This window comes from Mus caroli, unplaced genomic scaffold (genome assembly GCF_978045245.1).
Source record: "Mus caroli unplaced genomic scaffold, Mus_caroli_1 scaffold_2, whole genome shotgun sequence".
In the NCBI taxonomy this organism is placed as follows: domain Eukaryota; kingdom Metazoa; phylum Chordata; class Mammalia; order Rodentia; family Muridae; genus Mus; species Mus caroli.
The window spans coordinates 128,648,877-128,773,428 of record NW_028227257.1 but is presented as its reverse complement, the minus strand read 5'-3'; the positions used below and the strand labels follow the sequence as shown (position 1 = coordinate 128,773,428).

The 124,552-nt window shown below is 41.1% G+C and overlaps 2 protein-coding genes across 4 annotated transcripts; both read left to right on the top strand.

The window, feature by feature from the left end:
- The first annotated feature begins 38,625 nt into the window (after positions 1-38,625).
- Positions 38,626-55,650, top strand: Tnfaip6 (TNF alpha induced protein 6). The gene is made up of 6 exons (XM_021156824.2): positions 38,626-38,768; positions 44,428-44,565; positions 48,161-48,322; positions 49,971-50,199; positions 51,664-51,704; positions 54,797-55,650. The coding sequence occupies exons 1-6, from the start codon at positions 38,675-38,677 to the stop codon at positions 54,958-54,960; spliced, it is 828 nt and encodes a 275-aa protein (XP_021012483.1). The 5' UTR covers positions 38,626-38,674; the 3' UTR covers positions 54,961-55,650.
- Positions 55,651-73,416: 17,766 nt separating this feature from the next.
- Rif1 (replication timing regulatory factor 1) lies at positions 73,417-122,754 on the top strand. 3 transcript variants are annotated; one of them, XM_021150360.3, is made up of 36 exons: positions 73,417-73,453; positions 73,725-73,841; positions 74,851-74,929; positions 76,709-76,805; positions 77,596-77,723; positions 77,808-77,902; positions 79,162-79,351; positions 82,041-82,133; positions 82,874-83,012; positions 85,061-85,212; positions 88,865-88,982; positions 89,905-90,069; positions 90,479-90,589; positions 92,582-92,644; positions 92,822-92,922; positions 94,051-94,137; positions 95,188-95,261; positions 96,449-96,629; positions 98,791-98,898; positions 99,228-99,377; positions 99,736-99,835; positions 104,106-104,370; positions 105,210-105,252; positions 106,430-106,632; positions 107,896-107,995; positions 108,640-108,759; positions 109,441-109,592; positions 110,207-110,290; positions 110,366-110,417; positions 110,931-113,978; positions 117,353-117,499; positions 117,773-117,850; positions 117,936-118,051; positions 119,276-119,429; positions 120,220-120,328; positions 120,941-122,754. In XM_021150360.3, the coding sequence occupies exons 2-36, from the start codon at positions 73,738-73,740 to the stop codon at positions 121,150-121,152; spliced, it is 7,218 nt and encodes a 2,405-aa protein (XP_021006019.1). In that variant the 5' UTR covers positions 73,417-73,453; positions 73,725-73,737; the 3' UTR covers positions 121,153-122,754. The 3 variants fall into 3 exon arrangements, with proteins under 3 accessions (XP_021006019.1, XP_021006029.1, XP_021006033.1); XM_021150370.3 differs by lacking the exon at positions 73,417-73,453 and having other exon boundaries at positions 73,466-73,841; positions 94,051-94,113; XM_021150374.3 differs by lacking the exons at positions 73,417-73,453; positions 117,773-117,850 and having other exon boundaries at positions 73,466-73,841.
- Positions 122,755-124,552: the final 1,798 nt, after the last annotated feature.

Sequence of the window (124,552 nt, the reverse complement as noted above, 5' to 3'; positions counted from 1 at the left end):
CACTGAGAGTTACTCGCTCTTGCATCACAAACTGGGCAAGAAACTTAGTGAGCTAAGGTGTGTATGATCTCACAATCTCTGGGCATTAAGAATCACTTACGTACCTCTTTTTTTTTTTTTCCCTTTTTGATTTTTCAAGACAAGGTTTCTCGGTGTAGCCCTGGGTGTCTTGGAACTCACTCTGTAGACCAGGCAGGCTGGCCTCGAGCTCAGAAATCCACCTGCCTCTGCCTCCCAAGGGCTGGGATTAAAGGTATGTGCCACCACTGCCCAGCACTTACACACCTCTTAAAGGTCCCTCTTCTTTTTGGATGTATTCCATATATTTATATATGAATTATATGTTTATACTTAATATGTATTTTAGTATATGTATATTACTCATTTAAACTTGTTTTTGAGATTTTAGTGTTATTGTATGTGTGGGTATTTTGCAGGTATATACAGCTGTTGCACCACATATGTGCAGTGCCAGGGGAGGCCAGAAAAAGGCATCAGGTCTCCTGGAACTGTGAATCACCTGGCATGGGTACTGGGAACTAAAAACAAGTAGGTCCTCTGGAAGAGCAGCCAGAGCTCTTACCTGCTCAGGCATCTCTTCACTAATACTATTAATACTATTAATACTCACTACAGTTGCCGTAGCAACAAATGCCCAAGTGACTACTGCAGAACAGAAGCTCAACCCACAGCAGAGTAGCTGCTGTCCAGGGCTGTGAGGAAATCTATCTGGTGGTACATATAGTCAGTGTACAGGCTGGGTTTGTGTCAACTTGACACAAGTTGGAGTTATCACGGAGAAAGGAGCTTCAGGTGAGGAAATGCCTCCATGAGATCCAGCTGTAAGGCATTTTCTCAATTAGTGATTAAGTAGGGAGGGCCCCTTGTGGGTGGTACCATCCCTGGGCTGGTAGTCCTGGGTTCTATAAGAAAGCAAGCTAAGCAAGCCAGGGGAAGCAAGCCAGTAAGAAACATCCCTCCATGGCCTCTGCATCAGCTCCTGCTTTCTGACCTGCTTGAGTTCTAGTCATGATTCCTTTGGTGATGAACAGCAGTGTGGAAGTGTAAACTGAATAAACCCTTTCCTCCCCAACCTGCTTCTTGGTCATGATGTTTGCGCAGGATAGAAACCCTGACTAAGACAGTCAGTGTTTTGATTTGTCAAAACTCATTGAACAGTGAACCTACTAGATGTTCTGAGGACCTACTAGGTACTCAGCCGGGAAAGGTGTTTGGCATTAAGGCTGATGACTGGAGAACGGATCCCTGGAACATACCATGTTGGAAGGACAGAATCCATACCCAAAAGCCGTCCTCTGACATCCACATGTACTGTGGCGCACACCCCAAACAAATACAGAAATTTAATGATAAAAATAGTTTTGAACTGAACATGTAATGTCCATGTATATCCCTGTATATGAAATATACAAATGCACTGGCTAGTGGTGGCGTATGCCTTTAATTCCAGCACTTGGGAGGCAGAAATAGTTGGATCTCTGTGATTTTGAGACCAACCTGGTTATAGAACAAAATCCAAGAGAGGCAGGGCTACACAGAGAAACCCTGAATCAGAAAAAAAAAAATCAAATATATAGATATATGTATATGAAAAATAAATCTATAGAGAGTAAGCTGGTTGGAGTTTAAAAATGGAAGTTGTGCATTCAACAGTGAATTCTTTTCAGTTGATTTTAAATAAGACATACTGGTCCTCCCATCTTCTTCCTCCTATATAGGAGCCTAGACATGGTTGGGAGACGTGAGGAGGAGGCTGAGTCACAGAGAGAAGCTTTTAAAACTGTGATGTGCAGAATCGCTCCTTATAGGGCTCTTCCTGTGCTGGCCCAGCAGGGGAACACCTCATAGCATTGCTGGGATTAGCCTTACTCACAGGGTGTTTTGTTAGTGCCCTGGGAAAGAACTAGAAGACAAGGTTAATAAAAGTGTGAGAACTCTAATAATAATTTTTACCTCAGAAGAAAAATTGTGACAGATTCGCATGACATCATGTCTGGTTAAAATATAGGAATAGGGAAAAGGAGACAGATTTTCACAAATAAAAATGGTACCAGTCACCTACCAAGTAGAATAAAATGTTTTTTTCCTCCACCTTCGCACTGATATAAATAGAAAAGTTATGTGGCCACAGACACCTCCACAGAAAGGGTGGCAATTAGGATGGGTTCTGTTCCATACATCTCAAATGTCTTATTTCACTGAAGTATAAAATTATTTCAAGGAATAAAATTCTTAACAATTTTCTTTTTCCTTCCTCTTTATTCTACCTCAGCTTCCTCAGTATAAAACAGTTTTTCCTATTCAGAATAGTAGTTTATAAGGCTTTCTCTGTATTAGCATACAAACATAAACAGTTAACTATGGAAAATTAATAAAAAGCAATCCTATTTTTATTCTAGCTATAACTTAAAGCTAATTTCTGCCCTCAGAAACATTCCAAGCATAAGGATGAGACAATTCCAGATTTCTGGCCATGTTGCTTTTTAGGGCTGCTCGGACCATTGCTCTGCTGTCTGATTTTTGTTTGTTTGTTTTGTTTTTCAAGACAGGGTTTCTCTGTGTATCCCTGGCTGTCCTGGAACTCACTTTGTAGACCAGGCTGGCCTCAAACTCAGAAATCTGCCTGCCTCTGCCTCCCGAGTACTGGAATTAAAGACATGCGCCACCACTGCCCAGCCTGCCGTCTTTATCTGAATTGCCTATGTCTAGCTTCAAGACAGCGGAGTTGGCTCTCATGAGTGTCTTATGGTCTATAGTCCATAAATTGGGCACACAGACCCCGATATTTGCTCATGAAATCTACCACTCACTAAGCCCTGTACACAGAGACTCACTCCTAAGTCAGCAGCTATATACCTTGAGAATCTCATTGCACACAAGGATGGCAGAATGGACAGTGAAGACCAGTGGCAGTGCTTAATTGCTGACCACCATGGTTCTGTGTTCCCCCTTGCTGCTGGGGTGTCTAGACACCGCAGGTGAAACAGGAAGGTGATTCTACCTGTTTGGGGTGTCGAGTTCCTAAATCTGACACTCACTCAGGAGAGGTGGAACACAGCCTAAGATGGAGGTCCCACCCCATGTTTCTCTGGGTGAAAAAAAAAAAACGATGACGCAGGCTGGGGCCGAGGGCACTGAGACACCAATAGGACCTGGAGGAGTTGAGAAGAGGGGGAGGGAGGCGTCTGAGATGTGCCTGGGGCAGGGGAAATCCGGCTTACCTCAGGGTGAGTGCCTGGAGGGTGGAGAGGCCTTCTGGGGGAGACTTTGGCAAGGCTCTGTATGACAAAGGCCTACCCCACCCTTCCCCCAGGAGGTCCATGAAGAAGGAGGAGACAGTCCTTGTTTGTCCAAACTGTTTATTCGTGATGGAAAAGGTGCACAAGACTAACTCAGGGTGGACCACAGATTAAATACCTTTTGCAGGAAGGAATGCCCAGGAAAGGATGTTTATTGGCTAAACCCTCCATATCAATGCCTCATTAGCATGAGGAACTCTGGGCTCTGTGCCACGGTTGCCAGTTGTCATGGTCCTCTTGTGAGTGGGGTATCTCGGTCAGCTGCTCCAGGACAGGACTCTGGTCAGGAGCAGATGAGAATTGCTGGGATTCCCTAATCACTTGACCTTAGCAGTTTTTTCTGTGCAGTGACATGGTGCCACTTGCCCCACAGACTACTAAAAACACAAGTCAACAATATCTGCTGACCCCTAAGAGCACACCTCCATCAGAGCTATCACATGGCGAGAAGAAGTCTACACTACCCTACAAGTTGGTGAGGGAAAGCATCTGCTCCCTCTCACAGTTGCTCAGAATCTCACAGAAATGATGGGAAAGCAATAGAAAGGAAATTTTCAAAAGGGCCTACAGGGCAGGGCGTGGTGGCACACGCCTTTAATCCCAGCACTCAAAAACCAAAAAAAAAAAAAAAAAAGGTGGGGGGGGGGGCTGCAGGACTCACTCATAGCTGGCAAGAGATGGCACAAACTGTGACAACTGACTCCCCACGAGAGAGGAAGCAGAAACTAAACGTTGGCATGGAACTCGGAGTCGAGATGGCAACACCCAGAAATTAGAGACACAAGCTGTCCTTGAGTATGAGAAGCGGATGATGGGACGGCCTGACCTAAAAGCAATCTGTCATATTCTGATTATCATTTTGATTTTTAACCCCTAGTTCCTGGATCCTGACTCTGAAGTACCTGTGTCTCAGGAGGTCATGTGACCTTCCTCCTCATTCCTGGTGGGAGGACTAACCATAGTCTGTAAAGGAGCACTCTCCATATGTGGGCCTGCTGGGTTTCTTTGCCGTCTTCCAGCAAGCAAAACTTTGAAGTAAAGCCTCGCCCCTCACAAAGACCCCAGAGATCAGGGTTTAGGGAACTTCCAGGCAGCCAAACTCTAGAAGTTCTTAGAGATTGGAAGGCATGGGAGCTCTGAGTACTCACATACTCTCTGCATCTCTCCGTCTGTGTCTTCTGGTAACTCCTTTCCAATAAAATAATAAGCCCAGTTTCCCTGTGTTCTGGAAGCCATTCCATCACATTAGTTCAGTGCATAGGGTGTGGTTTAACATTGCCCACCAGTGAGCAGTGAGCCCAGGAGCTCACTATCAGAGAATCTATCAGTGCCAGCTTGTTCTGCACATCTTGAGATGCTTTTTAAAGATAAATGTGTTGCTAAGACTGTAAGTGTAGATTACATGGGTTTAATTTAAGAATAGGGGTATTTTAGATATACACAAGTTTGTTCTAAAATTGATACGGGCTGACACTGATTCCTTAGCAAGCAATGTAAAAGTCAAATAAACACTGCCTTTTATTATTTGGGTTGTGTGTGTGTGTGTGTGTGTGTGTGGTTTGGTTTTTGTTGCTTGGTCAGTTGGTTGGTTTTAGAAAGAATCACTTTTATAACCCAGCCTGGCCTCAGATCTAGGATCTTTCTGCCTCAGCCTCCTGAGTCCTGGCATTACAATCGTACACATCACATCCAGCCTAGTCATTCTGTTTATATTTACTCTTTAAATGAATGGGGGTCAGGAGGTGAAATTACTGCGTATTCATAGACTTCTATTGCACATCAGAAAGCAGTTTGTCCTGAATACATTGCTCAAGCAATAAGATGTGTTGTGCCCTGTATACAGGACAGACATAAGACATGAACAGAGACACTCAACCTGTCTAGCCAGCAATAAAGGACCACAGGGTGGCACAACCTTCAACATATTGAACATTCCTAATCATTACCCAACAATTCCACTTCTAAGAACAGTTTTCTATTTGTGAAAGTGCATTCGGCCATAGACAACACAGCATAGCCATGTTCGAATAGTACTAGGAGAACAAAGGACAACATGAATCTGGAGGTGAGCTGTGTGCTCATTCTTCAAAACTGAAGGAAGTATTGATATGTACTGATATGAAAAGGTCCCCAAGCTATGGCAGATAAACAAGAGGAGCATGCTACGGTGTGTCGTGGATACAACTACCTGTATGTCAAAATGCATATCAATGAATGTGTGAATAGCTATGTAGGAATATAAAGTCACAGCCAGATATGAAAGGACTCACATCTAACCACAGGCAAGGTTAACTATGGAGAATGGGAGAGTGGGATTAGAAAAGAGCCCTCTCAGTTTCCCCCTCATGGACACCTACATTGTTGGGTAATTTTTTACTCCAGTATGAATAGTGAATTCAGGGCCCTTCTGAAGCTAGGCAACCACTGCACTCACTGGGGACCTAATCAGCGGCCCTTTCTCAGTGTGAAATAGGGTCTTGCTCTGTAGCCCAGGCTGGTCTCACATTGCAATACTCTTCTCTTAAATTCCCGAGTGCTAGAATTAAAGGCATGTGCCACTGTGCCCAGTTATGACATTATTTAAAAAATAAGATTGGGAGGGGGCTGTCATCCCAGAGTTTCATGTAGCCCAGAGTGGCCTCACATTTGCTGTGCAGCTTTTCTGATGGTCCAACCCCCACCTCCTAACTGCTGGGACTATAGGTGTGTACAGCTGTGCACCACCACACCTGTGTCACACAGTGCTGGGGGTTGATCTCAGGGCCTCAAGCATGCTAGACAAGCAACCAGCTGGGCTGAATCTGCAGCCCTCATGTATTTCTTTAATTCTCTCTCTCTCTTCTCTCTTCTCTCTTCTCTCTTCTGTGTGTGTGTGTGTGTTTGTGTTTATGTTTATGTTACCCCCCCCCCAAAAAAAACCTGTTTGTAGTGTTCCACATGTAGGCTAAAGGAAGTCTGCCTCCAGTTGGTTCTAATTAGGAAATAAAGTTGCCAACAGCCAATGGCTGGGCAGGGAGACAGAGGCAAAACGTTTATTTGTTTCATTTATTTATCTATACTTATTGTTTGTTTGTTTGTTTGTTTGTTTGTTTTGTTTTTGAGACAGGGTTTCTCTGTGTAACAGTCCTGGATGTCCTGGAACTCACTTTGTACACCGGGTTGGCCTCAAATTCACAGAGATCTGCCTGCTTTTTGCTCCTGAGATGAAAGGCAAGTACCACCATGCCCAACTGAGACGAAACTTTTAGATTTCCCAGACAAGGGATGAAGGGAAGAGGAAGGAGAGAATCGCCATGATAAGGAAGCAGAAAGATCAGACTTAAAGGCCAGCCAACAAGTAAGAATCTGGGAAAGTGGCCCCAGGGGCCACTCCCCCAATTAGGTCTGATAAAATATAGATTTAGCAAGTATTAACTCAAGAATACTGGAGGGGAGTGTGTGCTAGCCATAGGGAGGTTTGGAAGTGCCCTGCCATTGAGCTAGTTAGGCATATTAAAATATAAAGTGTGGAGGGGGGAGGGGGAGGGAGAGGGAGAGAGCTCTGTGTGTGTGTGTGTGTGTGTGTGCATATATGTGTGTGTGTGTATGTGCGTGTGTGTATTCAAGTTCCTATCTGTGAGCACGAATGTGGGGGAGTGGTGTACACACACATATGTATGGATGTACGTATGGAGTTGTAAAATTGATGAGGGTGACTTCTCCATTGACTCTACATTGTTCCTTTCTGAGGCAGAGTCTTTCATTGAAACTAGAGTTCACCCATTCCAATCAGTGCTGCACATTCCCTATCTCTGCTTCCCAAGAGTCAGGGTTGCAGGCAGGTACCACCTCTGCCTGGCTTTTCTGTGGGTTCTGGGATTCTGGCCTCAAATCTTCACACTTGCACAGGAAAAGCAAGTGCTTGGCCCACTGGGCCATGCCCAAGTCCTGGTACTTATGAAATGCAAGATACTGCCGTCATGACCCTTGCACATGGTGGGTATCTTTGTGTGTTAGATTAAATTGCTGCCAACATGTAGAAAACTCTTATTGTTGTCCATATAAAACACAGCTCTTACTTCAAAGGGAGCAGGAGTTTATTCTTGAGCCAAATATGTGTGACCACAGCTCCCCACAGGGAATACAGATTCAGTTTGCTCCAAATAGCATGTTCTAGTGTGGAAATCATTTTTATGAAGTTTTTAAAATTACAGGATAAAAGAAAGTCACAAACCAACACACTCTGCAAATGTTTTGCAAGGGCGGGGGCAGGTAGGCAGCTTACAACAGAATGGAGACATCTCTGCTACAGATTTCAGACGATGTAATGACAACCTTAGCTTTTGGGTTCATGGAAACTAACGGCTTGTTACAACATTCCAAAGGGTTAGTTAACCTGATAATCACAGGATGTTAGAAGTGATGTTAGAAGCTATTAAAGGGACTAAAGATTTGGGTTCTGGATCTGCAACATTCCAACGCTACAGTTACAAATGTCTTAACAGTTATCAGCCTGTAGGATCTTTAACAAAAGTGTGGCTTTTTTTTTTCCTTTTTATAGGAACTTCAGGTCACACTATTAAGACTGTAAAACTAATTATTTTGTTTAGCTGAATCTCTACAGGAATGGTATAAAAGTTGTTAGTCTGAAATTTTCACTCTGTGGTTATTTTATTGGACACTTTCGATTGTATCATTTTTTAGGGATTGCTCTCAGATATTACTAAACAATGGTCTTGGCATGTTAGACCAAGGGAAATCTGGATCCCATTAGTGAGTCATTGCCTTTGGCCCTGGTAAGACAAACATGAGCTTCAGAGGCAGTGGGCCTTGCCTTGCTCGCACATTGTGAGCAGGACGGATGGACGGATGGTAAAGGCTGCTATTGTTTCCTTAAGCAGAGGATGCTGCTGCTAATCTGCTCAAAATGGAGCACATGTTTTAGGTTTATTTTTTAAAGACTTGTTGGACCTCTTTTTCCCATCCCAGGCTCCGGCCTCCTGCGGCACTTGCACACTGCCTTCCTAGGATGCATGGCGAGCTGTCTGAGCCTTTGTCTTTTAGACAAAGGCTACCCACAGCATGAGGGATTGTTTCTCTCCTTCCACCACCTGGGATCCAGGTTGCGGGGCTTGGTGGCAAATACTTTTACCTACTAAGCCATCTCACTGACCCTAAGGGCAAGTCATTAGAAGGTTGGCAGAGCTGAGTGAGTCCATGAAACCAGGTGGACAGACAGGCTTGAAAAATGGGAAATCTCAGGGAAGCTCAGGTCGCACAACAGCCAAGCCATCCAGGCAATGGTGGCTCACCTGCACAACAGGGACTCTGTCTCTGTGATAAACTTGAGCTCTGTCTGTTTTCTCAAACTTTCGTCTTGTGCAGGGCAAAGTGTGGAAGAAAATGTCAAGTAGATGAGATGCCCCCAGGCCTGCTGTCCGCAGACTCTAAGACGTTAAGAGCCTGTATTTGAGAGATTCTTCAAGAGGTTGAGAGTAGTGAAACAAAATGGCAGCCTGCATGGAGGCAGTGGCAAAGCCCATGTCCTGATGGAGATATAGTATCAATATTGACTTATTGGAGGGGCTATAGGAAGACCAGGCACAGTTCTTAAGTCAGCCTTGCTTTTTACATAAGATTACTTAATTCTTTCTAAGAATCCTGTATCTTCCGAGTCTCAAGTTATCAAATGATCTTGTTTTGTTAGCAACCAAGAGCCAAACGCTGGAGATGAAGATGCTCTAGAGCGCAGGGGAGAAAGCGAGGTGGATGCGGGGCACCTGGTGCAGCACTTGGGAGGTTAACTTTCGCTGCAAAAAGGTGAAGGCTGTGAGTTTTACAAACATATTCCTCCCCCCGAAATCCACTAACATGTCACAAACTGCTTATATTTTTAAAGATCTAAAACGAAGTTTTTGGAAGCTAGAAAGTAGGCATGAATGGCAAACCACCTTAGGAGCTAAGAAAGCAAAACGTTATCTCCATGGCGAGTCTGAGAGAATGAAGACGCTTATGAGTTAACGTTGAGGAGTCAACAGCTCAAAGATCCACGTGATAGCTCTGATCAACTTATCTCTTGATATTTTGTAAATAGAAAGGAAGATCACCAAAAAAACAGCACTGAAACTATTTCCCAGAATGCAGTTGGGGTAGCAGAAGGCAAGGATGCCCATCTCCAGCTGCTGCCAGCTCCAACAAAGAAAACTGATTCCTAGGTGGGAAAAGCAGGATGGACAGGCCCTCGGGACCAACTAGCCAAGAGAAAGAGACCTAAATAAACAAAATCAGAGATGAGCTCGGAAACAGTATGAGAACAGAGAAATTCAGAACATCGTAAGGAAATATGGCCACAGTCCATCGCAAGCCCATGCATGCAGGAGGATGTGGACCGGGTGATGGGAACATGGGTAGGTGGGAAAAGGTGTGGATCTGGTTAGACCTGGAGGAAAGGTGAATATGATCAAAGTACATTCGACACACTTCCACTTTTTTTTTTAAGATTTATTTATCCTTTTATTTATAAGAGTAAATTGCAGCTGTCTTCAGACACACACTAGAAGAGGGCATCAGATCCCATTACAGATGGCTGTGAGCCACCATGTGGTTGCTGGGAATTGAACTCAGGACCTTTGGAAGAGCAGTCAGTACTCTTAACCCCTGAGCCATCTCTCCAGTCCTGAACACACTTCTTAAAGAACTAATCTAAAATAAATACATGGGTTTCTAGATTCATCTGAACCACCAATGTTAAAACAGGAAGAGATCAACGACCTAAAGAGACCTAAATAAATACTACTGAAGCAGTAATAAAAATCTTCTGAAGAGAAAAGTCTCAGGCCAGACACATTCACAGCATAATTCTACTTTCAAAGACCCATAGACAGACAGATAGATAGATAGATAGATAGATAGATAGATAGATAGATAGAGAATACCCCCAAACTCCTTTGATGAAACCAATCTACTGATAAAAAGCACTCTACTGCCAAGAGTAGGTAAAAGCACAACAAAAGAAGATGATCACTATCCCTATTGAATGCAAATGCAAATATTCTCAAATAAATACTTGCAAACTGCATGCAGGCAAACATCTAAAGTACCATCTGTCATGACCAAGAGATGGTTCACTATATACACATCAACAAATATAGCCATATAGATGGATTTAAAGACAATAATCACATTATCATCTCAGTAGATGTAGAAAAGGCCTTTGGCAAGGTTCAACACATCTTCTTGATAAAAGTCCTAGAGAGAGAAGGAATGGGGGAACATCCTTCAACAGAGTAAAAGCTATGTAAGATAAGCCCACAACCAACATCACCTAAATGGAAAGATCATAACACAATCCTACTAATATCAGGAATGAGACAATGCTGTCCACCAATACCACTGCTTCTCGATACACTGCTTGAAACACTAGCTGGAGCATGGAGCACATGGACAAGAGAAGGACATTTAAGGGATACAAAAAGAAGAAATGAAAAGATCCCTAGTTGCAGATGATATGACATTATACGGGAGAGTTCCCATGAAGAAATGACCAACACTTTCAGTAAAGTGGCAGAACACAGAATCAGGAAAAACAAATCAGTTGATCTCTCTCTATAGCAATAACGAGCATGTTGAGAAAGAAATCATAGAAACGCTCCCATTCACAATAGCCTCAAAAAAAAAAAAATCTAGAAATAAATCTAACCGAGGAAAGTCCTCAATAATGGAAACTGTTCATCTCTGAAAAAAGAGATTGAAGAAAACACTAGAAAATGGGAAGACCTCCCAGGCTTGTGGATTGGTAGACTAATATTGTGAAGATGACTTTCCTACTAAAAGCAGTATAATCCTGATCAGAATCCTTATGACATTCTTCATAGATATAAAAAAAAAATCCTGTAATTCATGTGAAGTTACAAAAGACCCCCAGATAGCTAAAGCACCCCTGAGCACATGAACCATGCTGGAGAGGTGTCTGCTCCAGATGGCAACTATATCACAGAGCTAGAGTAATAAAAACAGCATGGTACTGGCACAAAAACAGGTATGTGGAACAATGAAAGGAAACAGGAGTCAAACCATGAGCTCCCTAATTGCAGCCACCTCATATTTGGCCAAGTCATAGCAGAGAGTCAGGAATGGTGGTGTGCCTATATATAATCTGACCTCTTATCCAAGATCTTCCTAGATAGCATAATAAATTCAATGCCAGCCTGGAGCTACATGAGACTCTGACACAACTTTGAGAGTTTTCACAACTATCAGCAAAGACAATATATTAGGAGATTTTGGTGATGACAGGGCATAAATTAATGGACGGAATGCAGAGGTCCTTGAAAAATGAGGAGGTGTTACTTAAAACTCTTAAGTAGCCACATTGGGGCTGGAAGAATTAGGCAGTGTCATTGAAGCTCGGAGGAAGACTATTTCCAAATGGAGGGTTCTGTCTTCATCCAAGCTGCTAAGTACTTCACCAGGATAGTTCTAGGAAATGAGACGGTGTATAAAGCAGATTGATGTGGGAGGCCCCATAAGGGGACAGGATATGAAGGTTTGAACAGAACCCATAACTACCTGCAGGCAGAGAGGCTTCTGGGCTCGGGGCACCCTGAGTGGAACAGCACCAAGTCACAGCACCAGGCTCCCACCGTAGGAAAGATAACTGATCATTGTCTCATGCTGCACAGGAAATTAACATCAACTGCCCTATTGCCAGTAGCACCCGTTGGCCATTCATATCTGAAGATCCGACAACAGACCCTGGTGCTGTGGGGTAAGCCTTGGTCTCCCAGGAAATCAAGTTGGGTAGAGAGAATAGAGAGTTTCAGAAATGAAATTTATTAAAATGTTTGAGTATGTACGGTATGGCATGTGACCTTTTAAACACCCCATGTACCTTAGCTGTTGCAGTTAGTTTCAACATTTATCTTTATTAATGAGGAAATTGTGTGAACATTTGCATGAAACCAAACGTTGCCAAACTTTCTAACCCTGTTTCAAATCCACCCACCTCCACCCTTTCCTAGTAAGATCCTTCAACACAAATGTAGAAAATGTCATTTGTGTTTGGGTCAGTATATAAAACAGTTTTCCACTGACTCTCGGGAACTTTTGAAATGTTCTCCAGATTTATTAGAAATACATCATTTGGAATAAATGTGTTGTGGGACTTCCTAGCAATACTGTGTAATTCAGAAGTCGTAAGACTGGGCAGAGATAACCGCCGCCGAGAGCTGACTCAGCATGCCATTTTCCTGGAAACTATTATGGCCTTAAACGTGTCTTCCCATATTTCATGGGAAATAACTCAACAAGATCATCATAATGCAACTCTTTACAGAACAATCCCCGGAGATGCTGTACGGATGGAGTAATGGATTGGAGTAGGTGTGGCAGGATGAAATAACCGAAGGACACTGACACAGAAACATAATTAATTCAAGGCCCAAATAGCAGTGCTCTACAAACACACGTTTAATACTTCCGTCTCAAAATTAGCCAAACTTGTTATCAAGGCCTTGGCTGCACAACGAATTCAGGGCCTGAGCTACCTGAGATCCTGTCTCAGAAAGAAAAAGAAAGAAGGGAGGGAGGGAGGGAAGAAAGAGAGAGAGAGAGAGAGAGAGAGGAAGGAAAGAAGGAAGGAAGGAAGGAAGGAAGAGGAAGGAAGGAAGGAAGGAAGGAAGGAAGGAAGGAAGGAAGGAAGGAAGGAAGGAAGGAAAAGAAAGAAAGAAAGAAAGAAAGAAAGAAAGAAAGAAAGAAAGAAAGAAAGAAAGAAAGAAAGAAAGAAAGAGGAAGGAAGAGAAAGAAAGAAGGAAGGAAGGAAGGAAGGAAGAAAAAAAGAAAGAAAGAAAGAAAGAAAGAAAGAAAGAAAGAAAGAAAGAAAGAAAGAGGAAGGAAGAAAGAGGGGGAGGGAGAGAGAAAGAAAAGAGATAAGGAAAGAAGAGAAAGGGGAAGTAGGAGCTGAAGAGATGGAATGATTAAGAGAGAGCGAGAAAGAAAACAGGAAGGAAGGGAGGAAGGGAGGGAGGAAGGAAGGGAGGGCGGGAGAGAACAGTAGGAGTAGATTGCGCAATGATTTAGAGCACTTGCTGCTCTTGCAGAGGATGTGGGTTTAGTTCCCAGCACCCACATAGCAGTTCACAATTATCTGTAACTCCAGTTCTAGGGGATTCAGTACCCTCTTCTAGGTCTCTAGGGGAACCAGGCATTCACATGGTCACCATGCATGCCATCCATACAAAATAAGACTTAAAAAGTAGCACACAAACTCGGTATAAACTAAACTCAGAATGATTTGGGCTTTTGAAACTTCAAAGCCCACCCTCAGTGACACACCTATCCCAACAAGGCCACACTTAATCCCTCCAAACGGTTGCATCAACAAGGAACCGAATATTCAAACACATGAACCTATCGGAGCCATTCTCGTTCAAACCATCACAAGTCCATCAAGAAGGATGGACTCCAGGCCGCATTTCGGAGGACTTCTCCTGTCACAGCCATGATCCTCCTGAGTAGCACCTATTCGAAAAGACACAGAAGCATGGAGGTGTTGGGGATAATGCCTGAAGTCAGAGTTTTCATCTGAAAAATGGCAGAGGAAAAAAACAAGAACCTCCTGCTTCCTGTTACTGCAGTTGCTGGGTTAACCCCACTTACAAAACATCATAGAGATGTCCCAGTGGTTAAGACCACTGATTGCTCTTTTGTTTCCCAGCACCCACATAGCAGCTCACAACCATCTAACTCCTTTTCCAGGGGGATCTGATACCCTCATGTGCACCGCGTGAATGTGGTGCGCAGACACACTCAGGCAAAACAGCAAAAATAAAATGAAAAAAAAATATATATATATATTGCTTAATCTAAAAACCAGCCGGGCGTTGGTGGCGCACGCCTTTAATCCCAGCACTCGGGAGGCAGAGGCAGGTGGATTTCTGAGTTCGAGGCCAGCCTGGTCTACAGAGTGAGCGCCAGGACAGCCAGGGCTACATAGAGAAACTCTGTCTCGAAAAACCAAAAAAAATAAAAAAAATAAAATAAAAATAAAAACCATACTGCAGAGAAAAACTAAGCAATGCTCCTTCCTTTGCAGCTCTCTGCTGAACACCAAAACCCCACTGCAGCAAAGAACTGAAATAATCCCGATACACAGACCCATGATTAGGAAGATCAAGAGGACTCTGTCCCATGAAAAAGGACAGTCAGTTTAGCAGGGAGAGCAAAGAGTAGGCACTGACCCAGCAACGCCACCCCCTGAACTTACAATCGATTGGCTTGAAGAATAGAATAGAGACTTGGATGTAGTTCAGTTGACAGAGTGTTTGCCTGTTATGTACCAAGACCTGCCTATGAGTCCCAGAACCTTATAAACTAGGTGTAGTAGCACATTCAGGTAATCCCAGCACTCGAGGTGGGGAGACAAAGGAATCAGAAGTTAAAAGCTCATCCTCGGCTACAAAGGCCAGTGTGGGATACATGAGACCCTGTGTTTGAAAAGTATTCGTATAACAACCCTATTGACAAACTGAGAAAAAAAAAAATGATTCTGACATAAAATGTAACATTAGCCACTTTTAGAGTAAACGGTCATTCGTCCACAAGAACATCGATGTGACAAAGGAGAAGGGAATTCTGGGTGTGACAGTGCAGTTTGTTCACGTTTCTGTGCTACAGATTGACGGCAGGGCCTTCCTTGGTCATGCCTCAGAGGCACGTTACCACTGAGCTATATGTGCCCAACCTGGGACAGGTTGAACAAAGAAGCAGACTAGCATAAGGTCATCTGCACTCTGGCCCGACTCGGTTCTCTGGACTAGTGCAGCTCCCTCCCTCAGAGTCTCTTTCTCCATCTGCCTACTTCAGCTTTGGGAAATCTCCTGGCAGAGAGCACACGCTTGCCTTCCGTCTGCACAGCCTCCAACCCGATGGAGGGGGAAAGCCAGGCGTGGGAAGGAGGAGAGGAAATTCCCTTTGGAAAACCCAAAAGGTCTTACTGCCTCTTGGATTTTTTTTTTTTTTTTGCTCTTTATTTCCTATCAATGTGTGTGTGTGTGAGTGTGTGTGTGTGTGTGTGTGTGTGAGAGAGAGAGAGAGAGAGAGAGAGAGAGAGAGAGAGAGAGAGAGCATAGGCAGAAGAGGGAAGAGAGGCTATTGTGTTGAAAATTATTCCTCTGTCCTTTGCTTTGCAATCTGCTGCCCAGTCCTGTTCTTTTGGAGAGAAAGAAATGAGCATTAATGACAACTTCAGGAAAAGACTTTCTTTAAAAAAAAGTTTTAAAAATTAAAAAAAAAAAAGTTGTATTCTAAATGAAATAGGGCCAGCCAGTTCCATTGTATTCATAACTAAATGCCCCAAATTAAGAATGTTATCTAAGGGGGGCTGGAAAAATGGTTCAATCAATGTAGAGGAGCATCAGCCGTTCTTCCAAAAGACCAGGGTTCAATTCCCAGCAGCCACCTGACAGCTATCTGTAACTCCAGTACCAGGGGATCTGACACTCTCACAGATATGCATGGAGGCACAACATCAATGCATATAAAATAAAAATAAATAAATCGTTTAAAAGGAAGAAGAATGTTGTCTAGGGTGGGAAAACTGGCCATCTCTGGCACCAGGTGTAACAGTCAGGAAAGCAGGCCCTGCACCTCTCCTGGGCAGCAGTGTAGAGCTTAGCCCTAGATTCAGGAAGGGGCCTGGAGGTGGTTGCTGGTAAGCCAGCTGACCTAAAGGCATGGCAGCAGTAGAGCCAATGGGGTGACCAGGTCAGATACCTCTCAGGCCCAGATCCAGGACTTTGAATTGGCCCACCCCAACATCTACCCTATCGATGAACTGCTGGAGTGCAAGAAGTGGTGGCCTAGCCTTCAGATCTAAAACTACAGGATCTCCATGACAGAGGGCAACAACAGGATATCTGAGAGGAGTCTTGGTATGGTTCTAGTATTGATAAAGTGCAGAAGCCAGAGGCCTTGTGCCAGACCAAGTCATTGCAATGAAATGAAGTCATTGCAAGCAAAGAAGCGTGGACAAAAGGGTACACTGTAGGACACACTGTGACACATTAAAGCTTCCACAACAAGATGTTTTTTCTCTGCTGGAGAATAGGTTACAAGGGTGGAGGATGGGGGGGCTGGGGGGGGAGATGAATGGGATTGAGGTAAATGATGTGAAATTCACCAAGTGTTGTGTTTTATTAAAAAAAAAAAAAAGGAGCCAAGATATGTTTGATGGAGCCAGGTATGGTGATGTGGGAGGGGTACCTCTGCAGGCCAATGAGGTACCAACAATTCAATGGGTACAGTATAGAATAGAGTTTATTTGGGACATGGAAGGGGAGTAGAGAAGAGAGTAGAGGCAGAGAAAGACAAAGAAGACAGATGGGGAGGGGGGATTGGGGAGGGTTGAAGGGGGAGAAGAGAAGAGGCCAGCCAGGAGAGAGAAGGGGGAGGGGAAAGAGGAGAGAAGGAGGAAGGGGTCAGGGAGAGAAGGGAGTCAGAGAGAATAAGAGAGCAAGGAGGGGGCAAACAGCCCCTTTTATAGAAAGCCAGGCCTACCCAGCAATTGCCCAGTAACTGTTGGGTGGAGCCTAGAAGGAATGCTAACACAAAAGAACCAATAAAAGTTATAAAAACAAAATTTTTGTTGTTAAATTTTGAATAATAAAATGAGCCCTACTATAGCCTTTAAAAGAATTTGATGAGGTCTTTTTTTTTTAATTTCTGAGTTGGTCATTTTTTCAAGCATGTGTTAATTTATTAAAGAGGAGGAGGAGGGGGAAGAGGAGGGGAAGAGGAGGAGGGGAGGGGAGGAGGGGGAAGAGGAGAAGGAGGAGGAGAAGGAGGAGAAGGAGGAGGTTATCTAGGCACTTGTTGTCTAGAGCACTGGTCCTTCTTGCAGAGGACTTGGATTTGACTCCCAGCAGCCATGTGGTGGATTACAACTGCCCACAGCTCTAAGTCCAGGGCATTTGATGGTCTCTTCTGACTCCTGAGGGCATCAGACATGAATGTGGAGCACATAGAGACATGCATGCAAGAAAAACTCATGCACTTAAAACAAGATGAACCTTTAAAAAAAAAGTGCTATCTACCTAATGCATCTTAACACACACCTGTAACCCCACCACGAAGACATGGAGGAGGAGGAGGATGGAGAGTTCAAGGCCAGCTTGACACTGTATCGAAACAAAACACACACAAAGGTGGGGGTTCTCTGGCTTCTGCTCACTTGTGTGCCTTGATTTCTTTAGACTTCGTACTATATTCATTGCCCCTGAGTGCCTGCCTTATAGTTAGACTTTTTACACATTTGCTCACTTAACTCTAAGAGGAGCCCTGCAGGACAAATGTATTCATCAGCATTTTAGAGACAAGGTGAAGTTCCGTGTGAGAAAACACAATGACATGATTAAAGTCAAAGCCTTGGTCTTAGGAACTCAGACCTGCGCCCCTCCCCCCACCACTGCCACCCCATCACTGCCACCCCGTTCCTTTCCTAAGTGTCCCCAGTGTGATCAGGCTTCTCCTGCAGGAGGTGCTTGCTGTTTTCCCATGCCGTGCCTGTGAATTCACCAGAGTGGCTGCAGTACAGCCCAGCTTTGTCTCCACGCATACATTTATTTATTCACTCAACAAATCATACTGTGCTCGGAAGTCTCTGAGCTGTGTGTGACAAATGCTTGAGAGAAACAATTTGAGGCACAGGAGAGAAACAATGTACTTGGTTCTTGATGTCAGGGGGGGTTTGATTCCTTCCGCTCCACCCACTGCTGTGGGTCAGGGGTGAGATAGGGAAGGCATCCCAGAAGCAAAAGCTTGTGGAAGAACGAAAAACTGTTCACCTCCTGGGGCCAGGAAACAAAGCAAGAGACAAGAGGGAGCCAAGGCAAGATGCACCCTTCAAAGACATGCCTGCAGTGAGCCCCTCCCTCCACCGAGTTCCGCCTCCCAACAGCACAGGAGTGAAATTATCACGAACACCTATCAACAGTCCCACCAGTCGGGTGACAAGCTGCTGAGGCATGAGACTGTTTGCAAAACACTTTATATCCAAACAGTGATATGTCCTGAACTTGTTTTTTGATTCAGAAAATATCATTATCCTAAGAATGATCTCTTTTCCTGGTTTTATTTTTTTTTATTACTGTTATGTGTGCTTGTTCATGAGGTGAGGTGAGGGGGGTTTCAGCATGGGTGTGAAAATGAAGGACAATTCTGTAGAGCTGTTTCCCTTCACCCACTTTATGAGTGTTCCAGAGACTGAACTCAAATTGCCAGACTTGAGGAGCCTCAGTCCACGGAGAGAAACTGTTTTCCATGGGGAGTGTATGAGAAAGTTTCTTGAGTGCAACCAATGGCACAGTAGAACAGTCCACCACGGTGGCCCTTCAAACCCTCTTACTATGACAGGTGAGTCCAGACAGCCTCAACCTTCATCTCCCTTCCTAAACGGAGAAAACACGGAATTCCCCAAAAACCAGCATCTTCTGACCTGAAAGAATTTACTTATTAATGGTAGTCAAGATACCAAACCTTAGGAAAGCCCATGATAAATACAAGAGGTATTTTTTTTTCTGATTTTATACTCAGTCAAATCTGCCCTTCCTAAAGTTGACTATCTTTAGTGGTTTATTACAGAACTAAGATGTTCCATGCTGGGGCCACGGAGACAGTTGGCTCAGTAGTTAAGAGCACATATTGCTCTTGTAGAGGACTTGGTTCAACTCCCAACACCCAAATGATGGTTCACAACCACCCAAAATTCCAATTTCAGATGGTCTGACTTCTCCTTGTGATATCCTTGGACATCAGGATACATCCATGTAGGTAAAACACTCACACATTAAAAAAAATGAATAAATGTAATTTTTAAATTAACTTTAAAACAAAAGAAGTTCCAGGGCTGGCAAGATGGCTCAGCAGGAAGAGGCATGGGCACAAAGGATGATGGCCTAAGTTAGGTCCCTCGGATCCCATAGAGTGACAGAGACGAGCCACTCCCTAATAGTCATCCCTTGACCTCCACAGGCACACCAGGGCACACATATCTCTGTACATGCATGAATAGAAAGAAAGAAGGAAAGAAAGAAGAAAGAAAGAAAGAAAGAAAGAAAGAAAGAAAGAAAGAAAGAAAGAAAGAAAGAAAGAAAGAAAGGAAGGAAGAAAGAAAGAAAGAGTAAAAATTTTAAGTAAAAGAAGTTCCAGGATGAGAAATACCGATGAACAGTAAGAAGACATGTGAGTGAACTTGTGACCGCAGTTCCTCTGCACACATACATACCTGTGAAAGTAGCAGTGCCAGAAGCCTGTCTCCCTCATTCTGCTCAGCTTTCTGTCCTACCACAGCATGGCTTGAGGATTATATTACCTCCTTTTTAAACATCTCGGCTTGTATCTTCTATGGAGCTATTCCTGCAGTGATCTTAGCTGTCAACATTGGTTGGTTCTCCTTCAAGATCCATTCACAGTCGGGCGGTGGTGGCGCACGCCTTTAATCCCAGCACTTGGGAGGCAGAGGCAGGCAGATTTCTGAGTTCAAGGCCAGCCTGGTCTACAAAGTGAGTTCCAGGACAGAGAAACCCTGTCTCAAAAACAAAAACATCCATTCACCATTTTTTTCCAAATATTTACTAACATATACTAATTGTATGTAATAATTGGCTTCATTGTGTCTTCATAGATGTATGTAATGTATTTTGGCCATAACGCTCTTGTCCCACTCCTGCTGAACTAGTTCTAGTTCCCCCTTCTGTTTCATGTGGTGTGTGAATTTGTGTGTGTGTTATGTGTATGTATGTGTGTGTATGTGTGTATGTGTAGTATGTGTACATATATATGTGTGTGTGGTGTTTGTATGTATGCATGTATATGTTTGTATCATATGTGTCTGTATGGTGTATTTGTATATTCACGTGTATGGTTATGTGTGTGAATATGCATGTGTATGTATACGCATGTGTGGTGGTATTTGTCAGTGTATCTGTGTAACCAAATATATTTTACATGAGAATAACTAAAGGGTTATTTATAGGAACATTACCACCTAAACCAGTAGCTACACCACTAAAGAAAATGTCTTTCCAAGGGTAATATTGTTTTTTAGGGCTAGAGATCGAATATAGCCCCTTGTATATGCTAGCTCTTTAGTCACTTATAACACATAACCCTGTTTGAGACAGAGTCTCACTACATAGTCCTGGCTGCCCAGAAACTCACTAGGAAGACTAAGCTGGACTCAGATTCACAGAGATCCACCTGCTTCCACCCCGCAAGTGTTGGGCTTAAACTACATCCTGCTAATTACAGCTTTTCATTCTAGTTTTTAGTTTATAACTATCCTTAAAGTTGTTTTATTATCATGGTCGTCCAATCTCATAAAATGATACACTTTATAAAGGGTGACTTACTACACACATCCTTTTTAAATGTTTTATTATATAAGAAAACCTTTTATCTGTCATAGCTATACATACTATGTCTATTTTCTTAGTATTTTTAGATGGCAACTGTAAAATTTCTATCAAAGTTGAGAATGTTAAGTTCTACAATATGTTTCAAAGGAAGAGACTCTTAAAACTAATATGTGTGGAATGGTATTTAAACATAAAAAAATACCTTTTAAATGAATATGAATATATGCATATATATTTATCTTTACTTATTTTCTTCTCAGCATAGCACCTGATAGCTAGGAATGCCAAATATACAGAGATATCTACCAATTATTTGCCACTCAGTTAAAAAAATAAATCCTTCCTTAAAACAAGCATTTAAATATGGTTTTAAAAAAAATGCAGGTTGAGATGCCACTTTGGTGGTTTTCCAGCACATTAGAGGGCCTAAGCTTGATTCCTAGCACAGTAGATAATAAATAAAGCATCTAGCTGTTCACAGAGACAGAAAGTTCATGAGAAGACTTCTTGGGAAGTGAGAGTAGGTGTAGCTGACAGAAGAAACATTTCCATGAAGTGTCAGGGTCTTGGGAGTTGTCTGTCCTCCTGCTTTCTGGATGAAATTCAAACCCCTTAGTTCTGCAAACACCAGAGTCTTCTCCACACCACACCTTCCTGATGCTTTCTCTCCAGCTGTCCTTTGTCCCCAGCTGTACCTTGAAGAGCTGGCACTCTCTATAGGAGATATGTTTGAGTCCTCCAATTTCCCTGCATATGTATTCCTTTGTAGGGAACATTTTGAGCCTGGCAGGTTTATATCACCAAGATACTAACATAGTTTAAAGACAACTCTTTGCTTAAAGACTGCATTTATTGCTAGAAGCCATCTCAGTGTGTGTGGTATTATCTTCTTTTCAAGGCCCTGGAGCTGGAGAGATGACTCAGAGGTTAAGAACACTGGTTGCTCTTCCAGAGGTCCTGAGTTCAATTCCCAGCACCCACTTGGTGGCTCAAGGCCGCCACAGCAGTGCTTTCTGTACCAGTCAGCCCTGGCCCCCATCTGAAGGCCAGGGATCTGTCTTTAAGAAAACATCCAATTTCCTCCTCCAGGAGAAGACATCATTAATGATGTGTGAACGCCAGTCATCACACTCTGGGTCTTCACATGACCTTGATGAGTCAGCTTAATGTCTTGAGATCCTCACGTCTATGTCTCCCAAATAAGAATGTCAGAAAGACATGCTTTCTTCCAGATCTCAAATTACATAACAGATCAAATTGATTACTTTTCATTCCTAAAAGTAGCCAATCATTCAATAGCTACATTGCCATTTTATATATTTAAAGAATATTGACAAATGCTTTCCCATAAATCTTGGAATTCTTACCTTTCATTCCTTCTCAGTGTTTGTGATGTGGCCAAATCACTTCCTTGTCAGTTGACATCATGATGGCCTCTGGTCTGTTTGTATTGAATGTTACCATGAACAGGCTTCTAAGTTGTGTATCGTCTAAGGCAGAAACTCTGTGTTCTGGGCTTTGTCCTTTCTATGAGGTAGTTAAAGAGAACGAAAAAGCAGTCCCCAGTGGATGCTAACATTCAGAAGTTCCTCATGGATGGAGTGGAGAGAATGCGGACAGTGTTTCCCTTAAATGTCACAGAAAATCAGAAATCTGAAGCCTGTCAAATTGAGTATTGTCAGTGTAAGAAACATCTCTCTGGAAAGGACATGAGAGTGAACAAGTTGGATGTTGATGTCCTTCAGGTTCAGGTCAAGGGTAGACATCCCTGAGAGAACCCAGGACTGTCACAGAAGGATAAGCTTTTCTATGCATGGAATCACTGAGACCACAAAGACATGAAACAACAAAGAATCACTTCCTTGTCCCTTAACTTATGAGGGCACTGGCCACAGCACGAAGAAGCCTAGAAATGTCTCTCTCCAAAGACTCAGGGGTCTGCTGAGGAAGACCAGTGAGCTTCCTTAAGTCAGTGACCCTGCCTTAAAGAGTTGATAACAGTGAGAAAGAAGCCTTGGCCCAAAGAATGTAAATGTGTGGAGCAAAACAGCAAAGGTTAGAATAAAACACGTAGACCTGTAATGGGGAGGTAGGGGGATGATGGATCAGTCAACACTGTGCTTGCCCTGCATGCTCAGAATTGTGGACTTGATTTCTAGTACTACATAAATCAGTTCTGGTAGCACATGCCAAAGATCCCAGCACTGGAGTAGTGGAGACAGAAAGACCAAGAGCTACTGTGGTAGGTTCATGTCTGTCACTGTGATAAAGTTCCCTGATAAAATTATATTAGTTCATCATAGGAGGGAAGTCCAGACAGCCAAAAAGTAAAACAGCTAGGCATCTCCCACCCAGTCAAGAGTAGAGAGAATCAATCTGGGCAGTGGTAGTAGTTCATGCTTTTAGGTAGATGTTTATCTGTTAATTGAGGACAGCTTGGTCTCCAGCCATGGCTACACAGAGAAATCCTGTCTTGAAAAACCAAAAATAAACAAACAAACAAAAAAAAAAGAGTAGAGAAAATTAAGTATAGCTCACTTGCTTGCTTAGGTCAGTTTCTCCTCTCTTACACAGTTCATGGTTCCCTGCCTAGGGGATGGTTCCACCAACAGTGGGGTGGCTCTTCTTATATCAAGTCAGTTAATACAATCTCCCACAGACATGCAATCACTTCTCATTGAGATTCTCTTCCCAGGTGATTGTAGGTTGTATCAAATTAAAAATTTCACCATAAGCTGACCATCACAGCTATGCACTATGCTCCAAGTCAAACTGGAATAGAAAAACAATGTCCTACTGAAAACATCAAGTGGGTCGAGGAAGACAGGTAAACTGACTTCAGAAGCAACTAGAACTACACAAACTGCACACTAGTACATGCCAGGTATGTGGCTATGAACCTCACTTCCATAGTCCTCACCAGCCACTAAAAGGAATTCTATTATATATTCCCTTTGAACAGATGAAGACAGAAGGCCCCTCCCCTTCCTCCTCCCCATGGCCCTTCGTCCTTCTTTCTTACTTCCTTCTTTCTTCCTCCTTTTTTCCTTCCTCCTATTGGTTTGTTTGTTTGTTTGTTTGTTTGTTTGTTTGTTTTCAAAAGAGGGTTTCTCTGCATAGCCCTGCCTGTCCTGGAACTCACTCTGTAGACCAAGATGGCCTCAAACTCAGAGATTCACCTACCTCTGCCTCCTGAGTGCTAGAATTAAAGGTGTTTCCTGTGGATTCTTGACAGACTGTGATATAACAGATATAAATTATTGACACTGTGAAGTCACAGGTTAGCCAAAATCCTAGTCACAGGTAAACAAAATCCTTGCTTTTCTAGAAATGGAATAGATACTTAGAAGTTGTTTTGCTAGAAACCACTGTGTCTTCACTTGGGCCCTTATAGTAGTTTTTAAAAGGCATGGCATCCCAGCCTTTATGTTTATCTCTCTCCTTTACTCATTGTACTGGCAGCTTGTGCAGTGCCCTGCTCCAGAAGTCCAAAGCAGACCGACAGGTTTCTTGTCATTTTCCCAAACCCACAGTCAACTTGGAATCCAGAAACAAAATAACTGATCCATTAACATCTTTATGGCAAAGAAGCAAGATACCCTGGTACTATCAAACCTCCAGATCCCCCTCCCAATGACAACACTTATCTGTGATGGAAGAACTGAATCCTGGAGCAGCTGTGACCACCTTATGAAAACCAGATTGAAGAACGCTACAAAAACAAAACTGAGATGACCATGATCCACCTGCATGGCTCACAGCCTTTCCCTAGTCTTCCTATGTTTTAAGACTAAGTCCATGCCAGTTGCCCAAATATGGGCTTGAGTGTCACAGGGCTCCTAAATCTGTTTCTCTTCCTAATTTGTGCTACATTGCTTAACTCTCCTTTCTTTGCCTCTCACTACTAATATTTAATTGATGTAGTACCCTCTGAATGGAGTTCTCTGAGTTCATAAAATAGTATACCTGGTAGAGGGTGATTCCTGCATGTAAATTATACTTCCATGTATTTGATGTTAAAAATAGTAAAATCGAAATCCAGGGGAGGTGTCACTTGATCTCAGCACTTGAAAGAGAGGGGCCTGAGTCAAGAATTCAAAGTCCAGCTGGACAGTGGTAGCACATGCCTTTAATCCCAGCGTTCAGAGGCAGGTGGAACTCTGTGAGATCAAAGCCAGCCTGGGCTACAGAGTGAGTTCCAGACTAACCAGGGCTACACTGAGAAACCCTGTCTTGAAAACAAAATCAAACAAACAAACAAAAAACATAAAAATCAAAAGAACTCAAAGTCATTCTTAACTACAGAGTAAATTTGAAGCCAGCCAGGGTTACTTGAGATCCTGTCTATAAATACATACATACATACATACATACACAAACACACACACACACACATACATACATACATACATAGCTATAAGAAAAAATTATCATGTTAACAACTTGCCTTCTGAATAGTCACATTTTTTTTGTTCTTGTTGTTTTTGTTTTTCGAGACAGGGTTTCTCTGTGTAGCCCTGGCTGTCCTGGCACTCACTTTGTAGACCAGGCTGGCCTTGAACTCAGAAATCCGCCTGCCTCTGCCTCCCCAGTGCTGGGACTAAAGGCGTGCGCCACCACACCCGGCCTGAATAGCTGAATAGTCACATTTAATTGCATAGATTAATACCATCTTCATCCTTGCTCAGAGAAACTTCTCGTTGTAGCTAGCATGGTAAATGAAGAAGTTCACAATCAGTCCAATACGGAGAGCCTGATAATGGGGTCACTGCTTGGCCTTCAACGGGAAGACTATATCCTCCCTTCCCAGGCTCAGGAAACATGGAAGAGAGGCAGAAAGAAATTAGGATCCCAAGAATGGAAAGAGATGCAGCAAGATGCAGTCTGTGACATATCCATCATGATCATTAAATCACTGCTGCCATGGTTACTTGAACAAAGTCTGAATAAGACTGGATCAGTCAACATTTCACTGTGGATGAGGGAGGGCTTTGTGGTCCTACCCCTCCTTGACGGACTAATGGCAGTCAATAGTTGCTGGGGAAGGCAATATCCTTTTCCTCAATGGTATAGCCACTGGTAAGTTGGCCATACTCCAATAATGCCCTCCCACACATACTCAGGCAAGAAGTTCTAATCAGACTTGTGAGACACACACAAGAAGACACGGGAGTGGAAGCTCGTTAGAAAGAAGGGTTTCAGTACAATGGGATAGGGGACTGAGAGAGGGGAATGGGGGTGAAGGTGACAAAATCCACGGTGTACATGTATGAAGCATCAAAGAATTTCAAAACTGAAAAACAAAAATAAGAAAAAAATGGCCAAAGGGCTACATTAGATTGGACAACAGAGGCTACACTCAGGAGACAGAAATTAAGCTGAGATGGGGTACAAGGAAAAAGATCTTTTCAGTAGCTGAAAAATCCCTGTGGTGGGAATGAGTATGCTGTGTACAAGGTGATACTGGAAGAGTAAGAGATGGGGAGGAGCTGGAAACCAGGCTCAAGAAATGATATTCTTAGGCTGGAGAGATGGCTCAGTGGTTAAAAGCACTGGCTGCTCTTCCAGAGCAGGTTCAATTCCCAGCAGCCACATGACAGCTCACAACTGTAACTCCTGTTCCAGGGTCCGTGATACACTCACACAGACATATATAAGGAATATATATATATATATATATATATATATATATATATATGTGTGTGTGTATGTATATGTATATATGTGTGTGTTTTATATATATATATGTGTGTGTGTGTGTGTGTGTGTGTGTTCTTATATAACATATAAGGAACACATATAACACATATAACATATATATAACATATATATAACACATAAAAGGAAAACACTAATGTACATAAAGAATGATATTCTTATTGCTTTAAGAAAATGTGAGCTTAGCCGGACATGGTGGCACACGCCTTTAATCCCAACACTTGGGAGGCAGAAGCAAACGGATTTCTGAGTTTGAGGCCAGCCTGGTCTACAAAGTGAGTTCCAGGACAGCCAGGGCTATACAGAGAAACCCTGTCTTGAAAAAACCAAAAAGAAGAAAGAAAGAAAGAAAGAAAGAAAGAAAGAAAGAAAGAAAGAAAGAAAGAAAGAAAGAAAGAAAGAAAGAAAGAAAATGTGAGCTCTTAATCAGAAGACCTACAGGGTCTGATCTGTACTCAGAGCATGGGTGGCTACTGGGGGTTGAAGCCAGGGTATGTACTCCACCGCTGATCTACAACCCTAATCCCTAGGAGTTTTGTTTGTTTGTTGTTTGTTGTTTTTTGTTGTTGTTTGGGGGATTCTGGTTTAGTTTGGTATTGTTTTTGGTTTTTCAAGACAGGGTTTCTCTGTGTAGCCCTGGCTATTCTGGAAATCTCTCTGTAGACCAGGCTGGCCTCAAACTCAGAAATCTACCTGCCTCTGTATCCCAAATGCTGGGATTAAAGGCATGTGCCACCACCTCCTTCTAACAGTTTGTTTGTTTCATGTATGTGAGTACACTGACACACCAGAAAGAGGTTGGCCATTACAGATGGCTGTGAGTGACCATGTGGTTACTGGAGATTGAACTCAGGACCTCTGGAAAGCAGTCAGTGTTTTTATCCACTGAGCCATCTCTCCAGCCCTCATTTTCTTTTTCCTTTTTTTCTTTTTTTACCCCAACCCCTAAGCTTTCAAAGAGCACCCAGATTGTTGTACAAATAAGGACTCTCAGGAACAAGAACAGTTGCAAGGAGATGGGAAGCTGTTGGAGCAGTGGAAGCATGAGGTACAGTGACGTGAGTTTCACAGTGGCCCAGAGACAGAAGGCCAGAGTAACTGGTGGCACTGTATTAATCAGAATAGCACTACATCCTGATCTCAGAGATTTAGTACACTAGAATGTTGCTGGAGGTCCCCAGTTGGTGGATTTCCCTCTCTCTGACCACAAACTTTCACCGTTTGACTCTACTTTCTAGGTCCTCCAAAGTCCTCCTGGTTAAGCTGTCAACTAGACATCAGTCGCCACGGACCACAGGACATAGCAATGGGTGGATGGAACAGCTGTGAGAGAAAGGGGAGTCACAAAGGAAGCCTAGGACTTCCCTTACTGCTGATGGTTCTTAGAGAGAAGGAAGGAGATCCACAACATATGCCTGACTTCTCTTTTTCTCCTGGCTTTGCCTGTTACACCAAAAGAAGGGTTGATGAAGCCAGCACCTGCGTGTGATCCCAGCACCCAGGAGCCTGAGGTCAAAGGGTCACAAGTTTCAGGACAGCCAGGTGGGGCCACATAGAGAAACCCTACTGCCAAAACACAAGGGAAAGGGGATCATTACACATGCGTGGAAGAAGGTATAAATGTCTTGTTCATGACAATGGAGTCCCATCCATTTTCCTGACAGTGACATAATTTCATTCCTTAATGGCTGAAGAGAAGTCTGTTGTGCATATATGCCACATTTTCTACATTCATCCGGTGATGAGCATCTAGGCTAATTCTATAACTCAGCTATTATGAGCAGTACTGCAGAAATCACAGACATACAAGTGACTGTATGGTGCGCTTACTTGGACTCCTTCAGGTGTACGCCTCCCAGTGGGATGGCTGGGTTGGAAGGTTGTTCTAGCTTCAGGTTTTTTGAGAACCTGTTACACTGATTTCGATAGTACATATGTAAGGCTTGGTGGACATAGTTATTGGTTCTGGAGGCAGGAAATAGAAACTATTCTGCCATAGGCCAGAGAGATGCTTCAGTGGGTAAAGGGTTTCGTCAAGCATGCCTGATTCAGTGTCAGAATTCACATAAAGGAAGATGGAAAGAACCAACTCCATAAAGTTGTCCTTGGACTCTCACATTGCTCTGTGACATAGACCCTCCCTCAAATACACACCTGTACATCAGCATCATGAACACATATACAACAACAAGAATAACTTGTCTTGTTTGGTTTTTTTGAGACAGAATTTCTCTGCGTAGCCGTGGCTGTCCTGGAACTCACTCTGTAGGCCAGGTAGGTTGGCCTTGAACTCACAGAAATGTGCCTGCATCTGCCTCCCAGGTGCACCACTGACAGGCAATAATAAACTTTGATAATTTTTTTTTTAAGAAATTACCCTGTCGGGCTGGTGAGATGGCTCAGTGGGTAAGAGCACCCGACTGCTCTTCCGAAGGTCCAGAGTTCAAATCCCAGCAACCACATGGTGGCTCACAACCATCCATAACGAGATCTGGCACCCTCTTCTGGTGTGTCTGAAGACAGCTACAGTGTACTTACATATAATAAATAAATAAATCTTTAAAAAAAAAAAAAAGAAATTACCCTGTCAGTGTTATTTGCATGGAGAATGCTTCGAACACAAAGCTCCCAGTTAGAGCGCCCCTTCACTATGGCAGCGTGGGATGACAATGGAGCAAGCATTTAATTACAGTTAATTAAACCTCTTTCCAGAACACTGAAGAATCAAACTAACGTGGTAACTGACCTGGTAGAAAATAGCAAATGTTTTGAAATTGCTACCATAGTGTTAGGGTCAGAGCCTAAGTCATGGGAGACCCCCAAAACAGGCTCAGCCATCTCATGAATAGACCAATTAAAATAAAGGAACTTGGAAGAAGCCTTGAGTTTCTGCCCACCATCATTGTCTGGGCTCCACTCTTCCCCTGCAAGGTTGTCTGACAAGTCACCAGGACTGTGAAATCTCTGGGGGACAGGCTCCTCCTTGGCTGGCCGATGAATACCTATCTCCTCCCCATCCCCCAGCATGAGATTCCAGGGGAAATTTCAGTTTCTTAAGGCCCATTGTTTCAGCAGTCTCCAGTGTGTTCTTTAGAATGGCTTCATTCTTGCCAGATGATTGCAAGATTGTATCTTATTTACTTTTATATCTCTATCTGGTATACAGCCTATTACTGGATAGAAACTACTCTTGGGAACCATTTGCAAAGAAATTATGTATCTGTGTGGAGCTGTGGTCATGCTTCTGCAAAGGTCAGCTTAGGAACTTTGGGAAGGTCATGAAACACTAGCCCCTCCGGAAGGGCGAGGCTAATTAACATTTCTTAGACAACTGGGCAGAACGAACCTGTGGGTGGGGACACATTCCTCAGAATGGACCATTGCCCACCTTCAGACAAGGGAAGCCCTTGTCACTTCATTCCCTAAAGACCAATCAATTTAAAGGGTGCACTGTTCCACCAATCATATTGTATCTAGTTGCTGATGCTCTATTCTGCCCCTGGAAACCATATAAAAACTCGCCGAATGGGTGCTGGTGGTCACTGTCTCACCTTCAGGTCTAGGACAACTCCAGTGCGCTGGAACAATAAATTCCTCTTGCTTTTGGCATCGATCCTGGCTCCACGTGGTTCACTCAGAGGGTCGCTATTAAGCTAAGGCTCCCCGGAGTCTTACACTACCTAGCACCTTTCCTTCAGCTTTTAATAAATTCCAACTGTTATAGTTAGACAGACAGACAGACAAATAATTTAAGGGGCTGGAGAGACATCTCAGGGGTTAAGAGCTCTTGTTGCTCTTGCAGAGGACCCCAGTTCAATTCTCAGCACCCATATTAGGAAGCTTACAACTGCCTGTAACTCCAATTCCAGGGTTTCCAACACCCTCTGACCTCCTTGGGTACCTACATAGATGTAGTCCACATACCCTGACATACACAGCCATACATACACATAAATAATAACTAAATAAGTTTTGGGGTGGGATATGCTTTTCAAATCCCATTTTAAAAGTGATCCAGAGGGCTGGCGAGATGGCTCAGTGGTTAAGAGTGCCGACTGCTCTTCTGAAGGTCCCAAGTTCAAATCCCAGCAACCACATGGTGGCTCACAACCATCCATAAGGAAATCTGATGCCCTCTTCTGGAGTATCTGAGGACAGCTACAGTGTACTTACATATAATTAATAAATAAATAAATAAATAAATAAATAAATAAATAAATCTGAAAAAAAAAAGTGATCCAGAAAGCTACTTGGTGGTGGCACACCTTTAATCCCAGGACCGGGGAGACAGAGGCAGGAGGATCTCTGAGTTCAAGGCTGTCTGCTCTAAATAGTGAGTTCCAGGACAGTTGGGTCTCTATTACACAGAGGAACTCTGTCTTGGAAACAAAACAAAACAAAGGAAGCAACAACAATGAAAAGTGATTCAGGATCACCATCTGTGCCATGCAACTGCAGCACAGATTTGTGAATTATGACCTGGCTTTGATGCAATATTGATGAATCTTTTTTCCTTTAGAAAAACATCAGTCCTTTCCCTGACTCATCTGCTTGATTACTCATCTCATTAGGCCCTTATAAAATATGACTACTCTGTCTGGTCATGATTTTCATAGTGATATCACATAATTAAGCCTTTACACATATGTACATCAGTCATAAGCATATCCAGTCACTACACACATGGCATATGTTTATAATAGGGGTTCCCTGAAATTTTTCTTTGTTCTATAGCTCTACTTTTGTCCTTGTGTACTCCTTTTGCTAAGAAGTCCCATTTAGATGGCATCTTTAGGGACATGGAACCCAAGTGGCCTTTGTCACGCCTTTCCTCAGCAACTAGCTGAGGAAATGTCCCCAGGACACAGGCCCTTGCAGTAGCCATCAGACTCACTACCTGGATGCTTTTCAGGAGCTGGGATTTAGCTCAGTTGGAGGAGGACTTGCCTGGCATGTGTTCGCAAAGCCCCGTGTTCCAGTTCTAGGGTTACATTGTATAAGGCAGGTGTGGTGGCCACACGTGTAATTGCAACCCTGGAGAAGCTGGAAGCAAGAGGATCCATAGTTCAGGGCCAACCTTGCCATCCTTCCCATCCTTGCCATCCTTCCCATCCTTGCCATCCTTGCCTGTATAACAAGTTTCAGGCCATCCTGAGCAGCACAGTGAGAATCTGTTTCAAAAAAAATAATAATAAAATAAAATAAAAATTAAAACGGAAAGAAAAGCAAAGGTGGAGCAGAGAGGAGACATGGTTTGCCGGTTAAGAGCACTGACTATTCTCTCAGAGAACCTGTCGTCATTTCCTAGCACCCACGTGACAACTTATAACCTGTCCATAACACCAGTTCCAGGAGTCTACTGTCCTAGTCTCGTGGGCACTTGGCATATATACAATAACCATGCATACAATATACAAGTAAGCAAAACATTGAGACATATAAGTAAAAAATATGTGTGTGTATGTATACATATATATATATATATATTCTTTCTTCCCTTCTTAAAAAATATATATTTTTTTAAGATTATATTATATTTATATATATAAATATATATATATATATATTTTTTTTTAAGAAGGGAAGAAAGAATAACAAAAATTTAGCTTAAAGTATTTCCCGGGTTAACAGATTCATAATACAGACAGAGCATTCGGGAGGCAGAAGCAAGTGGATCTCTGTGTGTTTAAGGCCAGCCTGGTCTATATAACAAGTACAGGACCAGCCACAGCTATATTGTGAGACTGTCTCAAAAACAGGAAAAACAAAAACCAAAAAAACACTCAAAACACAACGCAGACAGAATTTGAATTAATTGAGTTCAAATTCCCCTAAACAGGATGATAGAGGCAGAGAAAGGAAGGCAGAAGTTCTCAAGATTTGTCAGGTAAGGCACCAGAGAGGTGGCTCCGTGATCAAGAGCACTGGTTGCTCTTCCAGAGGACATGGGTTCTATTCTAAGCACCCACATGAGAGCTTACAACTGTCTGTAACTCCAGTCCAAGGAGATCGGATGCCCTCTTCTGGTCTCGATGGGCATTGCACTCACATGGTACACAGGCAAAACACAACAAAAATTAAAAATAAAATTATAAAGCGTAAAACATAAAGTCTTATCAGATGGCATACATGGAGCTGTTGGGTTGAAAGCACACATAAGGAGAAGCACTGGTCAGTGATTGTGGGGAGGCAAGCTGACTTGGTTGAGGGTCTGTGTGGAAGGCGGATGGGAATTTGAGGAGGATAGTAAATCTGTCCACCACAGTCTCATTTTCCCGTTCTCACATCTTCCTCTTTCTTCTTGAACTGACCTTTTCAGTAGGATGTCAGTAATTTCTCATCCCCACCTTTCCTTCAACACTAACACCTGCTTATTTCTAACAGAGTGTGCTGTCAACAAAGAAAGACCCCAAAGTCTGGCGTGGTGGCACACAACTTTAATCCCACTACATGGGAGGCAGAGGCAGGCAGATCTCTGTGAGTTTGAGGCCAACATAGTCTACAGAGCCAGGGCTACACAGAGAAAACCTATCTCTAGAAACCAAAGCGGCGGGGGGGCGGGAGGGGCCGGGGGGACTTCCAAGTCTCAATGACTTAAAACAGCAAAAGTTTATAGTGCATATGCTACTACACGTAACAAGATAAACTGCACTACAACATCCAAGAGATCCGGATCCACAGAGACAGAGCAGCCACAGCCTCAAGTGTTTCCTGCAGGGCAGAAAGGACAAGACTTTCTGGCTCACTAATAACCTGTTCTTCATTCTGAGATTGCACATGCCTGTCACTGTGCAGAAAGAATTCTGCAGTCCCACCAAACCATAGATGGCTGTGAGCACACCATGGCCGCATTGACACCAGACTGGGAAATGGAACATTTGTCAGCTACTAATGACAATCGCTCATGGAGCTATGGAAAGTCCAATATCGGCTTCAGATGTCCTTCAAACATCTGTTTTCCCATAAACTTGAAAGCATATTATTCTGCCCAGTGTTGTGCACAGTCCCACATTCACCGTGCAAAAGCTTTGGAAGACACAATTAGTCAATATTTCACTTCTTCAAGGAGTTCCTATTGCTCTGGTTTCCGCTCCATCATGCCACCTGGCCCTCTACAAGCTGGCCATCCTTGTTTTTTTCAAGACAGGGTTTCTCTGTGTAGCCTCAAGCTTCCGCCACCATGACTGTATGCATCCTGGAACTATATTCAAAGGAAACTCTTCCTTTCTTCCTTTCTTCCTTTCTTCCTTTCTTCCTTTCTTCCTCCCTCCCTCCTCCCTCCCTCTCTCCTTCCTTCCTTCCTTCCTTCCTTCCTTCCTTCCTTCCTTCCTTCTTTCCTTCCTTCCTTCCTTCCTTCCTTCCTTCCTTCCTTCCTTCCTTCCTTCCGTGCTTCTGTCACATCTGTTGTGACAGTACCAAGTCTGGAAGTACCATTCACAATGCCCCGCCCCTTTTCACACCTTCCTTTTTCATAGCTTCCTTCTGATATGCTACCTGTGTCCCAATTTCCCCTTTGTGTCACGACATCGACCTTCTACAATCAGGGCTTCACTTGAGACTAATATGACATGACTTAATACTATTTTCAAAGAGATTAGATCCTGGGGTGCTGGGGCTCACTGTGGAGTGTGGGTACAGCATGAACTGCTGCCTCAAGCTCCTGCCGCTGCGGCTTCCCCACCCTGATGAACTGACTCCTTGAATATGTGCCCAAACAAGTGTTTCTCCCTTATGTTTCTTTGTCAGGGCATTTACCATAGCAACAGAGAAGTATGGGACTCCCTCCCATATTGAGATAGGGTCTCTCTATGTAGCCCTGGCTGTCCTGAAACTCACTCTGTAGACCAGGCTGGCCTCGAACTCATGAGATCTGCCTGTCTCTGCCTCCTGAGGGCTGGGACTAAAAACAAGTACTGCCAAGCCTGGCGGCTGCTGCTGCTGCTACTACTGCTGCTGCGTCTTCTTCTCCTCCTCCTTCTCCTCCTCCTCCTCTTCCTCCTCCTCCTCTTTCTCCTCTTCCTTCTCTTCCTTCTTCTTTTATAGTCATAGTCTTATGTAGCCTAGACTGGTCTTGAACTTGTTGCATAGCCAAAGATAACCTGAAAAACCTTGATGGCTCTTGAGACTCCAGCTTCTGCTTCCCAAGTGAAGAGGAGCAAGGTTGTTAGCGTTCAGAGGTAAGAGAGGTCTTATAGGCAAGCACTACCATACATATCGTGCTGCAATGGGATTTTTGTATGCAGAGGATACAGTTGGGCATGAGGGAGCCATGGAGATGTTGACCTGTTAGTTAAGACTACAGAGTGCTCATGACACACTGCCCAGCTGAGAGTGCCCATGTGGAAAAAGGGATTCAAAATATCTCCTTCTCACTTTCTGCCGAATGTCTGGATTCTGCTTTAACTCATCTATCTTATCTTATCTGTCTATCTATCTATCTATCTAATCTATCTATCTATCTACTTTCTCCTTCAAATATTTTACAAGTGTGATAGCTTCGGGCCACTGTGTCAGCTCAGATTCTGAGTACTTACCTGTGTGTGCTCCTCACTACCCCCTAGGACAGTGGTTCTACAGCTGTGGGTCATGACCATCGGAAAAACACATATTTCCGATGGTCTTAGGAACTGAGATGCTGCTCAGTAGCAAAATTATAATCATGAAGTAGAAACAAAATAATAATTATTATGGTTGGAGTTTCTAAGGCCATTGAAAATACATTTTCTGATGGTTGCAACCCACAGGTTGAGAACTGCCACTCTAGGCCTTCAAGTATCCAGTAGCTATATGGGCTTACGAGTGTTAGAGTCATGTAGAAAAGAAGCCAGAAGACAGCTTCCTATACAAAAAGGCAGCCTGGCTGAGTTTCCAGCCAGTCATGGCAGATGCAAAAGGATTTAACTGGTAATGTCTTCTGGCCTTGAGAGGACGTTTTACGTTGTATTTCTGTTAGCTCCCAGAAGGGGAGTCTGAGTAGTATGTCTCAGGAGCTGGGTACTTCTTAGGCAGTTTCCATATTAAGTGGATTGGCAACATTCCTCTACTCTCTTCCCAGTTATCCACCTACAGATTCTCCATATATAACCCTATTCATCATTTCTTCCACGAAGGAGTTGAGCACATTCTCAAAGCCAGAGCCCACATCCTTACGAATTGCTTGTTTGGTTGCTTGCGACAGAGTCTGGCCACAGTGCTTATGCTTGCCTGGGGCTTGGCATCCCTCTGCCTCTTACCTTCCAAATACTGGGATTATATGTTACCATCATGGCAGACTTAGTCCTTGTTTCCTATTCCCTCAATGGTAGAAGAGGAACAGGGTGGTCAAATACTGTTCAGAAGTAAGAGAAATATTTATGTTCTGTATGGCTATTATGAGGGGGAGGCAAGAAATCAGCTAAGATTGCATTAATCCATCAGTGCACTGCGTGAAGTTTTTCCACGGTAAAACGACTTGAACCCTCTGTCCTCAGAGCATCTTTAAAATGCAGAGCGCCCTAGAATTGCTACTTACTTGCAGATGCTTTGCTGAGAGGAATTTTGGTAAGTGGGGAGAAGAGATATTTGAGAGAGATGCTGAGATGACAGGACCAAAGAAAGTGACGGTGACGGGGGAGGCTGTGACACTCCTGCAGCAGTGCAGTAGTCAGACTGCATTTGCTCCTTAAGCCACAAACTAAAAATACTCCTGTGATTACACTTTCCAGAGACAACTACCTACTCATCCAATTCTCACTGACCCCCTTGGTTTTCCATAGCCTCTCCCACATGGGCACCAAATTTACACTCAAACTAATTAGTGAGCTCCCCCCACCCACTCTCATCTGCTATGTCACAAAGTCAAACATTTCAAATTCTGGTAACTATGGGTGTAGCTTGATAAGAGTCCAGTAAATTCTTTACCCCATACCCTTTCGAAGAAAGAAGAGACCAGGATAAGCCTGTGATGTTCACTAAAAAGATGTCTCCATAACCAGACACTGTGGTGTATGCTTTTCATCCTAGCACTCTGGAGGCAGATGCAGGCAGATTACTGAGTTCAAGGCCAGCCTGGTCTACAGAGTGAGTTTCATGACAGTCAAGGATACACAGATACCCTGTCACAAACAAAAACAAACAACGGAAGGAAGGAAGGAAGGAAGGAAGGAAGGAAGGAAGGAAGGAAGGAAGGAAGGAAGGAAGGAAGGGAGGGAGGGAGGGAGGGAGGGAGGGAGGGAGGGAAGAAGGAAGGAAGGAAGGAAGGAAGGAAGGAAGGAAGGAAGGAAGGAAGGAAGGAAGGAAGGAAGGAAGGAAGGAGAGAGAGAGAGAGAGTAGAGAAGCTGGGGCTACAGAGACAGTGGTTAAGACCACTTACTGCTCTTACAAGAGGACCCAGGTTTAGTTCCCAGCACCAAGATGGCCCACAACCATATGTCATCCAAGTTCCAGGGAATCTGATGCTCTCTTCTGACTTCTTTAGGCACTTCATGCACATTATGCATGGGCATTCATGAGGCAACACACACACATACACACACAATCTAAAAATATGTTTTTAAATAGGAATAGAGACGCTAAGTAGCAAAGACTGAGCAGCAAGAAAAAGGAAAGCTACATAAAGTGCCTATCAACCAACATCAGGAAATGCCTTTATAACAGTGTGATGTGAGCAGACACATCACCTAAGCGTCTTGAATTTTTGTGGGGAAGGAGAATTTAGGGGGCTGGAAGGCACGCTGACCTTCCCAGATCATCATCTCATACTTTGATCATTTTCGAACAAGTTCAATGGATCTAGGGAAGTTGTGCCATATTTGCATTAACTTCATCATCATCTACCTGTCACCAGAATCTTTAACTGGTGCCTTCTTTCCGCAACTTGTGAGCGATGGCAAAAGAACTCAGGAGAAGCACCAGCATGTATACAATACTCACTACCGAGTACAGCACACCCTCGAGGGTGAGAGGGAGCCCGCCGCGGTGGCACAGATGCCCCGGTGACACACACCTTTAATCTCAGCACTCAGGAGGCAGAGATAGAGGCAGAGGCAGGTTGACCTCTGGGAGTTCGAGCCCAACTTCATCTACATAGCCAAGTTCTAGGACAACCAGGGCTACATAGAGATCCTATTGCCAAGAAACAAAAATCAAACAAACAAACAAAAAAACAACAAAAGAAATAGTACACAATAGCCAAAAGGTTCAGAGATACTACTACCACAATCCGCATGGGGCTTTTGTTTTGTTTTGTTTTGTTTTGTTTGCTTTTTGGCTTTTTTTTTTAACAGATGTTTTTTCTGAGAGGCTTTGTGGTGTTCAAATGATTGATGAGCCTGTTTGTGTGGATTCTGACAGGAAAGAGGATGGTATGGTATATCTTTGTGTCTGCCTGGTACTGATGATTGGACCTAGGATCTTACACATGTTATAGGCATGCTCTACCGCTGAGCTGTCTCCCTCTCCCTCCCCCTCTCCCTCTCCTAGATAGGAGGGGTCTAGCCATCCCCCAACCCCCACCCCGCAAGAGTCCTTCAAACCTGCTAGTATCTAACTACTTAAAATACGCCTTGTGTTTACATAGCGAAATATTTGGATAGTCCAAGAATGTCCTAAGACTCTCAAAGGGGGTTCCTTTTCTCAAAACTGGTGTATTTACCGGGGGTGGGGGGGTGAGGGGTGTGGGGGGGGGGTCTGCCTTGCTGGGTTTGCCAAGCTACATACACCTTTGTTATAAATCTTCACAGACTTATTTGGCAATGTATAGCAAAAACTAAAGCGATACTATCACACTCAAGACCACGAAGATTAGGGTCAAGTCACAGACCCCCAAATTAACAATTCAAACAGGACCTTCAGGATTTCTCAGAGAATCCTGCTGGAGTTCGGCTTTTTTTTTTTTTTTTTTTTTTTTTCTTTTAACCGCTTCTGAATCTGCACCAAACTCCACAAACTTTCTAACTGAAAAATGCTGGTGACTGACAGAAATAAACGAACTTGTTTCTGAGAAAGAGACTTTAAAACGTAGATGCTCATCCCGCGCCCTCCGTTCTGGTTGCCAATGCAAATGAGTCAGAGGGCTTGCTTCAGACACTGAAGTAATTGTGTAACTCCGCAACGGAAAGTGCCATTGGAGAATACATGCTGACCTCACAGCCGAAAAAAACTATTTAAAAGATGTGGAAACCAGATGTTTCAGCCGCATTCCAGCCGCTGCTCTGAGAATTTCTTGTGGGCAGCTCCGACATTGTAACCGGCTCTGCAACCGAAGAGATGGTCGTCCTCCTTTGCTTATGCGTCTTGCTGTGGGAAGAGGCTCACGGATGGGGATTCAAGGATGGAATCTTTCATAACTCCATATGGCTTGGTAAGAAACTTTACTCGCGAACTTCATGTTGGGAATATCGATCCATTGACATCATAGAGGACTGAATGGAAGGAGTGAAATTTTCTAGTGTGTTCAAAGCCTGGTGTTTTCATGGAAAATACTTTTAGAGAGACAGTGACTGGCATGCCATTAAACAAAGAAAGTTTTCTTTTAAAATTGAAGGCTATCCTTTTACACAATGTATTGTTCAACAACAACAAAAAAGAGGTTAAGATGTGCTAACATTGTAAAAATATATTTCAAGATTTCAAAGCAGATATGGTCCCTGACTGGTGGGTATCTCTTTATGGAACTAAAACACTACTATAACGTTTTTGTTTTGTTTGTTGTTTTGTTTTTCCACTGCACTGGCAGTAAGGTTTCAGGTGAGTTGATGCATGCTGACCTGCAGCATCTCTGAACTCTGTGGACTCTGAGCTACAGGGTACAGCTTAACTCTTCTGTCTTTCATCTGTTCTAACAAGGCTAGAGTGTGGTTGGTGCAGGAAAGAAGATGAAAATGCTTTGTCCTTTTTAGTACGTTCATCAGGTTTGGTTCTTTTTGTCACGGGAGTACTTTCCTAGACCTTTGGTTAAATGGGGAAAGTTCTTTTTGCTGTTTTTGTTAAGTGTAAGGAATGACTTGGGCTAAACGCTGAAGATGAACAAAAGACCAACAAATGAATATTAACACAGAAAACTCAAAATTCCCATTATGGCACTCAGAACAACACTAGAATCCTTATCATTTAAGTTGGATGCTACATTTTGTTCATTATTGTATTTAGTAGAGAAAATTTTTTGATTGCTTATTGGAGGGATCATCTTATTCTTGTGCAGAATAAAAAAACAAAACAAAACAACAACAACAAAAAAAAACAGACAAAGCAAAATCAACCTAGATCTTGGTTTTTTTGCTTGCTAGGCAACACATGGCTGTAGACTATTTTCCCCTCTCAGCAGTGTTCTCTGTGGTAGAAACTGCAGCCATGAGGATCTCATTAGCAAGCTGGATTTGAAATGCACAGCCCTGCCGCCTCTTTTTCCAACTTGAGCCGAAACTAGTCGCAGTGTGACCATTTGGTCAAAATGAAATTTGGTAGACGTGTGCATGAAATCCAACTGAGGTAATACAGACACATTCGTCAGAAATGGGGAAACACCATAAAGCTGGTAGGAATTGAAGTCATATGGGGAGATCTTGAAAGGCTGTCAAATTCTCCTGGGTTGGGGTGATTTGAAGTCATTGTTTTTGTAATGTTTTGAATGTGTATGCACAAAAATGTAAACCTGAGTAAAAAGCAGTTCTGCCCTGAAGGTGGAGTGAAGCGAGCCCAGCCTTTGTGAGGAGCACACCACAGAGGCTTGAGACCCTGTCAAATGCTTCAATCTGGGACAAATTACTGACCAGTCAGCCCAGTACAAATTGGTTACAGTTGGTTGGGTCAATATAATATTAGAAACTGTTCAGGGAGAAAAGAGAGCTGGGTTCAGAGGGAAGGATCTGGTAACAACGGTGAAGAACAGGACATTTGAACTCTGTGACTTCTAATTTCTTTAACGGCAACTCAACAAGAAAGGAACAGACACATAAGAAATCAGTCAATGTGGGTCTCGAACACTGAAGACAAAGATCAATAATTTTCTGTCTTCCTCCTGAATCTGCAAAAGGCATACTATATAAGGTCCTGATAGGTGGCTACTGCTATCATTGTTCCCATTTTCTAGATGAAGAAACTGAGGCTCAAGTAGTGATGTCTCCAAGGTTACTTAACTCCCCCCACCCAAAAAAAAGCAGCACAAGGCAGTCCACTGTTGTCATTTCCAAAAACAAAAACAAAACAAAACAAAAAAAAACCCTTTTTTCAGTTTTAAAAATTAAATGGCAGAAGAGAAAAATGAATAAAATATTGTTTTAGACACATGTATCTTTTAAAAGTTAGAGTTTCGCCGGGCGTGGTGGCGCACGCCTTTAATCCCAGCACTCGGGAGGCAGAGGCAGGCGGATTTCTGAGTTCCAGGCCAGCCTGGTCTACAAAGTGAGTTCCAGGACAGCCAGGGCTACACAGGGAAACCCTGTCTCAAAAAACCACCAAAAAAAAAAAAAAAAAAGTTAGAGTTTCGTTGTATTAAGTTTTGTCATGATAGCAGAACATTCTAAATCTATAAATTTTTTTTTTTTTTTTTTTGGTTTTTCGAGACAGGGTTTCTCTGTGTAGCCCTGGCTGTCCTGGAACTCACTTTGTAGACCAGGCTGGCCTCGAACTCAGAAATCCGCCTGCCTCTGCCTCTCGAGTGCTGGGACTAAAGGCGTGCGCCACCACGCCCAGCTATTAAATTTTTTAAATAACAGATAATACTTTAAAATAATAATGGTCCTGATTTTGTACTTCTAGTTCTTGGCAGCTCCAGGCTGGCCTGGAATACACAGCAAAAACTTGCCTCAAAATAAATTAACATTCAAAGTTAAAAAATACATACATAAAATGCTTTGTTTATAATTATCTGGGCAGAATCAAGTATGCCAGTGTCTGTCTTTAATGCCAGTACTTAAGAGGCAGATGGATCTCTGTGAGTTCAAGGCCAACCTAGTCTACATAGTGCGTTCCAGGTCAGCCAGAGCTAGAAAATGACATTGTCTCAAAAAAAAAGCAAACAATCGCCAGGTAGTGTTTGGCGCATGCCTTTAATCTCAGCGCTTGGAAGGCACAAGGCAGGTGAATTTCTGAGTTCAAGGTCAGCCTGGTCTACAGAGTGAGTTCCAGGACAGCCAGGGCTACACAGAGAAACCCTGTCTCGGGAAACAAACAAACAAAACAAAAACAAAACAAAACAAAACAAAAGAGCAAACAATCAAAACAATTTCATATAGACCTGTTCTTGAGGAAAAAGTTCTGTAATCACCAAGACTCCAGAGGGTGAGGAAGGACAATAGAGAGTTCATGGTAAGCATAGGCTACACAGTGACACCTCGTCATAAATGTAGAGAATTCTGTATGTTTGCTCTTTTGACAAAATAGAATAGAAACATTTAACAAACTGAAATTATGGCCCATGAAGTCTGTGACTTCTGTTAGTATCATATTACCGAGACACATGCCACCAGTTTCCAACAGTTTTACTTGCCTGCTTGTTTTTAATTACTGGTAAGACAGTTTGAAATTATTTTCTAAAACTCTTTGTTAACCTCTCCCCAGAAGTGTATTTCAAGTTTGGAGTAAAATATTAGGAAAAACAGTTTGAAGAAGAGTTGTCATCCATTAAAATAATTTATGCAATTTTTTGTATAGAATTTTTTTTACTCTAAATTCTTGAAATACGGATAGATTTCAACTTTTTAAATTAGCAACAATGTTCATAATAAATAATCAAATTAAGCATGCATCCTTTTTCTTTAGCAAAAGGCATAGTGTCTCAGATAAAGATACTTAGTTCAGTGTGGTGGCAGGCATCTTTTAATTTCCTGTGCATTGGTGTTTTGTCTGTGTGTAAGTCTGTGTGTGTGAGGGTGATGGATCCTTTGGAACTGGAGCTACAGACAGTTGTGAGCTGACATGTGGGTACTGGGAATCTCCTCCTTCTCTGAAAGAGCAGCCAGTGTTCTTAACTGCTGAGCTATCTCTCCAAGCCCCAGTGGCACATTTTAATTTTCCTACTTAAAGGGCTGACACAGGAGAATCACAAGTTCTAGGCCAGCCTGGGCTATATACCAAGACCCTATGAGAAAGAAAGAAAGAAAGAAAGAAAGAAAGAAAGAAAGAAAGAAAGAAAGAAAGAAAGAAAGAAAGAAAGAAAGAAAGACAAAGACAGACAGACAGACAGACAGGGCTGGAGCGATGGCTTTGGTTAAAGCATTGGTTGATCTTTCAGAGCATGGGTATTCCTCTGAAAATCCTCCTGGCAGGGTTACAACCACCTGTAACTCTAATCCCAGCAGATTCAACACAGTTTTCCAGACTCCTCAGGCACTAGACACACATGTGGTACCCAGACAAACGTGCAGAGAAAAAACAAAACACGCATACACATATATTTAAAAATTAACTTAAAAAAGGTTTTTAGCTATCTGCTCATGCATGTCTAAATCCTTTGAGGGGACAGCAGGGTCTGGTCCACAATACCTAGGACATTTCATCAAGTTGCAGGCTTCAATGAGTGAGGAAATTAATGACCATGTAGAGGCTTTGCCTCATGAAGGAACCTAGACCAAGAGTCATTTACAAGGCGGAAATGATCTCCACTGGTGATGAGCTGATGTTGCTAGCATGTTCTGGTCCATAAACATGGAATGTAAGCTCAGTTGGTAGAGCTTGTCTAACATGCATAAAAAAACCTACTCAGGTTCCCCAGTACCTAATAAAACAAGTGTTACGCCTGTGATCCCCACGCTCAGGAAGTAAAGGCTAGCATTACAGAGCTCAAGGACTTCCTCAGCTACAAAGCCAGTTAGGGGCCAGCCTGGCACAGGAGACCCTGCTTCAAAATAAGCGAGTGAATAAAAATAGCCAATTGACTGTTGTCTTCTCTAAGCAATGGGCTTTTACCATCTAATTTAGGAGAGCTGGATCCTTAGAATCTAGAAAAGCATGAAACACAGCCAACACCATTTCCCGTCACGCTGTGGCAGAGTCGGCATTAGTTTGAGGAAAAGAAAAGAAAAAAATATGAGTTGAATCAGGACATGTTTCTGGATCTGTGTCTTATGTGCTGAGGCATTCAAGAATTCCCTGGAAACATCTCCATGGTGGCCGACGGGACAGATCAGTATACAAAAGCTTAATAGGAAGCTGGACCACTGGGTGGCTCTATCAGCAGCACTATTGGAGATAAACTCGTGACCATCGTCTGGGGAACCTCTTCACATTGTTTCTATGGAGACATCACTGCAGTCTCCAAACAGTTCACTGAAACAGTGACCCACTGGAAGGCAGGGTGTGTGTGACTTGCCGTCGCCTAAACTATGCTGGGAACAACACATGAACAAACAAGTCAGGGAAAGAGGTTAGAGGGGAGCCAGGGTTTCTCTCGGGCATGTTCAAATCTCTTTCCTTAGTGCTCTACTTGCTCGCTGAGGACTCTGTCAGATTTTCCCACAGTGTTTAAGTTTTTTACTAAATCTTCAGCTATATCATCTTAATCATATAGGCACGTCCTCCCCCTTTGTGAGCTTCCATTTTCACGGGCTTATTTTACCTTCTAAACTTCCTTCATCTACTATGGTCCTATCCAAGCAGGGTTTCTTTGTGTAGCCCTGACTATCCTGGAGCTAACTCTGTAGACCAGGCTGGCCTTGAACTCACCCCCCACCCCCCCCACCAAAAAAATCTTCCTAAAGCCAAAGGAATACCAAGACTGTATTACTTGTGATTAGTCTAGAAATACAATACGATGCTGTATTTAAAACTTTCTTTCATGCTATCAGAAACTATTTAAACTCCAGTCTTTATGTGTCCAACCTATATTCCCCTAAAATTCTCCCTCATTCTTCCCCCAACCCCCGCAAAGCTTTCTAACAATAAAAACTTAACTACCGTGGCAGCTGACCTAGAAATTTCTTTGCCAAGAACATTTATCTGATGTAATCCTCCCGCTGGGGCACAATTTCCTTTGTTCCACAAGAATGGCTAATAGTGCATTGATGAGATTCTATAATCCACAGAACAAGCAGCGGGCGTATACCACAGAGAAGCTCGGGCTGGCAGATACAAGCTCACCTACGCCGAAGCCAAGGCCGTTTGTGAATTTGAAGGTGGTCGTCTCGCAACCTACAAGCAGCTAGAGGCAGCCAGAAAAATTGGTAACTGATTTGATAATAGTTTTTCTTCTTATTCACTCTGGAGGACTTGGGGGGAAATCCCACTTTTCCATAACTCTTATTAAAATTTTTCTCTCAAGCCCTTTGGGACCGTTCTCTATGTGATGAGAATATCTGGGCTTCCCTCATTCCTTCTGCCTAAAGTCAGAAGTTCCTTGTAAGAGCATCTCATGAGGGTTGGGCACCATCCAGTGAGAATTAAGAAAATACAAGTCCTGGTGGAGATACAGGGAGTTTGGGTGAGGAGCAGACATGAAATTACCCATGAAGGAGCTTCATTAGGAGAAAGAGCCTCCCAACACCATCAGGGGCTGCAGAGAAACGTGACTGGGACTTGAGAATTGGGAGAACAAGAAGTAAGATGAGGCCTTTAAGGGAGAGAGACAAAGACAGACATGGGGAGAGCGGTCGAGGAGACTTGCTTTCAAAACCTGGAGAGGGGCTTCATTAGCATAGAGCTTCAAGTGGGAGAGCAGGTGAGATACCCAACATGTATAGTTTGACATGGGCCTGGATGGAAAAGGTCTTTGAGTCCTAGGAACAAAGGGAAGTTTCAGACTGTCATAGATTTCTAGGGCGTGCCCGGAAGCTCCACTCACGTGATTTAGCCCCGCTTAGTCCATGTGATTCCTGACACAGCATCGAGCCAAGTTCTAGCAGGACCACAGACTTACCTTGCTGCTATGAAGGGGAGGGGCTACAAAGCCACAGCACAACACACTTCTTAATTCTCTGTCCTCAAGATTTCTTAGAGAGAGACAGAGGCAGATAGAGGGTCTGTGATCTAAAAATAAACACCAAAAGAAAATAATACCTTGGTATCGTTGAAACACTGTGTGTTAATGTTACTGTAATTGAGCTGGGCATGGTGGTGCACTCCTTTAATCCCAGCACTCGGGAGGCAGAAGCAGGCAGATTTCTAAGTTTGAGGCCAGCCTGGTCTGCAAAGTGAGTTCCAGGGCTATACAGAGAAACCCTGTCTCGAAAAACAAAAAACAAAAAACAATAAAAACAAAAAACAAAACAAAACAAAATGTTACTGTAATTGGTACACCTTTAAATATTGTCCTGTCTCTCTTGGTATGTTAATGTTGGTTTCCTCTGCTATTAAAGCATGCAATTTTACAAATCAATTTACCTAGTAGTAGTGCAGGGTCTCTGACCACCACAGCCAGCAAAGTAAGGATGCAAGAGAGGCAAGAAGGTAATTTGGTTCAACAGGACTCAGTAGCTGCTGTTGGTTTAGACTTCGGGAGTCTGACCCCAAGTCATTTGCTTTAGGCGTACATCACAATTGATGACAATTAACTCAATTCTGTGTGCACAATAAAACATGACTACATGGAAATTCTTTGTAAAGTACATGTGATATTTTCCATAAAGATAGGGTCTATAGATTGACAAGTTCACAATAGGGTCTGTAGTCTCAGCCATGCAGCTAGTGTAAAGGTCACCAGGCTATTAACCACGTCTGTTCCCAGACTTCTAGGCAGAAAATAGGTTACACATCCCTCCCTTTGAAGAGACAACCCAGTGTGTTTAATATTCCCGGTTCCCCTGGTGCTTATCTGTGAGCACAAGGACATCTGAGTCTCCCACAGTCATAGAAAAGTTATAATTTAAGAAACTTTTCTCTTAGTTTTTCTTTCTTTCTTTTTTTTTTCAAAATAAGAGTCCCACTATATAGCCCAGGCTGGCCTCAAACTTGTGATCTTCATCGAGCCTCTACTAACCTCAGGCTGAGACTAAAGGTACACACCACCACACATTTGTACCACTGTGCTGTAAAATTAAAAGCAGTGAGGTGGGTTTTACAGCAGTAGAAAAAAGAAACTGGGAAGATGCTCATGCCAAGATACTCCAGCAATTTCTATCCTGAAAACTCCAGCAATGAACTATTGCTCTTATTTGGGCTGGCTTGATTTTTGCTTTTGTATATGTTGTTTCTTTGTCTGTTTGCCCATGCTGGTCTCAAATTCACTCGATAACTGAGGCTAGTGTTAAGCCACTCCTTCCTCTTCAGCCTCCCAAATCTTGGGACTCCAAATGCAGTCAGACCTAATAGCCCCAGCCTGAAACTTGATTGTAGACCAGGCTAGCCTTGAACGCAGAGCTATCCCATCTATCTCTGCCTCCCGAGTGCTGACATTAAAGGCATGGACCACCACGCCTGGCTACTACAATTTGCTTCTTATAAAAAAAAGCTAGCCACCTTCTCCCTTGTGATGCCTCATCAGAATTCCTTTTCTCATAGGCAAGTACCTGGCAGAGCCTACACAAGTTTTATACTTTATTCAAGCAAGACAAACATGCAGCAGTAAATTACCCCACAGCAGCAAAAAGGGATAGTTTCCAGGCTCTCCACTGATAAGCAGTAGCCAAGGATGTTCAAGTCCTATGGATCAAACCCAGGGCCACACCCTGCTGCACAGGCTCAGGCTTGCAGCCACCCACCAACATTCACGTCTACTTTGTGTTTATTTGCTTGCTTCTGTGACTTTTATTTGTGTATTTTTTGTTTTTGAGACAAAGTCTCGCTGGTCTCAAACTTGTGATCCTCCTGCCTCAGTTGCCTGAGTAAAGATATTATGGACATGAATACCCTGCATATTTTAAAATCAGAGATTGTTTCTAGTACCTGCCATAATATGAGCACCATGTAAATATAGCACTGAGAAACTAATGACAAGAAAGGCACCTATACATGTTTAGATGTACTTTTTGTCTGGCAGAGATTGGATTTAGGGTATCAACCATCTGAGGCCAATGCTCTGCCACTGAGCTATAGCTCATCTCAGATGCAGTTCTCTAAGGAAGCAATTTTCATTCCCATTTGGTTGGATGCACGGATGGATGGCTGAGGGTTTTCACTTAAATGCACACCCAGCTTCTCAGACAACTGCCCAAACGACCTGAAATCAATGGTCCTCATACTCCACATGACCCTCAAGTCTAATCTAACTGCATTCCCTTTTTTGTTTTCAAATAGAGCCACTAACTAGTTTAAGTCAGAATTCAAAACGTATATCCAGGCATGGTGGTTGCATGCCTGCAACCCTAGTAGCACTCGGAGTTCAAAGTCAGCCTTAGCAAAAACGGAGTTTAAGGCCAGCCTGGATGACAGGAAATCATGTCTCAAGAAAAAAATGGTGAGCCAGGCATGGTGGTTTAATCCCAGAACACAGGAGGCAGAGGCAGATGGATCTCTGTGAATTCAAGGCCAGCCTGGTCTACAAATCAAGTTCCAGGACAGCCAGGAATATTCAGAGAAACCCTGGTCTTGAAAACAAAACAACGCAGAAAAAAATAAAAGATATGTTTTATTTGTATTTAGACTTCGGTTTAGTGTTGTGTTGGTAGTGCTAGGGTATTAACCTAACGCCCAAGGCTTGATACTCCACCTCACAATGTAGCCAAGTCTGACCGTGATCTTAAAATCCTTCTACCTCAGCTTCCAGAGTGCTACAATTGCAGAGTTCTCCTATTTCTCAAGGGTTTGGCCCCTTGAGAAACTTACAGTAGGAAGTGGTAGTCTTTTCCTACTAAATGAATCCCTAAACTTCTCTTCCTCTTTCAGGATTCCATGTCTGTGCTGCTGGATGGATGGCCAAGGGTAGAGTCGGATACCCCATTGTGAAACCTGGGCCCAACTGTGGATTTGGGAAAACGGGTATCATTGATTATGGAGTCCGGCTCAACAGGAGTGAGCGGTGGGATGCCTATTGCTACAACCCACATGGTTTGTTCTTTAACATGATAATTCTGTGCCTGCAAAAGTAGTCACGTGAACAACAGCCGCAAGGCTGTTACCTACCAAGAGATTACGAAAGAAAACAGCTTTTCCATCTAAAAATGAGTAAATGTGGTGATGGTGATGATAATATTATGCCCACCATTCATAGGTCCTTTCTTGCTGTTCAGGGACCTGAACTGTGTTCCCTCCTTCATATTCCCACTAAAGACGGAGAATTATTCTTTGATTATGTTCTTAGGGTTAAAAAGCAGACTCTTCTTTTCAGATATATTCTCCCAGACAACATAACAATGTTATTTATCACATCACAGAGACTTTCTGGCATTTGCTAGCACACTGATGTGATGAAGTGTTGGATCTACCTTATACGAAATTCCACATCATAGTAAGAGGGTGATAGCCACAGTCTAGGCTCCTGTCTCAGTCTTGCTTAATAGTACTGACTATCACAAAGCAGCCTTGCATGTTCATAAGTAACATGTAGCACAAATTGGATTCCAAGTAGAATTTTGCTTAGAGTTGGACACTACATGTTATGATGCAGTGAGTGGGTATTTTTGGCAGGGCCAAGCCAAGGTGTACCCCTGAGAAATCACATCATGCAACAGATCTGATGTAAAAGAGGTTTGTTGGAGGAAGGAAGGAGAGTGAGGACCTGGGGAAAGGATAAAGGCAGACAAGTGGACATGTCTCCTTTCTTTCTTCCCTCCCTCCCTCTTTCTCCAGGGTATCACTGTGTATCCCTGGCTGGCCTTGAATTCACTATATAGACTACTATACTGGCTTCAAACTCAGAGGTTCGCCTACCTCTGTTTCTAGAGTGCATGACCATTGTCAATATGTACGAATGTTCTCTTTACCCATTAAAGTAATAGCCAGGCCTGGTTGTACAGGCCTATAATCCAGCAAGATATAGGTAGGAAGATCAAGGCTCAAGAACTGTGTTGGCTACATAGCAAGTTCAAGGCTAGCTTGGATTATATGAGACCTTGTCTTTAAAAGGCATATAACAATATTAATAGCTACTTATTGAATGTATTCTTGCTTGACCTGGTAACACATGACTGAATCCTAGCATTCCATGGACTGAGGCAAGAAATTGAGTCTTTAAGGCTAATCTGAGCTACAAATAAATTTTCCATTTTTTAAAAAAAGAGCATTTTTAGAAAAAGTTTTTAAGTTGGAGAGATAACACAGCCATTTTAGTGCTTGCTTTGCAAGCATGAAGACCTGAATTCAAAATCCAGAATAAACTTTCTGTTATTGATGATGACAAGGTTTCTGTTTTTTGAAACAGAGTCTTTTTACACAACAATGACTTATTGGAATTTCCTATGTAGACAGCTTGGCCTTGAACTCACAGAAATTTGCCTCTTGGGTGCTGAGATGAAACTTCCAGAACTCATGCTAACAAACAATAGCCAGGCATGGTTACACACACACACACACACACACACACACACACAGAGAGAGAGAGAGAGAGAGAATAAAAATTTTAAGTTTAAAGAAAATTTAGAAATAATTACCAGCTACAAGTTTATACAAAGTATTATAGATCATTATTGTGATTTCTTTAGTATTGCATATAAAAATAATACATGAGGTCTAAGTGAACTTTCTTTTCCTATTCCAGCAAAGGAGTGTGGTGGTGTCTTCACAGATCCGAAGCGAATTTTTAAATCCCCGGGCTTCCCAAATGAGTACGATGACAACCAGGTCTGCTACTGGCACATTCGGCTCAAGTACGGTCAGCGAATTCACCTGAGCTTTTTGGACTTTGACCTTGAACATGATCCAGGCTGCTTGGCTGACTATGTAGAAATCTATGACAGTTATGATGACGTCCACGGCTTTGTAGGAAGGTAGGAGCTGGTTCCCCACCCAGCGTGGTCAGAGAACTTCCGGTATTGACCTGACACTCCTTTAGCTTTCCCTCCACTGTTCCTGTGAAAATTGTTCATTATCAGTATTTCTATTCTCTCCAGCGGAAAGTAATCCTTTTCCCTTCTCCTCCCCTTTCTTCTCCGCCTCCCTCTCCTCTCATTTCTCCACTTCTTCCTCCCCAACTTTCCTCTCCTCTTTATTTTTTTAAGATTTATTTATTTTTTTATGTATATGAGTACACTGTAGCTGTCAGACACACCAGAAGAGGGCATAGGATCCCATTACATGTGGTTGCTAGGAATTGAACTCAGAACCTCTGGAAGAGCAGTCAATGTTCTTAACCCCTGAGCCATGTCTCCAGTCCCCTCCTGTCCTTTTCTTTGTCTGCAGACCTGGGACTGCAGGCTGGCCTTAAGCTCATTATGTAGTTCAGGCAGGCCTTGAACTCATGATCCTCCTGCCTCCACCTCCAAAGTGCTGGGTATACAGGCATACTTCTTCACACCTGGCTTTCATATAACATGCCAAGAAAAGATTTTTTTCTTAGCAAGCTGTATGTACCTATACTAATTATAAAAGCACTGACAGCTGCCATTGATTGTTGTTATAAAACCTCATTGTTAGTTATTCAAACCCTCACATGACTAAAGATGCGGGGAATGGGATGTCTGTTAAAATGTTCAAGTCAGGGCTGGTGAGAAGGCTGGTGTTCTTACTCACTTCCGAAGGTCCAGAGTTCGAATCCCAGCAACCACATTGTGGGTGGCTCACAACCATCCGTAACAAGATCTGGCGCCCTCTTCTGGAGTGTCTGAAGACAGCTACAGTGTACTTACATAGTAAATAAATAAATCTTAAAAAAAAAATGTTCAAGTCTGTCTCTCCCTCCCTCGCTCTCATTTTGGTTACAGGCTAAGTCTTCTGTAGCCCAGGCTAGCCTCAAACTCACTTTGTAACTGAGAATGACCTTGTGCTTGATTCTGCTGCCCCAACTCCATGTTTAAAAAAAAAAATGAAGAAATTAAAGATAGCCAGGCAGTGGTGATGCATGCTTTCAGTCCTAGCACTCTGGTAGTGCTAGGTAGGCAGATCTCTGACTTTGAGGCCAGTCTGATCTACAGAATGAGTTCCAGAACAGCCAGGGTACACCGAGTAACCCTGTCTCAAAGAATCAAAAAAGAAAAAATAAATAAAATTAAAATGATTCATTGGGAAGCAGAAGCAAAGAGGCAAGCAGTTCTCTGGTCTACATAGTGAGTGAGTTGCAGGTCAGTCAGGGCTAAATGAGTGGGACCCCTTCTGAAAAATAAGTTTCTTGTAATTAGAGAAAAGTGAGCCATTATTTGTGGGGAATAAAGTGTTTAGTTATAAATATGAGCCAAAACAATAGCAGTGTGCTTCTTTGTATGTGTGACCACTCTTTTCTAAAAATTCCCTTTCAGATACTGTGGTGATGAACTTCCAGAAGACATCATTAGCACAGGTAATACCCAAGTCACTGCAAAATTTCCATTTGTTTTTCCACGCAGTGTCCTCCAAGTTATTACCATTCATTTGCCCTTTACACTTGAGAGAACTGAAACTCGAGACAGTTCATTAGCTTGCAATAGTGTCAGTTTTTATTGTTAAGACTTTGGCCAACTCTGTGATCAAAATGATGTGTGTGGACAGCTCTCGTTGGCAGGCAACAGCTTGAATCCACCAGTCCCTAAGAACTGCTGTTGGCACAAGGGTCCAGAGTGGTAATAACTGTGTAAAGACTGGCAATGCACTCAGTAGTGGAGTCCTTGCTTTGCATATGCAGTGGCCTTGGGTTTGACTCCCAGCACAGATGACGATCTTGATGATAATAATAATAATAATGACAGAAAATAACCATCCATAAAAGACTGGAATGATTTATCAAGTAAACTTGATACAACACTCATTGTAGTAAACAAAAGCATTCTTAGTATCACATTTCTTTTCCAGTATAGCATCCCTTACAGCTCTAGAGATACCTTCAGCAACCATTGCATAAGAAAAGAGAAGTTGTTGAAATGTAAATGAAGAAAATATCTAATAAAAAATTGGGGAGAAAAAAAAAAGAAAGAAAGAAAAGAGAAGTTGTTAAGCCAGGCAGTTATGGCTTTGATTCCAGCTCTCAGGAGGCAAATCAGACCAGCCTGGTCTACAGATTGAGTTTCCAGACAGCTAAGGCTACACAGAGAAACCCTGTCTGGGATAAAACAAAACAGAACCCCAAAACAACAACAACAACACAGAAAAAGGAAGTGCTGGAGGCTAAGCCATGATTAAAAAGGTTTCAAAGGTTTTTTGTTTGGCCACTACAGGATTCTTTTTGAATGCTAATTTATTCAGTAAATCTCAAAATGCTAGAAATACCAGGCAATGCTTGTTGAATCTCACTTTTACACACATACACACACACAGACCCCGAAGTTATTTCATATACCATGTTCTAAGAAATAATACCCTAAAAAGATGCCCCTGGTAACCTAAACTAATCACAGTAGGCAACGCTCCTCTTTAAGTTACCCTAAACTGCTTTTTTTCTTCTTTTTTTAATTTTTAGCTAAAACAGTCGTTTTCTCGGACATCTTTGTTTTCTTTCTCTTTCCAGCGCCAGCACTTGGCATTCTGATAGCTTCTGTTTTCTCTCCAAGTCATAAAATTATCACAGTGCTTCACACCTAAGAACAGCACAGCTCAGGGCCCAGCAAAGGCAGTGCCAAGTCCTTCTCAGTGCCTGCCCCACCCAGTCTTGCCACGGAGTTCTGAGGTGTCATTTTTACAAGCTTCGAGGCCCTCTACTCTGTCCTTGAATGATTACTGTTGAAAGCTTATTAATTTGCTATTGCTGCAATCCCGGGAAACCCACTATAAATAAACCTCTTATCTCTCTTTTCTCCAGAGCACACTCTATGTTAACAGAACATCTGAATGAGATTGGCTTTAGGACTTTACTAGGGAGTTGGGGCCTGAAGGTTTTTCTTCAAAAACCAGCAGCAGAGCTGGGTGTGGATGCAGAGGCAGGAGGACCATGCAGGGATTTAAGGCTAGCCTAGGCTACATACAGTCTCAGGGCTACCACCTACAAAGTTTGAAACAGGGTCCCAACTAAGATTGGATTTCAGTTCTATGTAGCTGAAAAATCAAAACCAAAATCCTGATCCTCCAGTCTCAGTCTGAATAATTCAAGCCATGCCTAGCCAACCAGGGCTTCTTTTACAGTACAAGTAATATATATCATATTAGAGTTAGCCTCAGCCAGACATACCAACTCTGTCTTTGGCAAAGGTCACCTAGTCTCTTGACTCAAGGTCATATCTGTAATAACATGTCATACATATGCTTGTTTCTTTTTAATTTAATTATGGATTGAGGATCTAAGTTAAGAAAGGCTTCCACGGCTACCAAGATGGTTCAGAGGTTAAGAGGACTTGTTCTTGCAGAGTCCCAGCTTCAGTTCCCAGCACTCACACGGTGGCCAACCAACATCCCTAAGTCCAGTCCCAGAGGCTCTGATGCCCTCTTCTGACTTTGAAGAGACCAGACTTTTATGTGCTGCACACATATACATACATGCAAACAAAGCACCCATGCATGTTATATAATGGAAGTAAATATAAAAATAAGACAACAATTTTTAAAAGATGCCTCTGCAGGTAAAAGTGGAAAGGAAGATTCACCTCCACAAAGTTGACCTCTGGCCTCATGTGCACACTATGGCAAGCTCTCACACGCACAAATGTCAACAACACATCCATACACACAATAATAATGTTCTATTAAATCGTTCCCACTAAAATAGTCCTGTGTACTATTTTGGCACTTTCTGGCCAACATGCTAAGGTGCATTTTAAGTCCACAATAGGAAGTAGGCCTCTAGGTTTATTTCTTGGCTTTCTTTTTTTAAAATATGTATATTAGCTTATTGATCAATTTACTATTATTATTATCATTTCATTACCATTATCATTTTGTTATATACACACTCTCACTCTATAACCCTAGCTGGTCAGGAAATCACTATATAGATCAGGTTAGCCTTTAACTCACAGACTGGTAGAGGCCACCACACATGGCCTTAAGCTTGCTCCTTAACAATGGAAAATTTGCTGCTCCCCATCAATTAGAAAATAGCCCATCCACACCTCAAGTTCTTATAATTCTGTGGATCAGTCCATAAGAATAATTGCTTTAATTGTTTAATGCTATGGATCAAATCCAGAATCTCAACATGCTAGGCAGGCACCGCATCTTAAAATTGTGCTTATTTCACTTCATTTGGAGAGGCAGAAAAGTACAGGAGAGCCAAGCCCTGGAGAATCTTTTAAAACAGAAAAGACTTCTCCCACATGAGACAAGAGGCCCAAAGTTAAATATAAAACTCCCTCCCGGCTCCTCTGTACAGGGTAGCTACAGACACTAACGGCGAGAATGCATGTCTGCACTCCGTGATGTCCTTCTGTTCATCCTTATCTGTTCTCCTGTGAGATGAGACATCATTGAATTGTGGAACAAATCCCTGTGGAGTAACCTCCCTGTTCTTTTGTGTGCCTCCCCACACAGGAAATGTCATGACCTTGAAGTTTCTGAGTGATGCATCCGTCACAGCTGGAGGCTTCCAGATTAAATACGTCACAGTGGATCCTGCATCTAAATCCAGTCAAGCCAAAAATACAAGTACTCCTGGAAATAAGAAGTTCTTACCTGGAAGGTTTAGCCATCTATAAAAAAATTCTTAAAAAAATGTTCAAAACATCCAGTACAATATTTATATTTGTTTTTGTTGTTTTTTGTTTTGGTTTTTCGAGACAAGGTTTCTCTGTATAACCTTGGCAGTCCTGGAACTCACTTTGAAGACCAGGCTGGCCTCGAACTCAGAAATCCGCCTGCCTCTGCCTACCAAGTGCTGGGATTAAAGGCGTCCACCACCACCTCCCGGCTTCAATATTTATATCTGTAGCTCTTGGACCTCGTTTGTTCTCTTTTGTATTTTTATTATTAACATGTATTTATTATTTTTCCAAATGTGAAAGCCATATGTAATTATGGGGAAAGTTGACAAATACAGAGAACTTCAAATGAGTTTTTTTTAAATAAAATCTCATAATTGTACTACACAGAAATAACTAATGTTAAAGTTTTTTGATGTTTGTCTTTCATTCATTTTTCTACTTGTAGTATATGTACATATGTAACTATGATTTGCGTTTGAATTTTGGCATTCTGCCTTATGTATAGTTTTGTAACCTGATATTTTTAACCTTGACATTGTATAGCTCAAGCACTTCCCAAGATCTCTGAGTTTTCTACAAAATGGGACTTTGAGTAGTTGTAAATATGATTGTTCCCTGCTTTATTTAAGCTAAATTTATATTAGGATTTAAGATTGTTTTCATAAATATTGCTGTAATAAATACTCTTGGACATAAACATTTTGTAGTTCTTTAATTTTAAAGGGACATAAGCCTAGATGTAGAAATGCAAATCAGAGACTAATTAAAATAGAATCTTCCTTCCTTCCTTCCTTCCTTCCTTCCTTCCTTCCTTCCTTCCTTCCTTCCCTCCTTTTCCCAAGACAGGGTTTCTCTAACAGCTCTGACTGTCCTAGAACTCATTTTGTAGTCCAGACTATCCTTGAACTCAGAGATTTTCCCTGCCTCTGCCTCCCAATACACCATCACTGCTTGGTGAATCTTTCTTTTATAAAAGTTTGAATGTGTATTCTCTCTCTCTCTCTCTCTCTCTCTCTCTCTCTCTCTCTCTCTCTCTCTCTGTGTGTGTGTGTGTGTGTGTGTGTGTGTGTGTGTGTGTGTGAAAGTCAGAAGAGGCTATCAGACCCCTTTGAACTATAGGTCCAGAACTCTTCCCTTTTTGAATAGCAAGGAAAGGACACAAGAATGCACTTTGGTTGGTAATTTGGCTTTTATCTCTCAGCGGATTCCTTGGAGGGTCAGACAAACAACACAGTCAGTATGAATAACTCCACATGGCTCCGTCTATTGGTCCAAGTACAGGAGCTCAAGCTGCAACAGCCTCCTGTGAGTCTCATTTAACAGAATGAGCATGCCCACTAAGAGATTAGATATTCCAGAACTGGAGAGGCAGTTCAGCAAGTTAAAGGCATATACTCCTCTTACAGAGTACCTCTGTCAGATGGGTCACAGTCACATGTAACTCCAGTTCCAGGGGATCCAGTGTCTCTGTAGGCACTCACATTTATGTGCCTATGTCTACATATAGACATATACATAATTTAAAATAATAAATATTTTTAAAGTGATTAGGAGCAGGAAATATGGTTCAATGGTTAAGAGCACTGGTTGTTCTTCCAAAGGACCTGGATTCAATTTCCAGCAATCACATGGCAGCCCACAGTCATCTGCAACTCTAGTTCCCGAGGATCTGATGTCCTCCTCTGGTCTTTGAGAACACAAGGCAGGCATTCACAAGGTGCACAGACAGCAGCAGGGATGAAAAACAAACAAAGAACACTTAAACAAACTAAAAGCTGGGCACCATGTTGCACATGCCTTTAATCCCAGCACTTGGGAGGCAGAGGCAGGTGGAGAAAAGATGATTTCTGAGTTTGAGGCCAATCTGCTCTACAGAGAAAGTTCAAGGACAGCCAGGACTACACAGAGAAACTGTGACTCAAAAGTCCCAACCAACCAACCAAACCAAAATACAACCAAAGAACAATACATTTAAAAAATAATATTCTTAGGAAGAAATATAACTCTAGTTCCAGGATGCTTGATTTACAGACATACATGGGAACAAAACACTCACATGAACAAAATAAAAGATTTTTTTAAATTTTATTTTAAAGAGGGCTGTTGAGATTGGTCAGTGGTTGAGAGGACCCAGTTCAATTCCCAGCACTCCTATGGCATTTTCAGATCTCTTCATCACTCCAGTTCCAAGATGTATATGATACACAGATATACATGTGAGCAAAACTCTTAAATACAAATCAAACAAAATAAATTTAAAAACAGTTCTAAAGCTGGACATGGTTGTGCATACCTTTAATCCCAGTACTCTGTGGGCAGAGAGGCAAAAGGATCTCTGTGAGTTTGAGGCCACCCTGGTCTACAGAGTATGTACCAGGACAACTAGGCTACAATGAAGTTGACTATCTCCTTCCCAGCTGCCATCTGTGTGCATGGCCACAGAAGTAGCTGCTGAAGCTCTGGGTGAGGAGTGGAAGGGTGTGAGGTCTTAACCCGTGGTGGGAATGACAAACAAGGTCTTCCCCCGAAGCAAAGTATCCTGACCCACAGTACATCTGATGTTGAGTAAGGACATTCTTGTTATACACCAAGAGAGAAGGATCACAAGTCTATTGGAGGATGCAGAGGCCATTCTGAGTTTTTCCAAACTTGGTTATTGTGAAAAATAAGAGGAAGATCACTACATTGCTGACAGATGTCCATGTGGAAAAAAGGCAACCCAGCCTCTGGGTTAGAGAATTTTAGGGTATCGGGTAGGGTATGCCAGTCAGGAGTGCCCTGTAGCAGGTAGGGAGAACCTGGTAGCCAGGCCCACTTTGATATGTTAATGGTCACCTCAGTTAGCCATTTGACCCAGATTTGAGACCAAACAGCTTCAACCTCAGAACTGGACAAAGAAGTTGATTGAGAATCTGGTAGAGAAGTAAAAGTAGGTAAAGCTTTTGAACAAGCCAGGCACTTATCTTCTGCCAGGACTGTTTCCAAGGGTGAAGGGGCATCCATTGCACAACTAAAGAAATGTATGAGTCTGGTGTGGTGGCGCACGCCTTTATTTCCAGCACTTGGGAGGCAGAGGCAGGCGGATTTCTGAGTTAGAGGCCAGCCTGGTCTACAAAGTGAGTTCCAGGACCACCAGGGCTATACAGAGAAACCCTGTCTTGAAAAACAAAAAAACAAAAAACAAACAAACAAAAAAGAAATGTATGGAAAAAGAAACCCAAGAAGGCATGTAAGATATTCACGATGAGGAATGTGAGGTTAAAATCGGCAGCAGTTTAATTGGTAAAATGCTTACCTAGTAGTATACAAGAGGCCCCAGGTTCAAGTCCCAGCACATCACTCATCTAACCTGAGATGAATGATACCCATCTCAATAATATATAAAGAAATAATATGAAAATGGCTCTCAGCATGGAGTACTCACTCATGCTATAGGGAGAATAGCAGGCCCGGGAAAGCTTCCCTGAGGAGCTACTAGCTCTGTTGCCTTCCCATCATGTTCAGCCTAGGCGGGAAGCTATTCTCAATGTATTTACATCACAGGAGAATTTACCTTCAAATTTTTGTATAACTTTCTGTAAATGGTTAAAGCTTACCTAAAGAGATGGAATTTGGAGATTATATTCATATCTATCTGTGTTTGACTTCTATATAAAAATGGTGTGGTTATTTTTGTTTAAATGTTGTCTAGTGTCCTTAATCTCCAAATAAATTGGTTTGGTTTCTGTTCTGTTGAGGCAGTGTCTCTGGTAGCACAGGTTTGCCTCAAGCTTACTTTACAGCCAAGGATAACTTTCAACTCTTGATATTTCTGCTCAGCCTTCTAAATACTGAAAGTACAGGATTGTACCACCATGCTTGAAAAACCAAGCTGGATACTAAACACAGGGTGTTGCGCATGCTAGGCAGGTAGACTATTTGCTCACAACTTCCTTCAGAGTTCCTCAGTAAAGGATTCATTTGCCTCTTGATCAAAACACCATGTAATGAGTAGAAAGGGCAGAAGTAATGTTAATACCCTTTCTTCATCACTAGTGCCAGAGACATCTTCATTATTGGTGTTCTGTATATCTAATTTAACATCCTGTTTGGGTATGCTTTGAAAAGCTTGAGTTCTTTGATGTGCTTGCATACATTCTATACTATTAGAGCTTGAAGCTGTAGAGGATTAGTTGGCAATTGGTGAGATGGTGAATTTTAAGCCCTCTGACACTGTCATTGAACATGCCCATCTTTCCTCAGTTTAAGAAAATATGCTTGGGGGCTGGTGAGATGGCTCAGTGGGTAAGAGCACCCGACTGCTCTTCCGGAGGTCCAGAGTTCAAATCCCAGCAACCACATGGTGGCTCACAACCATCCGTAACGAGATCTGGCGCCCTCTTCTGGAGTGTCTGAAGACAGCTACAGTGTACTTACATATAATAAATAAATAAATCTTTAAAAAAAAAAAAAAGAAAAAGAAAAAGAAAATATGCTTGAATGTCACTAAAAGCCATCTATGTATTAACCTATATTTGAAGGCCAAAAGTTTGCCAGTTGTCCACAATTTCCTGAAGATCTCTCTAGTGGAATTTGTAACATTTGAAAGTGTTAACAAACAAATAATAATTAAGTAAAATTAGAGGCAAAAAAGGGTATTAGAATACTGTGGTGGGGCTGGAGAGATGGCTCAGAGGTTGAGAGCACTGACTGCTCTACCAGAGGTCCTGAGTTCAATTCCCAGTAACCATGTGGTGGCTCACAACCATATGTAATGAGATCTGATGCCCTCTTCTGGGGTGTCTGAAGACAGCAACAGTGTACTCACAAATAATAAATAAATCTTTTTTTTTTTTTTTAAAGAATACTGTGGTGGTTTGAATAGGTATGGCAACCATAGCCTCATGTGTTTGAATGCCTAGCCCATAGGGAATGGCACTTTTAGGAGGTGTGGCTTTGCTGGAGTAGATTTGGCCTTGTTGGAGGAAGTGTGTTACTATGGAGGTGGGCTTTGAGGTCATATATGCAGTGAACACAGTTGAACACAGTTTCCTTTTGCTGTCTATGGATCAAGATGTAGAAGTCTCAGCTACCACTCTAGCACCATATCTGCCTGCATATTTCTATTCTTCCTACCATGACAGTATGCCTCTGAACTGTAAACCAGACCAATTAAATGTCTTCCTTTATAAGAATAACATTGACCATTGTATCTCTTTACAGCAATAAAACTCTAACTAAAACAAATACATAGCAATGAAATCCAAAGGATCATGAGGAACTATTTTTAGAATTTATATTGTGAGAAATTTAGAAGAAATGGATAAATGTCTAGACACGTATGGCCTACCTAAATGGATCCAAGAAGATATAAATAGCCTAAATCAGTAGCGAACAATGGGATTGATGTAGTACAAGTTTTCCAGCAACCCTACTGGGAGGTCAGGGCGGAGGAAGCAGGCTGAACAAGCAAGCCAGGGGGAGCAAGACAGTAAGCAGCATCCCTCCATGGTCTGTGCAAGACAGTAAGCAACATCCCTCCATGGTCTGTGCTCCAGTTCCTGCATCCAGTTCCTGACTGGGGTTCCATACTTAGTTTCCCTCAATGATGCGCCTGAAAGCCAAATAACTCCTTTTCTTCTCCAAGCTGGTTTTGGTCATAGTGTTTATCAGAGCAACAGAAAAGAAATTAGAATGTGAGCTACATCATTACTGTGATGTATCTGAAGACATCTATGTCAACGTACAGTACTGATACCTGCACACTCATATTGATCATGGCACTATCACAATAATGAAGTGATAGGACCACTGTAAGTGCCCATGAATGAATAAAAATATAATGTGGTGTGTGGTAGTTTAATTGAATATGGTCCCCAAGGCTCACAGGGAATGGCACTATGAAGAGGTCAGGCCTTCTTGATGTAGGTGTGGCTTTGCTAGAAGAAGTATGTCCTGGGGGAGGGCTTTGAGGTTTCAGATGCTCAAGCCATGTCCAGTGTCATTTTCTCTTTCTGCTGCCTTCAGATTCTGATGTAGAACTCTCAGCTCCTTTTCCAACACCATGATTGCCTGGATGCCACCATGCTTCCCACCATGACGACAATGGACTGAACCTCTGAACTGTAAGCCAACTCCCAGTTAAAGGTTTTCCTTTATATGAGTTGCTGTGGTCAGGGTTAGGGTTAGGGTTAGGGTTAAGGAGAAGGGGAAGACCACATAGCAGGAGAGAGATCCAACCTTCAGGAATGGATCAGTGCGACATTTAAGCTGTTGACAAGTACGTATCTTATGGATTCTGTAGGACCTGTAACAGGCACATATAAGTCGTCTTCCTAAAGCTTGTAAGAATTTTTTAGTTTATAAAAGAGATAAAAGTTTTAGAAAAGCCGGGCGGTGGTGGCGCACGCCTTTAATCCCAGCACTTGGGAGGCAGAGGCAGGCGGATTTCTGAGTTCGAGGCCAGCCTGGTCTACAGAGTGAGTTCCAGGACAGCCAGGACTATACAGGGAAACCCTATCTCAAAAACAAAACAAAACAAAAAAAAAAGTTTTAGAAATATTAGCATTACCATTGTTTCTTATCTGTATTGAAATTCGCATTGTAGAAAGAGCAGGCAGTTGTGGGATTTTGGAGTGGGAGCAAATTAAACCGCGGCTGAGGAACGGAGGCAGAGTTTATGTTGAGATGCTCTGGGAGCTGCTGTCCTGGTAAAAGGCAAATTTATGCCAATTTTCATAACAAGCATAGTCTTGTGCACCTGTAATTCCAGCATTGAACACGAGTCCCTTGATGTGACAAAACTTTACCTGGGGATATGATACAATACACATGACTAATCACCTCAGATGGGCGTCTAAAACAGACCAAAGTAAACATACTGACCAAGTCCAACTTGGTGAATCAATGAGTGGTGGTGGTTTTTTTGTTTTGCTTTTTTTTTTTTTTTTTTGGTTTTTTTGAGACAGGGTTTCTTTGTGTAGCCCTGATTGTCCTGGAACTCACTCTGTAAAGCAGGCTGGCCTTGAACTCAGAAATCCACCTGCCTCTGCCTCCCAGTGCTGGGATTAAAGGTGTGTGCCACCACTGCCTGGCTTCTTTTGTGTTCTTATAACTACAACCCTTTCAAATTTAATTCCAACCTAATCCCTTTCCACCCCTCAACAGTAGGTAGGAAAGAAGGTTAGAGGGGAAAGAAGCAGTAGACCTCTTTAGGCTACTTCTGCTGATTAGGGGCTTAGAGCTCCTTGGGGGCCAGTCCAGTCTTTGTTGGCAGGATATCTACAACTTCTTCTTCTTGTCTCTTTGCTCACGAACACTAGAAAAACCACAACAGCAACCAGGAATAGCAGCCACCACCACAACCAGCACCTCCTCCTCCTCCTCCTCCTCTTTGTCCTCTTATTCAGAGAATTTCTGGACCCTCTCGGGACTCTGGCATTTATTCCCTCTCCAGCGTCCCCAGAATAAATTTATCTGCAACTGGCAAAAATCATGCCCCTCCTAGAGCATGAGACAATCATAGTTAATGGATGTGGACAAACCCAAGCAGCCCCATGTCCCACACCTGGGATTAAAACAAAAATGCATTTACATAACATAACTGGGTTTTACAAGAAACCACAATTCTCATTACAAATGAGTTTTATTGGGGTTACTATCAAGGACGTGGGTGAGGGGTTACTTCCAGGAGAAGAAATGACTCAACGATAGCTACATCACCAAAAAGCCCACCCCGGCATGGTTGTCAGCTCAGAAAACTGGGAACTTGGAGCAGGATGCACACACAGCCTGCAGGCAGTTCAGTGGGTTGCAGAGTGCTTTCCAGGCCTACCCCTCTCCAGGCAGCTTGGCTGTTTTCTGCTTCTTCCAGGCGGTCGATCTGGTCTCAGATTCTTTTTTGCAGGTTGGCTTTTCTGAAAGTCTGAGAACTTTCTGCTTTCATGTTTTATTCTGCCAGAGAGGAGCCTGGGGAACCTGATCAGTTTTCAGAATTTCCTGAAGCTATTTTGAATTATTTACCTTCTTGTTTAAGGAGCTTCCTGCAGGGTGGAATGTTTCAATCTGAGGAAACTGTTACACAACAGGATCAGAGAGACCAGAGGATGCCTGGGTTTTGCTGGCTACCTGCAGAGCCAACCAATACTAACTCCGTGTACACGAGGGGACCCTGCTTCAAAGGAATAAAGCAGAGGTGGATAGAAGAATGATTATTACCCTCCTCGAGGCTCCACACAAGTATACATGTACACACACACACACACACAAACCTGTGCATACGATACACACAGAGAAACAGAGAGAGAGAGACAGACAGAGAGACACAGAGAGAGAGAGACAGACAGAGAGAGAGATAGAGAGACAGAGACAGAGAGAGACAGAGAGAGAGAGAGAGGATTAAAAGCTAGAAACCAACTCAGTGTGCGACTTTCTTCCAAGATAGCCAGTAGAATAGTTACCATGTTGGATAATGTTTTGTCTTTCAGAACTGCCTGATTCTGAATCCAGGGTGCACGATATGCTAGGTAAGTACTCCATTATTGAGTTACTTCCCCAGGACTCTTTCACCTTTTGTATTTTGAAACAATCTTTCAGTTGTTCATGCTGGTCTTCAATTTGCTCTGTAGCTCAGTCAGGCTTGTGCCACTATGCCTGGTTCTCTTACAGAACTCTTTTTTTTTTTCCCTTAACTGTTAACTACCGAGTTTCATGCAGCACAGGCTGGCCTTTTACTAGCTCTGCCTAAGAGTGACCTTCACCTTCTCCTGCTTTTCTATCGTAAGTTAGAAATAACGCAAGTGTAGGCCGCTGTGCTGGCTTATGCAGTTTAGGTAGCTAAACCCAGAACTTCACGTATGTTAGGCAGATGCTACCAATCCCCAGCCTCCAGAACTCTTATATTACATGCTTTTTAAAAATTAATTTACTCGTCACTTTATCGACAAAAAGATCCATTACTGGACAACATTGGACACATGAGTATTAGAACACATAAGACATTATTATAACATTCTACCTCTTCCTTTATTTCTGTGGTGGTTTGAATAAGAATGGCCCTCACAGCTTCATATATTTGAATGCTTGGTCATCACTATTTGAGAAGAATGTTGTTGGAGTAGGTGTGCCTTGTTAGAGGAAGCATGTCTCAAAGGTAGATGATGGGTTTCAAAAGTCCAAGCAAGTCCCAGTCTCTCTCTCTCTCTCTCTCTCTCTCTTGGTTTTTTGAGACAGGGTTTTTCCTTGTATAGCCCTGGCTGTCCTGGAAATCACTTTGTAGACCAGCCTGGCCTCAAACTCAGAAATCCGCCTGCCTCTGCCTCCCAAGTGCTAGGATTAAAGGCGTGCACCACCACGCCCAGCTCCAGTGTCTCTCTCTTTCTACCACCTGCTGATCCAGATGTGGAACTCTCAACTACTATGTCTGCTTGTACACAGCCAAGCTTTCTGCCATGAAGATAATGGACTAAGCCTCTGAAACTGTAATCCAGCTCCAACTAAATGCTTTCCTTTAAGAGTTGCCTTACCGGCCGGGCGTGGTGGCGCACGCCTTTAATCCCAGCACTCGGGAGGCAGAGGCAGGCGGATTTCTGAGTTCGAGGCCAGCCTGGTCTACAAAGTGAGTGCCAGGACAGCCAGGGCTACACAGAGAAACCCTGTCTCGGAAAAAAACCAAAAAAAAAAAAAAAAAAAAAAAGAGTTGCCTTACCACCAGGCATGGTGGCGCACGCCTTTAATCCCAGCACTTGGGAGGCAGAGGCAGGCGATTTCTGAGTTCGAGGCCAGCTTGGTCTACAAAGTGAGTTCCAGAACAGCCAGGGCTGTACAGGAAAACCCTGTCTCGGAAAAAAAAAAAAAAAAAAAGAGTTGCCTTGGTCATAGTGGCTCTTCACAACAACAGAACATTGACTAAGAAAATTTCTCTTTTAATATTTAATTGTGTGCTGGAGGGAATGTACATGTAGTGTGTGTGTGTGTGTGTGTGTGTGTGTACATATGTGCAACCAGATGATTCTTGTGTAGCAACTTCCTCTAAGATAAAACATTATACCAATGAGGAAAGCTCCTAAAGGCACAGCCTGTTCTAAAGCAGCGGCTCTCTACCTATAGATTGTAGCCCCTTTGGGAGTTGAACGACCTTTTCTCAGGGGTTGCCTAAGACCACGGGGCCACAGATATTTACATTATGAATCATAAGAGTAACAATTACAGTTATGAATAGCAATGAAAATAATTGTGTGGTTAGGATCACCACAACATGAACTGTATTGAGGAGTTGCCACATTAGGAAGGTTGAGAACCACTGTTTGTTGGAGGGTGGGGGTGGGGTTGAAACATTCTATTCTGCAGAGCAGTTTATCAAGCTCAGGAAATAAACAACTTAAAAGCTTCAGGAAGTCCCTGAAACTGACCAGACTCTCTAGCTTTCTCCTTCTGCCATCATATATAAGGCACAAAAACTGCTAAGAAGCCTGGTGTAGTGGTGTGCCCTTTTAATGCCAGCCCTTGGTAAGAATGCCCTGCCTGTGACTTGACAGGTAGCTTCTGAGACTTGAAAATCCCCATCCCCATGACTTAGTCAGAAATCCCTGTTCCCACCAAACAATACTTCCAAGATTGCTGTACTTTCCCACTAGTTCACTATGTATGCTCCAAAAGTCCATAAAAGCTCTCCCCTTAGGTGCCTCTCCCCCTGTTCTGAGGCAGCTGCCATTTTGTGTCTCTCCCCAATCAATCTGTGTGAGGTTTGATGCCTTGTGCTGGAAAAAAATCCTTATACTTGGGAGGTAGACCATAAGCATCCCTATCAGTTCAGTGCCAAGCTGGTCTATATAGTGAGTTCTAGAATAACCAGAACTATATAGTGAAAGCCTATCTCCAAAAACAAAATAAAACAAAACCAAAACCAAACCAAACCAAACCAAAACCAAACCAAAAAAGATTGCTGAGAGCTTCTCACAGATCAGATCAGCTGCCTAGAATTTCACAGACTGACTGGGTTACCTGACAGAGACACTCTCTAATCTGTTGGGCTGCCTGGAGGCTGGGCAGTGTGCTCCAAGTTCCCAGCTTTTGTGAGCTGTCACCCATGCCGGGGTGGGCTTCAGTAATATGGCTGTCTTTGAGTTATGCCTACTCTTGTAAGAAACCCCTCATCCACAGTGTAAGTGTTCCAGTTTTGAGGGGAAAAGGTTTTCCTAATATGAGTGTGGCAGCTCTGAATGGAAAGGTATCCTGGCATTTGGGAGCCAAAGAATACCACAAAGTCACTCTGCACTACAAACCTCACAAGAAATGTCTTGGGAAGAACACAAAAGGTGGCAGAAAATGGAGTAGGAGGCAGGCTTTCTATTGCATTTCTTGTGGGGATGGAGCTTTCCAGGATGGCCTGGGATTGGTAGGATTTTGTGGACTGATCTTGGGGCAACCTCAGGAAATGGTGTGGTTTTGAGCTTAGGGACTGATGGGTTTTCACAATGCAGAAGTGAGCTTGACCATCCGACCCTATACATATTCCTGTAACCCAACAAAAGTCAGTGGTTTACCAAGTGGGACCTGGGCGGTATCTATACATCGATTTGTTGTAGCCTCCTTATCTGGGGTAGAGAAGTCGTGTGTGCTGTGTCTCTTCAGGAAAAGTTCTGTCACACAGCATCATGTCTTCCTAGGATTTCAGCACTCAAGAAGCTGAGGAAAGAGGATTTCAAGCTGGAGGCAAGCTTGGGCTATATATCAAAACCCTATCTCAAAAAGGGAGAAAATGAAATTATGCATTCGTAGCATATTTGAAATATATGATAAGCTTATGTCCACATCATTAAGCCTTTTATCCTCTTTCAAGATAGGAATGAAATCTAGTGAATGGAGAATGGTAAGCAAGTCCGCTACCTTAGAGGAAACCTCTAGATCCCCTTCCTTGCTTTCATTTTCTAATGTACAACAGAGCCCAAAAGTAAAAAGCAAAGCACACAACAACAAAAGCCCCCCTGCTCCTCATAAAGGAGCCTGTGATTGGGGCCTTCTTCTCACTCTCCCTCTCAGTCTCTGATAACTACCTTTCTCTCTTTGCTTCTGGGTTCCATTTAGATTTGATACATGAGTAAGAATGAGCTGCTTGTTTCTCGGAGCTTGTTTAATTTATGGCATATGATGATCTCTGGGGCCATCAATGTGATTGCCAAAAATAAAGTGTCATTCATTTTTATGGCTGGTTACTATCCAAATTGCATATGTGTACCATATTGTCTTTTATTTTAATGATGCGGAGGTAAGGTTTTATTAAATATATTTTAAGTGAGACAGACAGATGACTAGCTTTTCTCCCCAGTGTCAAAGAGGCCTGGCAGCTAGTTAGCAGTGCCTAGAGTCCAGGGAGCACTGTGGGTGTCCCTAAGCTGGTAGGAAATTTTTCTCTGGCCTGTGTCACCATGCCTATACACCTTCTCTAGTACTTTAAAATGTATGGATTCAGGGGAGAAGCACGGGGACACATAAAGAGGAAAGAAAGCTCTACTCAGGAGTCTGATTGAAGCCTATCACCACCCGAGAATCAAGACCTAACACAGGGACTGGAGAAATGGTTCATTGGCTAAGAGGACTAGTTTCTTTTCCAGGTGACTAGGTCTGATTCCCACCATGCCCGTGGTGGCTCACAGCTACCTCTGCATACATACACACAGATGTAGATGTACATTAAAAAAAAAAAATCCAAGCTGGGCGGTGGTGGCACATGCCTTTAATCCCAGCACTTGGGAGATAGAGGCAGGCAGATTTCTGAGTTCGAGGCCAGCCTGGTTTACAGAGTGAGTTCCAAGACAGCCAGGGCTACACAGAGAAACCCTGTGTCAAAAAAAAAAAAAAAAACAAAAAACAAAAAACAAAAAAAAAAAAACAAAACAAAAAAAAAACCAGCAACAAAAGTAAATAAATAAATAAAATAAAAAAAAATCCAAAGCCCTTTAAAAATATTTTAATGTAGTCTTAGCATGAGATTTAAGATGAAAATAGAGCCGGGCATGGTGGCATACACCTTTAATCCCAGGACTCGGGAGGCAGAGGCAGGCGGATTTCTGAGTTCTAGGCTAGCCTGGTCTACAAAGTGAGTTCCAGAACAGCCAGGGCTATAGAGAGAAACCCTGTCTCAAAAAACAAAAGAAAAAAAAAAGAAAGAAAGAAAAAAGAAAAGAAAAGAAACTAGAGAAGCTCAGAAAGTATCCTTGAGATATCCTTGAGTATGGGCCCTCTACGAGGGAATGGGCCGCCACATTTTCTTTATCCCTTCATCCATTGACTGGACTGATACTTAGGCTGTTTCCATGGCTTGGATGTAGTAAATAGCGCTGCAATGAGGAGAAGTGTGAGGATCTCTCTTCTGCATACTGATTTCACTCTCTGGACCTATACCCAGGACTGTGGTTGCTGGATCATATGCAGTTCCATTTAAAAATTTTCAGGAATTTCCATACTATTCTCTATAATCATTGTAGCCAGCTATAGCCCCCCTTTTAAAGATTTGCTTTTATTTATGTGTGTGCCTGTCTTTGTATGTATATGGATGCCCATGTGTGTATAGGTGCCTACAGAGACTGAAGAGGGAATAGGATCCCCGCCTAAAGTTGCAGTGCACGAGTGCTCTGTAAGAGCAGTGAATGCTCTTAAGCATCTCTCCCGGCCCTCTTTATCTTTTCTAACATAGCCATTCTGACAAGTGTGTGGTGTGGTTTTCTTTTCTCTTCTCTTCTTTTCTTCTCCTTTCTTTCTTTCTTTCTTTCTTTCTTTCTTTCTTTCTTTCTTTTTTTTTTTTTGGCAAAGATTTTGTTTGTGGATTTTTTTTGTTTTTTTGTTTGTTATTTTTTGTTTTTCTGAGACAGTTTCTCTGAGTAGTCCTGACTGTTCTGGAACTCAGTCTGTAGACCAAGCTGGTCTTGAACTTAAAGCAGTTCCATTGCCTCTGCCTCCCAAGTATCGGGATCAAAGGTGAGTGTCACTACTCTCACATTTTAAAATATGCCCATTATTTGTTTATCTTCTTTGGAGAAGGGGATTTTTCTTCTAGTTATTATGTAGGAGTTCCTTGTGTGTTTTGGCTGTTTGTTGGTCCTGTATCAAATGTATAGTTTCAAACATTGTCTTCCATTCTGGAGGTTGTCTCTTTACTCTTTTGTGTCTTTTGCTGTGCAGAAGCCTTTTCCGTCTCCTTTGCCTGTTTGACATAGAATCTTTGTGTGAAGCCCTGGCTGGCTTGTGGTTGCTCTCTCCAGACACACTTGGCATCCCCTGCCCCACATGCTGGGATTGCAGGCTTGCCCCGTATTGCCCAGCTGGCTTCTAAATGGAAAAACAAAACAAAACAAAACAGAACAAAACAAACAAACAACAACAAATAAAGAGGAAAGGAAAGGACTGACTGCTCCTAGGTATGGTGGAGGAGAAAATTCATTATAGATATAAGGGAGGAATAGCCAAAGGCAGATACATCTAGGAGAGTCCAGAGTGGTCATGACAGTGAACCATGTGAGGAGAGGGGAGGGGTGGGGAGAGAGGGGGACAAAATACAGCTGCATGAGGACAAAGGTACAGAAAGTGGACTGGTAGCCAAAACATCTGGATTATATAGGGAAGGGCAGCTTAGTCCCTGGGATGGAAAGTTCAGGGTAGAGAATGATGTATGCGGACCATACTCTGGAACAGGTAGGGACTGAGGGATGCTGGGAGAACCTGGAGGTCAAGTTCTACTTAATATGTTAAATAGGCACCTCAGCCACTTGTCCTAGGTTTGAAATTTAACACTTTCCCCTTGTCTAATTTTGCTTTTGTTTCTAGTGTTTACGGGTGAAGCCTAAAGAAATAACATCTTGTGTTTTTAGTAGTCTTTTCTTTTTTTTTTTTCCTCCTTGACACAGGATCTCATTAGGTAGCCCCAGCTGGTCTGGAATTCACTAAGTAGACCTGGCTGGCTTCAAAGTTATATCAACCTATCTACCTCAGCTTTCTGAGTACTGGGATTAAAGGCATATATATCTTCCTGCCTGCTAGCTTTTAATGTGTCTGTGTATTTATGTAGGAGTGGGTGTGTGTAGAGGCTAAGAAACAAGAAGGGGTAAAATAGGCTTAGGGTGTGTGGGGGAGGTAGAATGTGTATGATGTGAACATAGAAGGGTGAAGACTGGGGCAGGGTGAGGGGAGGACGCCGGCAGAGAGATACAGAGGAGGGAGTTTGCTGGAGAAAGGGTGGGCCCAAACTAAAGACATAGAAAAAGCCGGAAGGCCGGGCGTGGTGGTGCACGCCTTTAATCCCAGCACTTGGGAGGCAGAGGCAGAGGCAGGCGGATTTCTGAGTTCGAGGCCAGCCTGGTCTACAGAGTGAGTTCCAGGACAGCCAGGGCTATACAGAGAAACCCTGTCTCGAAAAACCAAAAAAAAAAAAAAAAAAAAAGAAAAAGCCGGAAGGAACTTGCTACTTTGTAAGCTAGCAACTACAATGTACAAACTAAGCACAGCAATAGGATGAATGATAACTTATAATAAAAACTTATACGACTATATAGTCAATCTTGCTCTGGGTCCATATTTTTGTTGTTTTAGAGGTGGAGTCTCCTGTAGACCAAGTTGGCTTCAAACTGACTGTGTAGCTGAAGATGAATTCTTTTTTATTATTTATTTATTTATTTATTTATTTATTTATTTATTTTTATGTATATGGGTACACTGTAGCGGTCTTTCAGACACACCTAAAGAGGGCATGGATCTCTTTACAGATGGTTGTGAGCCACCATGTGTGTGGTTGCTGGGAATTGAACTCAGGACCTCTGGAAGAGCAGTCAGTGCTCTTAACCCCTGAGACATCTGTCCAGCCCAAGAGGATGGATTCTTGATCTTTCTCTCAAGTGCTGAGATTCTAGGCATGGAACTCCACTATGCCTGGATCTGACTCTTCCTGATATATGTTAAATTTCATTAATATTTAATTTTATGTGTATATATAATTTTTAAAACATTTTGTTGGTTTTTCTTTTTCTTTTTCTTTTTTTTTTTTTTTTTGGTTTTTCGAGACAGGGTTTCTCTGTGTAGTCCTGGCTGATCCTGGAACTCACTCTGTAGACCAGGCTGGCCTCGAACTCAGAAATCCACCTGCCTCTGCCTCCCGAGTGCTGGGATTAAAGGCGTGAGCCACCACGCCTGGCTTTGTTGGTTTTTCAAGCCAGGGTTTGTGTAGTCCGGGCTGTCCTGGGACTCACTCTGCTGACCTTGAACTCATGCAGATCTGCCTGTTTCTGCCTCCAGAGTGCTGCGACTAAAGGTGTGCAACACCAAGTCTGCTTATTTATTTATTTATTTATTTTTGGTTTTTTGAGACAGGGTTTCTCTGTGTAGCCCTGGCTGTCCTGGAACTCACTTTGTAGACCAGGCTGGCCTCGAACTCAGAAATCCTCCTGGTTCTGCCTCCCCAGTGCTGGGATTAGAGGCGAAAGTCACCACACTTGGCTACCTGTTTATTTTTTAAATAGTCTTTCTATGTAGCTCTGAGTCTCTGGAAACTTCCTATGTATATCAGGCTGGTTTTAATCTCAGAGTCAGAGATCCTCCTGCGTCTTCCTTCTAAGTGCTGGGATGAAAGGCGTGCAGCACCACATCTGCCTTGTTTTGAAGAGGGAAAAAAAAAGTCTGGCCATGTAGCTCTGACTGGCCTGGTACTCATTATGTAGTCCAGGTTGTCCTGTAACTCACATCAATCCTACTGCCTCAGACTTGTAAGTGTTGGGATTACAGATTTGTGTTGATTAAATTTTCTAGAAATTTTGCAGGTAGTCTGTGTGGGTAAGGGAATTTGTTTTGATTCTAATCTTTCACCCTTTTCTATGAGATAGAAAACACCAAAGAGCAGAGAACTCACTAGCCTAGTAAAATTGCACGTGGATCTTAACGATTTTATAAAAGCAACACTTGTTTCTCCCAGTACCTTGGACCAACCAGCAGAAACTTAAGTCATTTTAGGAGATCTAGAGCTGGGTGTGGTGGTGCACACCTTTAATCCCAGGACGCTGGAGGTTGGAGGATCTCTGAGTTTGAGCACCGGGGGTCAGGAGAATTTAAATCTCAATGGAAGGAATGTGGGTGGTGGTGGGGTAAAGGGCGGAAAGATTCCGCCGATTTCCCACTCCCACTGAATGAAGCTGAAGGCTTGTCAATATTTGCTTTGACTTTTGTGACAGGCCTGCTTTGTAAGTCAGTGAGAGCTGGAACCGGAGCTGTCTTCTACCTCAGGCTTCTGAGTGCCGGGAAACAGGTGTGAACTGCTGTGCTTAACTGACCCATAATTCTTGAAAAGGGGGATTTAAAATATGGGCTTCTCACAGGGAAAAGTTAGGTTCTGGTGGGTTGTTGAGAACAAGCGGCAGACTTGAGGTTGGAACTTAGGGCTTCAGTGTGCCAGGCAAATTCTCTAATAGAGCCTGGCTCTGGGTGGCCCTATTATTCTTTGTTGTTATTTTAACTTTTTTTTTTTTTTTAAAGACAGGGTTTCATTATGTAGCTCTGATTGTCCTGGAACTCTTTTATCTGTCTGCCTAGCCAGTTTAAGTGTTGGGAGTAAAGGCGTGGACCACTCGGTCCTGCTTCCTTGACCTTCTGTGCTTAAAGTTGAAACAATCCTGTGGGCTGTGGAGAGTGCTGAGAGGCACGTGAAACGATTTCAATGATTACCACGTTGTTTAAGGGTTTACTGTCGTTTCTGCGGCACCTGTGTATCCCAGGGCCACCGTCACCCTCTACAGCTGGGGTCCAATGGAAGTAAGCCAATTCAAGGCAGTTGCCTCTGAGGAATCTCAAGGCTGAAGGGCGGTATTTTGAAATCTGCAAATCAATACCGCCCATTTCCAGGCCTTTGTTATGCACGCCATGGGTCTCTTTTTAACCACACTTTTTTTCGCTAAGAAATGTGCTGCCACTAGTGCCCACTCTCAGAAGCTGAGATGAAGTAAATTTCCTAAGGTCACAGACCAATGCTAGAATGCGTGGCTTTTGATGCACCTCTGACTTACTCATTGGGCTGGGGCTTAGAGGCAAAGAGCTAGGTTTAGCAAGTGGACCTCTAGAAAACAAAAACCCCACAACAACAACAACAACAGCAGCAGCAGCAGCAACAACAACAAATCAAGCCCAACAGCCTGCCATTTACTCTCAATCAAATGCTTTTGTGGGCTCCTTTGGGAAGCACTGGATTGGGGAGTTTTGCAAACTTGGTCGGCTGAGCAAGTAGCTGGAGTCAGGTGGAGTGGGGCACTAATTTACATCACCCATCTCTAGCCCCGGGCTGGAGGCGATACACACCCCCCGAGGTGCTCCGGGGGCGGGGACGGGGGCGGGGGCGGGCAGCAGGCCATCGAGCAGCCCGGCGCGCCACCGCCCGTTGGATTGGCTCGAGCCTCTCCCGCCAGGCCTGCCCGGCTCCCGCGCGCCGCTGGGCCCGCCCCCCGCCGCCATCTTGGTCGTGGAGGAGCGGGCTGCACGCGTGAGTAAATAAGCGCGAGCCGGGAGCGGACGGCGGGCCCCGGGGCGGCGAGCTGCGGAGCGGACTTCCCGCGTGGGGGGTGAGGAGCGGGAGGCTCGGCTCGGCCCGGCCGGCGCCGCCTCTGCCCCCTCGCGGCCGGTGCTGCCTGGGAAGCGGCGGCGGGAGCCCGGCAGGCGGGAGGCCGGCCTGCGAGCGCGCGGCCCGGCGTGCAGGTGAGGGCGCCGCGCGGGCCGTGCCACCGGTCACTGGGTGTCTTCCGGCCTCGCTGCAGGGTGGCGGCCGACATGACGGCCCCAGGTCGCAGCCCCCTGGAGCCGCTTCTGGAGACTTGGGAAGACCCCTCGGTGCCTCCGGGAGAGCAGACGGACGCCTACCTAACTCTGACCAGGTGAGGCGGGCCGGAGGGACGAGCCCGGGGCGGGAGCCCGGGCAGCCGTGGGGACCCGGCGGACGCGGGTAGCTCGGGGCGCACCGGGCCATTGCCTGCCGAGTGACGTTGCGGGGCGCAGCGGCGGCGTCCGAGGGCTTTTTCGGGGACGAGCGGTTCTGTATTTTTTTTGGTCTGGCCCGCAGACGGGAAAGCCTTTAAAGAAAAGTTTGGAGTCGGGAGGCGTTTGGAGAGCAGGGCTTTGCCCTGCGAACCTCGGACGCCGTGGGAAAGTTGGCGATCCGGAGTTAGTGGGTTTAGTTAGGGTCTTTGACTCAGGCTCGCTCCAGTGCTCACCCCCCGACCCTGGCCTCGAACTTGTGGTTCTGCCGGAGTGGTTGAGATTACAGGTGTGCGAGTCAGCAAACCGGCCCCAGAATTGGCTTTAAAAAAAAAAAGAAAAAAAAAAAAAAAAAAGCAGAGCCAGGAACCCCGTTTTGACTTATTTGAAAGGCTTTAGAAAAATTTCTGAATTTTGTTAAACTTTCGTATCTTCTGAGTTAGAAAACATGATTAAGGAAAGGGACTCCCACTTTTCTCATGTAAAAAAATTACAAAAGAAAAGAAAAGAAAAAAAGAATAAGTTATCGAGGCCAAAAAAGCTTTGAGGCAAGTTACCGCTTATATGTGGTGTAACTTACAACATTTTTTTCTATATACCTTGAAACTTTTTAACGAAAGAGGTTAATTCCAAGGGCTTGAAAGTCATCTTTAAAAACTTAAAAAGCCAGTTACGAGTTAGAGTGCCTGCGGCTCCAGGTGTTGGATGGCTCTGGAACTGGAGTTACAGGTGGTTGTGAGCCACGAAAGGGTGCTGGGGATTGAACACCAGTCTTCTGCCAGAGCCTCTCTGTGTTCTTACCACTGGATCATCTCTCCGGCCCTGAAAGTAATCCTTAAAGTGATGGCAGTAATTTTTTGTTTGTTTGTTTATGCTTTCGACTAAGCTTATGTTCTATTTCCTTTAAAGTCGTATGACTGGAGAAGAAGGAAAAGAAGTCATTGCAGAAATCGAGAAAAACCTTTCTCGGCTGTACACGGTTTTAAAGGTCTGTGTTCCTTTCTTAATGACTTCGCACTGCCTCAGTCTGAACCCACTAGACTGAGCCCTTTGAAATCTTTTCTTAGCCTTCCAAATCTGGGCTTCCAGGAGCAACTCTGACTAGCTTTCTGATAAAATGGTTTTTCACTGTGGATGGAGCGTCATCATCCAGTGCGTTGTTAATGCCCTGAATACAACATATCATCAGTTATATTGATGAGACTATTATCTCAAGTGATTATATATGGTTCATCAGGTGCTCTCAGTTACCTTATATGTGTTCTCTCACTTCAGTTCATGTATGTACCACTAAGCTACATCCATAGACCAAGTCTGCTCTTTAAAGCCCCACTTTGCAGGTTAGGAAATTGGTTCATTTGCCTAAAGTGTCTAGGGTTGTCAGTTCAAAGCTTGTGTCTTATTAAAACAATAAAATCTGTGTTTTGGAAGGTCTGAGTAGTAATTTGTCCTAAAATGGCAACTATCTCAGTCTTCCCTTTCGATAGACAGTATTCATATTCATACTTTTTTTTTTTTTGGTTGGGGCAGAGGGATTTTTTCCAGTTTGGGAACCAGGTAGCTTAGCTAGGTGACAATCCTGCCTCTGCCTTCCAATTGGGATTATAGGCTGGCACTGACATACCCCACAGTATGTGTTATTTATTTTTATTTACATTAATTTTTGCTAATTTTGCTTGTTTGGAACACTTTAAAAAATTAGTTAACTTGTTTTCCTTGTTTAATCGTAATAGTTAATATCGGACTGAGTGTATTCTTAGCCTCACCTGGCCACTTAGTGACATCAGAACCTGCCATCAACACCTTTTAATACTCTTGTTTTTAGAATGAAAAGATTGAAGTGAATATCCCAGCCTTATTGAAATTGTTACTATTTTTTTTGACAGGGCCTCTAGTCCAGGCTGGCCTTGGACTTGTATATAGCTGAGGATGACCCTGAACTTCTGATCCTCCTGCCTCCCAAGTGCTGGGATCACAGGCACGTGCCACCACTTTGCATTTATGCCATGCTGGGGATTGAACCCAGGGCTTCATGCATGCCAGACAAGCACTGTACCCACCAAAGTACAACCCCAGTCCCAAACTTGCTGAGCATTTTTTAAGACCCAAGAGAAAGTGCCTAATATAATATATAGTCGACTTGAGAATTGCTACATTGCAGCTCGCTTCCCTTTCCTAGTCTTAGAAGAAGGCAGCACTCCATTCTAAAACTAGGGTGTCAGATTTGCATTTGAGACTTTGCTTATTCTTGTAGAAGAACCCTGTTGCCTCTGTTTCCTGTCTAATAATGTTAACATTTTTCATCTGTTGGCTTTCTCTTTGTTTTTGCATGGATATGGGAGATGTCATTTGTCTTTTCTTAAAAATGGTCTTTCAGTTGATTTTTTTTTTTGTTTGTTTGTTTACTTTTTTATGTGTATGGGTATTTACCTGCATGTCTGTCTGTGTATCACGTGTGTGCAGTGACCACAGAAACCAGAAGAGGGTGTCAGAACAGTAGAAATTGGAGGTAGACAGGTTGTGAGCTGTCGTGTGTGCACTGGGAACCAAACGTAGATCATCTGCAAGAGTAACGCTATTTTAACCAGTCCCTTTCAGTTGGTCTTTTTCTAGTTTCCTCCTCCTCTGCGAAACTTCCCTATCTTTTTTCAATTAATTCCCAAAGGTTGGCTGATTGATTGGATAAAAATGCAATGATTTTGGGTTGCAACAAGCTTTTAACTCTAGAAACTGTATTTGTCTGCTGTCAATGTACTTTGTTTTATAGGCTCACATTTCCAGTCAGAACTCAGAACTGAGCAGTGCTGCTTTACAAGCCTTGGGATTTTGTTTATATAATCCCAGAATTACCTCAGGATTGTCAGGTAGGGAAACTGATTAGTATCTGTTGATTTTATAGTTTAAAACAGTTAAAGTACTGTTATCTATGGATAAATTGTTCCCCTCCCTCCTTAAGGTATTAATTTGGAACATGTGCAGCTACACTGAAGTGCAAGAGTCATATCTACCATGTGGGTTCTGGGGACTGGACTTACTAGGCTAGATGGCAAGGGCCTTTACTGGCTCAGTCTTTTTAGTAGAACACAGTAAATTGGAAGTTAATATCTGTCTGTCTGGCTGATTTATGATTGATGTGGCAGTCATACCCCCTAAGGGCCTTGTTGAGTTGAAGATTTCTTATATTATTAATAAGTGTGATTTTGGAAGTGGTAGTAAAGTATAGTAGTATTACTAAGCACTGTTAATAGTTCTATTCTGTAGTTTGCAATTGTAAAAGAAACCTACAAGATGGCTATTAGAGGAACTGAGGGGTAGGTAATAAGGGGATATCATAAAGTTGTTACTCTTTCCCTCCCTCAGTGGAGTTGCAGTTTTTCTTCTGTGTATAAGTCTCCATAGCATCCTAAGATGACAATAGTTAATTGAGTTGTGTAAGATAAAAAAAGGGTTTGCAGTTTGCAACTGTTTCCCCTTTGGTCAGGATTGTTTACTTTTTGCAAGAAGTGATATTGGTCAGCATCTCTAGGTTTTGTGATCATCTGCACTTTCTGAACATCCCCATCTACCTTTGTTACTTTTATTTTACTTTTGTAGTTGACATTTTAAAGATTTTAACTATGCTACATAAATGAAATTAAAATGCTTGTTTTTCAGAGGCAAATATTCAAGAACTGCTTTTAACCTTGAATGGTATCATTAAGAGTTCAGACAAAAATGTGTGTACCAGGGCACTGTGGGTAATATCCAAACAGACGTTTCCTACTGAACTTGTTAGCAAAATGGTGAGTCTAGTTTTGGGACATCTGAATTATATGCTCAAAAGACAGTTGTGGTTCACCTGATTGGTATGTGTTTTTGTCATTTAGGTATCCAGTATTATGGATTCATTGGAAGTGATACTAAGTAAAGGAGAGATACATTCTGCTGTTGTTGATTTTGAAGCATTAAATGTTATTATAAGGTATGCAGTTGGTTCTTGTATACATTAGAATAATCAAGCTTTGGAACTCTGGGGTTAGTGTATTTAATGATGAGATGGATGTTAAGCAACAGGGCTGGCATTTGCTTCTAAGCCTGACAACCTGAGTTGAATTCCTAAAGTCCATATGAATAGGAAAGACACTATTCCTGCAAGTTCTCTGACCTAAACACCACGAATGTGTAGACAGTCACACTGGTACGCATGCATAAACACACAAATGTATAAAACAGTAATGTTTAAAAAACCAGAAGTGGGGGCTCAGCAGTTAAGAACATTGAATCTGAATTCAATTCCCAGCAACCACATGGTGGCTCACAACCATCTATAATGGGATCTGATGCCCTTTTCTGGTGTGTCTGAAGACAACTACAGTGTACTCATTAAATAAGTAAATACCAGATGTGATTATCCTTTATACCAAGTTAAGCAAGAGAAAGGTAACAAGATGGAACACTATCTGAGTTGGTTCTAAAAACTGTAGGTTAAGACTTTCAAAATAAAACGTACTCACTCCGAAGTGAGCCTAGCCAGGAGCATCTTTGTACCTTACTCACAGACATGCTGACAGCACAATTTTGCTTAGTTTTAGTTTTCAGAGGTTTCTTGGAATTGCCCAACTGTTTAACTGTATTTTAGTGCTGTGTCTGACTTATTTCTCTGTACACATGCATGTATACATTCTCAAATAATTGGGTCATGTTTTGCACATTTCTGTGTGATGCTCATTTTCCTGGTAATTTATTTTGTAGTGTGAGAGATTTGAGCATAATAGGTAATAAATACTCTACCACTAAGCTGTGCCCCAAACCATATGTCTTAAAAAAAAAAGAAAAAAAAATTGGAGACTGTATCTCATCAAATTGCCTAAGGTTGGACTTGGCTTACCATGTAGGTGAAGTAGGCCTTTAAACCTTGTGCTCTTAGCCTCTTGAACAGTTGGATTTATAGATGTGCCTCACCTGCCCTTGCTTCTTCTTTTTTTTTTTTAAGATTTATTTATTTATTATATTTAAGTACACTGTAGCTGTCCTCAGACACTCCAGAAGAGGGCGCCAGATCTCGTTACGGATGGTTGTGGGCCACCATGTGGTTGCTGGGATTTGAACTCTGGACCTCTGGAAGAGCAGTCGGTGCTCTTACCCACTGAGCCATCTCACCAGCCCCTGCCCTTGCTTCTTGATAGTTTAGCTTGACCTCATCTTTTAAGTTTAATTTAGTCATTGGTTTCTCCATTGTAGGCTAATTGAACAAGCCCCAGTTCAAATGGGAGAAGAGTCTGTGAGGTGGGCCAAATTGGTCATACCATTAGTTGTTCACTCAGCACAAAAAGTACATTTGCGGGGAGCCACTGCTCTAGAGATGGGGATGCCATTGCTGCTTCAGAAACAACAAGAAATAGCCTTGATTACAGAGCACCTTATGACTACTGTAAGTCTTTCCTTTCTTTTGTGTGTGGTATGAAATTGACTGGCTCTTGTTAAGGTGTCCTGAGAAATGACACTGCGACAGACCTGGTATAAGGGAGTTTTATTTGGGGGAAGAGAGGAGAGCCCAGGATCTGGAGAAGAGGTAGAGGCAGACAGATAGGAGTAGAGAGAGCTAGAAGGGCAGAAAGGGGGAGAGAGAAGGGCCATCCAGAAGCACTGGGAACAGAGGAAGGGGCAGAGGGAGGGAGAGGGAGGACGGAGGTCAAGGGAGCTAGGGAGTGAGCACTAGCAGTCCTTTTTTTTTTAATGTGCCACCACCTGGAGATGGCAGCCGGTTGCTAAGACTGGGAGGAGCCTAGCAGAATCCCCCCTCTAAGCCAACAGTAAGAGTTTGCTGAGTTCTACATTCAGGAATTTCTACCTTGAGCATAAAATTCAGCCTAAATTAATCGGTATAGTTACATCATCTCTGAGGAGTGGTAGACTGTTAGTTCAGCATGCACAAAGCCTTGGGCACAAAACAAAAGAAACAAATGCAGAAAGGAATTGTTAGTTTAATCAAATTACTCATAATAAATGAGTTGAAACATTTTTGCTAAAGTTTAGATATTTTATCCCTTCTCTAATGAGTGAATAAAGAGGGGTTATATTTTGAAAAAGGAAGAATTATGTTGAATTATCTCAGCAGATACACACTTAATGCTTATAAACTCATGTAGTGCAGTTTCTGGCTATGGTTTCAGGTCTTAAGTTTTTAAGCTTGTATTCTTGGCAATAATTATTGGACATCAGTTTTTTGGTTTTGTTGTTTTCATGTGAATTGTTCTAAGAGCACTATTGGCTACTGTATAAATTTGCCAAGTTTATATATGAGGCATATGTAGTAACATATATAAATGTTAAAATTAGAACCTTTTAGCAGTGATTGAAAGCCAGTGTAAGAACTGGCTGTGTATAATAATAATGATAATAATAATATTAATAATAGTGTCAGTTCATTTTAGGGGAGAAAGTCATGATTACAAAGGGCCCCTTTATGTTTGTGACCCAGTTAGTATTCAAGGGGTGCCGTGGGCAGCTTTTCTTCTGTAGAAAGGAATGAAAAAGTGCACTATTACATAGGAATAGGACTTGAGGACTACTTTTGTTTTGAGTAAGATCTCACTGTGTACTCCTCTGTGGCGTAGAGTTCATTGTATATAGACTAGGTTGGCCTTGAACTCAGATTTTTCTGCCTCCTGAGTCTGGGATTAAAGGTGCAAGCCACCAAGCCTGGTTTAATGTAGTGAGTTCCAGAAGACAGTCTTGTAGTCCTCAGGCACTACCTTAAAAAAAAAAAAAAAAAAAAGAGAGAGGAAGAAAGAGAGGAAGAAGACCGTTTCATTGGCCTGGAACGAGTGAGACACCCAGAGTTTCTCTCTGTGTCACTGGCTGTCCTGGAACTCCATAGACCAAGCTGGTCTAGATTGAACTCGCAGATCCACCCCAAGGTTCTTGCTTTCTCCACCTTTCCAGCTTTGGGATTTCAAATTTGTACAGCTGTGTCAGACTTTTTTTTTAGACATGTGTTCTGGGAATTGAATTTACGTTCTCATGCTTTCGCACTGGCCATGAAGTTTTTATTGGTGATGTGATTTATATGGTAAGCCACATGTTAGTTTCTTGTTGCTGTGATGTGGTCCTTCAGAGAATAAACATAGACTCAAAAAACAGCAGTCAAAAAATGTGATTACGTTGGGCTTTAGTTTGGTCACTTTGGTCCCATGCATTTGATGTCACGACCTCGCCATTGTGTTAGGAGTGGAGTGTATGGTAGAGTATCTGTCATCTCATAGATGACAGCACACGCATGTAAACCTAGAACTTGGGAAGCATCTCCATGAGTTGAAGGCCAGCTTGTCTTTCATAATAAGTAACAGGTCATCCATAGCTGACCTCATCTTAAAAAATATTCAGGGACTAAAAATCAGTTTACTAGAGGCATAATTAGAATTAGCCAGGGCAAGATGCTCTTCATAGACTCCTCCACTACTTTCTCAAATAGGTCAGTTTTTATACTAATGTGCTTTCTCCACATAGGCCAATGTATACATTAGCTAAAATATTTTTTAAATTTCCTATTAAAATTTATTATTGTATGTGTGATTGTGAATGCCAGGTTATACACGCTTTCATGCATATGGATCAGAGGACAACTTTTATTTTTGGAGACAGTCTTAATATGGAACTCACTGTTTAGACCAGACTTGGATCAGATCAGCCTGCCTCTGCCTCCTGAGTGATGGGATTCAAGGCAGATATCACCATGCCCAGTAAGAGGGCAAGTTGAGAGTCAGTAGTTAATGTAGGTCTGAGTATCTTGTTGATAGGCCCTGAGGGGCACTGAGCCATATCTGAGGCTCTTGAGCTTTTAGACATCTGTTACTATGAAGCTGTTAAGAGTATCAGTATGAGAAGATTGTTATGGTATCATTTGAATTGTAGTTAATGATGGGCCTGAAGTTTTTAGGAAAAGTATACTGGTAAGAAAAATGTGACCTGAATTGATGGGCATCTGGATGGTCAGTTGAGCGTTAAACTTACTGGTAGAACTAAGTGCTTTCTTTTTACTGTATGAAAAGGTCTTAGACTTGGATAGTGGATGTTTTGCCTTTTAAAGTATTTGATAAATGTTTTACTTTTGTTCACAGAAATTAATCTCAGAACTCCAAAAACTATTTAAGAATAAAAATGAGACTTATGTGTTAAAATTATGGCCTTTGTTTGTCAAACTTCTTGGAAAGGTAAGTGAATTGCTACCTTACCTTGTTGAATTATCTTGGAAAGGATAGTGAATTAGTTGGTATTTTCATAATTTGAACATGCCAGAATATTTACTTTTTAGTGTGTCTTGTGCAAGGTTCTGTGGAACTTACCATTCAGCACATAGCTCAAGCACAGCCCTGCAATTTGCATTAACCCTCCTGTATCTGCCTACCAAATTCTGGGATTGTAGATGTGAACCACTAGGCCTAGTTGATGCATGATGCTTGCATGCTCATATGTACATGCATGTGGAGGCCACCTCAGGTGTTGCTCATTAGGTGCCATCTGCCCTTTCATTTCTTTACTACATTTATTTGTATGACTATGTGTGATATGTGATACGCATCAGGACTGCTTGGTGTGGGGGTGGGGTTGTTCACTCTTCCACTGTGGGGTTCCCTGCAATTGAACCCAGGTTGCCAGATCCACCTGTGTCTGTGCTGAGATTAAAGCATCTGCCACTGTCTACCCAGCTTAGACCTTTGAGGCAGAGTTCTTACTTGGGTCCTTAATAATGAGTAGCAAGTACTTTATTGAACAAGCTATCTGTTTTCCTAGACCCTCAGCTTGTTTATCTTGCTTAATATATCTTTATTACTCCTGCTATAGGTTTTTGTTTGTAAGTAATGTGGCTTTTGTTTACTGGTTAGATTTTGAATTTCCAAGAACATATAGTAAGTGAATAAATAACTTTCTGATGCCTTTTCTCCTTTCTTAGACCTTGCACCGAAGTGGGAGTTTCATCAACTCTTTGCTACAGCTAGAAGAACTGGGCTTCCGTAGTGGAACACCCATGATTAAAAAAATCGCTTTCATTGCTTGGAAAAGCTTAATAGATAATTTTGCTTTAAACCCAGGTATGTAAATAGTCTTAAGTCCTTTCTTTCAGCATTTATTTTTGTAAGTTTAATCGTGTCTGTGTGTTGTGTGTGTGATGAGGGGAAAGAGCATCTGGGCTGTGATAAGAGGGATAATGGATACTTTGTGGAGTCCATGTCTTTTGCCATTATTGCATGGGTTCTAGGAATCAAGCTAACATCATCAGAGTTAAACATCAGCAAGCCTGAGACATCTTGCTGGTCATGTTTTGCTTTTTTGAGGCAGGTTCTAAGAATGTAGCTGGGGCTGGTATTGAACTAAGTAGGTAGCCCAAACTAATCAAATTTTTAATTTAGCATGGAATGAATCATTTATTGTTCTGAATTTTTTGGGCTTTATATCAAAATGTTCTTATTAACCTTACCTTAAGGGAACAAACATACAGATTTAAGACATTGAAAATTGCTAATATATGACTTACCCTAAGTTATTTCAGAAGTTGAACAAAATGAAAAGCTATTTATTTGTGGTTATCTATCTACTCTGAGTTAAATGTCATATCTGTCTCTTTAAAGTCACTACAGTAGGTCTGAGTTTATGAGTACTTTGGAAAACCTGATTTATCAGGAGCAATACAAACAATAGTTGAAGAAACAGTGATAGTCATGGGATGAAAATTTCAATAACTTAGTTTTCTCATCATAGCTCTAGAAATGTGCTCCAAACCGGATATATTAATATAGATATGTAACAGGCTAAATGAAGTTAAGCCTTATATTATAGGTTCTATATTATAGATTAGAGGAGGTGCACTCCTCTAATACCTGTTCTCAGGAGGTGGAATCAGGTAGATTCTGGATCCTGAGGCCAGCCTGATCTACATAGTGAGCTCTCCAGGATCTACAGACAAAACAAACCTAGCTAGGAGATAGCTTAGACAGTTTAATCCTAGGTTTGATTGGTAGTGTGTGTTTGTATCTTTGTCGCATAACATCTAGACTTTCTATAGAAGTGGTAATGGCATTGATAAAGGGGATATACACCATTAAACACTGTCTTTGCTGATGTATACGATGTGTGAGCTAAGATTGTATCTTAGTTTTCTGTACCCAAGTCAAGAACACATCTAGTAAAAATATATTTTTTTAAAGAATTGGCTTTGAGGGGATGGAGAGAGATGGGCTAGTGGTTAAGAGTGCTTGCTGCTATTCCAGAAGACACACCCATATTGGGAGGCTTACAGCTATTTGCATAATTCCAGCTCTTCTGGGCTCCAAGAGCCCTGGACATGGCATATACTCTCCCAAACATACACACATACACATAAAAATGAAAGCAAATCTCCAGAATTAGCAAATAAACAAAACAAGACAAACACAACATTGAGTTTCACTTTTGTGTTGAAGTCTAACAGTCATTAAAGTAGGGGACAAGGCTGACTAAATGTGTAGCTTTCTAAAAAAAATTAGATGGCACTAGTGGTAATGGTGCTGATGTATGTATGTTTGTATGTTTGTTGGTTTTTCGGGACAGGTTTTATTTGTGTATCTTTGGCTGTTCTGGAACTCTGTAGACCAGGCTGGTCTCAAACTCAAAGAGATCTACTTGTTTCTGCCTCAGATTAAAGGTGTGGGTCACCACTGCCTGGCCATTAGTTGATTTCTAAAATAACCTTTGTTATAATGTAAAAATATGCCTTTTTTTTTTGTTGTTTTGAGGCAAAATCTTAACGTTGACCATGTTGTTGGCCTCCTGATCGATCCTCTTGCCGGGCCCCATGTCCTGCTGGGCATGAGCCATTATGGTTCTTTGCCTCTGCTTCTTTTAGGAAATTGGAACGTCCTTGGCTTGAATCCACTAAATGGGAGTAGCATCCCTTCAGTTGTAACAGCCTGAAATATTGTAGATATTGCTAGATGGTCACACTGTTGGTGGGAATAGTAACCCTTTTATGTTACACTGTATCTAATACTGCCGTTTCTATTCTGGTTTTGGCCCAGTTATACTGGAGTTTGTCAAAGTGAGAAGTTTATTCTTACCTTTTTTGCTACAGTAGTCTTTAACTTGTGTCATATTTCCTTTTAAGATATACTTTGTAGTGCAAAAAGACTGAAGTTGTTAATGCAACCTTTGAGTTCCATCCATGTGAGAACAGAAACTTTAGCATTAACAAAACTAGAAGTCTGGTGGTATTTACTGATGAGACTTGGACCTCAGCTCCCTGCCAATTTTGAACAGGTAATATCAGAATTATTGACTTATTTAGGGTGCTTTTTGTTTGTTTTTGTTTGTGATAGGGTCTCACTATGTAGCTCTACCTGCACTGGAACTCCCTCTGGATATTAGGCTGGCCTCAAATTCATATATACCTCCTTGCTTTCTGAGTGCTGAAATTAGGGGTATTCATCACCATGCCTGGCATGTGTCCTTAAATCCTTACCAGTTTAATCTCAGAAGTTTTTTGTTTGGTTATTATATATATCAGTATTACGAAGGCCTTTTATGTTATAAGAACTTGAATATGTTTCAGAGTATTTTCCAGGGGCCTAATAAAATAGGGTATCATTTATAAACCATTTATAAATCATCAAATGCTAACATACCTACTAGAGCACTTATTTTTTATTTTAAAATTGATCTCATTTTGTATGTTTTTGGGTCTTTTGCGTGCATGTCTGTCTGTCTGTCTGTCTGCCCTGCTTCTGTGCCTGCCATTGCTGTCGAGAAAGAGTTGACCCCTGGAACTGGAATGGTGGTTGTGAGGTGCTATGTGGCCATTGGGAATCACACCCTGGACCTTTGGAACAGTAGCCAGTGCTCTGAGTCCTGAACTTTCTCTCCCCAGATACTCTATAATATGAATGTTAGTGTTTAGCAGTCAATTAATTAACTAACATTAATGTGCTATACAATAAAATAAAATAATAAAATAAAAATTTTCTCCTTTTTCTAGATGACATAGTTAAGCAGTCATTTAAAATATTTACTGACACTAAACACTAATCTGATCCAAGCCTATCTTATTTGACAATTTGTTGGTTTCTAATTAAAAAAACATTAAAAGATAGATTTTTACTTACATCCGTAGTGACTTGCTTTTTGTGGAAGGTGTATTTGTTTTAGAGTCCTTGTTGACTATTGGTGCCTTTTCATTGAGGCAGATTCCAACAATTTAAGACAGGTTGGCCTTGAACTTGGCCGTTTTTCTCATCGCTCTCTTGAGTTACTGGCGTTATATGAGCCCTACCATATTGATTTTTTTTTTTCTTTGAGACTTGGTCTCATGGTGTTCAGGGCTAGGGCTGGCTTTGTAGCCACGAATAGCCTTCTGATCTTCCTGCCTTCATCTCCTAAATGCTGGATTATAGGTGTACAGGGATGAAAACCAGAGCTTCGCACATGTCAGTTGAGCTACATCCTCGCCATACTATTGTTTGGAAGTTCTGGAGGACCCTGTGTATACTAACTAGGGGAGCTTCCAATGAGTTTTATTAGTTTACTTAGTTCCTGTGTGAAAATGGACATAAAATAAATCATAATGAAATCCTCAAATTCTGCCACAAGATCTTAAGAGTCTAATCTAGTTGTCTAATTTATTAGTTGGGAGAGCATAGCGAATAGATAAGGCCGGTAGCGGATGATTTTAGAAGAGAGCTTTAAACTGTCTTGATGTGTTCTAATGTGACTTCAAAAAAGCTATGTATTGCTTAGTGGTGAGTATGCTTAATGGTGCCTCACTGTGAGTTTATTTTTTGGTGTAGATGTGGGTTGTATTTGTTTTGTTTGCATTTTCAAGATGGGGTTCTATAGCCTGGCTGGCCTTGAAATCCGAGATTGCCTGCCTCTGCCATTGCCTCTTCACCATGGGTTTAATCTGTATCATCAGAGAAGAATTAAAAAACTTAAATCAGCTAGGCATGGTAGTGTACAACTTTAATCCTAGCATTTGGGAGGCAGAGGCAGGTGGGTCTCTGAGTTTGAGGCTAGCCTGATCTACAAATTGAGCTCCAGGATAGCTGGGACTACACAGAGACCCCTACCCCCCACCCCCAAACAAAAGAAGGGTTGGGGATTCAGCTAAATTGACTGGATCCTTGCTTAGCATGCCTGGTAGCCTAGCGTCAAACTTCTGAACCAGGAAAATGGGAATGTACTGGAGTGTAACCCCAGTACTGGAGAAGTAGAGGAAAAAGAATAGCCGGGCTTGGTGGTGCATCCCAGCACTTGGGACTCAGAGGCAGGCGGATTTCTGAGATCAAGGCCAGCCTGGTCTACAGAGTGAGTTCCAGGACAGCCAGGGCTACACAGAGAAACCCTGTCTCAAAAAACAAAACCAAAAAAAAACCCCAACAAACAAACAACCAAACAAACAACCAAAAAACCAAACAACCAAACAAAAAGATTTATAATTATGTTCAGTCATTTTGGTTATATGTTGAATTCAAGGACAACTTGGGTTGCAGAAAACCTGTTGGGGGAAAATGTACAGTAAAAACAAGAGTAGCATGTGAAACTAACTCAGAATTTATCTGCCAAAACTAATGTATATGGTTTTGCCTGAGAACTAACCAACACACAGATAATAACTCAGGCAAGGGCTGGAGAGATGGCTCAGCAGTTAAGAACACTGACTGCTCTTCCAAAGGTCTGGAGTTCTGATCCCAGAAACCACATGGTGGCTCACAACCATCCATAATGAAATCTGATGCCCTCTTCTGGTGTGCCTGAAAACAGCTACAGTGTACTTACATATAATAAATAAATCTTTAAACAAATAATTCAGGCAAATATAAGTGTTGAAAATTTATCCAGCATTTATTTGCTTTTGTTTTTTGTTTGCTTTTGTTTTTGTTTGTTTATTTATTTATTTATTTATTTTGGTTTTTCGAGACAGGGTTTCTCTGTATAGCCCTGGCTGTCCTGGAACTCACTTTGTAGACCAGGCTGGCCTCGAACTCAGAAATCCGCCTGCCTCTGTCTCCCAAGTGCTGGGATTAAAGGCGTGCGCCACCATGCCCGGCTATTTGTTTAGTTTTGAGATCAAGTCTTGCTGTGTAGTCTTGGCTGTCTAGGAACTCTTCCTCCTGAATTCTAGTATTTAAAGCATATGCCTATCCTTACAAGGCTTTCATTTTAGTTTTTAATGCATGGGATAACCAATAAAATTTAATACAGGTTGAACACTTATGGCAGTAAGTATTTTATATTTTTCTAGAACTTAGGACTCCTTCCAAAATAATTTTTTTCAGACTTAATTATTTTAATAGTATAAGTGTTATACCTGCATATTATGTCAGTATGTACTATGCTCTTACCTGGTGCTCATGAAGGTCAGGAGAGGACATTGAGTCTCCTGGAACTAGATGGCTGAGCTATCATATAAGTTCGCGGAATTGAACCTATATATGCAAGAATAATAAATGTTCCTAACTTCTGAGATTTTTCTATCTCCAGATCTTGGGATATTTGGATATAAGGAATAGGACTAAAGTTTCACCATAAAATTTGTTTTATATATAGAGTTGTATAAGGTAGTTTTATTTTGCTACCTCTTCTGTGAGACTGGTCATGTTTAGGATAAAAAAAAACCTTCAAGGGGTGGAGAGATTGATTGCTCAGTGGCTGAGAGAACACAGGCTGCTTTTCCAGAGGACCTGAGTTTAATTACCAGCACCCATGAGGCAGTTCATAACTGTCTGTAACCCCAGTTCTAGGGGACATCCTCACATTAATACACAAAGATTATTTAAAGGAAAACTTATCAGGAGTTAAGGTTTTAAGTTGGCTTGCCGTGTGCTGGAGAAGTGGCTTCTGAATAAGAACACGTATCTTGTAAAGCTTCTACAAACGTGACAATGAACCGATTGCTGTTCGCCTTTTCTTCTGTTAGGTGTGTGTGCCACTGATTCAGAGTACAGTAAGTGCTGATAGTAGTCCTTCACCTCAAGGCAATTCATCTCGAGGGTCTGCTTCTCCTGCCTTAAGTCCACTGACTCCGGGACATAAAGGTGAGAGATGTTTTTGGAAAAGTCTTTGAAGGGTGGTCACAGGCCTCTGGAGATGACATTCTTTAAGCAAAAGTTTTTTTTAACTGAGACAGGATCCCATATAACCTAGCTTTGTTAGGACTTGAGGTTAATCTTCATTTGGTAACCCTCTGCCTCTCAAGTATTGGGATCAGAGGACACGACGCTAATATATTCTTACCTATATTGTTTTTGTTACTGATAACCTTTTTTTTTTTGGTTTTTCGAGACAGGGTTTCTCTGTAGTCCTGGCACTCACTTTGTAGACCAGGCTGGCCTGGAATTCAGAAATCTGCCTGCCTCTGCCTCTGCCTCCCAAGTGCTGGGATTAAAGGCGTGCACCACCACGCCCGGCTTTGATAATTTTTAACTAGATTATTGTGGGTGGTTGGGAAACAAATTTTTCTTTTCATTCTCTTTTTTTTGCTTTTCACCTTGCTTTGTCATTAGGTGTCATGTAGCCCCAGCTAGGTTTTAATTTTTTCCTATTTGTGGCAGTGATTTACTGTGTAGCCCAGACTTGAATTTGAACTCTTTGCTTTTGAGACATGGTTTCACTATATAGTCCTGGTTAGCCTAGAACCCACTAGGCTGACCATACTGGCCTTGAACTGACAGGAATCCTGCCTCTAAATGCTGGGATTGCAAATGGGTACAACCAAGCCCAGCTCTTTTCATGAAACTGTGCTTGTATGGAAAAAATAGGTCTTTAAAGATGTTTTCCATTTAAACAAATTGCATCTCTGCATTGGGAACCAATTATTTGCCATTACTTTATTTTAGTGGTTTGTTAATAATTTCAAGGTTTGTATTAATGCTTGAGAAATTTATATCATGTTTTCAAATGTATAGTATCTTGATTGGAAATATAACTTGTTTTCAATTTGGTCTTTCTCTCTTAAAGGTGCTTCTCCTTATGGAAGTCCCCGTGGGAACCTGAGTTCAAATACAGGTGGAATGGCTGCAATCCCTTCTATTCAGCTTTTGGGACTGGAAATGATGCTTCATTTTTTGTTGGGTCCAGAAGTCTTGAGTTTTGCCAAGCAACACAAGATTGTATTGAGTTTAGGTATTTGATTTTGAAATAATTTCATGTGTTTGAAACATTCCAAAACATAACTGTTGAATGGAGGAGAGGCCACATTTTCACTGAGGCTCACTAGTAATGATGGTCTTGTATTTGAAATTAGCGCATAAATACTCGTTTTTTTCCTTTCTGTTGTTTGTTTTTTTAAATTTTTCCTTTAGAAAGGGTTTTTCTGTATAACAGCTCTTGCTAGCCTAAAACACAAAGAGATCCACCTGCCTCTGCCTCCCAAGTGCTGGAATTAGTGCATGGAGTCATTACGACTGGCTGAATTTCAACCTTTCAAGGAAAAATATTTTTAGACATTTAAGAATAGGGGTGTGTGTGTGTGTGTGTGTGTGTGTGTGAAATTTGCTTTATAAATCTGACTGTATTTGCTTTTCCATTTTAGAGCCACTGGAGCACCCGCTAATCAGCAGCCCTTCTTTCTTCTCAAAGTATGCACATACACTTATCACTGCAGTTCATGACAGCTTTGTCTCAGTGGGAAAGGATGCCTCAGGTAAATCTGGGGAAGTTTTAGAATTCAAAAGTGCTTATTTTTTAAGTATTTATCTTGTTTGCTTGTCTATGTGTGTGGTCATACATGTGCCACAGCGTATGTGGATGTCAGAGGACAACTATTTGGGACTCAAGTTCTCTACCAGGTACATCTTCCGAATCGAATTTAGGTACCTTTACCCATCGAGCCATCTTATCAGCCACCAAAAGTGTGCTTTGAAGGAAGCTCAAATTGTAAATATTTGTTTGGTATTAACTCATTGGCCAAATTGTGCAATGAAAAATTTGTTTTTTTGTTTTTTTTGTTTTTTTGATATAACTTGTATTACACCATTAGAAATGAGATTGGAGTGGAGTGGCTGACAGCATGGGGGAGGCAGAGGCAGGCCAATCTCTGTGATTATTGATGCCTGTGTTGTCTATGTAGCACATTCCAGGTATGTCAAAGCTGCCTAGGAAAAGAAAGAAGCTAGTTGTATAAAGAGATAAATAATACATAGTTTTATAAGTGACTAGTAGAAATTTGACTCAAGCCTAGACTTTACATCTTCAGTCTTTGCATTCAAATTTGTGCTTAGGGCCCAATAAAAGAAATGTAAAGCCTTTTATGGTGGCTTACCTTTGTGAAATAGGATTGAGGCAACCCTGGACAGCAGAATGAGACCTTGTTTTCAAAATAGACATGAGTAAGGTAGCAAACCATCCCAGCTCTGCAGAAGCTGAGGCATGGGGCAGTGATTTGAGGCTGACGTGATATCCAGATCTAGAGCTTGACTCTCAAAAATAAGTAGATAAGGGCTGGTGAGATGGCTCAGTGGGTAAGAGCACCCGACTGCTCTTCCAAAGGTCCAGAGTTCCAGAGTTCAAATCCCAGCAACCACATGGTGGCTCACAACCATCCGTATCGAGATCTGGCGCCCTCTTCTGGAGTGTCTGAAGACAGCTACAGTGTACTTACATATAATAAATAAATCTTTAAAAAAAAAAATAAGTAGATAAAAGTTACTTAGCTGCTTGGAAAATGAAGCAGTTTGTCCCATTATATACATGTATGTGTCCATTTATTCATTGTCATGTGGCATGTGGAGGACAGGACAACTTTTAGAACTTAGTTCTCTCTACTATGTGGGGGTCTCAGGATTGAACTCTGCTTATCAGACCTGGCAGTAAGTGCCCAAGGAGCCATTTCCTTGGTTCTTTTTATTCTGTAGTAAATAAAAGGGTAGATGTGGGTGTTGGTGTGGGTGGCGGGAGTGGTGGAGTCTAGACTTGGGAAACTTGCATCCTTTGGAGAAAGCATCTTGGGCTATGTAGCTCTGCTGGCATGCAATGTCCAGCAGTCCTCTTGTCCTTGCCCCTTAAGTGCAGGGGATATAAATATCAGCAAGCATGGATATGGTGCTTTTCTTTCTGCAAAAGCGGTGTGGATACAACATTAAAAGGTTAAAAAAAATCCTACAGAAGGAAAAAGAGAAAAGTAGAAACATTTATTCTTTGTTATATGGTTGGCCTGCTGTTACCATGGTATGTTTAGTCCACCTCAATTTTTTTTGTGTGTGTGTGTTTTGCTTTTTCGAGACAGGGTGACAGGGTTTCTCTGAGCCCTGGCTGTCCTGGACCTCACTCTATAGACCAAGCTGGTCTTGAACTTAGAAATCCTCCCAAGTGCTGAGATTAAAGGCGTATGCTACCACTACCTGGCGTCCTTCTTAAAAATTTTAATTTCTTTTAAGAAACATTGAAATGGTGGCTTTATAAATAGCATAAGGAAATAATATTCAAATTAGCTTTCAGGTTGTTATTTCTTTAGTATGAGGAACTGGAGAAAAGTTTGGATTTTAAGAGTTATTTTATGTGTATGATTATTGTCTTGTATTATTGTATGTATGTGTACTCAAGGAAGTCATAAGAAGGCATCATCATCACCATGTTCATTGGAACTGGGGTTACAAATCAGGTGCTAGAAACTGAACCTTGTGTATTTCCTTGACAGATGCAGTAGTCAGTGCTATCTGGAAGGAGCTAATTAGCTTGGTGAAGTCAGTTACTGAAGCAGGTAAGCACTGTCCCAGTGGTCCATGACCTTCACACAGTGCAAGTTCAGTGCTTGGCTGCAAAGGGTTCACTTAGTAGGCGTTGTTGCTTTGTAAAACAATCTTTATAGCTCTTTAGTAGACAATAGTCGCCTAAAAAACATGTTTAGAATCTTAGCTTTCTTTTTATTCTTTGATAGGAAACAGAAAAGAAAGATCAGGTTCTGAAGTTTTGACCCTCCTACTAAAATCTTTGGAAAACATAGTGAAGTCAGAAGTATTTCCTGTATCGAAAACACTGGTAAATATGTTTGTAAATCACCTCAAAGTCTTGAAGTTCAATTGATACTTGTTCAGATGAGATTTGACACAGGCCTTTTGACTTAACAGTTTATTGTAAGTTCCATTCAAATGTCACTTGAAATCTACATAGTAAACAGTTGTAGCAGCAGCAGGTATAGTGTGGTTAAAGGGATCAGCCTTTCACCAAAAAATGGAATGCAACTTGAATTAAACATATTCTAATGTCCAATTAGAGTGCAAGGTAACAATAACACACTGTTACTGACTTTATATTAAATGAAATAGTTTCTATTTAAGTAGTAGGAATGGAAAAAATAAATTGTATGTGATTTTTATAATATAGTGAACAAATAACATTTTTAAATTCTGAGTCTTACTTGCCTTTTCAGACTGACATTTAAATAACACTGCTGAGTAGGATAGTAGATGGTATCAAGGGCTGTGGAGGAGATTAGCTTGATTAATTGCTTTCTTGGTTCATGGGTTTGTAAAGACACTTGCAGTTTTAAAGAGTTAAATGGACAAGGCTCAAATAAATGCTGTCAACTATAGAGTATTTTCAAAACAACTGGTTTGCTATTACTAAGAACTATTATGACACTTAACACAGTGTGTAGTTGACATCACTGCAGGAAGCACAGGAAGTTGTTTGGAGAACAGTTAAAAGAGGCGCAAGCATCTGCATCTGTAATCTGAGAGTTAATTTGTAGTTAACAAGCTATTGAAATGTTTGTTTCTAGGCCCGTTATAGTAAATATGTAATTGTAGAATTTCTCATAACCATGTAAAAGAAAGTGTCAGGTTAATTTATAGAAGAATGGTTAAATTATGGATATGTGCCCATAGAGCTTTCTTCTCATAGTAATACAAAACTGGTAATAAGGTAGAAGTCTATTTTCTGTATTTTTGAACTTTTAAAATAATGTGAATATATAGATACATACATGTGTGTTTGTATATATATATATATATTTTTTTTTTTCCTTTTTAAATGTACTGTAGTGAACCATGAGTAATGGTTACGTCTAGTAAATTGCTAAAAACATAGATGACATTGTAAGATTTTTACGGTGTAACAAGTTTTCAGGTTTTTATGGCTAACTACTGTAAAATATTTCTTTCTTAGGTTCTCATGGAAATTACAGTTAAAGGACTTCCTCAGAAAGTACTAGGTTCACCAGCATATCAGGTTGCTAATATGGATATTCTTAATGCAAGTATCTTAAATGTAATGTAGTGATATGATAAAGATTGGCAAAACAAAAAATTTCTTTTAGATTTCTTAAATACTTAACTGTATCTAGCTGATTAAGTTAAAAAAATTGTATGCAAAATAATAGATTGCTGTTAGAAATTAAAGGCAGTGTTATGCCAATAGGTAGATGAACTTTTTTTCCTGGATTGAATAATAAGATTCCAGAAAGAAAGTTTTTTTTTTTTGTTTGTATGTGATAGTATTACTGGCTACTGCTAAAATATTTGAAAGCTTGATAATATTAGCTTGATATTGTGACAGATTGTAGGTGAGTGTGTTAGTAGGTGAGTGTGTTAGTTGTGTTTTGCTTGTAACAGCTGAAAGCCTCGCCATCTGTGATTTCTCACAGAAGGCCTGTGATCCAGAGCATACAGATATATTTGATTATTTTTAAATATGTTTATTTACTGTTCATTTTACTTTTAAGTGTGTCTTATGTGTGAGTGCAGTACTTGGCAGAGACCAGGAGAAGACACCATATTCTCCTGCTCCTGGAGCTAGAGTTAAACAGGAGTTTGTGAGCCACTTGATTTGGGTATGAGAACTGAAGCCTGGTCCATCCTTTATAAGAACAGAACACTCTTAGCCACTGGACCATCTATTTTGCTTCTTTTTTTTTTAAAAGAAAATTTTAAGGCTGTCTGTAGTTGGCCTAACTCTGTGTTGTAGATCAGGTTTGCTTCTAAAATCTCAAACTCACATATCTCCCAGTCTCAGCTTCCTATGTGCTTTCATATCTTGCTTGTTTTGTTTGTTTTAAAGATAGGGTCTCTTTAGCCCACGCTGGTCTTGAACTCAAGACTGTTGCTACCTCAACCTACTGGGTGTTTTGATTACAAGTGTGTGCCACTATGCCTGGCATTGTGTGTGGTTTTTAGAAATAAACTTGTCATCATACCCTAAAAATAATGCTAAAAAAGATAACTCATGCTAAAATAAGTCACGTTGAGAGACTGCAGAAAACAGTTTTTTGTTCAGGATTATAACTTTGTTTCCTTCCCTTTGCAGGGAACTCCAGCATTGTTCTTAATCCAGTTAATTTTCAACAACAATCTTTTAGAATGTGGTGTAGAAGATGAGAAGTAAGTCTGTACCTTGTTTTTTATTTTAAATCCAGCCGTGGTCTCTAAGTCTCAGGATGGCCTGGGATTGTTATGTAAAGAAACTAATAAGAATTTATTCTCTTCTCCCCACTTGCTAACTTCTAGCATAACAGATGTATGTTGCTATGCCCTTTTTGTTTGTTTTTTGGTGTTTTTATTTGGACTTTGTCTGTATTCCTAACCTTGCTGTGTAGACCAGCCTGGTGTACAGCCATGCCTGTCCTTGAACAAAGAAATCTGCCTACTTTTCTGGGATTAGAGCTTATGTCACTAATCCCAGTCCCATTCCTGATTGTGTGTGCATGTGTGCCTGTGTGCTTTACTTTTTCATGAACAATGATTGCATCCAGAGATCCTTTCTTTTCATTTTTCTTTTTTCCCTGAAGACAGGCTTTCTTTGTAGCTCTGGCTGTTCCTGGAACTCACTTTAGACCAGGCTGGCCTCTAACTCAGAGATTTACCTGCTGCCTACTCTGTCTAGTGAGTGCTGGGATAAGAGGCCTGTGCCACCACTGCCTGGCGAATGAGATTCTTTTTATTGTATTTCACAAGTTTGTTTTAATTTTTTTTCCTATTTAGAGATGTTTTCACTGTATACAACCTAGGCTGGCTTTAAACTTGTGGCACTTCTGTCTCTACCTTCAGAGTGCTAGATTACAGATGAAAAGGTCAGTTGCACATTTTGTGTTTTGTGATGTGGCTTTGAAGCTCAGGCCACTCTCACTCTAGAACTTACGTCAGAGTCCCAGGTGCTGGGCTTACAGATGCTTGCCACCAGGCCTTGTGCCACATAATATTTTTTTTTTTTAAAGATTTTTATGTGTGTGAGTGTTTGGCCAGCTTGTATGTCTGTCCCATGTGTATGTGTGGAGGCCAGAAGAGAGGGTATCAAATCCTTTGGATCTGTGAGTCATGAGTCACAATGTAGGTCCTAGGAACTGAACCCAGATCCTCTGGAAGAACAAGTTCTTCTTAACCATTGGGTTACAATTCCAACTCTTGTGTCGTAATAAATTTTAAGTCTTAAGTCATGTGTTAGAGGCTGGGGGATAAATAATGAAACCGACTTAAAAATTCATCATTTCTTGTGTGCACCTGTTAGAGTTTTGTTAATAATTCATAAGGATGAAATGGCCATTCTGATGCACATTGTTCATATTTTTTAGGTTTTTTCTCAATCTAGAAACACTTGTAGGCTGTGTGCTTTCTGGTCCGACATCACCACTGGCTTTTAGTGATTCTGTACTAACTGTGATTAATCAGAATGCAAAGCAGTTGGTAAACAAGGAGCATCTCTGGAGAATGTGGAGTATGATAGTCAGTCCACTGACTGATGTGATTCATCAGGTAGGACACATCTGCTATGACTCCCCTCACCCTAGTCTGGACTACTATTTATTTATAAAGGATGCTATGTAGCTCAGGCTGCTCTTCTGTTTGGCTCAGTCCTGCTACCGCTCACTCAGTGCTAGGAGGTAGTAGGCTTATGCTATGCTAGTTCTAGTCCCCATTCCCCCTATATTGGAAAGAGCGTAAGTATGAATTTAAATAAAAATAGAAATACTATTTTTATATACTATATGTACTTAGTGATTGATTAGTGTATTCCATTTTTCATAGTGATAGGAAGTAGTTTCAAACAGTTCCTTACCCTTTAATAGTGCCAATAGTACCTGCCTTTATATGATAATGGTCTGTCAGTATCTTACTGTGTAGCCTACACTGGTTTCCCATGTCCTGTGATTTTTTTTTTTTTTTTCTTCCCCATCTTTCCAGTATTTGAATCATTTGAATACGTCTGTTGTTCCCTACCTGGTACAATTCCAGTATAACATGGTCTTTGTTTTGTTTTCCCCTTGCAACAGTCTTATTCTGTAGCCAAGCTGGCTTCATGTCCTAGCTTCCCAAAGCTGGTCTTCAACGGTTGTGTGTTCCCACCTCTGATCTGTTACTACATATGCAGAGTCCAACCAGGGGGCCTCATTTATCCTTCCTGTCAGAGTGGAGGATTTTTTACATTTAAGTGTTTATAGGTTTAAAGTAGTAAGATATGGAACACAAAATAACTTCAATGGTTTTGTTTTGGTATATTTTGTTTGCTTTTGGGACATACATAGTTCAGATTTCTTTGGATATTCTTTAGGTTGATGACATGGGATGAAAACTCCACAGATGAGTTTTATAAAAGTTGGCTTCTTAAGCTAGCTAGCACTTTCCTATAATCCTAACCCTAGCTCTGCTGTGGTGGCACATACCTTTGAGTTTGAGGCCAGCCTGGTCTATAGAGCAACCAGGGCTACACAGAGAAACCCTGCCCCCACCCCCCACCCCCCAAAAAAAACAAAACAAAAAAAACCAAAAAAACAAATGAATCCTCACCTTGAATGGTGGTCGAGGGCTTTTAGGAGTCTACTGGTCTGACTATTGTTTTCAGGATTATTTGCGGTTCTGTGTGTTTTGAGATGCCTGCCTTTATAGTGGTGTTGCCCTGGTACTCATTGTAGCCCAGGTTGGCCTCTTGAGTCTTAGCAGCCCCACTTCAGCATTCAGATGCTGTAATTGCTGGTGTAAGCTTTAACTTCTAGCTTAGGAATTTCTCTCTCTCTTGCTTGCTTTGTTCTGAGAACAAAATTTAGATGAACCAGTTGGCAAAAACAAGAGAATTAACTAGAAGTTTTTGTTTGTATTTCAAGACAGGGTTTTTCTTTGTAGCCCTCCCTGGCTGTCTTGAAACCTGATCTATAGGTCAGATTGGCCTAGAATTAGGAGATCTGCTTGTCTCTCCCTCCTGAATGCTGGGATTAAAATACTGTGTCACTAGTGACCAGTGAGAATTACGGTTTTTTTCCCCCTTTTAAATGAATTGTTTTATGTTAAGTGCTAGAGTCAAGCACTCAACATTAAGTACATCTCCAGATAATAACTGTGGTGAGATGGCTCAGTGGGTAAGAGCACCCGACTGCTCTTCCGAAGGTCCAGAGTTCAAATCCCAGCAACCACATGGTGGCTCACAACCATCCGTAACGAGATCTGGCGCCCTCTTCTGGAGTGTCTGAAGACAGCTACAGTGTACTTACATATAATAAATAAATAAATCTTTAAAAAAAAAAAAAGAACACAGATAATAACTGGGCTGTACTTCTACTAATAATAAATAGGAATCTATGTTGTCAGAATTCGGAAGACTAGAAGTCTGTTTTCTGTTTTGGAGCTTTCTGCTCAGGTAATTGAGGTAGCCAGCAGTCCATGACCTTGAGTTGTATCCCCATCATTTCCAGCTGTCTTCCCATGATAGTCAGAATGCCAGATGTTGAGTTCGAGATCAGCATACTTGAGTATGACATCTTGATTTTTGCATAGGTGTTTATTTTCATTTCTGGTATCTAGGGCTAGAAGTGCAACATCTCTAGAATATGTTCTAGTAGAATCCTGCTTTGTTATATATGAGTTATATTATTATGTAGGATTAGAAGTAGTAATTTGTTTAACTTTATATTTTCTGTTTCAGACCAATGAAGTGAATCAAGGCGATGCCTTAGAACATAATTTTAGTGCCATCTATGGTGCATTGACTTTACCCATCAACCATATTTTTTCAGCGCAGACATTTCCCACGGTAAGAACATGCTATGGTTGTGGAATGGTTTTTGCCTTTCTGGAAATACTGCCATTATATATGGTTAGTGCCAACCTTGATTTTTTTTGAATTTGTGTTTGTGGGGTGGAGATAGATAAGAGACGACTGGAATGAGGACTTGGGTTTTGGCCTTCTTTGACTTTTGATCTTTGGTAATTAATGGTGCTCTTCATATAGAACCTAGTAGAGAGTTGTAACAGATCCCCCTGACAAATGAAATGTGTCACTTTTCATAGACTTAAGAAATGTGTTCATCCTGCTATATAGGTGGTATGGTGTCAATTTGTCAAATTTATTTTTCTTATTAGGGTACCATGAAAGCTTTACTTAAAACTTGGTCAGAATTGTATCGAGCATTTACTCGCTGTGCTGCTTTGGTGGCAACAGCAGAAGAGAATCTGTGCTGTGAAGAACTTTCTTCTAAAATAATGTGCAGTTTGGAAGATGAAGCCCTTTCAGTGAGTCCCCCCCCCCCCCCGTACCTTTTTTTAAAAATTGGAGATAGACAGTTTATTGACAACTTCCGTATGAGATAAGCACAAGTCTTAATAACCTTGGAATGCCTCTTTCTCTTAATGCTAATCCTAGTCTAAGCTTTTCTTAACAGTACCTTTCTTGTGCTATGCAGAGCTCAGCTTTCAGGCAGCCTAGTTGCCAGTCATTGAGAAGCACATTGCTGAGTGTATAACTAGGAAGTACTTATGACCATGTATTTATTTGTAGCATAAACACTAAAAATATTATTTGTGTGTCTTGACTGTCTAGTACTGTGGCTGTAGTAAAGTTTTCTAATTATCATATTAAATTTCTTCCTAGGATTTGCTATTCTTGGACAGGATCTCTCATATTATTATTGTAATGGTTGATTGTATCGACTTTTCACCATATAGTAAGAAATACCAGCCAAAAATCAAATGTAAGTATTGTCTTTACCTTTGTTAATATGGTATTTCATAGCTGAAATTTCAGGGAAAATTCTTACAGCTGGCTTTCCTTAGTTCACTTTATAAACTTACCAGATTATTTTGCTAATTAAGCAAATTTTCAGTGTAGAGAAATACTGTTAGAATTGTCTACACATCTTTTGGTTAGATTCTCCAATGACAGTTATGGCTGGGCCCACTCCTAAATTCTGGCAGTTGACTTGGAGGTTCACCTCCATTCCAGGGCTAGGATGGGATAGTGAATGAGTACTGGGTCAGTCTTGGTCGGCTACAAAACCGGACTCAATCTCAAAGGAACAAAACCCCAAGTTTGTTTTTGTTTTAGTATATTTTCCAAGGTATACGTTTTGTTTTTCTTTCATTCCTTTGTGTGTGTGTTTGTTTGAAAGCATGATACAGATATCAGTTTAAACAGCTTGGAATGTTTCCTCAGTATTATTTTAAGTTCTTCACAGATGAGGCACTTGGCCAACATTTGTTTGTTTGTTTGTTTGTTTAGTCTTTCATTTGAACTTACCATATTTCCTCATTTTAGTTTTTTGGGTTTTTTATTTGTAATAGAAATACCACAGAACAAATGTCGTGGTGCTTTTTAAATTCATACTTCATTCATTTCTGGCATTAATCTATATTGTTGGTTGGTTTGTGTCGTTTCCATTGTAAAGTTACCTATTAAGTAATAAATGGTGTATTGTGGCTGCCATGAGAGACTGAATGTCCCCTGACCCACACTTTTGATTTTGTATTTTTTTTTTCTTTGCCCCAGAGACAAAAAGCCCATGCTGGCCTATAACTTGCCCCAAAGAGGAATTCATTTATTTTTTGACTTTTATGTGAGACACAGTCTTCTAATTGTGCAGTCCAGGAGTTCCTTTACTTCTAATTCTCCTGTCTCTGCTTATTGCTGAGATTACAGGCACGGTGGTTTTGTTCCTAGTGATACAACCCAGGGTTTTGTGCCTGACAGGCAAGCACTGTACCAATTGAGCTACATATCCTTAGCTTCAAATACCTTGTTCTCAGGAAGCCTGACGCATGACTTTATCATCTCCTGTTAAAGCAGCTTCCTAAATCACTGAGTATTTGTTTTATATTTAAAACTGTCTTTTGGGAGATAGATAGGATCTTACTTGATAGACTAGGCATATCTTGGAACTTTAGAGCTTGTGAAATTCTAAAATTTGTTGGTGATCCTTCTGAGATTAAAGTCATGAGCTACCATGGCCCCACTCACTGATTTCTGAAGTGATCACACTGTTTTTATTTGATTACATTAAATTAGTCTGTATTAGAAATCAGCTGATTTCTTATCAGTTACATTATAAAATTCCTGTTTTAAGTTGTCATTCTCAGAAAATTTATCTCATAGTTATTGAGTAGAATTATATCTTTTCTACTAGAGTCATAGAAAATAAATTCCAGTGACACAACTGATGGATTTTCTTTCCTTTTTATTTTCCATAAAATTGCTTCTGTGTATTTTTATATCTTTTCTTTGTGTGTATGTGTGTGTGTGTGTGTGTGTGTGTGTGAGTGTGTGAGAGTGAGAGAGAGAGAAAGAGAGAGAGAGAAAAGAGAGATTTGTAGTATATGCGAGTGGGTTTCACAGAAAGGTCCATGTCTGGTGCCTTCCTCTGTTACAGTGGTTTTCAACCTGTGGGTTCTGATACCATTCCATTGGCAAACCTTTGTCTCCAAAAATATTTACATTACATTCCATAACAGCAAAATGACAGCTACGCTGAACTAACAATTAACTATGATTTTATGGTTGGGGGTATGAACACATTATTCTGAGTATGGAAGAGTTAGAACATTAGGAAGGTTACCAGCCATGACTCCTTGTTTCTTTTCTTTTTTTTCAAGATTTGTTTATTGTATTATGGGTGTACTGTAACTATCTTCAGACATACTAGAAGAGGCCACCAAACCCATTCATTGTAGATGGCTGTGAACCATCCTGTGGTTGATGGTAATTGAACTCAGGACCTCAGGAAGAGCAGTCAGTGCTCCTAAATGCTAAGCCATCTCTCCATGACTTTCTTACTGCCAAATTTTTTTGAGACAGGATTTCAGTAACCCTTGATTCCACTGATCGGCTAGTCTGGGCACCAGGAACCCCACCCTCATAGTCTTATTTTTTCCCCAGCATTGGGATTCTATAACATGCTCAGCCTCTTCTGCCCCCCTTTGTTTATTTATTTGTTTGTTTTGCTCTTTTGTTGATGCTGAGGATACAGATTTATTTAGGTCTTCATGCTTGTATAGTAAGTAGTCTGTTCTAAATTCTTTCTTCCTTTGTACTGGGGTATACAACCAAATGCCTTTACTTGTTAAGAATGCACTTTAGCAAGCCAGGGGTGGAGGCTCACGCCTTTAATCCCAGCACTTGGGAGGCAGAGGCAGAGGCAGGCGGATTTCTGAGTTTGAGGCCTGGTCTACAAAGTGAGTTCCAGGACAGCCAGGGTTACACAGAGAAACCCTGTCTCGAACCTCTCTCTCCCCCCCACCCCCCATGCACCTTAGTATAGAATGACATCTTACAATATTTTGACAGATTACTCCTATTTATGAGTTTTGCAGACTATTCAGCCTTATCTTGTACTTTTCTTTTTTTTTTTTTTCATTTTTTATTAGGTATTTAGCTCATTTACATTTCCAATGCTATACCACAAGTCCCCCATACCCACCCCACCCCCCACTCCCCTACCCACCCACTCCCCCTTTTTGGCCCTGGCGTTCCCCTGTACTGGGGCATATAAAGTTTGCAAGTCCAATGGGTCTCTCTTTCCAGTGATGGCCGACTAGGCCATTTTTTGATACAAATGCAGCTAGAGTCAAGAGCTCTGGGGTACTGGTTAGTTCATAATGTTGTTCCACCTTTAGGGTTGCAGTTTGCTTTAGTTCCTTGGGTGCTTTCTCTAGCTCCTCCATTGGGAGCCCTGTGATCCATTCAATAGCTGACTGTGAGCATCCACATCTGTGTTTGCTAGGCCCCGACATAGTCTCACAAAAGACAGCTATATCTGGGTCCTTTCCACTATGTTCATAGCAGCCTTATTTATAATAGCCAGAAGCTGGAAAGAACGCAGATCTTGTACTTTTCTTACAGATTGGAATTATTCTTCCTAGAAACAGTTCTCTTTTTTTGTCTGAGACTAGGATGTAAAAACTCAGAGCAGTTCATTGCTACTCAGGTACATTGTTTCTGGGTCCCTTTACTGAGGACATGGATTGGATGTTATCTCTGTTACCTGTTTTTATGGATAAGCTTCTGGTTGTAGTCAGATTCTTGCATTTGTGCTTACTCAATTTAGTTGCTCTTATTCTTCCTTCCTTCCTACCTACTTACTTACTGATAGAGCGATCAAATTTGGTTAGACAACTTTTTGTGTTTGTGACAGTTTACTGACATCCCCTTGTTACCTTAGCCATATCCTGGTACCTTAGGCTCAACATTTAGTATGAGGGTTCCTGAGTAGCAGAAATTCTTTTATTTTAAAATGTATATTTAGATTGAAGAAACTGCTTCTAGATGAGATGATTGACATGTTTTTAGTTGTAGCCTGCCTTGATTTCAGTTCATGAGGCTAGTAAGGTATGAGTTCTATACTATTCCCTTAAACTTGAGCTCTCCCAAGTCTTGATTGTTTTACAGAAACAGGTAATTTTAAAACAAGAATGACTTTCAGAGCAAGAGAAATGTGGCTTTTGTTTTGTACCTGGAATCTGGAGAGTAGTTATCTAAGAGGGGACTATAAAGGAAAATACGTACTTTTAAGATAAATAGTCCAGTCTAGAAAAGAGGTACTAGTGTTTTTCTGAATTCTTTTCTCATTATTTGCAGGGATTAAGGAACTGTGTGTGACTAGGAATATACATTTCTAATGAAAACATTTATTCTTTGTTACTTTGGTCATGTATTTTCATAATTATAAACACGTTATTAAAATTCTGAGGTATATAAAGAAATTGAGATGTATTTTATAATTGTTTTAGAAATTCTTATTTATTTTGATTTCTTAATTGAGATCTACCAGCTCCTTTCCATTGAATTTGGATTTTATTTATATTCTATTGATATTTATTCCTTAATGCTGTATCATTTGAAGGTTTATATGAAGTTTCAGTTAGCAGCAAGAACATGTATATTTGATATATTTAGCATTTAAATGCAAAGCATAAAAGTGATAGTGACATATCAAAGTACTTAAGTTTTTAATCAACCCAATTATGTCTTAGCACCGCAGGGATCTTCAGATTGGTCCAGAAAGAAGAAGGAGCCTCTAGGGAAATTGGCTTCTTTATTTAAGCTAATTGTGAGAGTCATCGATTCTTTCCAAACTCTAAGCCTCAAGGAAACATTCTCTGATACACTGCTTGCTATTGGTAACTCTATCATTAGCATGCTTTCCAATGTATTTGGACATATTTCCTTGCCCTCTATGATCCGAGAAATATTTGCAACTTTTACAAGACCTCTGGCTTTACTGTATGAAAACTCAAAGTAAGTATTTTCAGCTCATTGATGTTGAATTAACTACATTGATTTTTATAACGTGTTTTGTATGTGTATATGTCCGTAAATATATTCACATATATGCACATACATGTAGGAGTCACAGACTGCTATCTTTTATTAACTTTGTACCTTGCTTCTTCCTTTTTGTTTTTTGTTTTTGTTTTTCAAAACAGGGTTTTACTCTGTAGCTCTAACTGTCCAGGCTGGCCTCAAACTCAGGCCTCTGAATCTGCCTCTACCTCCTGAGTGCCTGCATTGAAGATGGGTGCCACCACCAACCGGCTCTACCTTGCTTTTTGAGATAGGCTTCTTGCTAACTTGGAGCTCCCCAGTTCCAGCTCCAGGCTCTTAGAAGCAGGAGCTGCAGATCTACACTCATACCCCCATGTTCTTATGACCAGCAGTGAACTGTACCTCTGCTGGGCCCTGATGGGTATAATTTAAACATAGTAACTTTGTTTTTCTATACACTTTGTTGTCTGGAACACTTAAAAAACAAACAATTATAGGGAGGTATGGCAAAATAGTAACTCCCCAGACCCTCAGACCCCGAGCCTTCCATAAAGAAAAGATAGGAGATAGGCAAGTAGTTACCATGACCACTAGGTGTCTGTTCTGGGAATTTAATTTTATTTTCTAATTGTTTATTACTTACATTTACTACATGTATAATATTTGGCATCTTATTCTTGGGACATTTTATACTACTGTGTGACTATTTTACCTTATTTTTGTGGCTGTATTGCTTCATTTTGAGACTTAGTTTGATAAGTAGTGTAGCGATAGCATTTAAAAATATAACTATCTTACATCTTTCTCCTCAGGCTGGATGAGGCTCCTAAAGTGTATACTAGTTTGAACAACAAGGTAAGTAGACAATGTCCATACAATTATCAATGGGGACAGGGTATGGTTTAGGCAATAATCTTTTGTATACATAATTTATTCTTTTTTTTTTTTTTTTTTTTTTTGGTTTTTCGAGACAGGGTTTCTCTGTGTAGCCCTGGCTGTCCTGGAACTCACTCTGTAGACCAGGCTTGCCTCGAACTCAGAAATCCGCCTGCCTGTGCCTCCCGAGTGCTGGGATTAAAGGCGTGCGCCACCACGCCCGGCTACATAATTGATTCTTATGGTGGTTATATTATTACTGTTTCACACTTGTATTTCCTGTGTGTGCATATGCATGCCTGCATGTCATAGTGTCAGACGTCAGAGTCAGAGGACTCGTGCAGGAGATGGTTCTCCTGCCATGTAGGCCCAGGAGCAGATATGCTGTCAGCCTTAGTGCAAAGGCCCTTTTTTGCTTGCCATCATTTAAAAAACTTTTATTTCAAATTGCATATGTGTATAGTTGTACATAAATATACTCCTCTAGATGTCAGAAGAAGGTTTCAGATCTCATGGAGCTATATTCACAGGCAGCGCAGGTGCTGAGAATTGAACTAAGTAAGGCCTTCTGAAAGCAAGCTGCAAGTGTTGTTATCCACAGAACCCTCCCCAACCCCCAACCTCCTCCCCCACCCACCCAAGACAGGGTTTCAATGTGTAGCCCTGACTCTCCTGGAACTCACTCTGTAGACCAGTCTGGCCTCGAACTCAGAAATCTGCCTGCCTCTGCCTCCCAAGTGCTGGGATTAAAGGCATGTGCCACCATTGCCTGGCCTGCTTCATTTTAATGGCTATAAAATAATGGGGTATATATGCATTCTTCAGTGGCTGTGTTTTTTTAAAATTCATGTTTTCTCAGATCTCACCCCTTTTTATGTGGGCTATAATTTGTATTAATAAATTGTGTAAATAATTATTAATTACTGTTGCAATTAATAAGAAATCGTTTATCCTGTTAACAAGAAAGATCTGTGAATCAAATTACAGCACTGCTACTTAATGTAAGTTTGCCTGATAGTTCGTTCATATGTAAAGAGGAGTGCATATTTATGATGACCATGGTGCTGTAAAGATGGTTCAGATTTTAATGAAAATAGTAACATAGTGTACAGATTTGTTATTTACAGTACCTGTTGTTTTTCCCACTCTTTCCTAGTTAGAAAAGCTATTAGGAGAAATTGTTGCATGTCTACAGTTCAGCTATCTTGGAGCCTATGACAGTGAACTTCTTGAACATCTTTCTCCACTCCTATGCATAACATTTCTTCACAAGAATAAACAGATTCGGAAACAGAGTGCTCTGTTGTGGAATGCCACATTTGCTAAAGCGACAGCTCTGGTGTATCCTGAGGAATTAAAGTATGTTAGCATCACAACTTCCTGCAACTGCTTGTTCTATTTGATCATGTAAACTTGAATTTGGGTACAAATAAAATGCACAGAGAATTTAATTGTACCATTAGAGTATGTGGAAGCCTTTAAACTTGGGTTAATTGCTGTTAGACTTACTGATTTTAGGGAAATAGTATATGCCATAGAATATCCTTGAAAATAAACAAGGGCACAGAATCAAAGGTTATTAATAAAGCCAGACATGGGTAGGAATATTTAACTTTTGGTTTTGTTTCTGTCTTGTGTTCTTTTTTTCTCCTGTCCTGTCCTGTCCTGTCCTCCCCTCCCCTCCCTTCCCCTCTCTTCTTTTCCTGTGACAAGGTCTCTACATAAGACCAGCTGTCCTGGAACTCCTTATGTAGTTCGGACTAGCCTTCAACTCATAGAGATTTACTTGTCTCTGCCTCCTGAGAGCTGGGGTCAATGGCATGTGTCACAACATCCAGCATGTTTTACTTCTTTAAAACAAATTGAGAAAAAGATTATTTTGCATGAATGGGTCTTATGTCTATATGTGCACCACCTGTGTTGTGTGCCTTGTCTTTGTGGAGGCAAGAGAAGGTATTAGATCTCTCTTAGACTGTGGCTGCCATTTCTTTTGGAAGAGCTCGTAACTGCTAAGTCAATTTATTTCTAATATTTTAAAATGTGTGTGTGTTATTTTTAAACAAAATTACTTTATATACATGAGTATATATCTTTATACCATGTGCTTGCCTGTTGTTTGTGGAGGTCAGGGAGGGCATTGGATCCTCTGGAACTGGGTTTATGCATGGCTGTTAGCCACGATGTGTGTCTTGGGGAGTGCACCTGACTTCTTTGGAGGTACAACTTTTAACCACTAAGCCATCAATAACCCCTCATGAATTTTCTTTTTCTTTTTTTTTTTTTAAATAAGTTTTGAGTTCTTAAGACAAAGTTTCACATCTGTAGTATAGCTTGGCCTTGAACATGTGGTGATCTCTCTCATCTTCCAGAGGGTTGGAAGTGCCTTGGTTTGAAAGTTGAGGAAGTTTGGGAATGCTGTGAAAAGTCCAGAGAAAGATCCGAATATTGTCTAATTTCTCCAGTGTTGTAATAATGTGTAAAGTTCAAAGTCAGAGGTGTAAATTACAGGTTTGAGGCCAGCCTGAGATTCATGAGAACCACTTTCATAATTAAAGTAATATTGCCAACATTGCTAGTGCATTTCACTTAAGAGTTATCTATATCTATGTACTTTTTTAAAAGACCGATATTAAGACAAGCCAAAGAGAAAATTTTGCTTCTGCTGCCTGGTTTGGAAAATGTTGAAATGATGCACGAGTCCAGTGAACCGTATTCAGAATCGGTAAGTTTTTTGTTTTTTAACTTTTTGAGTAGTTTGATGTCAGTGAGCAGCAGTAATCAGAACTTGAACAGGAAAGAATTCAGTGACACCACCTTGTCTTCAGCCCACAGGAAATGGGGTCTTTTAGAAAACAAGCTTTCTGCTCAGGAACAGGGGTACCTATATTTCGATTCAGAAGGAAAAAAAATACAGTGGAGATTTTTGTTATGTCTAAAAGAATTCTCACCAGAGAAAACAGTTCAGCTTGTTAGTGTGTTCAGCATAAATCTGTGTGTCATAATTGTACACCCTGGTATAAGAGAAAAACGTGCTAGATATATTTGTGTTCTTTCTACCTATGGTTTATTAACCTTTATTCTGGAATGTTGAAAGCTTCAGTTTTTTTCTTAAATTTCAAGTCTGTGTTGAGTATTTGAGTCTAGTAGTAAGTATTGTTTTCGGTTCACAAAAGTAAAAGCTAAAAAGCTGACTACACACACAAGTAGATTATGTATCAGCACAGTCTTTTTTTGTTTTCAGTAGACTAGAATAGTCAGAAATTTATACCATTTAAATTGTGTAGTCATCAGACTGATTTTGACAACCTGACCAGAAGAAACAGAATAATAGATAGGTATTTAATGTGTTCATTTTTATCTCAATAGACAGAGAATTCACAATTAAATGTCAAGATAAGTGGCATGGAAAGAAAATCAAGTGGAAAAAGAGATTCCATTTTGGCACATACAAAGGATAAAAAAAAAAAAGTGAAACTGTCGGCCAAGGTATGTTTTCAGAAGTATATTTACTAGAATTTTAAATGTTAGCTTTGGAATAAAGAGCTATAAAAGTCAAAATAAATTTTGTTATTGTGATGGGATAATAGTTAAAGTTGGCAATGGAAGCTTGTAGATGTAGAAGCCCAGACTGATTTCTTGTTAGTAATTGCAAATCTGTATGATCTCAGTCTCATGGTCGTTCTTAGATAGAGTTGTTCTGGGCAGCCGTGCTGAATAGAGAGGAAAGGATTTGTGAAGAACACAATATAGTGCATGACAACAATGTAGATGTTTTGGTTAGAGCTTTTATCATACAGTTTAATCATTTTGGGTGATGTGCTACCTAGGTAAAACATGTATCTCTAACTCCATAATCTTTGCCTCCTCAGAGGCTCAATGTTTATTTCTGAATATTAGAGTTAGGAGAAAGAAAAGGACATTTAATTTTTTATTGTGAATATTGTATTGGTTTAATTACATGCTTGCGAACAGAGTTGGTAGGGTGAGACAGGAGAAGCATAAGTTTAGTCCAACCTGCACTGCATAAAGAGACCTTGTCTTCAAATGAGAAAGGTATTGATTTCATGCTTCTAATCACTATTGAAAAATAATGCCAGTGTTAGGAAACATAGAAGAATAAGAAAATAATTTGCAAACTCATACATTTATTTTTTTAATAATCCACAGCTGAAACTAGAATCTTCATCTCCAAAAATAAAGAGTGGTAAGCTTTTGGATGAGGAAAAGTCTACTGACTTTGTTTTCATACCTCCAGAAGGGAAAGAGACAAAAGCAAGGGTTCTAACTGAGCACCAGAAAGAAGTACTCAAGACAAAACGGTTTGTGACCTTTTTTTTTTTAAACTTGAGCTCTCTGTAGATAATGTTCTGTATCATGTGTGCATGCATTTTTGTTTTTGGTTCCTGGTGAAGAGATCTTACTTAGGACATTGGTTATGCTAGGCAAGTGCTGTACCACTGAGCTGTTACACCTAGCCTGAGTATATTAAATTTTAAAGGCAGATGGTGGACTATATACATAGTGGGGCTTTATAATATTTTAATCTTACCTAGAAATATGCCTAGTGTTTCTAAACTTTCTAATTTTTTCAAATTGCTTATAAACATCCCAAATACTTCCCCCCTCCCGCTTCCCTCCCCTCCCCTTCACCTCTGAGAGGCAGTCTCCGCCCCCCACACCCCCCTTCCTCAACCCCCACAGCATACCCCCTACCCTGATTCATCAAGTCTCTGCAGGATTAGGCACCTCTCTCCCACTGAGGTCTTTTTTAAACTGCCTTTCGTGAGTTATATGAATATTGGAAAGGAAAGTAGTTTCTTAGGGAAATCTATATGTATTTATATGAGTCACTAAATCTACTTTGATAGAATAATTTTGATGGTGGGAATGTATATTATCAGGTTTTTAGAATTTTTATAAATGTTTTTCCTAGGTGTGATATTCCTGCCTTGTATAATAATCTGGATGCTTCACAGGACACTTTATTTTCTGCTCAGTTTAGTCAAGAAGAATCAATGTAAGTATAAATCTTTTATGACTAATTTTCTAATTATATAATTAAAAAATAATCTAATTTGTCTATTTATCTTAGGGAAAGCTTCACTTTAACTGAAAAACCAAAAGAAGATGCCAAGATAATTAAGGTATAAGTGGTGTTTGAACTTCAGGGTCTTTACAATCATTCTTCTATTAGATTGTGTGAATCATAAGGTTGTAAATTATAAATACAGATATTTTATTTCATTGTTTAAATGTGTCTCCTAACTCTTTACCATACACTAGCAGAATTGTACAGAAGTATGCATTTTAAATACATTGTAAATAAGATTTTGCACTTGGAAGCTTTAAAGCAGTGTCTGAGGTAGCCCAGGATGTCTTTGCGCTGCTGGTATGGAGCTAAAGTTCCTCTTAGCTAACGTGATCTCCCTCATCTTCCATCAGTTTTGGCCTCAGTGAGGCTTTAATTGCATCATCAGTTTAAAGTATGGTAACTGTTCTTTACTGGTACTTTTGGAACATTCACAGTACTTTGAAAGTTAGTACCTGTACCAGAGTTTATTCTTAAGTTTCCCAAGAAAATTTTAATTATTACAGTATTATATTTAAATTTTCCAAGTAAGTGGTGTTACTTATGTAATCTCTGTGCTTTTATTTAGGAAGAACAGACGGAGAACACTATTTTCATCCCTCCAGATGCCCCGGGGAACTCTGGAATAGATGAACATTCTGAGAATGCTGCTTTACCAAAGTGTGGTGGCTCTGTTGCTGAAACCAATCCAGAAACATTGATCACTGGTTTTGATGCTAGAAAAGAAGCATTAATTTCATCAAAGATAATGTCTGCTGAAAGTTCATCTAGTACAGAAACTTCGGTGGTCAGCAGTAGTTCAGTTTCTAATGCCACCTTTTCTGGAACTCCTCCACAGCCTACAAGTCGGAGACAAACCTTTATTACTTTGGAGAAATTTGATAGCTCAGAAACTAGACCTTTTAGTCCATCCCCCTTGGATAACATGTCTTCCACTGTTACAGTGAGAAATAACCAGGATAACACAACTAACACTGACATACCACCAAAAGCAAGGAAAAGAGAAGTGACGAACTCAAAATCTGATTCAGAAAATTTAGCGAATGCAGGTAAGAAATCAAGGCGGAGATGGAGTAAAGCTGATCAGTCAGTTACTAAAAAGTCTAAGCCTTCACTGACATCTGAACAGGAAGAGCACTCATCCGAAAATAACTCTCCTGATTTGCTCAGTCCAACAGAACATGTGTCAGAAAATGATGGTCACCCTTCTGAAGCTACCCTAGAACATAAAGATGGAGATCCTAAACCAGCAGTAGAAAGTGCTTCATTGGAAGACTTAACAACGGAAGAGAAAAATGTAGGCATTAATATGGAATCTAAAGAAAGTACAGCCTCAGTTGTGGCACCAACAGAACAAATAGTAAATGAAGATAGTCAGGCTACTGCACTAGCTCCAAATCCAAAAACACTCCGACGGTCTTTGAGGCGGCGTTCAGAAGCAGGAGAGTCTTGCAGTGACAGCCAAGAGAGAGAAAGTGGTCAGCAAAAAAAGGAAAGACGAAAGGAAGAAGAAAAAATAATTTCCAAGAGTCCGTTGCGTATCAAAGATGATAAATTGCCCATGCAAAAACTAACTGATGAGTCACCTATACAGGAAAATTTAACTGAAAAGGGAAATACTTTTCCTGAGAGAACTTCAGGGGAACCCAGTGTTAATGCTGAAATTGACCAAAATAGAAGAAAACCAGACCTTGAGAATGTTAGTTCTGAAGGAGGTGGTGGTACCCTGGACAATATAGATAAGTCGTCTGAGAAACCTTTAAGAGGGCGGACACGTTATCAAACAAGAAGAGCTTCTCAGGGTTTGATTTCTGGTGTTGAAAACTCAGAATCTGATAGTTCTGAGGCAAAGGAAGAAGTTTCTAGAAAGAAACGATCAGGGAAATGGAAAAATAAAAGCAGTGACAGTGTTGACATTGAGGAACAAGAAGAAAAAATGGCTGAAGAGGAAGTTAAGAAAACTGCAAATCAGACACACGATGGTCAGGCAGTTCCTGATGTTGATAAAAACGCAGCTGCTCAGGTTTGTGAAAAAAGTACAAATAACAGGGTCATCCTCCAGGATTCTGCTGGCTCTGCAGATTCACTGCAAGCTCCACCCACAGGCGAGGAGAAAAATAAGATTAGCAAATGTGTAGACAGTTCATTTGTAAGTCTATCTGTGCCAGAGTCAAACCTCAGGACTAGGAATGCCAGTAAGAGATTATATAAACGAGATACTGATAGTAATGTGAGGGTATCAGACAGCTCTCTGTCTCCCGAAAAATTCACCCCAGTTGAATGCCAACACAAGAGAAGTAGGAGAGTCAGGAGATCTAAAAGTTGTGACTGCTGTGGCGAAAAATCACAGTCCCAGGAAAAGTCATTTATTGGGTTAAAGAACACAGAAAGTTATGCTATAAAGAGTGTGGAGGAAAAAAAGACAGATCTACAAGTACCCGAGGCTGCACCTGAAACTCGTGAAGCTAGTGACCATGCTGAAACAAAGTTGGAAGGTGAACAGCCCCTTGGGAATTTTCATTTGGGTCTTAAAGAAGAGACTTGTACTACTGGTGACTCAGTTAAGTCTGAGGCTGAATTGGAAGACCCTTCCCTTCCATCGGAAATAGTAACTATGAAAGAGAGGACTTACGATCCAGACCCATGCAGTGAAAAAGACAGTGCTGCTGAGGACCCATGCTTAAGTGAGTGCAAAGACATTCCACAGAGACAGCTTTCAGAGAACAGAGAGGTTGACGTCAGCGATGCAGGGAAGGCATGCGAAGTAATAGCTGGGTCCAGTCCAGAGGGAGTTGAAACTATGGAATTAAATGTAAGAAACGATGCATTTGTAGCTGCTGCCTCTGAAAAGAGTACCCAAATGGATGTTTCTGTAAATGTGGCAACAGAGGAAGATAATAAAAAAGATGAATGTGAAGCAGTCACAACTGAAGTGAATGTTGAAGGAGTAGCCACTGAGGACTTTAATTCAAGTATGGATCTTTCTGATACTCCCATACCTGTAAGCAAGGATGTTGAGACTGAGCATCCAGCAAGTGGGGAAATAGAGGGGGATAGCAATGAATCTGACTCAGGCTCATGTGAGGAAATGAACAAAGAAATGGGAAGTCACAAAGCCCAGATGAGCACTGAAATTGACAGTGCCAGGGTAAAGGAGACGGACATATTTGCCAGTGCCTCTAAATCTGAAGAAGCACTGATTGGAAGAGTAGACGTCAACACCCAGAGCTTTGTTAGTGACATTGAAATGAGTTCTGGAGAAAGAACTGTTAACTGCAAAACTGAGACATCCATTGAACTTAAGTTAGATGAAGCAAAATTAAGTGGCAATGAAGCTACAGTGGAAAATGATACTCTGCAGGAAGTTTGCTTTACTTCAGAGAAAGTGGAGAAATTACCACAGTGTCTGTTACTTCAAGTGGCTTCTGAACTTGGAGCAGAAAGCAATACTACATCTCCTGAAAAGTTAGAGCTGGATCCTTTTGGATCAGTAAGTGAAAGTCCTAGTGGTATGCAGGCACGCTGTGTCTGGTCACCTTTGGCTTCTCCATCCACAAGCATTTTAAAGAGAGGACTAAAACGATCCCAAGAAGATGAGATCTCACCAGTTAACAAGGTAGGAGGAATGACACTAATGAATCTAATGTTTGCTTGGAATATGTGGTCACTATGTGAAACCTAGTAAAGGACAGGGTATTAGCATCATGGCCACTCCCCATGGGAAGGTCAGGAAGGGTCTCAGGTGGTCTTGCACCTCACACTCAAGAACTTGATGTAGGTGTACACGTGGGACATAATGGGAAGCTCTCATTTAGGATCTTCCTTTTCTATAATCCAGCTCATGGAGCCAGATTTAAGAAGCCAGGCAGCACTGATTATTGTTGATCAAAAGGGTCAGCACTTAATATGTGTTTGGACTTACTAATATGAAATATTCTAAGACAATTAAAATATTTTGTAACTACCCCATTTTTTCTTTCCTGTAATCCTTATCCTCCTTTTTCCATTGTGGAGATTAAATCCATGATCCTGTTTATATATGCTCTATTACTGTACCACATTGCCCAGGACTTAGGTTTTTGAGACTTAGGTGACTGCCACCAAATTGATTCTCCCCTATCCAGTTTTTGTTCCTTTTCAAGGTTGGGGGAATCCAGTACACAGTGTTGAGTATGTTTGGGACATGGCACGTACTCGGTCACTGAGAGATTCCCAGGTGTTCATTTACTATTTCCTTAATGTCTGTTTTTCCTGCACTTAACTATACACATGAAAAGTTTCAGGAAAAGGGATTATCTAGACAATTGCTTATATAGGTTAAATGAATGAGAAAAATGTAACCTCTGCTTGACGTAAAGCATGTCCTAAAATGATGTCATGTTGATCTTTTCAACTTCATCTTGAAATTGATATCTGATACTATAGAATATTTGTTTGAACATATGTGTATGGTATATATAAAGATAGTGCTTTGATCTTTGCCCTTACAAGCACGTATGTTTTTAAATCTTTTTTGGTGTGTGTGTGTGTGTGTGTGTGAACCTCTTGTTTTCCATGCTGACCTTGAACTGTCACTCACGCCTCAGCTAGGGTTATAGTGTGTTTCATCAGCATTGGCTAACAAGTATATATTTTTCGACTAATTTTTACTACATTTAGTTATTTGTATGAATGTGTTAGGATATGTGCACAGTATAGTAGTGCAGGTGCCTATAGAGACATCAAGTGCTGGGCAATTTTAAGCTGCTTAATGTGGGTGCTAGGACCTTTGAAGTGCAGTGTGTGCTCTTTTTTCTGTTTTTGGTTTCTTTGAGACAAGGTTTCTCTGTGTCCTGGCTGTTGAGTAACTTGTCTGTAGACTAGGCTGGCCTGGAACTCATTAGCCTGCCTCTTCCTCCATCTCCAGGAGAGCATGCACATAACTGCCCAGCTGCAGTATGAACTCTGAACTCCTTTAGTTTTATAATCTGGAAAAAATAACATTAAAAAGGCTTCTGAGCCGGGCGTGGTGGCGCATGCCTTTAATCCCAGCACTCGGGAGGCAGAGGCAGGCGGATTTCTGAGTTCAAGGCCAGCCTGGTCTACAGAGTGAGTTCCAGGACAGCCAGGACTACACAGAGAAACCCTGTCTTGAAAACAAAACAAAACAAAACAAAAACAAAAAGGCTTCTGAGACTTTGGAGATGAAATTGTTTAGGAAGATGTAACAGCTCTTGATTTTTGGTTTGTTTTTGTTTTTATGAAAAAGGGCCCTCACTATGCAGTTCTAGCTGGCCTGGTGTTCACACATTGGTAGCTATATGCTTTTTTTTTTTTTTTTTAAAAAAAAAAACAAAACAAGTTCATTGTGGACTGCAAAGGGTAGTAAGGCAGTAACTAGATGACAGAATTCTGAATTCTTCAGAAGGCTTGTACAACTTAACTAGAATAACTATTGTACTACTGTTTGATAGGAACTTAGATTTAGTGTCTGTTTCTGTCTCTCGTTGAAGACAGGGTCCTGCTATGTAGTCCTGGCTATACTTGGGAAGATTTAATTTCTGTGGTAGATACTTACAGGTTGCCCACTCTTAAGAATCAATCCTAGAAGATATGGAATGATATTAATAATTATATGAGGTCTCCGCTATATATTTTAGCGAATAGATCAATGTGAACATATTGTATTCCTTTAGAAGAAGCCAAATCAGCCATAGTGAGGTTAAAATAGATAAAAATTGTTGCCCTGTGGCCATGATATTTGTATTGCCTTCAGGGGCACAGGAGACAGCTTGGGTGATCTCATGTTTGAAAAGCAACCATGAGGACCTGAGTTCAATTTCTAGAACCCACATTTAAAGTAAGAATCCTGGGCTGGGTGGCATGTCCTAATAATATCTGTCTTGGGGAGACAGATAGCCATATTCTGGGGTCTTCTGCTTAGTAAGCCTAGTCTACTTAGGGAATTTCAGGCCATTGAGAATCATCTCACAAAATTAGTTGTACAACACCCGAGCAATCACCCCGTTCAAAGTTGTCCTCTGACTTGCACATGCATGCATTCACAAGTTTACATCGATGATTAATAAGATAGACCAGAAGCCAGTTACTACCATCCATAGTATGTATAATATAGTTTATTGGTTAACTAAATCAAATTATACAGGATTTTAAAAAGAAATTTAATTTTTTTGGTCTGTATGTTTGTATATGCAAAAGGCAGTGCTCTTGGTGAGGCCTGAAGAAATGTGTCAAATCCCGTGGAGCTGGAGTTACAGACTTAGGTAGAACTGGCTTGTTAATGTTGGTGCTAGGATTTGAACTCTGGCTGTCATTATGCAACTGGTGCTTTTAACACCCAGGCTGTCTCTTGAGCCTTTGTTTTGTTCTTTGAGGCTGAGGTTTCACTATGTAGTTCCAGACTGGCCTCAATTTGGTGATTTTTCTACCTTAGTCTCCTGTGCTGGGATCCTAGGTATACTCTGCCATTCCTGTATTTTGTTTTTTGGACAGGGTCTTTCTGTGTAGCTCTGACTGATCTGGAACGTGGAAATCTATACCGTGCAGACCAGGCTGATCTCAGACTGCCTCTTGAGTACTAGGATTGAAGGTGTACACCATCACATCCTTTGTATTCATTGTACATTGCTAATTTAAAGAGTTAGATTCAAGTTTTGATCACTGAAGAAGTACTGTAGTACTTAATAATTAGAACTAAACAATTAGAATGAGCTGCAGTATTAGGCAATATCTGAAAGATGGAACAATTGTGCAGGAGGGTTCTAGTAAAATAAGCTTGGAAATACTTGCTTTTGCACGAACTCAAGGTGTTGTCATCTTTTGGCAGGGGATATAATCCAAATTGTTTTACATTTAACTCATGGATTTACATAGATGTTTGTAAGGGTCTAAAGTAAGAATATAATATCTTTTTAATCACTAGTCAATTGTAAAAGTGCCAATTAATGACAGGTGTTGTCTTCTTAATGAAAACTTATCTTGTACTTTCAGGTTAGACGAGTCTCGTTTGCAGATCCAATATACCAAGCAGGATTGGCAGATGACATTGATAGGCGCTGCTCTGTTGTTAGATCTCATTCTTCAAATAGCTCTCCCATAATAAAAAGTGTTAAAACTTCACCTACTTCACACTCTAAGGTAAGCTATGGTCTTCAAAATATGCATATGTCTTTATTTAAACTTGTATTTGAAGATCAAGAAACAGTCTTCTTTGCTTTGGATATATTTTGCTTTTTCATGGAGAAGGCTAAGGCCAGTCAATCAGCTAAATATCACAGGTAAATCAATATTTTATCCTATTCCATTTTCATTTCCTAAAATTTTACAAGGATGATTTTACTTGTACAGTTTAACTTGTAACATTATAGTTGTCTGGGGTTCTGAGTGTTGTTTTTCTCTACTTCTGTCTAGCATAATACCACTTCAGCCAAAGGACTTCTGTCCCCAGGATCACAGAGCTCTAAATTTAAGAGCCCAAAGAAGTGTTTAGTAAGAAGTGCTTTAGTTTTTATGTAATTTTATACTTTCATGTTCAATCTTGTAACCTCTACTTAATGGCTCTTGAAATTTTAAGATTACAGAAATGGCCCAAGAATCCGTGCTATCCCCAACAGATAGTGTTTACCCAGCTTTGGTGAACTGTGCAGCATCAGTTGACATCATTTTACCTCAGATTACATCAAATATGTGGTAAGAGGAGTAGGCGTTTGGGGTGTCTGTTTGTTTTTCACCTTTATTTTGAGGCATAGTATTGCTAAAATTTCACAGTTTGAGGAGGGGTGTTTAGCTACTGAGGAAACTGAGGTAGGAGGATCACCAGGCCATGGCCTGCCTGAGATGTAGTTGTAATTTTCTATAGTAATGATGGAGTAATCAGGGACTAGGATTGAAGCTCAGTTGGTAGACTGCTTGTTTAGAATTGACGAGGGTATAAATTTCACCCTCAGTACTGCATAAGCCAGAAGTGCTTTTGCCAGGAGCATTAGGGCCAGCTCAAGGGCATCCTCTGACAGATGTCCAGTTTGAGGTCAGGGTTACACTGGATTGTTGATTTCAATTTCTAAGACTTACAATGTGAAGATTTTAACGAGGTTCACCTGTATGAACCATGTTCATATAGAACATAAGTTCTGTGTTCCAAAGAGTTCTTGATTTTGGATCCTTTCCTCCCTCCATATACACTGGGATTATAAGATTGAATTGCCAGGCATGGCTTAGGGGGGATGACTTAATGGTCAAACTTCTCAGTGTTGAATTAGTTGGTATTTATTCCTCTCACACTTTTTTTTTTTTGGAGACAGAGTTTCTCCAAACTGTGAACTCACTCTGTAGACCAGGCTGGCTTCGAACTCAGAAATCCACCTGCCTCTGCCTCCCAGGTGCTGGGATTAAAGGTGTGCGCCACCACGCCTGGCTCGACGACTAAATGTTAAGGAAATTGTTACATGTTTGGGAAACAGATAATTTCTTTAATTACTAGACTGATCAATCAGAACATAATTCCTCAGTAAGAAACTCCTTATTCTCCAGAGAACTCTGTCAGACATGCATATAGAAATTAGAAGGAAGTCACATTAAAAAGGGTCTAGGATAGGATAGGTTAAAAAACCTAAAAGTGCATACAGCTATTGAAGGACCTGATCCACAGATAGAAAAGAAAGCTGGTGTGAAAACATGTCACATTCCTGCTGTGCTGGGCTGTGCTTATATCTTTGTATAAGCACAGCAGAGCATATCATTGCTGTTATTAAAGTGTTACAAGCTAGAGGAGAATTGTATTTCACTAGATATTTGCTTATCACACTATATGGGTTAGGTGGACTCTATATAAACTCTGAGTTTAAGTGGAGACGTGCTCACAGATAGATATTTTATCTGTAAAAGCATAATTATGTTTTTCCTTTTTTTCAAAAGGGCAAGAGGTCTTGGGCAACTCATCAGAGCCAAGAATATAAAAACCATTGGCGATTTGAGTACGCTTACGGCATCTGAAATAAAAACTCTGCCTATCCGTTCTCCAAAGGTGTTTAATGTAAAAAAGGCCCTCAGAGTATACCATGAGCAACAGGTAAAAATTGGTCATTTGCCTGCATGTATGTCTGTGTACCATGTGTGTACTCTACTCTTGAAATTACTTGATTTTTGTATTTTTGATATTTAAAATTTTTTTTTTGCTAACAGGGCTTAGGGGTTGCTTTTCTCCTTTGGTTTTCATAAGAAATCTTTTAGATTTTTATATGGCCATATTTTTATTTCATTTGTGCCATTTTGTATAGGATTGTTGAGTTATGAAAACTTTGAGCAATTTCTTTGAACAGTAGTCTATGAAACCTGGGATACCTTATAGTAGTTTTGTTGTGCTGTTGGCTCTTGATTAGGACATAATGCATAGTGAGCAGGGCTCTACCAGTGAGGTATCTGTATCTTTGAAAACAAAAGCCACTGATTTCTACCTTTTCCACATTCCTGAACTTGGAGAATTTTACTAGCCTTTGATACTATGTTTTCTAAGAAATTATATTATATAAAATAATAAATTTCTAACTCTTAGGAAACACTTGGGGCAGAAGTCACACTGTATAGCTCTGGCTGGCCTAGAACTCCCTAGAGACTGGGCTGTACTTAAACTCAAAAACAAACAAACAAACAAAATCCAGCAAGATTGTTTCCAGAATGCTGGGATCGCAAAATTGCTCCACCACACCTGCCATGATACTATATATGTCCAGTTTTAGTAAATATTTTTTAGCATCATTAACTGAATTGATTATGGATTATGGGGGCATTTCATGTTTCATGTCATTCCTGTTTAAAATATGTTTTGTTCTGTTTGCTACTGTTTTAAATGCATAATCAAGATGAAATCTCGTGGACTTGAAGAAATTCCAATTTTTGATATTTCTGAGAAGGCAGTAAATGGAGTGGAGAGCAGGACCGTCTCCACTGATGAAGAAAGGTTCGCCTCAGGTATGCTAGACAAGCACGTTAGTTTCATATGGAATAAGTGTTCTTGGTAAACATAACTTTGTTAATGGTTTTACATCTTTTAAAAAGGTTATTTTTAGTATATACACTTTGTATGTATTTGTGTACGTTGGTTCCTCTGGAACTAATATTAGAACAGTTGTGATTTGCCATGTGACTGCTTGGAAATGAATCCTGGTCCTTTGGAAGGATAGACTTTTAAGTACTGAGATATTTCTCCAGGCCAATGCTTTAATTTTAATTTGACCACAACTATTAATTCATCATATTCCCCTGCTTCCCTCCCCTCCTCCAAGTACATGAGGGGAATACCTATTTAATTTTAAGTGTGTCTAACTGGTTTTCTCTGTGTCAGTGTTTAGCCCATCAAGGTATAGATAAGTATGGTAACATTTTGTTCAGTTATTTTATGCAGAGTAACAAGCTATGATAGATTTTACTCGCATTGTGTTTTCTTGATCATGTTTCTCATAGCTTATTTCCTCTCAGTATGATTGGAGATACAGATCAGTTTTTATAACTGGTATGGATTTAATATAAAAAAAAAATATATATATATATATGTGTGTGTGTGGATTTTTTTTCCTCTTATAGATTTGATTGATCCTGTGACCCTAGATACCCCATTGTCTAAAAATCTTGTGGCACAAATTAGTGCTCTTGCTCTTCAACTGGACTCAGAAGATCTCTACAGTTACTCTGGAAGCCAGCTATTTGAAATGCATGAAAAACTTGGTACCATGGCAAACTCTATAATAAGAAATCTACAGTCGCGTTGGAGATCACCAGCCCATGAAAATTCTTAGTATTTTAAGAGAAATGTAAAGTTTTTTCATCATCAGATTTTATTTTTTGGCTTTTAGAAATATTCACACCATTTAAAGAGGACACTTTGTAAAGTTGATAAAATAATCAAATCCTGAAAGGTAATGAATTACTAGGTCATTTTTATAAGTTCATTAGATCTTCCCTACTGTATTTTCTTGGCCAGTACACATAGTTTTTTAACAAGTTTAAATGTTACTGAAACTTGAAAGCAAAAGAGATATACATACCTTTTTTTTCATGCTTTAATTCATGCATATTTTGGTATAGCTCATGTAAAAGATTTTAATTAAGATAGAAGAAAAGTTTTATTTACACTTTATGGAGTTGACAGAGATGTTTATACTCTTTCAAAATATTTATATTTGTTGTGCCTGGTGGAACACCTGTACTGAGATGCAAAAGAATGAGAGCATTTCCTGAAGATTACAGCCGTAGAAAATCTTTGAAATACCAAGTTTCAACTTGTGCATTAAAATAATAATGCTTAATTCACTAAGATTCTGTTCATTTTGCATTGACAAATACTTGTGCAGCAGCCTTTGTGAAAATGTGTTCTTATGAGGTATAGTGTTCACCCTTAAATGCATGACTCTGTATATTATGTATAGAAGACAATGTTTTTTAATTTATAAAGTTCAGCCTTCATTAATCGCATGGGTTTTTCTGCAGCTTTTTGTGAATACGATTGTTTTGTGTAATAGAAACATTTGTGTATATTTAATATGAAAATATCCATGTGGATAGTAGGAGTATTTCATTGGACCTACTGTGGATATTTGTAGGAGTCTTTATCTACAAATAAAGCAACAGATAGTTTTGTACTTAGTTAAAACATGAGTTTATTTTCTCAAATGTCCAGAATAATTAAAATTATTGGAACCATAAAATGTTACATGCCACTACCTTTTTTCTTATGGTTTGGAAGAGGATCCCAGCCACTAGAAAATGTGCCTCCCTCATATTTCTTCTTAATGGAGAGTTACCCTGGATATTTTCATTGCAAGTTGTACTATAAACTGTAGAGATAACTGGTTTTTCACATATATTGAAGACTAAACTTGGAAGAAATTGGAAACTGCCATTTTTTATATGTATGTATTTGTTGAGTTAAAAAATTAGGATATATAATTAAACCATTTGTAAATTTCACCAAGTAGTTAGTGCCTGCCTTTATATATTTGTTTCATGGGTTTTGTTTGTCTTGTTTTTTGTTCTTGAGATAGTCTTTGTACGTAGCCCAGGTTAGCTTTACTTCCGTGATCCTCCTGCCTCTGCTGTCAGAGCTCTGGAGTTGCCTGTGTTTGCCACTATGCCGAGCTGTGTTTTATGTCTACCCAAGGGTATATTTTGCTTGTTTTCTGAGTAAAATTAGTGAGTGAGCTTAGTTTCAAACTTAACCTCTGCTTAGAAAGACACTGCCATTTAAAGCCGGTGTCATTTTTTAGTTTAAGGTCTCCCTTTTTCCTGCAGAGATCCGCCACCCCTGCCCTTCGTAAATAAAGTTGGTGTCACTTTGCATAAGCATAAATCAATACAGATATTTTGGAAATAAGTGTATTCACCTACAAAGAAGGCCATAAAGAATCTGGGATTGTTGCACCAAGGACCTAGGAGTCAGTAACAAACAAGAAAAAGACTAGTGTTTAAAACAATTGATAATGGTGGTTTGCATTGTCAGGTCACTGTATGTAAGTACTGAGGTGTGTGTGAACACCTCAGAATATAGTGAATGGGAGTGATTAGCAAGGAGGATGCAGGTGGATGGATGGCTCATTGCACAAACTGCATTCTTTTAACTCTGGTTTACTCACTTGTAGGCACAGCAAAGTTCTTAGGGAGCTCAAAGTTCAGCAGGAAGGGTGGCAAATAAATGATTTGCTTAAATTCCTGAATTTAATAACAGCATATATCTGAGTGAAGTCATAGCTCAGTGAGATGGTGTTTTACCATAGGTCAGCTTATTGAATCTTCCCTATTCTTAAGGTTGAGTCGCGCCTTCTTTTCAGTATTCCTGGCTTTGCTTTTTTTTTTTTTCTGTCTGTTAATTCCTAAAATAACAAAAAACATTAATATTTCTAAGTTGACACCAAAGAATTGTTTTACTATTACATGGAACCCCTTCAGTTCTTTTCTAATGGTTAATTTTTGTTGTTGGTTTTGTTTGTTTGTTTGTTTGTTTTTTGTTTTGTTTTTTTGAGACAGGGTTTCTCTGTGTAGCTCTGGCTCTTCTGGAACTCACTTTGTAGACCATTCTGGCCTCGAAGTCAGAAATAGCCTGCCTCCCAAATGCTAGGATTAAAGGCGTGTGCCACCACGCTGGGCCTCTAATGGTTAATTTTGTTTTTTGTTTTTTGTTTTTGTTTTTGTTTGTTGTTTTTCTAGACAGGGTTTCTCTGTACAGCCAGACCAGGCTGTCCTGGAACTCAGAAATCCGCCTGCCTCTGCCTCCTGAGTGCTGGGATTAAAGGCGTGCACCACCACTCCGGCTGGTTAATTTTTTAAAAACATAAGAAATATTGGCTTTCAGTTGTGATGCCAACTATTTATTGTTATTTAAACAATAAATCTAGGGCTGGCTGGCTGGCCCCGTGGATGTGGTGCTTTCCGCCCGTCCTGGTTGTGCCTTTGAGTGCCATTCTTGATACATACACATGGTGGACCAATAGTGGTCCTTTGACCTCTGTATGTATTTGGTGCGCATGTATATGCACACACAAATATGTAATTTAAATTTTTAAGATATTTTCTGTGCATGATTATTTTGTCTGCATGTATGGATATGTACCATGTACATGCCTGGTGCCTGTGACAGTCACAAGAAGCCACCTAATCCAAACTCGGGTTTTCTGAAAGAACAGCAAGTGCTGTTAATTGCTGAGCCATCTTAATCCTTTTTTTTTTTTTTTGGTTTTTCGAGACAGGGTTTCTCTGTGTAGCCCTGGCTGTCCTCGAACTTTAGAAATCCACCTGCCTCTGCCTCCCGAGTGCTGGGATTAAAGGCGCGCACCACCACGCCTGGCATCTTAATCCTTTTTTAAAAGACTCTGCAAAGTGTATAGTTTTTCATGTCTGCGAATATAGTTGATTTTCATGTTCAAACTGAGTTTATTACTAAAGATGCCATTCTGTTTCAGCAAGTTAAACTACTGCTGAGTACTGCAGGGTCTTATGTTGCATTTCAAATAGTGGTGATGGATCTAATTAATAGGGCCAATACAGTTTGTAAATAGAATTTAAATCTAAAGATTACAAGCATGGTTGTTGAAACCATGGACTCTTAGTACAACTTAAAGGTAGCCAGAAACTCCCATACTTAAGGGTCACTAGAATGTCAATAATTTAAAATCTTAATTGAAGGCTGAGGCATATGACATCTTT

Coding starts and splice junctions, on each gene's coding strand:
- Tnfaip6 (XM_021156824.2), top strand. CDS start 38,675: ATGGTCGTCCTCCTTTGCTTATGCGTCTTGCTGTGGGAAGAGGCTCAC. Junction 38,769..44,427: donor TCATAACTCCATATGGCTTG/GTAAGAAACTTT, acceptor TATAATCCACAG/AACAAGCAGCGGGCGTATAC. Junction 50,200..51,663: donor GTCCACGGCTTTGTAGGAAG/GTAGGAGCTGGT, acceptor ATTCCCTTTCAG/ATACTGTGGTGATGAACTTC.
- Rif1 (XM_021150360.3), top strand. CDS start 73,738: ATGACGGCCCCAGGTCGCAGCCCCCTGGAGCCGCTTCTGGAGACTTGG. Junction 77,903..79,161: donor GCATTAAATGTTATTATAAG/GTATGCAGTTGG, acceptor TCTCCATTGTAG/GCTAATTGAACAAGCCCCAG. Junction 118,052..119,275: donor CAGATTACATCAAATATGTG/GTAAGAGGAGTA, acceptor TTTTTTCAAAAG/GGCAAGAGGTCTTGGGCAAC.